Here is a 114,604-nt window from a genome sequence, read left to right on the forward strand (position 1 = left end):
ATGGCATCGCTCTAGCCTCTGGTTTTCCAGCAATGAAGCCAATCTCATAAAACAGGTTGTGAGGCTACATGTATTTGGGGTGCCGATGAGCCACAGAAACACGGTCACATCCATTCTGTAGACTTTTGCTCCTCTCTGCCTGGTACGAACTTGTGAGCTTAGCGTTACTTAAGAACTAGTTATGTTAGGGACTGGTTAGGAATGCAGGCTGTTACTAGTGCAGGGAACGCCGAAGAACAAATATGGGCACTTAACTGGAGCTGATACCCTATTTGATTAATAGTTATTCAAGGCGAGCGAGTTGTGATGTATCGGTGCTTAACGAGGACTAATTAAAAGGAAAGAGAAGTAAGCAGGATTAGCTCTCAGCAACTGGAAAGTCTAACGCAGCCTTGCGGTCTTCACTTTTATCCGGTGATGCAAAAGTTCATTGCAGCTCTTGTTTTTGGCGTGCTTTGAGATGTTTGTGCTATGGATGGCAGGTTTCTGCTACGTACTGTGATGGAAGGACCGGTGTTGCATTGTGAGCCGTCTTGCTGAAAGGGAGCTCTTCTATCGTGGTCTTCACTGTGGGGCAGAGCAAACTATTGCTGTGAGATGCTGCTTTCCAGCAAGAATAATAGCGCATCCCAGCTTTCACCCAGCAACCTCTAGCACTGCGGTGACTGTAATCTTTCTGGTTTTACAGAAAGAGGGGTGCATGGCACGAAGCCAGATGCTGCTGTTGATAATGCCAGGTGGTGATTCGGTGGCAGAGCCAAGGTTTCCTGCCTTGCCACGGCCATGCATCCTGCCACATGCTTGGGAAACGGAGAATTGGGAGACCAAGCAAGCCGAAGAGCTTGGTACTGCGTTGCTGAAGCTCTGCTTGTGTCTAGGAGGGGTTCCTGGAGCCGCTGGTGTTGACAGTAATGTGGCTTTACACGTTACACCAAGTGTGCTGCAGCTTTGGGAGCAGCAAAGAGCGTTGCAGCCCTGTAGCGAAGCCAGGTGAGTTGGGAAAGTGCATTATTTTACCTTTTAATTCACAGCCCTTGGAGTATAACGGCATTACCAGCCCTCCCCTGGGATTAAATGCAAATGCTCATTAAGTGTGTGTTGGCGTCTGCAGAGGGTTGATACACCGTGCTTCCTCTCGATGGCAGAAAATGGCCTGGTAACACGTTTTTGAAGAACTTTTTGCAAGCAAGGGAACTGTGCTTGCACAACAACTTGCTTCTCGAGTGACTTAGATGGCTCAGATATCTTTGCTTCCCTGGCTTTCAGGAAAGTATAAACATCTTTAAGGTATCTCCATTCCATCTAAAATACCTCCGAGCCACAGAGAATAAAGGATTTATTGCATAAACAACAGTGAGTTTTCCTGCTTGGATCTAATCCGTTGCAGGAGGTGCATATACTGCCCAGACCTTGCTGGAAGCTCCATTTTTTGCTCTTTTTTGTGAGTGGAGAGCACCTGCAGACAACTCCCCCTCCTCTCCGATGGCTGAATGGACAACCTGCACCCATGCTTCACATGTCAGCAAATGCCCTTCTTATTAGACACTGGAGAATCCACAGCAGGACTAAGTCTTGGGAGAGAGCTTTATAAAACCTGGCTATTATTGGTTCTGCTGTTCATTGAAATACATGTTTTCTTGCCAAGAAAGGAGGTGTAAAACTGAACATGCTACCTCTAAGAGTTCTGTAGGGAAGCCTTTAAAAGAAGCAAAAGGATAAGAAGGAAAAAAATCTTAATTCTAGTATTGTGACTAATCTTCTTGTTTCTCAGCTAAGGTTTTCTGCTTGCTGCCTGGATAAATGGATATGCTGGTGCATTTGGCCCCATCCATGGCCCCAGCAGAGCACAGGGAATGGCAGCCATGGGCTGCCAGGACACCTGGTGAAGCAGAGCCGATGGGGATGAGGGTATGGACACTTTTGCGTTGGGATCAGCAGGGGCAGAAACTCCTCAGCTAGCTTTTCACCAGGGAACCAGAGCACCTGCACCATTAGTTTGGCTCCAGGGACCTTTCCACCTTGAATGTCCTGACCCTCGTGAGCGTTACCTAGGCAAGTGGGTCTGTGGGTTTGGGTGCCCCTGGCAGGGAAAGGACCAAACACAGGTCCCTCACCTTCCTCTAAGCTGAGTTTGTTAACCGCTAGGCTCCCACTGCCTGTGGCAGGATGGGGCGTACAGAGATGCCTGCTCAGAGCGAGCTGCAGAGCACGGAGGGAGCCGATTAAGACCCCTTTTAGCTCCAGGCTGTTTTGTGATGGGATGTAGCAGCACAGCTCTCGCTGCAATGCAAACTGAGGCACATTTTTAATTGCATTTCATAAATGTGCCAGGGAAGTCTTACCTCTCTCCCGCTCCTGGTTGGAGAACAGACAGAGCAGAGGATAATGTCTGTATTCCCCAAAGCGAGGTGACCATCAGGAAAAGTTATATTCTCCCATTGTCATATTACATGAAAAGGACTTTCACCCAGAGGAGCAAACCAGAAGAAAATCACCACCTTTTCCGGCATTTCAGGCCAAATCCTAAATCCCTATTCATGCAAAACTTCTGCTGGCTCTTGCAGTGTTTATTGTTCTTGTTTTAATTGAAGCAGAAGGATTAATGCAGCCCTGATTTCCTTCACTGACTTCAATGAATTGAGCTTGAGCGTGGGCCAGGAACTGGGCCTGGTGTTAGGAGAAGGCTTCATTTTATTTTTTATCCCATCTCAAAGACTTGCAAGTTCAGTCCTGAATGTTTGCCTAGGGTCTTAGTCAAGGTAGACAGCAAGACTCTGGTGTTGGTGCAGGTGGGCTATGGATCACGTCAAGATCAATGCACGTTTCTGGTGGCCGTAGAAAACTCTGACATCTGTGAAGACCATGAAGCCTTCCACCCCAGCGTGATCTGATCTCTGTACAGCACCTAGGCAGGGATTTAATTCTTTCTTCCTGTGATTTGCAGGAAAATATAGTTTTTCTTTGGCTAACAACATGTTAATGAGACACAGACTGCACAGAACCAGGGAGAGGGAGAAAACATGGTTTCTGCCTCTGCAGAGAGACTTAGTAGAGAAGATATGGCCAATCCCGACATACTATGAGGTCAGAGACAGGGCTAAGCTAGGTGATGACCCCCGTTTAATCATGCCTTAAGGGGTGAAGAAAGGAGAGCATTCTTCCCTTCTTTGAGTGCTGAAGTTCAAGGCCAGAGTATGGCATATTTTGCGTAAACATTTATAGGAAAATAATGCTTTGGCTCTTGAATCCATGAAGCCAGACACCAGGATATCCATATAGCCACCAGATTTTGAAGTGAGATAGACCCTGTGGCCCTACCAGGTCTTGTAAGCTCTTTGCTACTTGCCCAGGCATGAATATTACTTTAGTTAAAATCAATCAGATCGCAACATCATCCTCAGGTGACAGAACTGAGCAGGAGACCCCGGCTTCACCCTTCACCGGATACCCAGTGTTATATTTGCAAAACAAATCACATCTAATGAGCCAAACTCCCAGCGGGTGTAAACTGGGGACGTGGCTTTGACATCAGTGCAGTGACATTGACTGAGAGCATGCAGCAGCAGGTCTTTTCACTATTTTCCTCATTTTTATGTAAGTCAGAAGTAATCAAGCTGAAGTCCATGAAGGAAAAGTGAATGAGCTTGATTCAGATGTCTTTCTCTAGGTAATTCTCCTGGACTTAAAAAACCCCCTAGGTTAGGTACTTCCAGGAATGGTCCTGCTGGTGGCTCTAGAAACAATGTCCCCTGTCCCCTCCTGTCCTGTCTTCTGCAGGCCTGTGAATCTGAGATGCTCATTGCCATAAAGGACTGCGGAGGTAGGGCTGTTGCAATACCTGTGTTATCTCGCCATCAGTGCTGTGGGTACCAATTTGTGTATTGACTGCTCACCTGTGCTGCAGGACTTTTTGGCTGCTATCTCTTCATCTTTGCTGGGAGGGAAGCGGGAGTGTGTCTGGTAACTTTACCTTTGAGAAGAGGCTGTTATCTCAGCATCTTTCCTGGGGAGCTGCTGGTGCATGTGGTGAGGAGGTGAGTGAACAGTAAACAGATGAAAGTAGGTTATTGCAAAAATCCCTCTAACAACCAGCTGGGATTGCTGGAGAAAGAAAAAGGTGCTTGGGTTCTGAAAACAGCATCTTTCATTTGAGACCAAGGTCAGTGCCATGGTTCTCGTTGTACAGCCGGATAAGGGGAGCAGTGCAAGAAACTTTGTGGTCCACAGGGGAAAAAAAAAGGATCACTTTCAGGCTGCAGCGCAGCAATCACAGAGATGAGATGTCAGATTACATTAAATCCCTCGCAGCCGTTAAACTGCACAGTCATTTTAAAATCAATTGTTGGGTAAGAAGCTGCTTCTGCCTCTACTTTGGTGGAGCATGGAGCTGGGGTCTGGGTATGAAGCTGGTGGCTGGAACTGCTCAGAGGTGTCTTCAACTCAGAGTCTCAGCACGTCGCTAAAAATGTGAAGCTCAGCATGTGCAATCTCACCGGCAGCCCAGAGCCGTTGTGTGGTGCCGCCCGTCCCGTAACTCTCAGAGCTACTGAACGCTCCCAGCCATGGTGGGCTCGTCCTCCATCCTGGGGTTTCCAGTGCTTGGTGCCCAAAGGCCTGTGGGGTTTGTGCAGAACCAGTTGAACGATTAACAAAAGGTTGGGGTCCTACCCTAGATAGGCTCCAGCGAAGAAGCAGCACAGCAAGTGAACAGGATGGTTGGCCCAGAGCTGTGAGGGCAAGAATGGTTTTGTTGGAGAATGACATTGCCCATGGGCATCCACCAGCTACCCTCTGCCTGATATTATCCACATTATTATTTGACATTATCCATCCATTATTATTTGACACTGGCTTGGAAACCATTACTCTGTTCGGGGACAGCATCAGGAACAAGGTTAGGACCTTGGTGTGAGTTCCCAGAAGGTCCTTTCCAACGAGCTTCTAGCTGAGAGCCGCTTTCGTGATGCTCATTTTCACATCAGACGAAACCTTTATGCTTTTCATGTTTTCCACGTTGCTTCAGGAAATTCCTCCCACACCAGATGGGAAGGTGGGAAAAGCAGGGAAAGGAGCAGAACAGTTCACTAGATTGGATACCACCCATGAGGAGACCTCAAGAGCCTTCAGGATTGGCCATTAGCCCCTTCCACTGTGTTGGATTCTGCAGAGGTCTCCTTTAGTCTGTGTGTTCAACATACCCTGGGAAAGGGCTAGGACAGGATCCAAAACTGCTCCTAAAACTTATACTATTACATAAGGCATGTAGATAGGAGAAGATACAACCTATTGCTTTTAAAATTTAAATGCAATGTGCCATTTTTCTTCCCTCCTTCTATGTTTTTTTAATTATCTGCCTGTCTATCACCTTTCATCCTCTTTTCCCCTATGTGTGTCTTTCTCGGTGTTACCCGGACACCAACCTCCATGCCAAGGCTGCAACAGTAAGGGAACCACCAAGCTGGTTTCATAAAGCCTCTGGCTCCTTTCCACTTCTGAGAATAAAGGTTCAGCATGGGATATTTTCATCTGTGGTTAGTTACTTTATTTCCACGTGGGTTTTTGGGTGTGGCGCAGGGATTGGGCTCTCAGCAGCGTGAATTGCCATCCTACTTTGGTAGAAAGGCTGTTTGAGGACTTTTTTTTTTTTTTTTTTTAAATCTGGGCTATTGCACTGATTTCCTTCTGCATTTATGCCTGTGTGGATGGGATCTGGCCCTGGAGTGTCAGTGCAATTTGCTTCACTTCCTTGAATTATATCAAGTGGAGAGGAGCATTGGCAGCTCCTCCGAGACCTTGCCAGCAAAGTCCAGCATGTGGAAAGCATTGCTGCCTCCTGGGTGGGGACTGGGCTGCCTGGGGAGCTCTGCATTTCTTTTTGCTGGTCCCATGGAGCTCATAAATTTGCTGCAGTGTGAATCCAAGAGGATCCAGGTCTCACTGGGGGTGTGGTGGAGGTATTGTCATACACCAGAAACTGAAAATTCCAAAGAGCACACACCACGACCGCAAATCTTCTACCTTAGGTTACTAATCTCGGACGAGGACAGCCTGGTGCAAGACTGTACGGACCCAGGTAGTGCATATCAGGTCACTCATGGTGTAACGGTGGGAGAGAAATCTGCAAATGGGCAAGTTTGAGGAAATGAAGTTACTTTCAGCAAGGCAGGCATCAATCTCCTGACCTAGCAAAGTCAAGTGTGCAGGGATGTTATGGGAAAGGTGTGTTTTAAGGAGGAAAGAGAGGAACAAGCAGCTTGCTGGGAAATCTGGAGCTATGCAAAGGAGGAAACACAAAGGTGTTTGCTCGCTTGGGGACGTAGGCAAGGAAGGCAAATGTCATGGGGTTGGAGGACAGGGGACACGTTACAAGCTATTCCTGGGACGTCATTAGGCCAGATGGGAAACACCCTCACTTCTAACTTTGAGCTTCCAAGGCAAAGACAGATCCTTCTTCCAGGATAGCAAAAACACCCCTGGATTTTAGGCCAGTTTCAGTGATGGAATTTGGGCTCTGTAATGCAGCAAAGCTCTTTCCTCCACCTCCTCTTCCTGCTGATTACCTGGGTCCTGGGTGTCAGGCTGCTGCGTCACCGCAAGGCCACGGGTCACTTGTTATATGGACCGATAAGAATTTAAAAATTCCTGTGCACATCCCTGGATTGTATTATATAAAGTTTCTTCATGATAGTTTAAAGAAGATACTGCACAGCGGCATGAAGGTGTCACTCCAAGTGTCACCCAAACCTGTTCTGTTCCCCCACTCCCAGTGAGGCAAGTTTGCATACTTGTGCAATTCCTTTCGTTTAACAGCATCAAATGCACACGATGGTGGTAAGAACATGTTCTTCTGGCAGCGATGAGTGAAATGCACTCCTGAACAATTTAATCCTGGGGAGTGCCTCATCTTTATATTTATCTATTTGTTTGGTTGGTGTATGCGCGTGTGTTGTTGTTACTCTCTGACGTGGTTTGTGGGCATCACAGATTTTGCTTCTGTTTATTTTTTAACCTCACCACTGGGACCTGTTCCCTGCAGTTCACCAAAATCACACACCGCAGCTCTGGAGGCATTTAAAAAAACAACAGGGCAAAGTTTCTCAAAGCACCCAAATCCTGGCACTGTCTTAGCCCCACAGCACGGGCAAACAACTGCAAGCAACCAAGAAGCTTATTCAGATAATGGTCTCCAGCTGACTTGCAGCTACTGCCCACCACTGGAGTTTGAGCCGTCTCTAATTAAAATGCCCTTCTGAGGGCTTAAGTGGATTTTACCCAGCAGCTAGGGAGCCTGTGATCAGGTGTGACAGCTCAGCTGGGCACAGTTTGCAGGATTTTCTTCCAGGCAATGGAAAACTGATGGTATAAAGGAGGTGATGAAGGGTTGGGGTGGTTTTTTTTTGTTTGTTTGGTTGGTTGGGTTTTTTTAAGCTCAGGCACTAGTGTTGGCTATCAAAGCCTGAGCTACAGACTGATGCATAGTGTGGAAGCCAGTGACAACATCCCACCCCAAATAGTTCTGGCTGGTCCAGCTCCTTACATTGCATCTTAAGGGAAAGCGATCTCTGCTCTTCAAGAACAGCTTGGGGAGGCAGGAGGGCTGTTTCAGCTGAAGGACTCTGCGCAAGAGCAAGAAGGTACAAGCTGGCTGGGAAGGGAAATAGTGGCTCTTGGGAGCAGGTTTCCACCTCTTGTGGAGGTGAGGCTCAGGGGTGGCTCACCTGGGGCTGATAGGTGCTGGGGAGCTCCCTGCCTACCCTGTGCCTGGGATGCTGGCAGGATGGGAGACAAGGGTAGGGCTTTGCCCCTCAAGAATGAGGTTGGGTTTATTTCTTTTATCCTTCCAGACCCCTCTTCATGTGCACCCTGGTGTTCACAGCTTGCATGTTAACCTCCCATCTAGGGACCAAGCCTGGTGGCAGGATTTAGCATTAATAATCTGTGAATAATTCAGCAGCCTGAAAGCCTAGGGTAAATTCCTATTTTTTTGATGTTGTTTTTTTGAAGTCCATAGCAGAGCATTCACTGCCAGTGGGGGTTTTCCCATCTTGGAGATGGGATAAAGCGTCTTTACACAGAGGGCACCTGGGTGTGCCATCATGTATGTTGATGCAGCAGATCCCTTAATTATCTCATCAGGTTTTCTTTACCTTGTTTTTTATGTGATTGAGTGTTCAGCAAAATTGCTTTAATCCCTGTGAAATCCCTTGTGGATTTTGTAGGGTGTGGCCTCAACAGATGATTATTCCCCCCCCCCCCATGAGTATTAAAGGTATGTGTGTGCAGGAAAATGGTTGCCTCATGCAGCCTGATGCTGAGCTGGACCAGCAGTTGGTCAGGGAGCTGGATGGGGGATGTTGAACAGTTGCTGTGATGCTGCGTGTAAGCATCACAATCTGGAATCTGGCTTTTGTGTGTACTGATCCTCCTAATGCATCTGTGAAACCGGGAAAAGAGAAGATCTGGAGAAAATTACCTTCTTGGTAGGACTCTGACACATTTAAGAGCTTCCAGCTCAAGCAGGAAAGCAAGAAACCAGGCTTGGAGGAGCTATTTTGATGGAGAAGGATGGTCCCTGCAGAGGCTGAAGGGCTCTGCTTTTCATTGCTATCAGCTGGGCAGAGTCACCCTTGTCTTCTCCATGGCAGAGATGAGACTCGTTTCAAGCCTTGCAGCCCATGGGCTCTCCCAGCTAATTTTCCTGGCTGGGGAAAGACATGATGGTTTCACAGAGCCCCCTGAAAACATTGCCTGTTGGTGTTGGATTTGTTTTGGGGCTGGGCAGCGAGGGAAGACCGAGATACTCTCTGGGAGCTCAGGGGGTGGGAATGAGCCTTCTAGACAACAGGGTGGTGGAGGGGCTTGGTTTCTCTTCCCTGCTGCTTTTTATTTAGAGGGAGGCTGCTGTGCCATCTGCTTTTCTTTACTGAGGGTTTTTCCTTTTCAAACCCAGTATTTTAGCTCTCTGAAGCACCTTCAGCCTGGGATGGAGCATGCAGGGTCCTGCATTGTCCCACCAAGGAATCTGGCTTGGCCAGGGACCGCAGCTGGGATGAGTCCTTCTGGGGTTTGTTAAGAAAATGGGTGTCTCCTTTCTCACCATAATGCCATGCATCACCTGGAGTTTCTGTTCCTAAGCACTTGACCCCTTGGCTTGTCCCCATGCTTGAAAGGGGACAACAAGCCAAGCAGGGTTTCCTTGTGCTCGGCCGGAGCAGTGACAACCCCACCTGCTAGGCTGAGTTTCTCTCCCTCACTTGGGACCTGCCCAGTTTTACGCCTCTGCTCAACCTCGAGGAGAATGAAAGCCCTTGAGGAGCTTGTGGTTAACTGGCACTTAATTGATTCTGAATAATCCTGACAAGTTTTTGCAGTCCTTGTGGTAATCGCCTCTTTCCAATTGAATAGCTCGGGCTAGGTCTGTACGGATGCCAGCTGTACATTGCTTGGCTGCATTCTTTCATTTCCAGCTCATGCTTTCCTTTTAACCCTTCCATCGCCTGCTTCTTTGCAGCAGCTGCAAATGGGGATGCTCTTTTCAACCTCCTTTCCTTGCAGACAGCCTATTCCTCACCTTCTCTAGGACTGTGGTTAGGGAGCCTAAACTGTGGCAGGGTCTCTTTTTTTTTTTTTTTTTCATGGCAGAGTAAACAGATAAGCTAATTTATTTTTTGTACCTGTATTATAGACTTGGCAAACTAATTTGAGGAATGATGCATGCTTATGGCATGACAAGCAATAAATTACTTGAAGGATCTGGGGAAGGACTGGAGGGAGCATGTGGACAGTTGGGATGTAGGGGCACAGCTCCTATCCTAAGTGTAGTTCCAGAACTGCCTGAAATTGTGCTTTTATTTTGTGGGAACACAGAGTAAGACTGCTCTGCTGACATCTGTCATTCATCACAAGCCTGCCTCTCCATGTGTTTAGGTAGAGGGTGTGCTGTGTTTGTACTGTCTGTCTCTTTCTCAATCCTGGACAAATTTTCTGCCCATGTGAAGCACATCTCTATGTAAAGGGACGTTTTGGGATTTTTCACATTTCATGCTCCCTGTGGTGTAAAAGCAAATGTCTTCATCTCCCTGTGCCCTTGAGACTGTAATCTCCCCACCACCCTGACCCTGTCATGGGGGGTAAAACCTCATTTGCTTCGTGCCCCTTCCCTTGGAAATGCTTTGGGCTGGGAGCAGGAGTCAAGATTTAAGCCCTCCAGGGCTTAAATTAATAACATTGCTTTGGTGATGGGGGCTGCAGCGTGCTGGCTGCCCTGGGACACCTCCAAACCCTCCTTGTGCCCCCCAGGTGGGGCTGCATAAGTCCCAAGAGGACAACGCACATGGGGCAAATGAGCCTCGTCCTCTCTGAGATCCCCCCCTTCATGCAAAGCCTGGAAAGGGTCAAGAAGAGCCCTGTGCGATTCCTCCCTCCTGCTCTCCTGTTACAGAGCTTGGCTCCAGCCTTCTCCTCTACCCCAGGGGACCCTCCAGCCCCCCCCCCCAAAACAGCCCTGGTTGCTGGGCCGGGTTGCAGCAGGGCCTGTGGAAGCTGCTGCTCCCTGGCCCGTGGTCGCCTCTGACGCGCAGCGGCGGAGAGATGCAGCGGCAGAGAGATGCTGCAGCAAGAGCATCCTTCCCGTCTCCCTCCCCTTTGCAATCCTGTCCCCGCCGAGTTCAGCATCTCTGGGGTGGCCCTTTCCCACCCTGCGGTGCAGGACCCTGCCTCCATTTCCCCGGTGCCGTGTCCGTCCATCTTCCCCGTGGCTGCCGGTGGCCGTTCTCCTCCGTTTTAGCTGGTTTTTTTCCCGGCTTCCCCCTGTGTCGCAGGCTGGGAATGGTACGGTCCTCCTCCCTCCAGCGCCCGTTGCTCCGTGGATGTTGCTAGAAGGTGAAGGCATCAGCGCAGGCTGTGGATGCTGCAGCGGTTGCAGCCGGAGCCGAGACATCCCAGGAGAGGGGGTGGAAAGGAGCCGGCGAGGAGGCTTGCGCTCAGCTACGGCCCTTTCCCTCCTGCTGCTGCTTGCAGGGTCGGGCGGCATCATCGTTAGCCAAGAGCCATGACCCAGGGGAAGGTAGGTGGGAGGCCAGTGCTGGGAAGGCGAGTCGTCCCGCTTGCATGTTTAGAGGGGGAAAGTGGGTCGAAGGGAGGGGATTTAAGGAATAAAATAATCGCTGTGGAGGGGGGGAACCGGGTATCCGTGCACAGCCCGGTGTGTCGGCCCCTGCGCTGGGGGTGTTTTTGGCAAAGGGGACGGAGGGCTGTGTTGTTATGGGGTTGGGGGCTGTTTTTTGTGGTGCTGGATGTGCAGCTCAACCCTGCTGTTGGACCTGTGGCTGTTTTCATCCACCCATCCCGGGTGTCAGGGAGTTCAATGGGGTGCTTGTGCTTTTCCATCCGTGCCCCCGGCAGTCAGCCCTTGGCACCTCCTTCCTGCTCCAGGGAGCTGTGGATTTTGGGGGTTCTCCAAGGCTCTGAGACCAGCGAGGGGGGGGTTTATGCATCCTCTGCACAGTGCACCATTGCCATGACAACGATGCTGGAGGCTGCCTGGATGCAGGCAGCACCGTCCCTCTGGTATCTCCTTGGGTATCTCTGGGGGTCTTGCATGATATTGGCCACCCTATACCTAAGGGCTATGTAATGTAGGACAGGGTGAGGACAGTCCCTATGAGCTGGCACAGGAGGTGGCACAGTTATCCCGAAGCAGCTGGAGCTGCTTGTGGGGCCCATCCCAGCCTGGTACCCTGGCTTTATTTTCAAGGGCCTGTTACGCCTGTAATTTAAGACTTTCTTACAGGGACCGTGGTGTGTGTTGCAGTGCTGGTTAGTCTGTCTGCTTCATTTTGGACTTCTCAGGTTTTCAGTCCCCCGTCCCTGTGATCCATGGGGATGCTATCCCTGATGCTGAGCTGGCACCCCCTTTGGCAGCAAGGGCAGGATACCAGGCTCATAACTTATCCCGGGATGACAAAGATCTAGAAGGTTAAATGGATAATGTTCCCAAGGAGAAGCAAGCTCTCAGGTGGTCCAAGGCTGGCTCTTTGCTGGGATTTCATAGTCTGAAGACATGGGATGCCAAGTCCCTTAGCTGCATCTTCAAATTATGGAAAGCAGCAAGGCTGAGCCTCTAGATGGGCAGAGGGGAATGAGCTAGAAGAAAGTGTTGGAGGGCCAAGCCAGAGCATGGGTTTCCTGGGGGCTAGAAGAAACTCCCCAAAATATGGGTGTAAGTGGAAATGAAGGAGTTCAGGATTTTCTGCCCAGTGACTGAAAGCTGGTTTTTAAGGGAATATTTAGAAAGGAGGAGGCTGAAAAGCAGAGAATTATTTGGATGCTTATCATGTTACTTACGAGCCTGAGGCACCACGGAGGAGCCTGGGCAAGGCTGTCTCCCCTCAGACCTGGCTGCCTATAATTTTTCATCCCCTTTAACATGTCAGGTGTTCTCCCACCTATGCCCTCAATCACACCAGAGGATGCTCCTTCCTGGGGGTGCAGGGATGGGCCCGTTGCCACCCCACAGGAGTTGGTGGGTGTCCTTCCAGTTCCTGATCCCTCCCCCCAGTGGAGGGACCCCCAGACCTCCATCCGTGCCCTGTTGGGTTCCCATTGCAGGGCAGTTTCTGTGCTGTTTTTACAGTCTAATGTCTCCCTTCTGTCCTCCCTTTTCTGCGCAGCTCTCTGTGAACAACAAACCCCCCAACTCCGAGGGGCAAGGGGAGAAGAAGGACAATGCCACAGCTCCACCAGCCCCTCCGACCTATGAGGAGGCAACAGCGGGAGAAGGGATGAAGTCTGGTGCTTACCCTCCTCCTCCATCGGTCCCTCTCCACCCCAGCTGGGCTTATGTCGACCCCAGTAAGTCCTCCTGTGGCTGTACCCAGGGCGAGCTCTTTGCAGAGGGGGTAGAGGGGTGCAGAGATTCCCCCTAAGGGCTTATAGAGAAAAGGGGAACTAGAGATGTGGTGCCCAGTTTGGTCCATGGTAGAGTTCAGCCTAGAGCTGTAGTTATAAGCCATGTCAGTCTATATCTATATGTAAAAGCTATTTTACCCAACCACTAGACCACACTGCCTTCCAGAGGTGGGACTAAACTCCAGTGCTCTGTCCCTGCTCTCCTTCCCAGTACTGGGATGGGAAAAATCCCCTCTCCCAGCTTGCTGCACTGGGAAATGCCCCTTCCTAGGGCTGGGAAAAGTCCTGGTGCAATGCTCCTGGCTCTGCAGGCAGCAGCCTCCCCCTCTAGTTCCTGCTCAACCCCGGCTTTCAAAGAAGCCGCTGAACTGGCAAAATTGGTGTTGCGGCATCAGTGATGTCTGGCTGCTATGAGCCGGTGTTCAGAGCCAGTGGAGGCTAACACATGGCTGGACTTGAAGGCTGAATTGTTCTAGCATCAGTCTTTGCGGCTGACTTCTCGGCAAACAGACAGCTTTTCTTCTGCGTGCAGCTTCTGCTTGGTCGTGACAAGCAGACAAAGGCTCGACTGTGCCCGATGCCAGGGAATGGCTGTATAGCGGCAAGCTGGGATGGATGCAGGATGCAGTGGCCGGCAAGCAAGTCTGCTGGGGTGGCCAACTGCTTGGTCAGCACAGCTTGAACTGGAGAGAGCGCTGGAGGGACTGGATTTAATGATTCCTGGGTCCTCTGTCTCTGCTCAGTCCTCTTCCTCTGCTGTGCTTTGCTGATTGCCTGTTCCATCCAGTGGTGACGGTCGCAGCTGCAGGGATGTAGCTGTTTGGGGAAGGGGTAAGAGCAAGCTAAACCCCTCTGAGATGTGTGTGTCTGCACACTCCAATGGTCTCACAGACTCTTCCCATTCTTGTTTGCCTTCAGGGGTCAGAAACAGAGGGGATAAATAACCTTCCAGCTTGCTCTAACAACCATCTGGGTCTTTCTACTGTCATGATGAATTAGGATGGGTAAAGCCCAAATGGGTTAGGATGGTGGTATTTTGGGTATCCCGGAAGACTTGTTTAGGAGATGTCATCTCTTGTCCCCTCCCTGACAAGCCTGGCAGGATTTCTGCTCTGCAGCTGGGTCCTGTGCCTTGATCCCTCCTGGTGTTTTCCTCTGATTTCATGTCCTTCTCCCTTTTCCTTGCCCTCAGCCATGCTGCAAGCTGTGGCCCCTGTACCGTGGCGGGTTGGTGGGGGAGATGCCATGGGGCTGTGTCTAACAGCTTATAAGGGACTGGTCATAGCTGGATGGAAGTGGTGTGTGTTTTGGGTTGCTTTCTTTACTAATAAGCTTGGGACATGCTGTCTTGCTGCCTCAGATGTGGCTGTGGGTGGGAGGTGACACAGGTGCTGGGGACACTAGCCAGGGAGGAGGAAACCTCCTCCATTCCTCCGAGGCATTTAGATGCCTAATTTGGTATTTAGATGCCTTGATTGCTTTGATGCAGGAGGCATTGAAGTGTCCCGGGGATATGGGCCTCAGGTGCTCTCGGCCCCGTGTGGGTGATGACAGATCTCGCAGAAATGCAGAGAGGACATACTGCAGGAGTTTCATCTCCACTGGGGTGTAGAAGAAGGCACAAGAGATTTATTAGGCACAAGACGAGCACAAGGGATTTATTTCCTGCCAGGGGCATCTTTAGGATGAGGCTTCTGCAATAAGAGCAAGCAACCTTTGACCAGTAAAACAGAAGAAATCCAGGACCAGGGCCTTGAGTTTGGATTTTCTGGCGTCTGCAGTCTGCCCTCTTGAGTTTGAGAGGGTCTTTCCTCCATCTGCTTGAAGGATCTGAGTATCACTGAGCTAAAAAGCTTTGAGAAGGAGGGAAGGCATCTGTCAAACAGGCAGGGACATGAATGTATAGCTGGTATAATCGCATAAGCCTTCATTCTATAGGAAACCCAGGCGGGGAGAGTTAGTAACACAGAAGGGGATATTTGCAAGAGAAACAAATAGCACAGGGGAATGATGTTCTAAGACAACTGAAGTTTCAGTATTTGTTTTGTTTGGTGTTTTTTTTTTTTTTTTCTTGAGCATGAAGTTCAGGAGATGGAGAAGGCTGATTCTTGCATCTAATTTGTAAAGTTGATCTTAGCAGGGAGAAGCTGCTGCTTTGCGTTTCTCCTTGTAACCCACTGCCCTGCAATATCCTTACTGCTACCTTCATCCCTGGCTGTTGGCACAGTTGCCTCCCTGGCAGGCAGATGTTTTCTGATGTTTCCCTCCATCTCCCTTCAGGCTGCAGAGCAAACTGATGCTTTATGGTCCAGCCCTCCTCCTTGCCCATCTGCAGGGAAACTACAGCAACAGGAGCTTGCATTACAGAGCCTTCAGCAAAGCAGAGCTGGGTTGTGTGGTGCAACGATTTTTGGGGAAGGTACTCTCAGCAGCAGCACTGGAGTTTTCCCCCTTGTTTAGGCTTGCTGCTAAACTGTGCTCTGACTCCCTGCATGGGAAATAAGATTGGACCTTACGGAAAAGCTGGCTGTAACGAGCTTCTCTCGGAGGAGAGGAGGGCACACTGTTGACATATAAGACATGGTGCATACACAGTCTAAGCTCAAGCAATTACAGAGCAGCGAGGGAATCCTCCCGCACCAGAGCTCCTGATGGGAATGACTGAGGTGCTGAGTCATGGCTCCTCTGGGGGGATGCTTTAATGTTCAGTGAAAGGTGAGCAAGGATATGATATGAGCCTTCTAATTGCCATTAAAGATATGGTGTTACTATAGACAAGAATTAACCCTGGTGTCCTTGTCGTGCTGGGGTTTGCAGAAGTGGTTTCCTCTGTTCTCAGAGATGGTCCTAATAAGGTGCAGGAGTGGGAAAGGAGCAGAGTGCATCCCAGCAAGCCTCAGTTTTGCAGTGCAACAAGAAAACCTTAAAAAGTGGGCCTCCTGAGCTGTAGTCAATCACCGGGGTCAGATTATTGCAGCTGGGGAGGGAACCGGGTGGTAGGATCTGATCTGTCTGGCTTCTGCTTCAGGCACGAGCCCGAGCTATGGCAGTGGTGGGTACCCAGGGGACATGGAGATGCTCACGACCTTCAGCTGGGATGACAGGAATGTGCGCAGAGTGTTCATCAGGAAGGTAAGGGGCAAGTCTCTCCAGGCTCAGCCTTCCCCTGTGAAGGCAGGTGACTAGCTCCGAGACCTTGGAGGGACCTGGCTGTAATGGCTTTGCTGACTTCCCCGGGCTGGGTGGGAAGCAGGGAGTCTGCAGGTCACCCATGGGCTGCCTTTTGTTGCAGGTTTATGCCATCCTGATGGTCCAGCTCTTGGTCACGGTTGTTATTGTGGCTTTCTTCACCTTCTGGTAGGTCTCTTGTGTAGCAGTAATGCTTGCTTTGTCCTGTGTATGACCCGCTCCTGAATTACCGTTTACTTGGGGGTGTTGTCTGCTATGTAGATACCTGAATTTTTTTCCCATGTGCTCCAATAGAAAAACAAAACTGAGGGAACCCTGAGAAGTCCTGCAGTACTTCTGCTACCTTTCCTGCATGTCCTCCGGATGGTGTATCATCCATTCTGGGTGCTATCCCCAGCCAAGAGTCCTGGGCTGCTTGCCCTTGAGTATTAACTGCTGTATTTTTCCTTTGGGAGTTATCAAGGCCATCAGATCCCAGCCTACCTTTGCTTCCAGGGCTGGGTTACACCCCCCCCCCCCTCCCCCCCCCCCCCGCCTTGCAGAAGCAGGTACCCCACACTTGAGCAGCGGCTGTCTCTAGCTCAGATGACTGAGCATTTTGGGCATGCGTGGCTCATGTTGCCTCCAGAATAAATAATGAATCACTGTCAGCCTGAGGATTTCAGCTTTTTAATCACTTCTCAGAGAAGGCAGCAGCTGTTCCCCAAGCAAGCCCGACTGTGTAATTGATAACAGCAAGGCTGTCTTTCCAACTTGACAGTTTGAATTTCTTTCCAATTGGTCACTCTGTCAGGTAGATTCAGCCATGATGTTTTTTGTCGTTTTGTTGGTTTCTTTTTTTTTTCCCTTCCACATACCCCGTGCTGCATCACCTTGTGTGTGTTTCCAGGTTTAATTTAGCAGCAACCTGTGAAGTGATTGGCTTTTTTTGTGCTTTCTGCTCAGCATCCCTTTTCTCTGTCTTGCAGTGAGCCGGTCAAGGGGTATATTCAGACACACTCTGCCTGGTATTGGGCTTCCTAGTGAGTATCTCTGTCTTTTCCTATGACCATGTATGCTCCAAACAGCTCTGGATGTGGCTGTGGTGATGTGGAGACACATTCCAAACACTTTTGTATCTTGCATGTGAAGAATTGCTCCAAAATGTGTGCAGGGAGAGCTGGGGAAATTCATGGATAACTCTGAGGTAAGAAGATAGAAAAATCTCACCTAAATGAGTATGAGACATGAGAGATGCCGGATACCTGCAAATACTTTGAAAAAGAGGGCTCTACAAACCAAGGCCAAAGTAAATACATGAGACCTGATTTGCTCTGCAAGCAGTAAAAAGAGGGGAGCTTCCAGGAAAACACTGCAGAAACCCAGATGTGAGACCTGCAAGGGTGCTGAGGGTACCTTAGAGGCTTAATTTTGGGATTGTCCTTTTGAAAGCAAGGAGGTTGCCTGGGTTTACATTGTATGCAACAGATGTGAAGAAGGGTGCAGACAATGAAGGGGGTGTTGGGTGGGTGCATTTGGAGGTATTAGGGTGTTCCTGGCCATGTCTGAGTGGGGCTGTCATGCCTGGGTCTTCGTCACAGAGCCGCTCTCGCTGCCCAGAATTTGGGATGCCATTCATTAGTCAAGCCTGGTCCAAAAGGTCAGCTCGGAGGTAGCGTAGGCTGTGCTTCCATGCGTTGGTATATTTGCAGTTGTGGTGGTTTCCTGGATGCCGCTTGTGTTAGTGCTGCTAATTAAGCAGGCAGAGTGTGCGATGCAATTGTCTGTGAACAAGGCTCTGTGAACTTGGCTTTAATTAGTTCACACCCAAACCATGAAATGTGTCTAGGCCCAGAGATGAGAGACCAGCTTATATAACTTAGAAAGAGACCTGAAATAACAGTAATAGAAGAGAACTGGCGCATCATCATGACTCTTTGACCTTAAGGGAAAATAACGTGCTCCTCTTTGGCCAATTGGTAGATCGGAGAAGCAGCGCTGCCTCGTAGGGAGACAAGACCAAGCTCTGCTCAGGTCTATGCTTTGACCTTTGGGTTCATCTCTTGCAGTTTATTGGCCAGTTAGTGTTTATTTCTTCCTATCTTTCCGTAGGATCAAACACATCTTGGGCCAGCTGGGGGTAGGGTCTGTACTTGAGGGACTTAAACTTTGTCTGTTGCCTCACCTCCCAGCAAGTCAACCCTTCCCTCCATCCCAGTGTCTCCAATTGCTTGTCCTGACCTGGACCTCCTTTGTACACAGAGACCCTAACTCTACATACACCTCTGTAAAAATAGAAGTGGGTGCCCTAGGGTGTTTTCCTACTGCTGGGGTGATGACTCAGAGGGAATAAAGCAAGAGCAGATGTGCAACAATGGATGCAAAGAAGATGGACAACTTCAATGGCTCTCTTTGCTCCCTACATGCTTTCTTTCCATCTATTCAGCCGTTTCCACTCCAGCTTTCCTGGTTTCCCTGTGGGAGAGCAATGCTCAGGTTTATCTCTGGTGCATTTATCATGGCCCGTGGGTTTTGCCGTCACGTTCATTTATTAGACCCAAGGTGACTGGCTATCGTGCAGTCATCGGCATGCTTGGAAGCTGCTTTCCCCCCCAGGCACTGGGTGAAAGCAGGTTCCCACTGTGCCATAACCCATCAGCACTCTGGAAAAACACCCGGGCTGCGTGACGTCCAGAGCAGGGGGAGACCATCCTTCAGCTGTTGGATTTTTTTGCTTTGTTGAAGGGTCATGTGAGATAAATAACTCTCCTGTGACCTGGGGATGGCTTGTGCAACAGCATATTAGGCTTGGGTCTGTAAGCTTCACTGACCTTGGAGGATCCTTCTGCTGTTGAACTCTTCCTCAAGCACTGGTACAGTAACATGGGACCAGTTCCCTTCTCAGACACAGACCTTCCATCTGGTCTTAGGCAAGTCGCTTTTACCAGCCCTGTGAATCTTGGTTTAAGTGCTGCTGAAATCCCAGCAGGATGCCTTGTTCCCACCAAGCCAGGAAATGCCTGGAAATGAGGGGCAAAGTCTGGCCACCTCTGTATGAGCAAATCGTGCCCTGATGAGGTGCCAGCAACAAACACATTTGGGTGCTCTGTCTATCCTGGACTTGAATGCTACCCTTGCTCTGCTCTGAAACCATTCTTCAGGTTTTTCAGGGATGGTTGTGCTGTCCCACCTTGGGCAGAAAATGGCTTCGGTGAGAGATAGTGACTGCCTTGCTTCATACCTAGCCTCAACTTCTGGCACGGTGCTTGCATTTTAAACAGCGCAGCAGAGCACTTAAACTTGTCAGCTGCCCTGCATCAACATACAACCCTTGGGTTTTCCTCCCTAAACTGCTCTTTTTCTCTTTGCAGTGCTGTTTTCTTTGTGACCTACTTGATTCTTGCTTGCTGCTCTGGACCCAGGTAAAATATTTTCTTTTTGGATTTGAAACAGCCCTGTGAAATGAAGGATGAATGTTTTCCTCTTGTTTCAAGCATGACTAACAATGTTGTGGAGATGGGATGGGGTCATGCTGACACAGTCCTATAGGGACTGAGGTGGCAGCTGTATTTTAGGCCTGATGCAGTTGTGGGTTGCTGCAACAAGCATTAAAAGCTGAAGTCAAATTGCAACTGGAAAGGAAGCTATGTTGCAGTAAAAATTGCATCATGGTGTAGCTCCAAATTATCATTATTAAATACTGCAGAGGATGGTCATTGCTCTCGATGGAGCAAGGCACTGCTGGCTGCTCTGCTGGAATATCATGGGGACGTTTGCCCTCTTGGTCTAGGAGCACCTCAAATGCACTCTCGTTCCTAACAGGATGACTGTCCCCTTGCACCACCCCTGCCATTTGCTGCACAGGCCATTAATTATATGGCACATCTTATGTAACCTGTTGTGCAGTGCTGCTAACTACCTCTGCCCTCTGCATCGCAGGGCTGACCAGCCCCTGTTTCTTCACTTGCAGGAGGTATTTCCCATGGAATCTGATCCTGCTGAGCATCTTTGTAAGTAGCACATCTGGACAGCATCTGCCCTGCCTCTGCAACCAGCATGGGTTTCATAATGGCTCCAAGCAGGAGAGACGTCTGGTCTGGATTCTTGCAGAAAGCAGGAGTTTCATCCTCTAATTGCCCTGCAATTGGGCTGAGGAGCTGTAATTGAACTAGAATGTGATAAGCAGGAAAGAAGGGAGCCTCTGTTTAAAAATAAATAAATAAAAAAAATGCCTACAGATGCTGGCCAGTGTTGGGACCTGGGGTAGGGTGCTGGAATCCTGTGCAAGAGGGGTAGAGGGATGGAGAAGGTGGGACTGCTCTCAAGGTGGTGCCCTGCCCTCATTTTAACCTGCCTTGTGGATATTAATCACTGGAGGATTAGAAACTATGCAAAAATTGCTTCTCTTGAGCATCTGTTTAGGTTTCACTGCCCTTGTCACTGTAATTGAGATGTTTTATCTGTTGCGTGTGTCTCCCTGGGACATGAATGCAGAAGTAATGTGGTTCTCTTTCCCTCCCAGACACTCTCCATGGCTTATCTCACTGGGATGCTTTCCAGGTAGGTTAGGCATGTGATCTCTGGATATCTTTTGGTCCTATGTCCTGTCTCTTCCTGCAAAAAAAACCTTCCCTATTTCTAAAATATATGGGCCACTTGATCTCTCTGGAACTGTTCCAGTAGCCACACAAAGCCTGACCTTCCCTTTCAAAAATAGTTTTTAAAGAAGCTCCCCAAGACCTGTGGTGGCATCCCCTTCTCTGTCACAGTTGAGGTACCACAGGGCAGTCCCTGGCTATGCTAAACCCTATAGGAGAGCACTAGAGAGCTAGGGACAAGGCAGTGCCTGCATGGATGGTCTTTAGGGGACTACCATACACTGTGATCTCACCTTTTCCACTAAGCAGCACTCCAACAGATGGGTCTGGTGTGAGACAAGAAGTTTTTTCCAGCAGTTTCAGGGTTTTTTATAGTCTACAGCTTGCTCCCTTTTGCTTGTGTTTTTACTGTTACAATCTGCTCACAAGATCAGCTTTGGTTCACGTGGGTCCCTGGTGATGAGGCAGATGAGCAGTGGGTGTTGATGGATGTGTGCTGGGGACAAAGAAAGTAGCGGCTTCAGCAGCTCGGGGAAAATACCAGTGATATCACTCTTCAATCAAACTGAAGGGGAGAGTGGGGACTGGCTTTTCTTAGGGCTGAGCCTGGTGCTGTAACCAAAATCAGGAGTCAGATGTACAAAAAAATTATAACCTAAGCCTGCAGACTCTCTACTTGTTCAAATCCCTCCTTCCCTGCAGTTTTCCAAGACCCAAACCCCTGTTACAAGCACATCAGTAGTGTACAGTGGCTGCAGCTTTCTGATTTCTCATTGTGCTGCAATGACATTTGTCATTCTATTTTTATTACCTCCCAGTTTGAATCCTCCCCCTTCTCCATCTGTCCATGGACAGATAGATTTTTATAGTAAGTCTCCATCTTAGCTGCTCATGAGCTCCCAGAAGGCATAGACATGCCCTCCTGCCTACCTTCTATTTAAAGCAGGAGGAAAACCCATCTAGCCTTTTTTTTAGTGTTTTCTATCCTTCCCTTTTTACATTAAGGGTGAACATTGATAATTTCAGTGCCGTTTGTGCCCCTAGGACTCATGCCTTCCTTGCACACCTCTGCTAAGCTTCTGCTTGTCTTACTTAATCCCTCCTTCCACGTGTCCCTGTGGGAAACACTGAAAAGTGGTTTTGCTGTTAATTTTGCAGTTACTACAATACCAAGTCAGTCCTTCTGTGTCTGGGGATCACAGCCCTGGTGTGTCTGTCTGTCACGATCTTCAGCTTCCAGACCAAGGTGAGTTTGTGCTGATCAGGCCCTCTGGGAGAGGTATCTCCCAGGAGTAGGACGCAGGGTCAGGCAGTGCTGGGGGTGAGCTGTGAAGAGGCAGGTCTGTAGGGCTCTGCATACAGGAGCAACCTGAGGGATGCTGAGATGTAAAGTGAAGGTTACAGGAAGATTAGGGCAGATGCTGGGGTGAGAGATGTGTCAGGGGTATAGATGGGGCTGGAAGATGCTAATGTATGGGGGTAAGCTGGTTTTTTTGGTTGGTTGGTTTTGGGTTTGGGTTTTTTTGAGTAATAGGCTGTAGGGTACAGAAGGGCACTGGCACAAATGTGTATGATAAGCTTTTGGATATCAGGTATGCGATGGGTACTGAGTTCTTGCCTGTGGCGATAAAAGGGATATGGTAACTGTCTGGCTCTGCGTGCTGTACAGATGGGTGCTGGGCTATAGGACCTGAGATGCAGATGAAGCAATTGCCATGGAACAGCAAGATGGGTGTGCTGCTGGAGAGTCCCTCCCTGTGGACACAGGGAGGTTTGGCTTCCCTCGCTGCCTCCTGTTTCAGCACTCTGCACTTGTAACGTGATGTTCTTTGCCTCCACAGTTTGACTTCACCTCCTACCAGGGTGTCCTCTTTGTGATGCTCATGGTGCTTTTCTTTGGTGGCATCATCCTGGCTGTGATACTGCCCTACCAATATGTGAGTAATGACCTGCGCCCCTCCTTCCTTGCCCAGTGTCACCAGTCCTGGTGCAAGGCTGGGAGCTGATCAGCCTAAAGCAGGCAAACTCCAGGGCTTGGCTTGAGCAGAGGTGTGTCCCAGCCTGCTCTCCAAAAAATGTGCAGAAACACCAACAGAAAGAAAAGGCAAGACCAGGTGGCTGGTGCCTGGTTGTTGTACAATCAGATATCGGTCTGTAGGACAGCACTGGCCTGGGGCTTGAGGAAGTTTGTTTCTGTTCCTGGAGCTGTGTAGTGACCCTATGGCAGGTCACATCACCTGCTTGTGCCTCAGTTTCCCCTCCAGTAAAACCAGGGTAGTGAACATGTGAAAGCACTGGCCTGCCCCATACAGGGCTCTTGTCCCAAATTCAGGGCAGGACTTGGACTCTGGACAAGTGCAGTGGGGTGCCTGTCTGGCCAGACCTGGCTGTATTCATGCTAACAACAGGCACCATCCCACAGTGTTTAAATCCTGAGGCTCAAATTTCTCAGAAAGAAGCACCTCTGGACCCCAGGGACAAGTCCTGAGGATGAGTGACCACCTTCTTGCTCCTCCAGCTGCTGCCAGCCCCTCTTGCATGGGTCCAGCCCCTTCCTTTGGCCTCACTGGTCACAGCTGGTGTTGGCTGTGTCCAGCTGAAATCTTGGAGTGGCTTGTGACCACATCTGATCGAGGGTTTGGTGTGGCAGTATGGAGCGTCTGGTCTCCATCCAAGAGTTGTCATTCAGGCAAGAGCCTGACAGACCTTGGAAGATGCTGATGAAAGAGGGAAGGTGTGTGGGCCTGTGCAGCCACCACAGATCACCCTGAATGCTTGCTTGCACTGAAGACAGAGGCACCCAGCTTTGATCACAGCAGCCTTTAAGTGACCTCCAAACCCATCACATCTCATCTGGCTTCTCTGGGGACCTCAGTCATACTTTAAGCGCCAGACTTGCAGGAGACACTCCTGCTAGTACTAGCCCTAGAGCTGGTCTGATGAGGGACAAATACACAGGCTGGTGATTCCAAAACCAGAGCTTGAATTTTGGTCATCTTGGCTTGAGATCCACCTCTCCCCTGTGCAAACGTGAGGGTAAACCAGCTTGCAGTGCCAAGCCACTGCCATTAAACTGTTGACACAACTACTCTATCTTGCAGCTTGTCAAGATAAGCATAGCTTAAGGCAGCCTTGTAATGATCTTGTCTATCTGGGGAGGCAGGCTGTGATCTCTGGGTTGAATCAGCCATCTGTCCATGTGGGCACCTTTTCCTGGAATATAGGTAACTTTTCCGTTAGCGCTGTGTGCTACTGTGCCACAGCAAGCAAGGGTTGAGGTTTGGTCTTAATTCCAGTGAATTTCCTGCTGTGATTCCAGCAGATGAACACATTTAAGTTATGCTTGTTAATTAAAGCTGGGTCTGGCTCTTGGAAGCATTTGGTGTTTCCTCCAGTGCGATCAGCCTTGTCTAGGTAAATAAACACCTTCTAGGGCTGCTGCAAAATATGTTTCCATCAGGGTAGTGCTAAAACATTTCCACAGAGACAGCAGCTGTGGCGAAGTAGGCTCTTCAGAAACACAATACCTGATGTAGAAGCTTATGAGCCAAATGGATACAAAGGCCACAGTGAGAGGGGAAACTGAGGCGGTGACCTGTTCTTTGCCATGAAAAGGTCCACAACAGAAACTGTGTCAGAGCTGGAATTGGTGCAAGTCCATCCTGGGCTATTAAAGCACCTTCCCTAACATGTATTCTCCACAGGAGAGCTAAGCCCTCTCCTGTGCCAAGTCCTAATTAACCAGTTTTCTCCCAGGCACTGACTGATGGATTTGTTTCCTTTAGGTCCCTTGGCTCCATGCGATCTATGCTCTGCTTGGTGCCATTATCTTTACTATGGTAAGTGGGTGCTGGGCCCTGGGAACATGCTGGAAAAATAAGCAAATAAGCGAAGAGTAAATGCTTTTAGCCTTGAAGGGTACTTGGAGAAGGGAGAGTCGCAGGATTGCAGAGAGCTTCACATCCTCAAATGGCTCATGAATAGCAATTATTGCAGTGACCTCAGCCTTGTCCCAAGAAGGTGCTGGTGTACGTGACAGCACTGGTGCAGGGCATGGTGTGATTGGCAAACCCATGCTGTATGCGCAATACTAGGTGTGAACAGCAGAAAGCATTGTAGGGACAGGGCAAAAAGGCATCTCTGGAGTGGGAAAAGCAGAGAGTAAGCTTTGGCACATCAGTGGGAGCTGGACTGCAGGGCTCAAAGGGGGCCTGGGGAGGAAATGAGGCTGCAGAAGTGAGCAAAGTCAAGTTGAGGCCAGTTGACTGGGAGTGAGCCAAGGATTGGGTATAAGTTTGACTAACAGAAACAGAGGTAGAGAAAGACAGTGGGAGGCCATGATTTGGGATTAAGGGGCATTAGGAAAAGCCCCGCAGCTGGGCAGCTCCTCCAATGAAAGTTGAAAAGGCTTGATTCATTCCTTCGACTGCTCCCCGGCGGTCCCTCCTGCAAGCCTCTTCCCAGAGCAAGTCCCAGCAGTGCCGTGCTTGCCATTCAGGTGTGGGAGTTGTCTGGGAAGGTTCTTGGCATTACCTCGAGGTGGGGGTCAGGAGGAGGGCTGCCTTGGGGTTCAAGGCGGTGCCCATTGGGCATGTTGTGAATAAGAACAGTTGAGCAATTTCATTTATTAGCTATAAAAGTCATTTCAAGTGAGGTCGGATATTTCTTCTGTGATTCATGATTAAAGACTGTTCTGTAACATACGAGTAGGCTAAACATCTTATAATTACCCCATAAACTTCAGTCAGAACCTCAGCTCAGCCTGACAATGTCTGGGGAGATCAGTTGTTATTTATGGCTGGGGAGGGCAAAGGTGCCAGCTGACCCCGGGCGATGGCAAAGATGCCCGGCCAACCCCAAAGAGCTCCATGCCAGGGTGTCTGTTGCAGGCTATGTTATCAGAGGGAGTAAATGTGAGATGGGAGAAGATAGTGGGCTTGAAATCGTGCAACAAGGTGCAGGTTTTCTTGCAGCTGGGCCACCAGCCTGCCTTGTAGCCCCTGGTTGTTTCTGCGAGTGCTGTGTTCTTGCAGGCAGGCTGGGCAGTGGATTGTGATGACTTCACTGGTAAAATCTGTCCTGCACTCAGTTGTGTTTGTACCTCAGAAAGGTGTTAGCTCCCCTCTGGGTCTGGCTACCTCAGCTGGCAGCTCTGCAGACCTTGGTGCTGCCCAGGATTTGGGGTTTCTTGATCCTATTGCTCTGCTGCTGCTGCTGCAATGTCATGTTGGGTCCAGGTCACCTTGTTACCTGGCAGCTGTTTCTGAACTGGGGGAGGTCTAGGAATAACAAGTCATAGGGACTGGCTGAGGAGGAGCAGGGAGAACTGCTTCAGACCTGATCCTGGAACACATTTGGGATGGATGAGCATGAAGGAAGCAGGCCTGGACTAATAGTTAGGCTTGGGGTTTGACTATCAAGAGTAAAATGAAGGGGAAAGTTGCAGCTTGTTCAGTGCATTGTCCTGAGCTTTTTAAATTGGAGTTACAGCCCGTAAAAAGTGGCTGCACTTTTGTTCTGGGTACAGTGAAGCAACTGGGAGAACTCCTGTCATTAGAGCACTTCTTGCTTCCCTGTGCCAAATCTCCACATGACTGTCATCAGGTTTCTTCCTCTTTCCTCACAGTTCCTGGCATTTGATACCCAGATGCTGATGGGGAATCGTCGGTACTCGCTGAACCCAGAGGAATATATCTTTGGAGCCCTCAATATCTATCTGGACATCATCTACATCTTCTCCTTCTTCCTCCAGTTCTTTGGCTCCAGCCAGGAGTGAGTGCAGCAAGGCAGTATCTTCTCTTTGCTGGCAAGACGCAAGTGTTTGAAAAAATATTAAAAGAGGAGGAAAAGAGGGTTAAAAAAACCAAACAAAACCAAACCCACCCTTTCTGGCCCACTAGCAGGCTCCGTTCAATCAGCTGAGCAAAGCCCCTGGGCTCCTTATGCAGCTTGTATATATGCTGTTAGGCCTTTGTGACCCAGAAAGCAAAGCAGGGCTTAAGTGTTATGTCTCTTCTGCTCCCTCCACTCCCACTGAGATCAAAGCAGACCAGAGATTGGGAGGCATGAGACCAAGGTCTTCTTTTCCCCAGAGGCTGTCAGAGTTGCCTGTCTGCATCCTGCATGTCATGGGATGTCAAAGTGCTGAGAACAGCTCTGCAAAGGGAAAATATCATTAAAGGGAGAAGAGTAGGGAATTTTGCTACAATCCTGACAGGAAAACCAGCTGAACAAAGTGGGGACAAGGATTTCCCTAGCCTTTTCCCCTGTTTCTCTCCTGCATTCATTTGGAGCCTTGTGGCCTCTGCAGAGATATATTCCTGATAGTGCCTGCTTTTAGAAGTGCAGAGCACGGGATCAGGTAGTCTGGATGTCCCAGCAATCAGTCCTCCAGGCACAAGGGAACCTGTTGTTCAGGACGTGCAGCCTCTTTGAGGACATCCCTAATGCCCCTGCAGGAAGAATTCTTCTGTATCCTTTGCACCTGGCTGTGGGGCTGAGTATGTGCTTTCTTTCCTTCCCAGAGCGGGATAGCAGGACCATCGGCTGTGGGCTCACCTCCCCACCCAAGGGGGACATGTATGTCAGTTCTCTCTGAAGTGTGACCTTTCACTTGGGAGGGTTGTGATCTCATGTAAGGATTGTTGGCAGAGAAGAGATGAAAGAGGCTGATCTTCAGAGCCTGTGCAAAGCCAGGCACCATCTGATGTGGGAAATGGGTGGCTGAGATCCTCTGACCCATTATGAGTATCTGATGCCTTCACAAAATTGTCTTGGTTGCTTGAGATTAATGGTCCTAAGTGGTTACTACCCAGAGACTGAGACCAGGGTGAATGCCTGTTGCTCAAAATGGGTACTGCTTTGTAGCAGTGGTCTCTTGCTCTGGCCATTTTCCAGTTTTGCTCCCCCAAACGGGGATGTCAGTGAGAGCACTGGATACCTCAGAGTGCTCAGGTAAATTTCCATCTTCCCCTTGCTCGCATTCCCCTGTTTGGGGATTAGCTGGCTAATTTCTAACTGTAAAGCTCCAGGTGGAGATAAGAGGCCTTTTGCTCTTATTTAAAAAGTGATCCTTCCTGCTGATAGAAACCTGTATCTTCAATCTCTCTGGGAATGCCAGGGCAAGTGCGTCACTGAGCTGCCTCTAGCAATCCCTGCGTGTTAGAGAGAGGCTATGCCAAAATGCTCCATACTGCACATTCCTCCTCTGCTGCTGCCCTGGCTTTTACCCTTCACATGTTTTATCCTCCCACCACACGTGTTCAATGCCCCGAGCTGGGCAGAGAAAAGTTGTTGTGCAGAGGGTAAAAATGCTTCAGTCCCTCTGTGGCTGCACTGACCTTGTCAATGATCACACAGGAGCACAACTGATGCTTTCCACTTTACCTTCCTCCCCCAAACAACCAAAAAGATCCCAAAGCCAAAATCTTTTTAGGGATAAAGGAAACTATTAAGTGATGACAGCATTAGGTTCATGATCCGCTGATTTCTGCAGTGCATTGTAGAGAAGAAACAAGGGCCTTGATTTGCTGAGTGGGCAGAACTGGGAGAGAGGACAACATGGGAGGTATTCTAAAAGTTTATGAAATAGGAATTTAAAGAGGGAATTTTCAGCTCAGACCCATGTAGGCACTTCTGAAATATCTTAGCAGACTGGCTGTGCAGGCCTTTTTTTTTTTTTTTTTTTTTTTTTTTTTTTTTTCTCACAGCAAAAGGCCTTGTAGGTATTTCTACTTTCCAGCTTTTGAGGAGGGAGTGTGGAGTTATGTGATGAGGTCTGACTCTGAAATTGTCCTAAAAGTCCTTCTCTGGAGGACAATCTAGACCAGAGCTCTGCAGCCCTCCTTTTTGTACCAGGACTCCTCCAAACTGGCTCTGTATAGCCTAGGACCCTGGGGAGGAGAACACAGATCTGCAGCCCACTCTGGATCTCTTGCTCTTTTTCCTTCTGGTGTGGAGTAACTTTGCTGCTGCCTGAGCTGCTGCTATGTCCTGGCTTTCTGCTCCTGCGTGGGAAAAGCTTGCATGGCACCTGCTCCATCTCCAGGCCATTTGAGTGGGGATGGCTCGCTGCCCTCCTATACCCCTCCACAGGGCTCCCTTCTTGCATGTGTCCTGGTCCCTTTTCTGTGCTGACCCTGTGGCTTGCAGTCCATCCAAGCCAGACCTACCGAAAGCACTCAGACTGAAGTAGTAACATGTACATGCTCAGAGAGGTGGAAGTCCTCATGAGGCCGAGTAACACAAGATTAGTAGTGGGATACAGCTATAGGCATGTTCCTTCTGGGTTCCCCGACCATCTGCGCAGGGCACGTGCAGGTCTGCTTCTCTTCCTCTGTGTGGATGCCCCTTACCTGAGGTGTGCATCATCCCGACCCTGGCTCTGTATTCCCCTGCTCCTTTTGTCTGACCATTCTTATGATTTCATTGTAAATAGGATTTTGTATTTTCTCTGAACATTGCTAATAAATTGTTGCAAAACTGTTATTACTGTTGCGAGGTCTTGTTACTGTAGTACAGCTGAAGGAAGATCTGGTTGCACAGCTGGTGCTTCAATCCTTTAAAACAGAAAACATAGACAAGATTGAGGCATGATGTGGCATGGCCTAAAGTTTTAATGGAGACCAGGCTGTCCCTTCTCTGGTTATGACTAAGGAACACATCCTACACAAAGTAATAAAATGCACATGACTCCAGCATAGGCATCATGCATGAGAAGTATTTGAGAACTGAGGGCCAAAGGGCTCCATGGGTGAGGATCCTGTTCTCTCTTAGCCTTGGTTTAAGTGGCCACAGGATTAAAAACCAAGTGGATGTAAGCAAGGCACCTGCTCAGAGAGCACTTTCTGTAGCTCTGGAGAGCAAGCTGATGTACTAAGCCTTCTCTAGAGTCAATGGGAAAAAGAAATGCCTCCAGAGAGCAATTCACCTGACCTAAATTAATGCCTACACTGGGAGGTGAAAACTCATATCTCTCTCCATCAGCTCTGAAGGGCTGATCAGTCCAGGCTGTCGGAGCTCTCGGAGGACAGAAGTCACAACTGCAGCATCTTGCTATAACAGTTCTCTGTGCTTTGGAAGGAGCTGTGCCCAAAAGGCGGGTGTGAGATTTGTTTCCGAAGAAGCGTGGCTAAACAGCGTGGTACAGCCACTGTGGGCTTTCCTGTCCACAGTTGCATTTTCTGCAGCAAGAAAATATTTTGCCCTGTGTTTTGCTGGGTAATGCTCTGTTGTGGGACAGCATCTGTGGAAAAAATAACTGAAGTGGAGCATTTCCATGCAAAAAATGAGGTGGCCATGAGCATTTATATAAGGCTTCATTAGCTGTTCCTGTAATTACCACAAATGGGATAAAAGGCTGATGATTCAGTCAAATTTCAACACTTGGCTCTTGAGGAACAGGGCAAAAATTCATTTGGCTTAATTGAAGTGGGACAGGATGCAGGGATGTGGGTCAAGGAAGAACACCAGCAGATTCATCAGGTTGCAAAGGATGCTGGAAAGAGGAAGGGATCATGCTGCTTCCCGTGCCTATAGCAAACAGGACAGGAATTTGGGGGACCCAAGTACGGACAGAGAGTGTCAGAGGAGACCTCAAGAAACCTGAATTCCACTACCTGGAGAAGGGGGAAAAATTTATTTACTTTTGCATGTCTTTCTGCCTTTCTTCCCTTCCGTGCTTGAGGTATTTTGAGGAAGGATGGACTCTTGATGCCAACTCTGCACAGGCCTTGCCACAGCATGGGGGAATCCCTGCTGATCCCTGCTGCTTCTTCCATGGCAAGAAAAAAAAGCGAGAAGGGCCTCAATTCAGGCAGGAGTCATTCATTCACCTGCATTTCTGAGCTCCTGGCGCCCTCTGCTCTTCACGCTGTGATTAAAAACAACAGCATAAAATGAAATCCAGGTTCCCTGTGTCAACTTGACTCTAAAACCTCCCCCATGCTAACTCTTTTCCTCCCTGAACTGAGAGTTTTCATTTTCTTCTGCTGTAAAACATCCTGCCTATGGGGGCCTGGGCAATCATATGTTTAAATGCGATTTAAATAACATTTATGTATTATTTTTATATGTAAATAATATTTTCATAAAGTTTGTAAAAGCTTTTCTGAATAGGTAAAGCGCTGGCCGAGGTTGGGTTGCCCAGATTCAGGTGGGTTTTGACAGGGGCACTGAGCGAAAGCTGAGATAAAATTCCTGGCTTTATTTGACACCGCTCTTTGGACGTGGCTTGGTCCTCTGGGGTGGGGGCTCCTCCAGGGCCCTGCTGCAGAGGTGCCCTGGGCTGGGGGGGGGACGACCCCAACCCCCCCCAAAAGGCCTGCATCCTCACACTAGGCCGCAGCATCGCCATGGCAACGCTGGGGCAAAGGTGGCCGGGCCAAAGGTGACACCTGGGTGGTTGGAGCCGTCGTGCCGGGTCCCAGACAGGGTGTTTTTACACAAAATCTCTCAGAATTCTTCTTTTCACTCAGATGGACCCGGGAAGGCTGGTGTTGGCAGAAGGAGGGTGGCCTTGGCCCTCACCCCCGTCCCCCCGCCCAGCTCCGCCTCCGCTATGCGCATGCGCGACCCCCCCCCCCGGAACTTTTCTTTCCCGGAACGCCTCTGCTCGCCTCCGGTTTCCGCCCGGTGCAGAGGGAAAATGGCGGCGCCCATGAGTGAGGGGTCTCCCGCCTTGGAGCCTGGCGCTGCTCCATACGGCAACTTCCCTAATTATTCCCGCTTCCACCCGCCCGAGGGGCGAGTCAGCCTCCTGCCTGGCGGGCTCTTGCAGAGCCTGTTCCCCGCCGCGGCCCGCCCGCTGCTGGGGCTCGATGTGGGGTGCAACTCGGGGGTAAGAGGCCGCCTCGGCGGGCAGCGGGAGGGGGAGGCCGCTGGGCAGCAGGTTTGGGGTGAGGGGAAACGCGGGGGTGGTGGTCGGGGCTGTGGGGGAAGGTTGGAAAGATTTGGGGGGAGTCGCTGGTCTGGAGTATTGGGGGGGCTGTGAGAAAGATGAAGGAGAGGTACGGATCTGGAGTTTAGGGAGGCTGTGAGAAAGACTGGGGGGAGACACCGGTTTGCGGTATTGGTGGGCAGTGGGGTGGACTGGGGAGGCCCTTTTCTGGGGTACTGGGTGACAATCCAGCATATGGAAAAGATTGCAGATGAGACACTGGTCGGGAGGGAGTGGGGGGCGAGGGCCTGGGAGGGGGGCAGTGGGGCACACTGGGAAGACTGGGAAAGGCAGTGACCTGAGGTGGTGCGGCAAACGGAGGAGACTGGGGGAGGCAGGAGCTTGGGGTGTTGAGAGGTGGATTGGAAAAGTCGGGAGGCACTGGTGTGGAGTGTTGGGGGCATTGGGGCAGAGCGGGGAGGCTGGGGCAGGCGGTGACCTGGGGTGTTGGAGGGAAGACTGGGAAGGTTGGGGGAGGCACTCCATGGGATGGGGGGCAAGAATGGGGCAGACTGAGAAGACTGGGTGGGGGCAGCAGCCTGGAGTCTTGGGGAGCAGTGGGGAAGGCTGGGGGGAGCACTGACCTGGGCGGCTGGGGAGGAACGAAACAGCCTGGATGGGGCAGGGATAGCAGCCAGGGACAGGGATGAGCCTGTGTCAAAGGTAGAGTGGGAAAGCAGGACTTGGGTGCAGCATGAGACTGGTGGGGGTCTGGAGATCATCGGTGTGTGGGAAGCCCCCTCTGCAGGTCCCCTATGATAGGAGGGTGAAGGTTGGGGTGAAGGCAGGGTGGGGTGGAGCTGGTTGTGTTGTTGAGTTGGTTTAGGAGGCTGCAGTGGTGGCTCTGTCCTCTTTCCCATTGAGGCCTAAGCCTGCAGCACCCTGGGTTGCTGCATGTCCTGAGCACCGGAGAGCCACTATAGGACTGCCATAAGAGCAGGGGAACTGGACAACCCTGAAGCTAGAAGCCATAATTTGTTGTGTATATCGCATCATTTTTCCACGAGATAGAACTTGAAACTAAAGTTCTGGTTGCATACTCTTGAAGGTCTTGTTACAGAGCTGGTGAATCTCATAGAATTTCCTATTTTGAAAGTTCCTTCTCTTTCTTTACCTAGTTCTGTTTTTTTCTCATGGCTTTTCCTCAGTGTGCAGCTTTGCTGTGTTGTAATTCAGAAGTATCTGTGCATCTCTGATGTGTACTGGTGCAATGTTCAATTTAGCTATGTTTAAAGATTTTTTTTTCAGTTTTTTTTTTCAGATGGCAATTTTATCAATGTATTAACTTAGAAATAATTCTTCATTCAGAATGAAATTGCATTCTGGCTGGGGACAAGAGTACTGCTGTTTCTATGGCTCCTCTTCCCCCAGCCCCAGCCAGAAGGTTTGAAAGTCTACCTAAGGTATTATTTAAAGGACAACTCTAGATCCTATTTCAGGTGAACTTGTAAAACAGGTCAGGTAAAAATGTTCTGTCCAGTTCTTTTGAGATGCAGAGACTTCACCGCTAGAGGACACTCTGCCTGCTTGTGTGGGCTATGTGCTCAGAGCCGATGCATTCAGGAACTTCATCGGATCTGTTTAATGAAAGATTAATACGCTTTCCACTTAGCGGCGCACTCTGTGAAAGGCAATTTGAAGGAAAGTTGTCATGTTAACTATCTTATGCTACAATCTAATGGTCAGGGAATGTCTTACTTAAGCAGCAGCAGCAGAAGAAATTTATTACTCTAAATTAGGCATTATATATAGCTCTGTCAGTAGGGAACTCGCTTAGGGAAGCCAGTGAAGCCTTCATCCCAACGTTGGATGGGGATAATCCAGCAAGATTCCTGTTACTAAAACTCATCTTTCCCATCGTTTTTGGAGCAAAACCCCGAGTGTGGGGTAATGTTCCAATCTCTGGTTGACTTTCTGGTAGTCAGGGCTACTGTGATGCTTTTTGCTGCAGAAAGGAAGATTGTTGGTGAGGTGGTTGTTCTGAACTTTTTCAAGAGAAAGCTCTGAGTTGGTGCTCGTACCTTGCTGCTAGGAGTGGCTATGTGCTTAGTATGTGTTAATGAAGCAGAGCAGGCCCTGTGAACCCCTGTTGTTTTCCTTTTTGCAGGAGCTAAGTGTGGCTCTGTACAGGCATCTCCTTGGCCTTCTGGAGAGCAAAGGCTGCCTGGACCAGCCTGCAGCTGGAAAGGATCTAAACCTTCTGTGCTGTGACATTGATCCAGTGTTGATTGAGAGGGCTCAGCAGTGCAGCCCCTTTCCTGCCTCCATGTCCTTTGCCAACCTGGACATCATGGACTCCAGTGCCCGGGAGCCAATCCTGCGCTCCTACCTGGGCCGTTTTGGCCGCTCCACCTTTGACATCGGTTTTTGCATGTCTGTGACCATGTGGATCCACCTGAATCATGGGGATAGTGGCCTGATGGAGTTCCTGTCCTTCCTCTCCTCTCTGTGCAAGTACCTGCTGATTGAACCGCAGCCGTGGAAGTGCTACAGGGCAGCTGCACGCCGCCTGCGGAAGCTGGGCAGAAATGACTTTGATCACTTCCGATCTCTTGCTATTAATGGGGATATGGCGGAGAGGATAACCCAGATCTTAACGAAGGATTGCGCCATGGAGCTGGTGTGCTGCTTTGGGAGCACCAGCTGGGACAGAAGCCTCCTGCTTTTTAAATCAAATGGCTCAAATCATGAGGGCAGGGAGTCTTCAGAACAGGAGCAGTGACTGACAAATGGCCTCTGACATTCATGAATTCACAGGCAAGGAGCTGCTTGCTGTTTACAGGGTCAGATCTAGGAATTTGTAAATCCCTATTGGGGCCAGACCTTGACCGACCTAGGGAGTTTGAGGCAAGTAATGTCTGTGATTTATTTTTTTTATTTTATTTTTTTTTCCATCTGCAAAATGTGGTGGTGGTTTTAACCTACCTTGTGGGTTCTGAGACTGCTGTTCCTAGAAAGTGCTCTTGAAATCAAAGTTGCTACATACGTGCTTTCTATGTGTACCAAGAATATTCCCTGGAAGAAGAGAGAACATGCCTTTTTTGTCCCTGGGGCTTTTCAAGGAAAGGGAACATTTCTGTTGACCCGTGCGATGCACTCGTCATTCTGCTTGTTGTCATGTTTTCTGTATAAAATGCTCTTGGAAAACACATAGCCTGGTTTACCAGCTATGAACAAGTGAGTTGGATTGTTGCAGAGGGTATCTGGGTGACAGGGAGCCCAGAGAGGTGGTAGGTGCCCCACCCCTGGAAACATTGAAGGTCAGGCTGGACGGGGCTTGCAGCAACCTGATCTAGTTGAAGATGTTCCTGCTCATGGCAGGGGGGTTGGACTGGATGGCCTTTAAAGGTCCCTTCCCACCCAAACCATTCTGTGATACTGGTCAGGCTGTGATCAATGCACCTTTGCAGATGGGGCTTGCCTGAAGTATGCTTTGGAGGTTGACAGTGATGTGATCTTTCTGTGGAGTGAGGGCTTTCTGTGGTAGGGCGTGTGTTCATTTAAGTGTATAACAGAGTGAGCCCTTTTTGTAATAATATCCTTGAAATAAAAATAACTTAATTTTATTGTAATACTGTGTTGGGTTTTTTAATCTTTCTTTTTGTTCACATTGTTTTCAACACCTAAGCAGTTTATAATTTATTTTATTTACAGGCTCAGATGAGAGTTTGGTAAGTTTGAAGCTATGCTTGGGTAAGGTTGAAGTATTACAACCTTCACTGGTTGTGGGTTGTTTTTCTCTTCAGTAAAATCTAGGAAGAAAGAAAACTTGAGCACAATGTCTTATTTTAACTAATTTTTCTCATTTTAATATCTCTGCTACCTTTAGTTCATACATAGTGGTTTTGTTAGCTTTGATAGTAAGTAGGACTCACGGTGTTGTCTAAAGAGATTAAAAACCTTGGGTAGACTGTGACACACAGAAAGAGAGAACTGATGACTCTTACGAATTTCTAGGTTCCACTACTGCGAAGTGAGAGGGAAGCCCAGGTACGTGCCGCAAGCGTTGTGTCACGAGAGCTCAGCCCTAGAGAAAGAGGAAAGAGGAGGACGTCTCCTCCAGGAGGTGCTCTTGTCTAGCAGTTCTGCCCAGGTGAGCAGGGGCAGAGAGAAACTTGGATTGAATTTTACTTTGTTCTTACTGGGGCTTCCTTGTTATTTACTCATGTAGTGACAGTGGAGGGGAGGGGTGGGGGGGTGGTGGGAGAAAGCTTTGATTTCTTCCACAATGAGCTCAGATGAAAGAGTGAAGCATGTGAGTGTTCCAGCTGGCTGGCTACAGCCTTTTGGATGAAAAACTACTGGGATCCATGGATGGACGTGTGAAAAAACCATGTGTGCACATACCTGTGTTTAAAGGGACTGAGTAGGGTCACAGAGAGGCTTTGAGGCTTTTCACATAATGCAGCTTCCAGTGTTCTGCTATGTAGAAAATGTTTAGGACTCCCACTGAGCTTCTCTGCCTTCTCAGCTGCAGACAAATGTGCCTTCCCTGGTGGTGGTGGTCGTTAATTTTCTTAAAGAAGACTTAAGTCTGGGCTGATTTCGCTATCCCTGTGGGAGAGAAAGGAGCATCAATTTGTCATATATTTTCCTGAGGGTTCACACAAGTGCCTGATCTCTCTTGCAGCTTATAACATTTATCACTTAGGTAATTAAGCACCTCATCTGATGTTCATTGTAATCTATGGGTAAGCTCCATGGACTTGAAAGGTGTTGGCTCACCCGATGCTGCTAGGCAGCTCAGCCTCCCGTTTCATTCTGCTTAGCTGCTCTTTCCTAAGTTGTGCGGCTGGTGGCACTGGAGTATCGCGCAACCTACAGCCTTGCCCCTTGGAATGTTTCTGTTGGGTTGTGTCAATATTAGTTGCTGTTTTCTTTGAACTTTGAAATATTTATAAAATAGACCTGGACTTCTCTCTTCAGTGCTCAAGTTTAAAGGGGTGAATAGGGTTTCTTGCCTTTCATTTTCCTCCAGGGATTTGCACATTTGCCTGTGAAAAATTTTATGAAGAGTTGCTAGGAAGGTAGACAACCCAAGAGTTACACACAGGAGACGTCCCCTGCACCCATCTAGAATGACCTTCCCCTTCAAAGAGACCCTGTTTTATGTTCCTTATACACTGAGTGACAGGTCAGTATCTGCCTGGGGGATTCTTCTGGGCTGCTGCTTGTTGAAAGATTGTGGGCTGTTTTCTTTTTTTCCAGCCTTTATATGCTGGCCATGTACAGACCTGCAAACCGGCCCAGTGTGTAGGTAACAGTATGATGACTTCTTATTTGTCTCTCAAGTCTGTACTATTAAATCGCTAATACCAATATGTCCCACTGTCTCAGAAATGGCTGAGCTCCAAAATTAGCTGTTTGGCTTTGGCAAAGCAGTGTGTTTTGTTTCTCATCCTTTGGATATTGCCACAAATACAGCTCAAAATAATGTCAACACAAATCTAAGGAGCTCAAAATGGAGTCAGTCCTTTAGCAGACAGGAGAAAAAATCCCTCTCCTTTGTTTTTCACCTTGCTGCTTCTGCTCTCCAGGAAGCTGTCAGGACATGAGGCAGGTGGGAACCCAGCTCCATGACACAGCAACAGAAGAGAGCCTATGGATCTCAACTGCAGTGCTTATGTAAGGCTCTGGAGAATATTTTTTTTTATACTCTACTCTCTCTGCATTTTGCAATGTGGCTAAAATGTATTTCCAGGTCTCCTGAAGGCAAGAAAGAATGAAAGTAAAGATGAGGGTTAAAACCAGCACTTCCGCTCCCTATTGCTGAGAGCACTTTGCAAAGTTGGTTGGTAATTGTTCATTGTACAGCTGGTGAAATGGAGATGCTCCTTGCTTGTGTGAGTCCTGGGGGTGGTAACCCTTGTAGAGTTCAGGGTACCTGGGTTAAGGGAAGGTGCAGAGACCTCTGTGCTGAAAGTACTGCTTGCTCATCACCTCCATGATCCAAGGATGGGGCCAACCTGGTGGTGGTTGCTGCTGCTGAAACGAGGGAGATGCAACTTGCCTGCGTATGTAGAGGGAGGGCTGTGCTTCCACTACTCACCTGGGAGCATATGGCATCAGGCTGTGCTGATGTGTAGGTCCCATAGCTGCCCTGGCTCGCTCATTATGTGGCATGGTATTTGTGTGTGCCTGTGCATTGGAGGGTTAGTTAAGAGATCCTGCTTGCTCATTGGTACCCTTAAAGCTCCAGCCCTATGGTTGCTTACAGGAGCCTGCTGAATTCAACACCTGCACAGAGCATGTATAGCTAAGCATGTCCAAACAGACCCAGAATATTGCAGGGCACTGTGATGGGACTGTCAAACTGCTGCTCTGTTCCATCCTGGCAGCAAGCGAGGAATTCCCGTGTGAGTGCCTTGTAAAGTTCCCATGCTCTGTGGTTTGTGATTGTTGCTGGGCTCCATCAGACCTTGCCTCGTTTTTTCCATCCACGAAATGATAACCGCCCACCACTGTGGGGATTTCTGATGTGGAGTATTGGCTGTATGTTTGCACAGCACTTTTGAGAATACTGATGAGCTGAGCTGTATCACCAGCTGTGAGCTATGCCATTGTTCATAATAATCACTGCAGCCACTTCAGATATTAATTAGGTACCATACCTTCAAAGTGTTCTGACTAATAAAGTTTCACGCCACTGGTGTGTAGCAAGTTGCAGCTAACTATCCCCCTTGGATGGAAAAATCTAGGCAGAAGAGGTGAAGCATCTAGTTATGTGTAAGCTAGCATCAAAGTTGGGGCTGAGAACTTGGAGGTTCCAGCTTCGGGATGATTCTGCAGTTGCTTCCAGCCTTTGTAGGAAGTAAGATTTAGATGGAGTCAGTGAGAAGCCCTTTTTTATTATTTTTTTATTTTTCTTAACTTTTGCTTATGCTAGGAGACAGTTCACTGTTTCCTAGATTCTCATGTTGGATGAGTGCAAGGAATGCACTCAGTGGGGAAAAGCTTAGTGCATAAATATGGTGCAGCAGCAGCAATTTTATTAGTTTAATGTTGACAGCTGCCAGAGCAAATGACTATTGTAAGCACCTATCTCCCTGCTGTCTGCTTCCCTTCTTACACATATATATATTGACAGCCTTGCAGACACTGTTCATCAGCATTTCTAAATGGTGACATGGTTTAAAAATGGTTTAATTCAACTTTCCCCAGAATGTGTGACCAGCCCAAGAGTGGGGGAATCAAGTTGAGGAACTGAGAGTTGGCAGCAACAAGTCTGCTCCCATAAGCAGCTTCCTCTAGCTGGAAATCCAGAAACTTGTCACTACAAGCTTGTACAGCAGAAGCTGCAGATTTTTTGATTTCCTTTGCTCAGTTGAGGGCAAGTTCATTCTTGTTCTTCCTGACACTTCACTGCCCATGAATTAAAGGAGAAAAGTGAGAGTTGTCAACACTTGGAAATACGGGCGTCTGTTTCTGGCAGTGTGGAAACCTGAGAAAAGAACAGTCGCAAACCAAACACATGATGGCTTTTCTCTACCAGGTGCAAGCCAGTTCTCTTGCAAATTTTTGATTTGTTAGGTGAGCTGGTGGTGTGAGGAAACGGAGCCCTTTTGGCAGAGTTGGGGGGGGCTTGGTGGAAAACCAACCGCAAATCCAACGTACGAGTCTGAGGTTCACTCTGGACATGTGCTGAACGCTGGTCCTATGTGGCCTTGTTGCAAATGATCAGGGGAGGTCAGAGGGGATCAAAAAGGTTAGCAACTTGCTTCCTTGTGCCCTGTTCATTATGGAAATGGATGTGGCTTAGCCATGTACACTTAAATTTGATGCCTAGGTGAGAAATGGTCTCTTTGAGTCTCCAAGGCTTAGATGCAGTCTCTCCATACCTAGTGGAGAAGTTGATAGATAAGTGCTGTGTGGGAAGTTTGTCCTGCCACTGGGCTCTTTTAGTCTTCAGGGTTTTGTTGCAGGCACCTCAGTTTTCTCATTAGATTCACTTGTGTTAACATGTGCGGGAGGTTTGGTTCCCCACAGGCCTTTGCACAAAAATTCCTTGGAGCATTATGGGCAGAAGGCTTGCCACCAGTTCTCTTCTCAGCTCAAGCTTGAGTTTCTTGGATTTAATTATGTGGCAATGTCTTTGTTATTTTAGAGCTGGGTCATCCACTAGGTTTGGACTCCGAAGGGGTGTTGAGTTGGAAGAGGAAAGGCTGGGGTCATGATCTGGGTTTGGTATATACTTATAATATTCTTATGAGAACTGAAAATGCTCACATCTCAAGACCTTCATTCTAGATTGGGAAGTATGGGTTCCTTTCTTAGGCTTGTCACCAGCTGGCTGCAGAACTTGGGTGAGCTGCTCCTTTCCTTGGACCTGTGATCTTGCACTCTATTTCACTGGGAAGCATAGCCTGACATCTGGTGTGATAAGCTCTTGAGTGAATATGAAATGCTATGCAGACCTGATCTGTTATGACCAGACAATCGTGAGTACAATCAGCTGTAGATCAGGCTTATAAAATGCTTATTATCAGCTGTCTGGATTTTTATCCTGACTTGCAACAAAACCGCTCCATCCTTGGATCCTTCACAGAGCAGCTTGACTCTGAGCAGAAGGTTTTATTTTGAGTGATAATGTTTTCAGACTAATAGAGCTTTCTAAACTCCTTCCCTGTAGTTTGGGGACCTTGCTGTGAAGCAGGGAAGGTAAGGAGGGATCTTACTCATATTTCCATAGCAGAACACACTTTAGATAAGTGCCTTTGTAATTGATTAAAACCCTCTTCATCTAAGTCGTATATGGTGGGTCAAAGATTAGACATGGCACTGCAGATCCTCTGCTCTGTTTCCTGGTGTGGATTTCTTCATGATTCCATAATAATTCATTCTGGTTTATTGTTGCACTAGTAATTTATGCATCTTCCATGTGAGTGACAAGGATTTAGTTAGAGTTGAGTCTGAGGGTGATGTCTCTCCTTGGCCTTCTCAGTTCCCCTCCACGCCTGGGGTCAACCCAGAGACTCTGAAGTCTGTGAAACGCATAGAAGCTGCTGAAACGCAGCTTTGTTACCCCAGCAGCTGAAATCCAGGAGCAGTCATGCTGCAACAGGCCTGCCCTCCTGCAAGAGAACAAGCTGCAGGGTGACACATCAAAAGAGAAGGGCAGCTCCGTGGTGTTCTCTGCAGAGATCAAAAGGAAGTAAGCAGGGCGGCTCCTCTCCTGGCTGGCCCTTGAGACTGCTCATCTCTTTCTCTGTGTCCCTTTAATCTCAATTACCTCCTAGAAGATCACTGTTTTAAGCATGTGAGATGGTGGTGTGAAAAGCTCGTCTGTGAAGTGGCTAGTGTGAGGGAAGAGATCCTTGGTTGTGTGTTGGGGAAGAATTCCCTTTGTGACGAAAGCATACAGAAGAGCGAAGGTTTAAACATACCCTTCTAATACAGCCAGCATTGTCATGTCCCATCAGAGCAGGTGACACGGCATGAGCGTAAAAGCGAGTAGGGGAGCTGGATGTGACCTGCCCTGTCTGGGGTCTGGTGTCAATCTCTACCTAGAGAACATCAATCTCCTGCAGCTGCAGTGCCTTAATGGTACCAGGGCAGGAGGTCTCCTCTGTAGGGCTGCTGTTGCATTATGTCAGGGGTTAGACCTCGTTGCTGCCAGTACATGGAGGCAAGTGAATTAGCAGGGCAGCATTTGAGAGTTGTGAGGGCTTTTCAGGAATGTGCGTGGTGGCTATTATCCAGGGCTCTTGGATCTCCTGGGACTGGTTTTCTGGAGTAATCACTGCATTCTCTGGACATTCCCAGCCTGACCAGCGCTGACTCCTGTTGTCTGGGGTGGCTAGGTAGGGCAGATGCAGAATTATTTATTGTCCTCCAGCCCCTAGAGCAGGACCTGCAGTGCATTCCTTACTGACTCAGGTTGAGTGCGAACTCCACATCTTAACCATTGCTTAAACAGGTGTTGCTTAGTCTTTTCCTCAAAATACCCACAGTTGTTACTCAGGACAATGCCTCAGAAGAGAACTGCTTTTGGTTTGCCCTGGATCATTTCTGAGCCCACTGCAGATCACCTCTGTGGACAACCTTGTCCTTGGATCAGGGCAGCCACGGTGACCTGTGAAAGCACCTTTTCTACCTTGCCTCAACCAGCCTGTGGGACTTTGCAAAACAGTGTGGCTTCTTCTGTGACATCTTGTACAGTGCTCAGGGCAAGCATTGCCTTCATAGAAAAGCTGTGAGAGAGTAGAGGTGTTGAACCTGAGAGCATGGGAATTTGTAATTAAGTATTCAGCCTTGAGTGGAAAAGATACTGTCTGAAAGGCTATGGCTCAGTGAAAGGGAACAGGGACCTCATAGGAGTGGTAAGCCTTGTAACTGCTTTGGAGAGGAGGGAGGAAGAAAAGGAGAGTAAATCTGGATGAGACGTGGGAATCAAATTTAGGTATTCCTGGGGTACCTCCTGGCTTTTGTAATTTTGAGCTCTTTTTGTCCTGAGGATTGTACTATTGATACTGAAAGTAGGAATCTCATCTGACCTTGAATAACATCAGCGTAAATCTGATTTGGGGGGGATTCCCAAGGCCAAAGGATGTATTTACCTGAGCTGTAGGTTGAGGAATAGAGTAATGCAAAGGGAAAACCAGGCCTGTGCTAGGCCTTTCTTTCCCCTGGTGCAAGTTTCCCAGGTGAGTAGTTAGTGTCCCAAGCACTGATCTTTGCCTTCAGGGGAGGTGGAGAGCGGAGAGCTGCTCTGCTTCTCCGTGTTCTCTCTTGATCTGCGTTTCTAGCTGGTGCCGTCACCAGCAAGTTCGCTCTGCTCTTTGCCAAGGCTGCAGGTCCTGGCTGGTAGCTGTTCCCTGCTTTGTATGTATGTGTCTGCGTTTTTTCCGAAGACCAGCTTCAGCTGGTTTGTGTGAAGTGCTGACTTCAGGCGCTGTGCAGAGCATGACTCAGAAGGGTAGAGGTTTAGGAGTGAGGAAAGAAAGTCTTTTTAAGGAGTTGTAAGCTATAAACTACAGCGAACAGTGTTGGTAGAGGTGGCCTCATTCTTGTCCAGGTTCAAAAGGAAGAGTATTAAAGATTTACAAAGAGCTGGCACAACTGCAAGGCAAAAGAATGCTTTATTGAGTGTGTAAATGCTCATAAAGCCACTAGTAAAACTGATAATGTTGTGTATGTGCAGGTGTATATGTAGAGACAGGGAGGAGAGGAGGCACGTACTGAGAAGGTACGTGGAGCTTTCCAGAGGTCCTAATGTACCCTGTAGAAGTACATTTGATGACAGTCACAGTTGTCATCAGTGGAGAAACTGATTGATGCAGAACCTGGTTCCTTTCAACTCCCTGTTTTGATTTCAGGGTCCAGGGCAGGTGGGCCCACTGAGTCTACCAGTTGCTTTTGCAGCACATTGTGTAATATCATCTAAGGGTAGTCTTAAAGATTTTGACTCTTAAAAAGCAGAGAATTGCAAAGAGGCCATTGGATCTCTTAAAGGGAGGTCATGGAGAGCGGCTCACCCTGGTTCCTCTCTCTCTGATATGTCTATGGATATCATGCAACAGAAACACAAATTTGGTTATGATAAGATGGGAGAATGGCCTATTTTCCCTCCATCACAGGAACTGCTTTGCATGTGCATCTGCTGTGAGGCAGAGGCACCTGCACTGTGGTTGCACGATGGCAAAACAGGAACTGGGGGGCAGTGAAGATGTCAAAGAGCAGGTTGGTCTCGGCCTGAGGGGCTGGGGGAAAGGAAAGGGGCGGTAGTTGAGCTGTTCCTGGATATAATGCAGAAGTTGGGCACCTTCACATACGAGAGAACACCACCACACCCCCCAACCTCCCTTACATTGGCATTTCTTTGACAAGACGTCAAGGAAGGCGCTTGTCAGACAATTTGCTGATGTGGAAGCTTTGAAGCCTCCAAGATTTGCCTTCTGCGCAAAACCCAGCGAAAGTAGGTTGGAGCCGTCTGCCCTGGTTGCAAGCAGTTCCCTCCCCACGGCAATGGACGCTGTAAGATCAGAGCTCAGCAAATGCACAAAGGGAAGCGCCAGGCGGGGCCGACAGCCTGCTCCCTGCTGCAAACAATGCTGACAAAGCCCTCTGGGGCTGGGTGGCCCAGCCTCTGAATTCTCCTTTCCCAGTGAGGTGGAAAAAGAAGCCTGAGCTGGCTGTGTTTCCTGAGGTTCCCCAGCCCAAGGGCCGTCTGCCTGCCCCCATCACTCTCCTTACTTCAGAGCAGTATTTGCATGGAGTGGGGGACGTGAATGTGTGTGCCGGGAGGTTACTTCTACCCCAGCACACCTAGCTGAATTTGTTGTTGCCCTTTTAGGAGTACCAGAGTCACTCCTGGCCTTTCTGTCCTTCCCTGGCATGGTTCATGGACTGTAATTGGGCACTGTTACTAAGACTAATACATTCCTCTGAATTCAGGAAAGCTCTCACCACTGTCTGAGAACTGAAGGGAGCGCTGCTTTGTAGGGCTGCTTCAGACACCTTCACCAGGGGTTCTATCAATGTGAAGTTCATGGCTCAACAGGTGAGCTCTGGATCTGAAGACCCGCTGAATTTTGCAGGTTTTTGCATTCAGGTGGAAAGGCTGGAATAGTGCATTAGAGGAATAAAGGCCAGTTGTGAAATGTAGATCCACATCCAAAACTGGATTCTGATCTTGCTGCAGACTAAACAAATGTGATTCTGCAAGGCTTTTTAGATGATAAACACTGAGAACAGGGACAGTCACGTACATGTGCGTTAGATGTGTCTGTTCTGTTTCGCAAGAAGCATCTGTTTGTTGTGAAAATGTAGAAAGGATTTGAATTTTTTCTTACAGGTTAGGATTTAACTGAAGAATAAGGGAGTGTTGTCAGCTTTGGTTCTAACCTCACCTGGAGCAAATGTGAAGCAAAGAAAATAAGGGGAGGGGGTGAAGTGAGTTGGAGCTGAGCTACCGCACTAAGATGAGGATCTGTTTTAGTAAAGTTAGTGATGTACACAGGATTAGCTTAACCTATCGGGAATCTAATGCTAAATACATCTCGTTAGGCAGCACAAATTCTGTATCTCTTAGTGTTTTTTTGGTGAGGGAGAATGTTTTTTGTCCCTTCTGCTTAGCAGCTAGAGGTGCAAAGGGCACTTGATGCTGCCAAAGGAAATTCACTTTGGGCTAATTAGGGGCCTTTCTGCCCTTCCTTCATCTCCAACCAACAGGCAGGACCTGCCCCAAGCATTCCTCTTTTTTTCTTGCTGCCAGGCCAAGTCTCTCCTCAGATTTCCAGTTAAGTGGTGGCATTGCTTAAAGTTGAGTTTCACAGCCCGTGCAGATAAGCAGTGGGGTTCAGAGATGCTTCCGCACGCATCTGTGCATGTAGATGTTTGTGCACACACAAACATATGCAGGTGTAGCCTCGGATGCTGTATTCACATCCACAGATTGTGCCTGGGCCTGATAGCTGTGCATATTCACTCTGGTCTTTGCAGTGTCTGCTCCCTGCAGTCTGTTTTCTCTTAAATTACGCTATCTGAATTGCTCTCTGCTTGATGTTATTGAGAAACAAGAGCACATAGAGAGCGTTAGAAGGTGAGCATGGAGGGACCTGGGTGGGATCTGTAAGTGATCCAAGACTCCATGTCAAAACATCCCCACCCCATTCTTTGCATGGCTGGGATACTTTGCAAAAAGTTTCTCAGTAAATTGCAGAAAAACTGGCACAAAAGTAACACTCAAAGGGGCCCAGTCCAGCTCCCATAAAATCCACAGGGAGTCTAGTCCCACTATACTGCTGTAGCCAATGTTCACTAAAATTTTGCTTATTCCACTTAGGTTTAAGCTGGCAGAGAAGGGGCAGATGCCAGTGCTTGTTAACAGCAGCATAAATCAGGAACAAGGTGATAGCATGGCATTGAGAGCAGTCAGGCTGAAGTTAGTCTTAATTTGCCAGTTCTGCTGCTTATGGATAGCAACATCCTCAATACAGTTGCAGGCTGGTCCCAACAGCTCTGTCCTCTTAGAGCTGTCAAGTACCTGCTTCAGGTAGAAACCCAGGGTTAATCTTGGAATTGGAGCTATGGTGATAGCAGGGTTTTAGGAGGCTCAGGAGCAATGTAAGTCTTTCTATGCTGACGCTGCCTCTTCCTTGTGCAGCTGGAGGACCTGGATTTACAAGCTCAGCCAGGCTGCTGTGGGTTGTTTTCTTTGCTTGAGTGAAGAATTGGGGGTCTTTCCTGGTCGGGGTGGCAATAGGATTGGAATAGATCAGCCCGCTTTAGGAAGGAGAGTTTGAAATGCTGACACTTCCCAGAACCAAGTGGTGAGCAGAGGTGCAGCCAAGAGACAATTCCCAGTTGTGAGCCAGGTTTTTAACCAGTGCAGAGGGCTGGAACATTGGTGCGGTCAAGGGCTGGCTTATAAATTCAAAGATGGGAGCTAGGGTTGCTTCTTACTCTACTTAAGGTCTCATCAAGGACTGAGAAGCTTCCAGCAAGGTGGAAATTAATGTTTCTGGGTTACAGTCAGGCATTTTGTATTGAAATTCAATCCTGCCAACCACTGAATCCTCTACCTTGGTCCAACTGAGATCCCCCAGGACCTTGCAAAGTCAGGGGCTTTTCTCTGGATCCACTTGTCATTGTTGCCCTAGATAACATGTGTTGTATAATCTGCAGAGCACACTCCAGGTATGTACATGGGTGAATCCTCCAGGGAGAACTGAATGCAGCGCTCAGGTCAGAACTTGTCCCATAGGTGTTTGTTGCCATGAGTATGAGATGGCTGTCCGGGAAGCTGTCAGCAAAGCGTGTGTGGATGGAGTCCTTCTGCTTCATCCAGAGACTCCACACCACCTTGGTGCACTCAAAACTAGGTTGGCGAAAGCACTGACATGGAGACTGAACAGCAGTCTGTTTATGGGAGCAAAGGGCTTCTCTGATGCTAGCTCGAGTCTGGCTCTTAAGAGGGGTAAACGTGTTGCATGGTGCTAAGTTTCAGGTGTCCCCCTGGGCAAATCCAAGGCTAAATGAACTTCAGGACTTTTTTTAGTGCCTTGTGGTCCACTGCTTTAAAAGAAAAAGATGTTTGGAGTTGTTCCCCCTTGTCTAGTTTGCAAGTGTTTTGGAGTCGCAGTTTTTAAGTGTTTTCTGTTGTTGGCTAGAGCTTTGATTTGAACTAGGAGAGCAACTGTTCTTCCATGTTCCCCTGACTTCAGGAACTGGGACTTAAAACAGTGTCACCCACTGGGAGAGCTTGTATGGGCAGGATAAAGTGGTGCAGCATCACTGACTTCATTGAAGTTACACAGGCTTCTATGGGGTGAAGTGATAAGGGAGTGCTGGATTTACACCTTGTCGAGGCCAGTGGGACAGGCAGGTGTAAATCTAGAGTGGATCTGCAGCTATGGATCTGAATTGGTATTATCTTACTCCTTGTCTTGTATTTCTAACTCCTGCAAACTATACAAAGGGCTCCAAATTGTCATTCTTATGTTGGTAGTGGTGTCTTTTAGCCCTACTGCACTTATCCTGCACAAAGGAGCTGACAGATCACTTTGGGTACATGATAAGTCTCTGGAAGAGTTGGAAATCAAGCCCCAGATGTTTTATATGGCCTTTTTTAAGAGTGAACTTTTTTCCTCTGTGTGTGTTGAGGCAGCTCACAGGGGCCAACGGTTGTTGGGTAGCAGAGATTGCCAGCCAGGGAAGGTCTTGGTGTTGCACAGGAATATGAGCAGTGTGAGAAACATTGGAGACAAAGGAGGGTTTGGGACTCCTGGAGTTGATGTGAGTGCCATATAGGTGGGTAAAGCTGGGCACATGGCCGTTGGGAAGCTGGGAAATGTGCAGGCCAGGTTTGCTAATGCTAAAATACAGCAAGGCCCGTTTCCCTGAGTAAAAGTTGGCCCCCAATGGCAGCAGCCCCTCTTGCAAGAGGAGGCTGGGTGCTGGGTGAGTCTAGGGGAGGACTCCTTTGCGCAGAGGGGCCTGCCTTGCCCTGCAGGATCCCCTTGCAGGGCTACACACAGCCTGCCCTGACCCTCTCCCCAGCATTCCCAGCCCTGTTTGCTTCCTGCGTCAGAGCCCCTGCTGCCCATCCCGCAGTGAGTCACGGCTGGGATTCCTCAGCTCTGAAGTGGTTCCTTCTCTTTTTCTTTCTCCCCCTCCTCCTCAGGTGCTGAGCTTTTTTTCCAAACCCTTGAATTGAAGGGTGTGTCTATGAAATCTCGCAAACACACACAGGCCCTGGCAGGAATGGGTGAGCACTGTTCCCATTATGTTATGAATACCTGGCTGATTGCCACGGGGATCCTGCCAGGCTGAGCAGCCAATCTCAAGCACCTAGACCTGCTGAGCTCTGGGGTTTTGCTTCTCTCGCTAAGTCATTGCTTTGCAGAGATGGACAGTTTTAATCTCCTCTCAGCAACTGCCATGTTTTTCTACTTGCTTGGCCTGCTGTGATATCCCAGTTCCCACGGTTAGCAACTTCCCAGGGTACTATGCTAGTAGGGGTGGAGAGTTGAGCAGCTCCGGCAGCTGGACTGCCCATCCTTGTGAATGACTCATTTCGTTCAACCTGCAATCTCAAATATTTTCTGTAGCCCTGCCCTACATGCTGGGCACTGCCCCAGCTCACCCAGGCCTCTCCATGGGTCTCGACTCAGCTTTGGAGGCTGCCTGGTGTATTTGTGTATTGGAGAGATCTGTCAGGCTGGGAGGAAGCACAGCTGGGTGGTCTGGGCCCGAACATCTCCATTTCCTGAAGGTGGACTTGCGCCGTGTGTTGGGCTTCTTCCACGTCCTCAAATACACCACGAGCGCTTGGTTGTTCCTGGTGAGGATGTTGAGGGATACATGTTGTTTAAGTAGCCATGCTTAAAGCTAGCAGAGAGGGTGCAGTAGCCGAGGCTTCGGCATGACCTCTCAAGTAGACAACAAACTCTGAACCACAGTTACAAGCTCTGGTTCCTAATGTCTACAAAGGCCTAAGGGAGCAGGTCTTCTGTGCAAGCAGTGCCTGCTAGCAAGGTTAAGCCACCAGTGAAGATTTGCAGTCCATGCCATGATGTACTGTCAGGCTCCACAGCTGAAAGCCGTCTCAGACTCAGCTAGCATCTATGCAGAGCAAAGATGATGGGTGTGAGGTAGTAAATGGTCTCTGGACCATACGGAGCCTGGATCATGTGAAAGCTGGTACAGACAGACCCTGACAGGAGCTGCAAAGTCTCAGTCCTGATCACTAGTAGTAATTTGGCCTGAACTGCTTTCTGTTTTCCTTTGTTTGTCCAGCAAAACGGACACCACCTCACACACATCTATCATCTGGACTTCCCAAGCCCCCGTGAACTTTCTCTGCTGGAAAGAGGAATGTCCCCATCTCTGCTGAGACCTGATGGAGGTTAGCATGGGCCTCAATCCACAGTCCCCTCCTGCCAGGCAGGGACAGTCTTGTTCACGTCCTCATCTGTGGGCAGAGCTACTGCTTTTCGCAGTGCCCCTTTGCTTTTTGCACTGGAAGACCTTCTTGACCATCACTGCCATGGGATGATGTTGCTGTGTAGCATAAATGGTGTGTACATAGAGGGGAGAGCTGGTCAAGAGGTGCTGGAAAATGCTGGTTTGACTCATGCCTTCCAGGGAATGAAACGTTGCCCTCCCACGCGCACTGCTCCCCACCCTTTTGGCCCCCACGCTGGGACTCTGCCCTCCTGGAGGGGCTGTGCAGGATCAAACATGGGCAAACATCAAATGGCCAACTTTATTGCCATTTTATTTCAGGTGAGGCTTCCTCCAGGCCTGTGACGGCCTTGTGGATACGCAGGAATTTGGGCTGGGTGGGGAGTGTGTTGAAGCAGCAGCTGCTGCTACCTCACTGCGTGTGCGAGTCCCTGGCGTGCCTGGAGGCGGAGGCGGAGGATGTGTTGGCACCCCCACCCCATAAGCCCAAGGGCAGTGAGCTGACACAACTCTCCTGGCATCTGTCCCGCTCTTACCAGGATCGTTGGAAGGCGGGTACCGAATCTTGGCAGCACAACAAGGGAACGGTGGTTTCTCTGACATTCTTGGGCTCGTTTGGTCAGGGCGCTGGCATGCGGAGTCATGGCAGAGTTGGCATGTGTATTGCTGTGGCAGAGGCAGGCAGTGAGGCCTGGACACAGGACTGTGGAGCTGGCTGGTCTGGCAGCTCAGCGTCTCTCCTATGTCCCCCCGGCTGGTAGCAGCTTGGGTCTATTTTTTTATTAATTCCCCCACACACGCACTAGTCTGGGGGCACCAAGTGATGGGCCAACCTTGTCCTTCATTCCTCCTCTCACCTTGGGCTGAGGCAGTGAGATATGTGGTACAAGGACCGGGAGCCACTGGGCTAGAAGGCTGCCAGTTTTGGTACTGCTGGGAGTCCCAGCTGTGACAGGGCAATGCGTGGGGTCTCCCTGTGATCCAGTTCCCCTGAACCAAAGCCAGGCTGAGGACATCTCAAAGGTGAAGCTCCCTTAGCAGGTCTGTGCAGACTCCTGTCTCCCAGGCACTGTCTGGGAGGTAGGGACCCCAGGGCTGCCCTCAGCCAGCCAGGCACAGGTGGAGATGGAAACTAAGCAACAGGGATGGCTGCAGGACAGAAGAAGAGGTGTTTCACGTGTCTGGGATGGTGAATAACTGGAAAGAGTTGAAAGGGGCAACCCAGCCTTGCAGCAGACAACCTGAGCTCAGCTTGGCCACCCTGGAGAGTCCAAAGGGCCGCAGGAGAGGAAAGCCCCGACTGGCCCGCCGTCCCCAGTGACAAATTCACGCAGTGCAGAATCACCCCCTGTTCCGTGCCAAGTGTGGAGTGGGCTGTGCGGAGGTGGCCTCCCCTCCCCTGCTGCAGGTAGAGCTCTGCACACCTGGCTGAGGAGGCAGGGTGTGGGCAAGGGAGGGTGGGCCTTGGCAAACCAGGCAAAGCTCAGGTGTTCACATTCCTCCCCGGATTGGCCACGGAGAGAAAAACCCAGCCTTATATGGTCAAAAAACCAGTGCCGGCTGCTCCTCCTCCTCCTTCTGAAGGGATGTGTGGAGAGGTGTGGATGGGCTGATGGGGTCGGGCATGTTTTCCTCCACCCTTCCCTGCCCTCCCCTCCCTTCTGGTGCCCTGGAGTCAATTACAGCGTTGGCTTTGCAGCCAGTGTGGCTGATTTCTGGGGCTTGCAAAGAGGCTGGTTCCTCCCCCAGCGAGTGTGGCTGGTTTTGTGTTCCCCAAGAGCCAGGGAGATGATGGGTGGGCAGCCAAGGGTGCCCTTGGTGGGGCTGGAGACCTCTTCAAGCTCAGGTAGGCAGCAGGGACAGTACAAATCACTGCCTGCCTGATGGTTAAGCCCCTTTCGTGCTTGCTAAACTCCCTGCTCTCTGTCCTGGGCTGGAGCATCTGGTTAAGAAAACTAAATTATACCCCCCTCAACTTGATCCCATCTTAGGCTTCAGGCAAAAACAAACAGGAGAAACCGAGGCATGGTTTTGTCCAAGATCATGCAGGGAAAGGAAATTAAGCTCTTTTCTCTGCCCAAGACTGGGCAAGTTCCTTTTCCCAATGGCTGATTTCTTGGGGTGAGCTGCTTCGATCTGCTTCGATCCCTGGAAACTGCGGTACCAGGCAGCAGGCCTGGGAGATGAGCCTGGAGGATCTGTCTTTCTCCTCCTGTCTTGTGCCCTGTCTCTTGGAGTTGCTCCAGACATAAGCTGGAACCAGGGGGGAGCAGCTGGGGGTGAAGTGGAACTTGGCAGATTAAACTGAGTTGGAAATTGGAGGGGGCTTGGGGGTATTTTTGGACAAGTGCAATTGTATTCAGTGGGACTAGTGTAGTGGAAAGTCTCTAGAGCTCTAGGCCATCCTTTCTCCACCCCAGGAACACATTTCCATCTCACTTCCTACACATTTAACAACATGGAACATGTGGAGAGATGAACTCATGAGCATGAACTCAGCTTGAGGCAGATTTTCCCAGTCTAAATTTACTTGTCTCCGTGAGCCTGGCTGCTCAGTGCCCTGGGGAGTACTAGAAGCTAGGCTGTCTGCACTGAGACCAGTTCCGTGGCCTGTTTTAATGGGAGCCTGGTGGGCTTCTGCCCAAAGGAGCATCCCTACATCTGGCGGGAAAAGAGAGGTGGGAGAAGAACCAGAAGTGCTCCCACGTGCAGCTGGGTAGCTGTTTCATGGGGAGCAGATGGGCCGAAAGCATGAGTTTCCAAAGGAAAATGTGGCTTGTCTCTTCTATAAAGTTATTTTTAGTGTTTTCTTGCAGGATTTAGCCCTAAAAGGACAAAAAAAGTGGTGTGTGTCTGCAGGTTAGAAAGGGTCCATGGCCTTTTTTCAGAATGGGGCTGGCAGCACAGGCCCCTGCCAGAGCTTTCAAAGTTACTCACCAAAGCCAGACACCAAGGAGGGGAATGTAATAGGTCCATTCCCTGGACTGGTGGGATCTGATCGAGGGCGGTGTTTCTCACTCTTGGTAACGCTGCTGGGACCTGATTTTCCTTCCCCCAAGCAGATCCCTAGACTGATTCGAAAGTGTGTGGGCTACGAAGGAATGAGATCTCGGTGTGCGGTGAAATGAATCTGGGCCAGCCAGGCGGGGTTACAGGCATGATTTCCACCAGGATGTGAGTTTTTGGTGGGTGAGGAACACGCTTTAGGATCAGGCAAACCTCTGTGTCTCAGTCTACCTTTGTAGTCACTGTTCTACTCTCTTGAAGCATCCAGGGAAAGATCTTGACCATGCTTTGGTGTTCTCTTTCTTGGTGCCTGGGAGCTGTTTTCCCGTTCTCCTGGGAGGCTGGGCTTGCTGGAAGGAAGGAGGGGGGTTGTTTGGGATGTGGCAGCTTATGGGATCCAGGGCTTGCAGAGGCCACTGAGACTCCTCTTTGGAGGCATTTGCAATGGTGTCACCTGCCCAGGAGAGGGAGCCTGGAGCTCACACTTGGGTGCTCTCCACCCCGGGAGGCAGCAGCCCAGGTATGTGGTGCCCTTAGATGTGGTCTGGGGCTCAGACTCTCCCTGCTTGGAAGACAGCAGAGGAGCCCTGCTGCTTCCCTGTGTCTGCTCTGGCTTGTCTTCTGGACTCCAGCCCAGTTGCTGTTGTGCAGATGTGAATATTTCCCTGGTGATCTTCCCTGCCAGAGTCTGCCCCACCAAAATCAGCTCTGCCCCCTGTTTTCAGCACATGGATTTATCTGTCCCTGAGTTTTGCCCCTGGGCTTTGTCTCACAACTGGGCCACGTCCTGGACATCTGATGTCTCCTTTCCCCACGCTTGGGCAGATGTGCCAATCTTTGGCTCCAGATGGGGTTTGAGATCATCTTTGGGAAGCCTCTTGCAGCTGAAACTGATACAGCTTTACCTGGAGGTGGCTGTGCTTTGGATTGCACAGATGTAGCTCACCAGATAACGTGGATGAGCTTGCCTTTATTCCACTGACCGCCTTAGCAGCAGCTAAATCTGTTGGCAGCTCTGTTGATTACTGCTGGCTTGGCATCCTTGCCCATGTAGGACTGTCCCACAGCTCCCCAAAGGGCATTCTGAGAACCTGAGTTGATGGCACTGCCTGGTATTTCTTAAGGGGGCAAGGGGTGTGCTGCCCTTCACTGGACAAATCCAAAAGATACAGAACTTCCCCAGTGAATTTAACAGCTGGGTTTAGGACTGGCTGTGTCTCTGGTGTAAGAATAGCTACAGAAATTAGCCCCAAGGAAGGGGCTGGTCCTTCAAATGAAGTCAGTGCTTAAGGGGTAGTATGGTGGAGGGGGAAGGATGGGTGCATGGGCAGATATGGGTGTCCTAAAGCAATGTGACTATCTCAGGCGTAACTCAGCTCCCATCAATGGAGTGTCGGAATTATTCTGCTGCATAAAATAATTGCTCTGGTATGATGTGGCTTGATATACACTTTCCAGTTGTCAGTGGGGAAACTGAGGCACAGAGCAGTGAAGTGACTGAGACAGTGAAGTAGCGAGTTGGGTCCTTCTCTCCTGGGTCTTAGAACAGTGAACTGAACCCAGGAGTCCAGCTTCCTAGTGCCCTGCTCTGGCCTCAGGGCTCTCTCCCAGTCCCCTGGGTGGTGAAGGCTCAGAACCAGCTAAAAAAAAACCAACCCAAAACCTATATGGCAGGGAGGGAAAACAGCTAGAATCTCCTCTTGCAGGACTGGGCTGCTGTTGAGCCCCTGCCCATTCCAGCCTGGCCACAAGCACGCATCTTCTCCAGTTCCCCCCAGTTGAATTTCCAGGGCTCCCAAACCCTCCCTTTCCATTCAGGTTTAATTCAGGGCAACACTAGCTCTGTGTTTCTCCTTCCCCCCTTGCTTACAGAGCCTCAGCCCTCCGTCCCCGCCAAGGATGCCAGGCTATTCAGAGCAGTCATTCATCTTCTGGGCCTCATGCACCTTTGGTGTCGTGCAGCCTTGCACAAACCCAGCATTGTTCTTCCAGCTGGAAGGGCTTTTGTTGAAGGGCTCAGCTGGGTCCTGCCTCCAGGGGAAGCTCTCCACAAAAGTGCTGTCTCCTTCTGAGCTAGGAACAGCTTGTATGACTGGGAGCTAACTCATAGCTCCCCCTTTTCCCATCCCTGCTGGTTTGAGACACCAGATTTAACTGCTGTGGGCTCTTTCAGCTGGCCTGGACTGTCCTCGCCTCCTCTGCCCCTGTACCCTTTGAGGTGACATTGAAAGTGCAGTGTTTCTCTCAGGTGGGCAGAGATGCTCCCCATCTCCAGTCCCCTGGCACCTCTGGGGGCCTTGTCTGTTTTGGATCTCCCATGGAAGTCCCTTAGAGGAGGGTGTTTTTGAGCAAGGAGCACCAAGAAAACCCCTGTGCTCTGGAAGGGCACCTCTGAAATGAGGTGCTGCATGGAACTGTGGTTCCCCAGGACAGATTTGGGTCCCAGGTGTACAGAAGTTCACCTTTGCAGAGGTACAGGGGGAGTTTAGCAAGGGGAAGCTTTGTGTAGATAAGTACAGTGGTGAGAGTGTAGTGGCCTGTGCAATAACTCTTCATCTCCTGAGACATGCTTGAGCTGCTCTGTGATTCAAAGCCAGGTGGGAGCCTGGTGGCAGAACAGAGGTGAGCTCCCCAAAGCCTTGGCTGCTGGCTCTGCATCTGCCCCTCCAGCCCTGTGTACTTCTTCCTGGGGATGTGGACTGAACAAATTACCTGGGAAGCAATTTCAGCTTCATTTGGCTGCCACAATTTAGCCAGAGCCCTCAGCTGAGACCTGCTGGCATCTGGGGAAGGAATTGCTGTTTCAGGTGGGACATGGTAAGAAACTTGGAGAAAACCAACAGCATGATGCGTTCTGTGTGACACACAATACTTTATTATAACAGCCATAACCCTGGAGAGCCGGTGTTCAGTTACATGGACACTACAGTAGTTGTCTATCCTACAGAAGTGTGGAAATACTGTGATGCACTCAACAGAACTATGCCAAGAGACTATTAACAACTCCTCCTGGGAACTCAAGATCTGGGAACTCAAGTGGGGCTGCTTGGCAACGGGTGAGGCCAGAGCCTGGCCTTATAAAGGAAGATACTGCAGGGCACTGCCTATGTTAGGTTGTGCAAGAGGGCCACAGAAATGTCTGTGTTGAGGCCAGAACATCTCCCCCCCCTACCTTGCTCACAGGGGGATGTGGCATCTACAGAGTTGGCTCTAGTAGCTTTGGTGCAACATGACTGGTGTGCATTGGGTGGTGTCAGCTAGGTAAGGTAAAAGCTGCTAGGTAAGTTCAATAAATACAAAGACAAGTCCTGCTTGTTGTATCCCATTTTTAGGACCTAGCACCACAGTGTGTGGAGTCTGGAATGCCTTTAGGTGAGACAGGCAGAGATGCTCTCTGTTAGAGAGAGGTGGCTTATGAAAATACAAGTTTTGAGGAATTTTAGCTTTGGTGGCATGGGAAGGAATGAGGGGCCACCCAAAAGGCAGTACAATCAGTTAAATGCTCTGAAGTGCCCAAGGATCCCCTTCTTGGTACAGCCAGCATGTTTGTCACCAGATATGCAAATCCAGATGTTGCAAATCCATCTGGCTCAGATTGCTTACCTGCATCTCCCCATCAGTTCAGTTTGGAAAGCTCGATGCTGCCTTCTTCTGAAAGCCACATCAGTGAACACCTCTTACAGACATGCATAGAGCAGGGACAGAGCAGAGAGAATGATTTTGTAATACTGGTAATATGGCTGGGCTGATGGCTTCTGGCTGCTGTGTTAAAAGCTTGTGTAATAATACTTTCCCCTCCTGCCAAGTTGCCTATAGGTAGATCTTGAAGGTTGTGAATGCAAGTCCTCTGGGGAAGCAGACTTAGAGAGGAAGATGTTGGTGTGGTATCTGAATGGGAGAGTCTCTAAAATCCTGGGTCGGTTTCTGCTTGTAACTGGTAACAGAGATGTTAACTGGAATGTTGTAAAGACAAACTTAAAAGAGACAGCCTGGAGTGGATTCTTATCCTTTGTCCCCTGGACATTGGCTTGAGTTCAGGAGAAAGTGCTTTGGCCTCATTTGGCTGCAGATGCCAACGGGTCTTGTGTTTATGCAGTGGGGCTCTCTTTCTCCTAGCATTCTTCTGTGGGCAGGGAACTAAGCTTTGGCCGGGCACCGCTGATGAAGGCATCTGCAGGTGTTGCTGAGTTGTCACTGTGGCTTCTAGAGAGCCGTATCTTTGTGCTGCCTCCATTTGGCTTCATCTCGCTATTGGTGCTGCCTGTTCCGCTTGCAAACAGCTTGGAGTTTCTCAGGGTGCTGGCAGAAACTGCATGGGTTGGGGTGAATGAGAGGCGGGAGGTTAGAAATGTTTCATTCACACTCTGCTTTACCAAGTTGTATGAATAAAACCACTTACGGTGCTTTGGTCTGGAGTGGACAGTGCTGATGACTGTGGGTGTTGGTTGCTCCATGCTGTGAACCCAAGGACAGAGTGTGAGAACACATTAACCTCCACAGTGCCAAAGAGATGTAGAGGACTGGAGTTTGGCCCATTTGATCTGAGCTATGTGGGCAGAGCCAAGTGCATGGTTGGATCATGAAGGCTAACTCAGCAGCATCTGGGCAAAGCATCATCTAGAGAAGTGCTGGAACCTGTCCAATGTGGGGAGTCTAAGGAAAACTGCAGAGCCAGAAACGGGGCTGAACTGTATGGGGAATGCTGGAATTTGTTCTTTCTTTGATCAAACCTTCAATACCAGACTCAAAGCTTGGGATGTCTGCTTTCTCCCTAGGTGTCTGGGTGCATCCCTTCCCCTCTTCAGGCACAAGGATGTGCAGCTTACCTGCTCTCCTCCCCTTCCATCAGCTTCCTGTAAGTGAGGATCTCCACATCCAGTGCCAGCTTGATGTTCATCAGCTCCTGATACTCTTTCACCAGATGAGCCATATCCTCCTTGCTCTTCTGTAGGGCTTCTTCTAGCTTGACCAGTTTGGCTTTGGCATCCTTGAGCGCCATCTCGCCATGCTCTCCTGCTTCTTTGATATGCTCCTCTAAGTACAGGCACTGGTGTTGCAAAGGGAAAAGGGTGGTGGAGGCGTTAGGTATGTTGTAATTTCAGACCTGTATGTCAGAGTTTTGTCCCCCACCCCAGGACACACCTGGCTCTTTTGGGACACGATGCAGGACCTCAGCTTCTGGATCTGTATGTTCAGGTCTGCGATCTCCCGTCGGCTGTCAAGGAGGTGACCCCCGTAAGTGCCTGACTGGGTGCTTCCTTCATTCAGCTGCAGGAGAGATGGAAGGGTGGGTTATCTGCACACCTCCTCTGCAGTAGCAACGGAATCTGGGAGGATTCCCGCTGCCCTTGAGGAGAAGTGCCTAACTGGGGAGAAACAGTGGGTGTGTAGAAGGATTGGGTGCTCATTCTCGTATCTTCTTCTGGCTGTAGCTGTGCCAGGTATAGAGCAAGTCTCTCTTGGGGTTAATCACATTCTTCCTCTCTTTGGAGGAGACACCAGTGGAAGATCATTTGCATCTTAGGTGGGACAAGCTGCCACTGGGAGATGTCCTTGCCTTTCTCCACTGACAGTATTGAGAGCCTAGAGCAATGAAACTACTAATTTACACACCTGAGTTAGGAGGAGTTGATGTGGGTTAGCACCCTGTCCCTCCCTCCATTCCCAGGTGTAGTGTGTCCCTCCACATCTTGCTGATTCCTGTAGTTTCTAGGCTGATCTCTCTCCCTCTTCTTTCCCTGCCTCTCCCCAGTATCAATCAGATAAGGAGACAAATACCTTTCTCCTGGTAAGCGCTTCAGCTTCCTCCCAGCTCCGGAGAGCCAGGGCTTCATACTGGGCCCTCACTTCTTCCACAATTCTGCTCAGATCAAGTTTGCATGCGTTGTCAATTCCCAGTACAACAGAAATGTCCTTAATTTCTGTCAGCAACTCCTCGAGTTCCTGAATAGCAAAGAGAGGACGGGACTGAGATACCAAGTAGTCAACAAAGCTACAAACCAGGAGAGAGCTGAACCCTGGCAGATCTGCTGCTGTTAGCTAGGCAAAGCATCTTCCATATGCAGTGTGAAGATGGTGAGGTTTCCTAGGTTTTCAGTCTCTGAAGTTTGGAAGCTGGTATTATTTTCTCCATAAAATCCAGACTCAGTTTAGGGTGTTGGTTTGGGACCTTTGGATACAACCTGTTAAGAGTCTGACAAAGTAGTGCATTTGTACTGCATCAGGAGCAGGTTAATTGAACTGATGGTCATGCTTCAATATCAATAGTTAGATGGTGGGCATGTATGTCTTGGGCAAGAATTAGGGCGGTGTCAATCATTTTGCAGGCTGGTGGTCCTAGGAAGATGCCTTTGCTGAGCTCTGCTTCTGTATCTAGGGAGGCTGTGGCTGCCACTGGTGTTATTATAGTCTGCTTTGTGTCTAGTTAGAGAAAGGAGAAACAGGACTCTTCTCTGAACACATCTGTCGCTTGCAGACCTATTCCAGTCCCCAGAACTGCTCTCATATGCTGGGGAAACTCAAGCCAGCATGGGGGAAGCAGGAACATGCACATACAAGCTGACTGGGATATTTGCTCTTGATAGCTGACTCGGTCACAGCTTTAGAAAAAGGAGCCAAACAATGATGAATGCAGACTGCCCTCAGTGAACCTAAAAAGGACTCTTAATCCGTGCCTGTAAACTGCACTCCTGGGTGGTTTGTATCCAGGCGAGACATGACTTGATGTTGAGCAGATGGCGTATACATTCACTTGGCAGCTCCCCCCCAGCCTCAAACTGTTCCTGCAGGGGTGTCACTCTTATCGGTATCTGCAGTTGCTTCTGATTTACACCAGTGTTAAAAAAGAGCAGCATACATCTCTCCCCATCACTTACCTTTCATCTTGATGTTTTTGTTCTTCCCTTTTGTGCTGAGGGCTCTAATCTCTTTAGAGAAGCATTTGTATACCTTGTTTGCCTTGCCTTCCCCTGACTGGGTAAACAAAGGGCACCCTGATATGGTGATTCATGGATAATAGAAAAATACCCCACCACTCTTCCAAAGAGAAGGATTATCAGTGTATTTTTTCCCCACTGGTGTTTAATCCTTGAGCCTCTTTGTTAATCTTTAAGCAGGTTAATAGCTATATGAGAAAACACATGTTTATTGCAAATACTTGAGCATCCTCTGCCAGGGGAGGGGGGAAAAAAAAACCCCCAAACCAAAAAACCTGGCGGTTTAATGAGGATTGAGGCTGGGATTTTCTTCTGATTCATAGCAACAAGCTGTGAGCAAAACTGTCAAGCAAAGTTTTCCTCATTTGCCCTTCCACTGGCTATGTGTGCTTATATGTTGATGTCAGTCAAATCAACAGGTACAGGCGAGAAAATGACTAACCTGAAAACAAGCTATTGAGAGGAGAGGGCAGAGAGAGGTGGAGGGTAATTTCTTTACATGAAGCATGGGTCAAAAAAATGCAGCCTTCTGCCAGGACAGCAATGTGGAACCTGGAGGAATTCAGCTCAAGAAGATCCTCACAGCAGGATCTGATTTCCAGCTACCCCTATGAATTGCCTTGCACGAGGAATAATCTTATAATTTTAAGGAAGGTAAGGCTTCATGGTTAGTTGCAGGCAGAGCACGTGTTCTAATGAAGTTCAGATATTATGCAGGTCCTTCTGCCTCTCTGTGCCTCAGCTTCCCCACAAGGAATGTTAACATTCCTCTGTCAAGCATTTTAATTGTTTGTATTGGTAGAATTTAGACGAATCATTAGTATTCCCAAAACATGGCTGAGCCTGCTTGGTAACATTTTACAGGCTCTGAGTAAGTGGCTGTAATCGCTTCACCCTGTTTGAGTAGATACAGGCACGCTGCAGCCTTTGGGTTTGTCTGAAGGGCTGCAGACTCTGTATTCTTCCCCCCTTGGTCAAATCATACCTAACTGCGCACTTCTCATTTAAGTGGAAATGGAGTATGTTGGATTGTGTTAAAGAGCATCCAGCACCTCACCCAGGTTCACCACAGTTTGTCTCTTGTCGAGCCCCTCCTCTGAATCTGAATAGAATAATATTCAGCTCGCTCATGACCTGGGGAACTTGGTCTCAAGGCAGACACTGTCAGTGGGGGTTAAGAGCTGAGCCCAAAACCAGCCAGCTCAGGAGTGAGATGGGGGTTCTGGACTGTTAGAGGGGAGACCTGCTGGACCAGCCTCCCTGCGGTAGCTGTGGGGCAGAAGGAACATCCTCATCAAATTTGAAATGGAGCTGGTTTAATTAAGGGAAGGGGATCAGCTCAAGAGACCCTGCCTTAAGCCATCTAACAGTTGTCTGCAACACCATGCAACTCCCCTAGACAAGCTCTCATTTTGGTGTAAATCTGGAACAATGCCCTCTCTGTAGTGGAACTGTCCACAAAAATGTCACTTTTTTGCATGGTAGCTTGTGTGTTCCTGGGCCACTCTCCCGAATGCATTTTTACCTGCTCATAGATGGTTTTTTTCAAATCCATCAGCTCTTGGAGCCCGTTGAGTTTTACCTCCAGCTCAGTTCTATGCAAGGAGCTCACATCTAAATCCTACAGGAGATGGAAAGTGTATTAATCAATAGTTTGTCTTTGAGTTTGTAGCAAGAAGTCTTTCCCCCTGCCACTGCTCCCCCAGCAGGTGCCCTGCTTGCAATTTATTGGCAGGTACTTGTGAAACTGCTCTGCTGCTCTACAAGTAGGGAGGTTCCTTTGTGGACCTTTTTCCTCTGCAGGTTTTTTTTTTATTATTTTTTTGAGTGAGTGCTTTGGTGGAAGTCTCAAATGAGGTAGGGTGGAGAAGGAAACAGGCAGGGCTGGTCCATACCTACTCATCTTTTGTTCACCACAAAAAGCATGGGTTATTGAAAACTCTGATGCCATCCACAAAGTCACCAGAACTGCCCTTACTGGCTGATGAGTGTGTCAGGGAAAACATGCAATTAGCCATAATGATAATTTGTGGAGAACGTTTCCTCTGTCTAATAGTACCCTGCATTCCTGCATCTTGGATTTTTATTTTTTTTTTAATGTAAAGGCTGTGTGCACAAAGCCTCCCATTTCAGCTGATATTCAAATGCAGCTAGGTCAGGGTTGGGATGTTTAAACAGGGTGTGGCCATGTGACAGGAAACAAAAGCAAACACATTTATCAATTTCCAGCCTTTCCCAACCTATGATGTCAATCTGAGAGCATACATGCCAAGGAGGAGAGGTGGTGTCTCAGAGGGTCCAGGGGTGCAGACCCTTCTAGGCCAGGTCTGGCCAGTGTAATTGCAATGTGGTTGGGTGCAGGCATGGTCTGACCCCCAAGCGCTCCGCCAAGAGCCATGGGGCTTTTCTGTAACCACAAGTGGCCCAGACTCACTTGTACTTTTCCTATTGAAATGGTGATGGTGTTCACCACTCTACTGTCCTCCTCAAGACCTTATTACCCCACAGAACATCTGTGGTACAAGGACTCCGTCCAGAGCTAGCCGTCTGGACCATCTTAGCTGAGCCTGGACCATCTTGCCCCTCCAGGCTCTTCTGTGACTATGCAGAGCTGGTGTTGAGCCCGTCCCGATAAAAAGCTTCTCTTGCCACTGACCTTTTTGAGCTCTGTGAAGGTGTATTCCATGCCGCTACAGAGGCGAATTTCATCCTCGTATCTAAGGAGAGTGGAAAAAGCAGTAAGAAATTGTACATAGTGAAAGCCTCTGGGGTGCTTAAGGTTGTCTTTCTGGCCCCAAAAAGTGTCGGTTTTGAAACTTTCTGCTTTTACTGTGATGTCCCACCTCCTTGACATATGCTAGACAGCAAAGAGAGGTATCTCCTAGGTGTGGGCATCTTGGACAAGAGAGAGGATAACAAGCTGCCACATGCCAGCTGCTCTGTAGTAACACCATGAGCACCTTAAGTCTGAAGAGCCCCAGAGTAGAGAGAAGGTATCTTTAATTCTATTTAATTTGAGGGCTAAGCAACCTCAGGTTACCTCACATTTGCCACAGAAAGAGAGAGTAGGCATGGAGAAGTGGGGTGTGGTGAGTTACTCTCTGCGAAACCCAGTTGCATGCCCAAAGACTCCTAAATTTTCACCCTAAGCCTTCCTCTTCTGTTTCTTTCAGGTATCCTCATAATTTAATTTCCAGAGTCTGAGAGTCTTCTCAAGGGAGAAAACTTTGACTTGTGAAAATTCCAAGAATACTGGACTAGTGTCATAACTTGCCCTAAATGTAGCACAGTTTGTGAAGTAACACAGGACCTGGCAAAGCGATTCATGGAAAACAGTGCCCACAGAGCAGAAGGTAACAAAAACCGGACGGGATAGGGTGGAGTCCTAATGGCTAAATATCCGGCAGAGGAACCAACCCCCCAGGTGTTTAAAAACAGGTTTGATAAGGCAGAACCAGGATAGCAAAGACTTAGTCCAGGGGCAAATGCATTTCTTGATGGCCAGCAGCAGACATGAGAGAGTAGTTTAGGGAACACACCAACCCTTCTTGGCACTTCGGATGAGCATGTGGCTAGCCCTGGTGTTGCTAAAAGCAGGTATCTGACCAGGAAGCCACAGGGTCTCCTTTGGGCCTGGTGTGTGACCAGCAGAGGTTGGTTTGTTTGCCATGCAGGAGCATTATGTGATGGATGTTTGGTATCTCCCACTGCACTGCTGGACACACTTTGGGAGTGTTGGCTCTTCTGCTGAGACCAGAGCAGGTTGCACTCTCAGCAAGGTTGTGGCTTCCCTGCTCTTCCATGATACCTCAGGCTCCTCTTAGCCTAATGTGCGCATAGCATTTCCAGGCTGTGAATTAAACCTTTCATTGCTACTTACAGATGTCACGAAGTTGATATGGGGAAGGCTGAGACCTTTGGGAATGAGGTAAAATGGCATCTCCTAACAGACTGATGATGATAAAATCAGGAATGACAGCCATATTCTATTGTTTGGTGGTCTGGTGCATCATCACTGCAGTTACTCTCGAGAGCCTTCCCTGCTGTTGTACAAACCTTTAGGAGAAAGAGGAGCTGTGCCTAGGAGCAGAAAGAGGAGAAGGAATTGGGAACACAGCACAGGGGATCACATTGCAGGGGAAGGAGGTAGGTCATGCTCAGGAGCTGACCTGAAATATCAAAAACAGCTCTGTGGAGCTGTTGCTTCCTCGACAGAGGGGGTAGTGAGGGCATGGAGGGGATCTGACAGTCACAGACTCTACATTTAGGCACTTCTAAGATTCCTCTTGAGTACCCCCATGGTGTTAAAATTGCCCTCTCCTTGCCTGCTTTTGTAAGGGCAGTTAGCGTGGCTAACGAGATTTACCTGTCTGGTTTCTCTGCTCTTTAGCTGGAATGTTAGCCTTGCTGCCAGCAACTATGTACTGAGCTTAATTACAGCCTGCCACTCTTCCTTCATCCTAACTGCATCTCAGCCCAATCCCAGTCTGTCCCAGCCTGCTGAAGCAGCTTCACACATTGCCGGGCGCTGACATAATCTTGCATATTGAACAAACAACACTCGAGTGAAAGAGAGCAGGCCCAGCCAGCCAAACATGCTCACTGCATGGCTCTGGAGGGACCTGGCGGCCGGGAGGTGACTCACATGTGGATGGAGCATTCCACAAACACATTACAGCATTTATCTTCTTGGAGATAATCCTCAAGCAGTCATGCATTAAGGCATAAATCCATCCCATCTCAATTCATGCACTTAAGACATGCTTGAGACAGGCGTCTGGTTGCCTTGGGCTCCTTCCATAGACAGTGAAGCAAAATCGGAGGTGAACCAAATCCGAGGCAGGCCTATGTTCCTCTCAGGATGTGCCTTCAAGACTACGTTAAGGTGAAGATGTAGTGGTGGGATGGACCTGAGCCTGGTGACATAAAATTAAGTCAGTCTTCCTTTTGTGCAGCAAGGAAATGGGGCAGGAAGTAGCTGAAAACCAACTGCAGAGGTTGAAGGTAGAGGGGTGTTGACTGCCTAATCTTCAGGTGGCAAGATTTGACTAATACAATCCCTAGATCTCAGAAATGGATCCCCTAAGGGCTGTATGCCCCATACTTTCCTGCAGTATCTATCCAGTGCCACACTAGAGTAGGTCAGCATAGGCAAAAATTCCCAGCCTTCTCATTCAGAGGGGTCTTTGCACGTGCAAATGACACGTGGGGAGCTGAAGCAAACACTTGTACAGATGTGCACCTCTGGGCAGTTATCCCTATTCAGGTATGTTTCGGTATTTGATTTTTAGCTTGACTTCCTAAAGAAGCAGCGTTTGAGACGCTGTGCCAGCCTCCAACCAGCTTCCCTATCCCCTCTCCATGCTTCTCTGCGTTTGGAATTGCTAGTCAATGACAACCTAATTTGAGAAGGAGGCACAAGTATCTCAGCTAGTTAAATCTCCTGTATGGTTTTGGAAAGCAGTCCCTGGACAAAGAAAACAGACAAATTAGGGCCTTGCAGAGGGGCACTGACAGGTAGATTTCACATCTTAAGTGATCTGTTGGGCAGCAGCCTGCTTGGGTCATCACCGTGTGCCTGGCATGTTTCATCTGGAGTGCCACAGCTTGGATGAGAACATAACCACTTAAATTTGCCAGTGAAGTTATTAGCTTTTCCTCCCCCCCAAAAAATTCCCTTGGGAAAAGAAACCTCCAGAGGAGTTGGAAGTCTCCAAAATTTGCATAGTTTAGACAGACCATTTGCTCCAGAAAAACAGCTGGGCTGAGGCAGCCTTCTCGAAGGCAGCGTGCAGGACTCAACAGAGCCAGTGTGGGTTAGGATGGGGTTGGACTGCTGCCTGGAGAAGGCTCAGCAGAAGCAGCAGTTCTCTCCCTGTGAATCACTAACTGCTGGGAGCAGCACAGTGCATTGTCACTGTCACAGAAATCCACCTGCACTGGCTTTGGGTGTTAACAGTCCCCAATGACAGGGTGGGTTTTGCTGCATAGGTCACCCCTGGCAGGGCTCGTGCCTTCCAGCTCACAAATGGGAGAAAGTGGAAGGGGAAGGCTCCGCAAATGAGGGAGAAGTGCTTTGAGGAGCCGTGTAATTTCTGAACGCTGTTTTCCCATGGCTGTGTAGTCCCACAAAACGGGAACTCTTCTCAAGACCGACAGTTGGGCTAGTTGTAAGCTGGTGCCCATTGTGGATTCTCTGCTGTCTAATACTGCACATGTGCATATGCTGCATCCTTATCTTCTGTGTGTTGGGTGTGGGGTGGGTCCTGTTCCTCTAGTCAGTCTCTTTTTTTAATTTTGAGGGCTGTAGCATCCCTATCATATCTTATCCCGTTGTCCAACTAGGTAGTAACTGCCCAAGAAAATCAAACGGTAGGGGGAAACACACAGATAGCATGTTTGTGTAAGCACAAATCCTTAAGTAATCAGGCTGAAAAATAAATGAAGTGCAAGGCGCAGGCAATTAATGAGACAATTACTGAATACAAATATGAGTACAAACTGTGAGAGCAGATATAGTTGACTGATTGACATTTCTCCACCAGCCCAGCCGTTTTCCTGACTGTCAGGGAATAAACCAAGAAGTATCTTTTATAACTGCAGGGCCATAGAGCAGTTACTTCCTTGGGGAAGTGCAAGGAAGACCAAGTGCTCCAGAGAGGGATGGCAAGCTTTAACCTTTTTAGGGCAGGGAGTAAATGGCATAATCTATATTGTGGCTTTGATCTTAGCTTAGGGTTTCTACCTGTCAGCAAAGCAAGCATCAGTGAGCCTAAGTCTTGTAGTGAAACCGGCATCCAAACAAAGAGCAGACAGACACTGCAAGGAATTTAGGTATTTCTGGGGACCTGGGTATCAGTATGTCACTTCTTGAAGGATGCTGAGCGTAATGATTTCAGCATAAGGCCAAGAACCAAACTCCTAGTTCCTATTCCTGCTCTGCCGCCAGCTTGCGCTGGGAGCTGGAGTAAGACATTTAACTGCTGTGTCTCCGTTAATATGTCCGTAAAGTGGAGGTATCGGTCCTTCCCCTAATTTGCTGATACATTGAGTGGCTGGTTTAATCAAAGGCTGCAAAGAGCTTTAAGATCCTTGGGCTAAACTCCCCGGAGAGGGCACTGTTATTATTTACGCATCACTTCGTACCTCAGGAACAGGTTTGGGCTATTACTACAGTGATGTCTATCAGTGCCAGCAGAGGGGTAGTCCCTTAGCATCACTGTTCTGTTTTGACAGAGCCCATACAAGGTGCTTTGCTACAAATCAGCATGGAAGACTCCAGAGATCTTGTGTAGGCAGATGGGTGTAACTGTAAGGGAAAGTATCTAATTGTGGATTCATCTGTGGTATGCAAATGACACCGATAATAAGAAAAGCATTGTCTTCTTGAATAAGCCATGGCACGTCTCAAATGCTCTTATCTGAAGATCTCAAAGCTCTTGGCAAAAGCAGGGATAAGCACGTGGCAGCTGGTCCGTCCTTAAACTTTCAGCTGCCTCAGTATTTTCTGTCAAGAGGTTTTCTGGGTAAAAGTCTGATTTTTTGGTCAAAGCAGAATTTTGCATTGAATGTTGTGGGGTGAAGGGGGAAAGGAAAGGATGTTTGTTAGTATGAAGCAGCCTAGATCCATAAAATGGTTTGGGGAGAAAGTTCTGGTTTGTGGCAATAGCATGGAGAATAAATATTTCTCTGTTTTAGTGGCTGTCATTCCTGATAATACTGTTCCCCAGAGCTGTTCTCTGGCCTGAGGCATTTCTCAGATGCCCTGCACTCTGGTATTTCACTTTTCATAGGTTTCCTTTCATCTCTAGTTAATCAGGAAAAGGCTAGGGTGCTAACTTCTCAAATACACAGTTCTGTGCACACCAAACTCGGAATTTGTTCCTGGGAATAACAGGCTTTCTGTATTAAATCAATCCCACACTACTCTTTGTGCACACACCTGAACCGATACCTTCCCCCTTGTAATACCCAGCTAGGCTAGACACCTACTTGCTTCGAAAGTTATCCATGGTGCTCAGGACCTTTGTCAGCTCCAACTCAAGATTTTCTTGCTCGTAATTGAGCGCCTTCATCTCTTGATTCATTTTGCTCATGTAGTGATCGTAGATGGCCTTGATGTCCAACTCAGAGTGGGAATTGTCTTGATCCTTCAGGAAGTTCCACCTTGTCGTCAGGATCTTGTTCTGTTGCTCCAAGCACTGGACCTACAGAAGAGGTTTCCGAGATATTAGTAACACTGACAGCCAAAATCAAAGCTGACTGCTCCTGGCAGGGCAGGAGACATTGACCTGGAGACCTTCAGAGTAGTGAGAAGCTGCTGGAATCAGCGGAGGTTTCCAGGTAAGAACGAGAAATGCCCTGAAAATTAGGCCTGAGGATAGAGGGTTGTAGGGACTTTTAGAGGTTTTACACATTACCTACTAATTAATTTCTTGATAGAACACGTTCATGTTTGATAGTTCACTCAGAGTGAATGAGCATCTTTTATTAAGTCACTGAAAAATAAGAACTGTTCAATGCTAGTCCCCTTTGCCTGTGAACATATTGAAGCAAAGGCTGAAAATCCACCACAGGTTGTGCACAGATGTCCAGGGTGAATGAAAGTCAGATTTACTACCTCGGAGTGGCACAAAGATAACTCCTCTCAAATCTGTGGGATTACACCATGGTGAAGTTTGAGTAATGAATCAAAGTCCTGGTTTGTATTGCAAAGTAACATAGACGAGGCCTATGGGAACTCTAGAGAATAAGCCAAATAATTACAGACTCCACGTGAGGTCTATGTGTGCGCGCGCCTGTCTGCTTGAGAGAGGATACACTGCATTTTCATCCACCTGCCGTTTGATGAGTCTGGCACTCTTCTTTCCTAATATTCACAATCTTAACAGTAATGCTCAGTGTTTAACAGTTTTCATCTTCAAAGCTCTTGGCTAACTTAAATGAATATCTAATTGTTACCTCTCTTATTGCTCTCAGAACAAAACCGAACTCCTTCAGTCATGTTTTGGCTGCTGATTTGTCAGTTGCCTCCAACAGTGTCCTCCACTCTGTCATGGAGATGATTCCGTGCTGATACTATGCCCTGTGTGGTGTGAGCAGCGGGGTGCAGATGCTATCAGGCCTTGACCTTCTGCTTGGCCTTCAGCCTTGACTTTGACTTTCTGTGGCCCGGAGCAGCATCAGTGTATTGAAAAGGCAGAGTTCCCAACTGCTGACTGCTGCACAGATGCACATGGTGAGAGACAGCATCTTTCCCAAAACACTTCTTGTCTGAACAGAGAGAGAAAAGCAGGAACAGGGAGTAGCCAAGCAAAGCAGAAGCATTCCAATGCTCACAGTCAGTTTTCAGCAGAAGGGATGCGAGTGTTGGGATCTTCCAGGTCTCACTGTTAGAGACCTAATCCTTTCTTCCTGATATCTTAAAACATGGCCATAGACATCCCAGCGGTAGTCCAGTCTACTGACTCGCTGCTTTGTCCTGGCACAAAATCAGTGGCACACTGTGTGTGCGTGTGCATGCGTGAGGCTGAGAACCAGAGGATGATGCTGGAGCAGAGCCAGAAAGGAGCATTGCAAGTGGCACAAGTAAGTGGCCTCTGGGGCTACCAGAAGCCAATTGGGCCATTTGTTCTCTCCACCTGAGGCATCTCAGAGAGCGTGATAGAGCATCCCTCTGCCGGGCTGGGGTGAGCCTGTGGGATTGTCTGTAGGAACAGCCTCTCATTTTAAGGCAGTTTCCCTGTTTGCTGCTGGGATAGTAAATGACTGTGTTGGCTGTTGTTCCAAGTCCATCTTTGAGTGTCAAATCAAGTCGCAGTTCCTGACCTTGCTCCTAATCCTTAGCTGCTCTTTTTCTCCTTTCCCCAAACAATTCAGTTTCTTTCCTGTTCCCAAACCATCCCCATCCGCTGGGCTGAACCCCTTACATCTTGGCTTATACACCATCCCTCTTAGCAGAAATTCTTCCTTGCAGAGTCTTTTAACATGAGCTTTGCAGCAGATGAATCACCTAGATCTGGCCTCATTTCCTGGAAAATCATGCCTGAACACAGAAGAAGTGACCAAAGCTTGGTCCTCAGAGGCCTCTACCTCTGTGCTGCTCAGGCTAAAGCTAGGGCTTCAACCAGGGGCTCCATGACTTGGCTTTTCCCTGTTTTCCACCTGGACATATCTGGATGGAAAATAAATACTAGCAAGTCTGGAACAGCCTGCTGGAAAACCATCAGCAGCAAACTCCTAAAGTTAGTGCAGTCAATTATCTGAGGAATTAGCTGCTCAGGCTTGAGACCATCTGAATTCCTGATTAAAAAGACAAGTTCTCTTTGACAAGGCAGTGTCATTACTTTCCTCTGGAATGAGGGCCTGAGGCAGATGGCTGAAGTTTGCCACTTGATGTACCACTTGAAGCTACAACCTTCAAAGCTCAATGCAGGAGCTCCCAGCACTAAAGTCAAAACCACCCAGCTAAGGTGGGGTGTTTGTATCTTCTGTTCATCAAGCCTGTAATGCACACTTATCAGCAGGCCACCAGATTGAGTTTATCAGGAAACCTGGAGGCTTTCTTACTTATTCCATCCCTGTTTGCACGGAACAGGCTAGTGCATGTGGTCTGGCTCACGTACGTATTGTCACTGCATGGTCTTGTCCCATCTCCCCTACCCCCATCCTTTCTGCTGAGGTCTGATTTCTGAGCAGGGTCAACATCCGCACAAACCCTGACCTCTTGATCGGGATAGTCAAAGGACTAGTCCTGCAGCACGTGCAACACAACCCACTTGGGTGACTTCCAAACCAGTGGTTCTCCAAATGCACATTGCCAAGACCTGTGCTTGGAAAAGCACAGACATGGAAGCTGCCATGCCCCTCCAGCCAGGGTCAGCCCCCTGGTACAGCCACATGCCTGTTTGCATATACAGGTGTGGCTGGTTCACAACTATTCAGTTTGGATAGATGCTATGGGAGATGGTTCCCCTGCCCTTCACCTTCCCAGTGTGAATACAGGTCCTCTTAGAGGTAGAGCTAAAACAAAACAAAATAAATCCCAAGCCATAGTAGCTTGGCATTGAGTGCCTGTATTGTAGACTGCAGTGAAGCAATCCTCCTAGGAGATTACCATCTGTTTACAGAGCACCAGGGCTTTGCAGAAACCTGCCTCGGCTGGATGAGTTGTTTTCCTTTGAGAAAACCTTCTGCCTTCTCATGGATCTTAAGAGATGAAAGCAACACTTTCTTGGCTAAGCACGCAACCCCTCGCAATAAAAACCACAGAGGAGGGAGGTGGGTGGGAGGTCTCCCTTGCCCACCACGTTGGCACGGAGGTGAATTTCCAGCTCTCTTCAGCAGTTGGAGAAGAATTTGAACTGCCTCCTTAATCAGCGTCACCGGCCATGGCTGTTTGTCCACTACAGGAGCCGAGGCCTGCTCTATCCAGCACCGTGCCTCCGTGGCCATGCCTTTGCTGCTCAGGTAGGGCAGGGTCCCACGGGGTGACAGGCACAGCAAAGGAGAGGCACGGGCTGCCTGATGCCTCTGACCATAGATATGGCCCTGCTTCACCTAGAGACACTGCTAGCCTTTGTTGAAACAGATAGCACTGAAGGAATAACTAATTGGGTAATTAGCCTAATATTCAGAGCCTGGCAATGGTTAGCTGAAGGCCTTGATAAGTCTCCTGAGAGACTGGTTAGTGTCTGCTTCCCCGCCACCATCCTTGTCCCCATGCTGTACCGTGGTCCTCAGTAGCTCACCTTACCTTCTCAATTAGGGTCACAAACTGGTTGTTGAGCAACTTGATGTCCTCTTTTTCCTGCTGCCGCACAGCTTGGAAGTCTGAGTCGATATCGAGGTGCACGGGGGCCAGGAGTCTCCTGTCGATGGAGAAGGAGGGATAAGAGGAGCACCGGTATCCGCCATCTCCGTGGAGGCTGAGAGAGCTGTGGCCATTGCTGGCCAACCCGTTGGGACTGCAGCGGCCCAGGCGATCCGGGGACGTGCTGGCTGCTTTTCCTCTGCTCATCTTCCCTGACACCTCCCAAGAGGAGATGGAGCCACTGGTGAAGGCTTTGCAAGGGTTAGTCATGCTCAGCTTGCGGCTCTGCAGCTCAAGGGGAGGGGAGGGAAAGGAGAAAAAAAAAGAAAGAGATGAAGTTTTCTTGCTGCTGCTGCCTCAAAGGGAAGGAGAGTAGTGGCACACTGAGGAGTTTGGTCGGCTTAATTCCTGTCTCCTCAGCTCGTGGGTTGGCTAATGAATTACAAGCACCTGTTCTCCTATGTTCATTAAACGGAGGAGGGTGTAACCGTTGATGTAATCCAGATCAACCTGTTGGCTTTTTTTTTTTTTTCTTTTTCCCTCCTCTGTCTGTACCCTCCTTTCTTCAGGAGCTTGTTTGTGTGGTGAGGGCATAGGCACTCGCAGCAAAAACAAATCACTCGCAGGTAATTCGCTGGGCCCCAAGCGGCTGCTTTCCTCATCCTTAAATGGTGAAGAAAGCAATCAAAGGTGCTGGGCTGCAGCAGGCTTGGGGAGGACGGCTCTGAGCACAGCTGCTGCACTAGTGCTTGGCACATGGAGCCTGGGTTCAGCCCCTGGCTGGTTTCTAGCCGGAATCTGCAAGAAGAAATTGTGATTATTATTTTTTTTTTGGGGGGGGCGGGGGGGGAGGGAGGGGTGGGTGTTAAAATCATAAAGAAAGAGCCTGAATTGGCTAAAGGTGGGAGTTTGGAAACACATCTCAAGCTCATCATCATTAGAGGTGCTCATGGTCTTCCTTTGACCACATGGGCACATCACAGAAGCTTCTGGTCCTCTTAGTGTTTTAGGGATGATAGGTCTCCTTTTGAGACCCCTGGGTGTGGACAAAGAGTCCTGAGGTTATTCAGTCAACTGGGCTGGCAACAACAGAGACCTTTAAAACCTCTAGACACAGAGTTGGATCTTAAAAGTGCCCAAGTCCATCTTTGACTGCTGTGTTCCCGCTCCTTGAAAGCCCTTTAAAAGCTGGCGCTGGAGACACCAAAAACCACTGTCTTTTAATGAATTCTAGGCAGCTAAGGTGGCACGCCCTTAAATACCTGTTTGGACCTAGGTATAAATCAATGTTGGACAAAGCTCTCTTGAAAGTATTTTCCTGCTTTAACTCAGTTTCTCATGTGAAAAATCAGGACAGAGCAACACCCGTTTCTGCCTCTTTTTGTCTATTGGCATTGTGGTCTTCTCAAGAAAGGGGATGGTTGTCTCTGGCCAAAATTTGGAATTTCCATTTTGTGGGAAAGCTGCTGTTTTGGTTCTGCCCCATGTTGGAAGACAAGCTGGGAATTTCCCTGCCAAGTGAGGCAAAAGAAAGCTTGGATCTGTCACAGACCTGCTTCAACAAGAAACATATCTGATGATGTAGTAGTTTTTGTCTTAGGAAGGACTTCAGAAGGAAGGTGACCCATTCCAGTAGGGTTAACCTTTTCTTCAAATGTAGTTTCAATATTTTGCCACGAACAGTGGGCTTTCACGTGGCGTGTCCATCTTGCCAAAACACCCTTTCCAGGGAAAATGTTTCCCCTGATGATCCATTTGAATACCAACTCCCTCACTCAACGGATCCTTGTCAGGACATTTCAGTTTAGTCCTGATGGTTTATTTTAAGGACTAAAACAAAATTTATGGCTGGGAGATGACAAAGCTCATGGCTCTTGCAAGGTGAGGTGAGATTATCTATCTCATCGTGGGCTGCTGGTTTGTGGCTTTGCGGTTGCAGGCACATCAGTGTTCCTGATTAGCATCAGGTCATGGGGTCACCTGGCAGGTTTTTTGCTTCATCTCATACTGAGGGCAGTTTTGATGGCTCCCTAGGAATGATCCCTCTGAGGGAAGGAGATAGAGATGAAATTAGGCTAGTTCAATTTAATAGCGGCTGGGAGCAGTGTTCTGCACTGAGCTAGGTGGGATGTTGCACGATTATGTTTTGCAAGATCCCAGGAAGCACTGTTGCAGAGAAAGCACTGCTGGTCATTGCATCGGCGACCACATCTGCCTGAGCATCAACTCCTTTCTCCTTTAGGTATCAATTCTTTCTCTACCCTCTTTTTTTTTTTTTTTTTTTCCTTGAAATGAAGTTTCTAACATTGGATCCAGCCTGTGAGGATATCCAGTGTGGCTGAAGTAGCATCTCCCAGTGCAGAACAGCACAAAACAAAAAACTCTTCAGGTGATCAGATCTAATTGTAACACGTTGCTTGATGCCTTTTGAGTCCCCGTTCCTGCATAGCATCGTGTACTATATCCCATATCCTCTCCGTTAGATGCTAGAGGCAGGAGCCGAATCATTCTGCAACAGAAAGATGCAGAAGGATGATGGCTTAGGATTAAAGCTGCCTTTAATGTTTGGGAAAGGCAGGGTGGAAAGTCATTTTTCAGTGGGAACATTGGGGTCACTCTACTCTGAGATGAGCAAGGCTTTTCAAAGTTCTACCTCCTTCTAGAAGGATGGGTATAATTTGCAATAACCCTCGAAGGAAAGTGTTTGCAAGTGGTCATCTCTGCTGGCAGGTGATGTGAGGATGTGTGGGAAGAGCTTGCATGGAGAGGAGTAACCCGCTTTCTAACCTCTCCTTTCTAGGTGCCAAGGCTGAAGCTCCTGTTGTCCCACCTGCTAGGCAGATGGGTGAAGTGGGGATTCAAGCTTGACCTGTTAAGGGGGGGGCACTGCTGCTCGTGATCCTGGGACCTAGGGGGACCCTAATTTCAGTCTAGCCAGGGTATTGCTCCATGGCAATGCCCAACGGCCTGATACTGAAATGATTCTGCTCTTTGGTATTGTAGGGGTGCTTAGTGCAGAAACCTGTCACCCCGTGCTGTCTTTTCAAGGATAAGAAAGGAGGGCTGCTTTACACATTGGCAGCTAAAGCCTTGCTACATGTTTCTCTCTCTCGTTGTCTTCCCTGCCCAATGGGAGAGGCAGTGCTGAGTCAGGGTGTTTCTTCCTTTCCTGCTGATGTTCTCGATGCTCCTCCTCGGCCAGGTATTTGGTTCAATTTGGAATGGGCTGGTCTCTAAAATCGGGCTTTAAGATTTGGTGCTAGCCTTCTTGGCTACACAGCAAAACAAGCTAAAAAAGGATGGGGACAAGAGGAGGGTGGTACAAGGTGGAGAAGGCTCTGGAGGATGCGATGAAGGGTCCAGTCACCTCCAGCTAACCTGCTGTGTCCTTCTACTGCCGTAGTGTTGCTGCCTGTGTCCTTGCAGCCTGGTCTAGCTTGTCTCCTGCTCTGTTTGGATGGAGTCATCACCATCCAAAGATGCTGAGCGGTCCCAGGGTCTGCCATTCTGGATATGTCTGGAGCAAGGCAATGTGTTGCTTTGAGTTTGCAGTGTGGTTGTTTCATAGGTTGATGTTTGGGGATGGGCACAGAGTGGCTTAAACCATCACAGGGTGTCTTGGGGGTGCTTAAATCTTTGCAGACAAACCTAGAGAGTCTTTTCATGTGTCCCTGGATACATGGAGATTTATCCTGGCCATCTGGAAAATCACATTTTAGGGTTATGGGCTCAGTATGTATACGCATAGTAGAATAATTTATTTATCAAGGTTCCATAAGTAATTGCTGTTTATTAGGTATGGGTAGTGTATGAAGCATAAACAACGAATCAGCATTTGCCCCAAGGAATCCGAATGATTAAGGTTAAGCAAGACAGAGACAGGGCTGAGGGATGCAGAGAGCTGCGGAGGTAATGAGTGGGTCAGCAGGACTTATTTAAGCCTCATCAGGCACGCGAGGAGCGTCTGGAGTGGGAACTGTGTGTGTTAAACCAAATGACACATTGCAGGGGAATGGCTGATATTGTGGCCGCAGGTAGAGCAAGGCAGAGCAGCTGCAGCTTCCTAGTTCCAGAGAGCCAATTCAGTCCACTGAGTTCACTTCAGGTTTAAAAAAAAATAAGAAGAGGGTTTATTTTGTTAAATGCTTGTTTTGTTTTTGTTAAATTTGGCTGCTGGCCCTTATCCTGTGACAGGAGAGGCATTTACCTGTTCAGTGGCGTAGGCTGTAGATAGGTTGATTATATGAGGTCACAGGCCAGCAACGCTGCCCAGAGCTGGATTTGTGGTGAGGGACTTTGATTGCGGAGACGCCGTAGTTCAGCTCTGTTTCTCAGCCCATCTCTGCAGTGCCTGGTGGAGAAGGGAAGGTGCTGGGCTGGGCTGGAGACATGCCCAGACCAGTGCTGTGGTAGGACAGCCAGGGACACGCCAGTGACCACAGGGCTGCATGCTGATTTGGGCACACATGTGGTTTGCCATTGCTCTCCTTGTCCGACCCTCCCTAAACCTGGGCGACGGTGGATGGGCACTGATGGAAGCGCTGTAGCCACCCTGCCTGTGCTGGAATCAGGGCATGGTGGCTGAGGACGGGAGAATTTCACCCCAGACAGTGGCTCTTTGTGGACCCTGGTTTGGGGGAGGGTTGGGGGTAGCTCTGCAGCCTTCCCCAGCTCCACCCCACCCCTACTTTTTCCTTCTTTCTCACTTATTCCTTCTTTACGTGCTCATCCACCCTTCTAGTGTCACATTTCCATACTCTCTTGCTCCTTTCATTCCTTTATGTGCCTGCCCAGAGCCATCCGCATCCCCCTCCTGCTGCCAACCCCCTTCCCTCCTTCTTCCTTTTTGATTTCTGGGTGAAACAGCGAGTAGCTAAAACCCTGCCATCTAGATCACTTCCCCCAAAATAGACGTCACTTGCAAAGAATTTATAGAAGGGTTTGGAAGGCAGGATGGGACGCGCCCACATCTGTTTCACACTCAGGAAGGTTTCCAACCCATCTGCTGCGCTTTTGCTCACGTAGTTTCCAGGAAATTTCAGGTATTGAAAAAAAATAAGGAGGACTAATTAAGTGGTGGTGACATCACTTGTTTCTGTTCAGGTGCTGCAGGCTTTTCCCTTCCCACTGTACAAAGAGGCTGGGTGATACTCTCCGTGCCTAGGGCTGGGGAAGCAGCTGCTGGGCACTAGATCTCCCCCAGGCAGCCATATTGTATCATCTCCCAAATAAAGGGACTCTGCTTCATCTTAGAAACTGCTGCTTTATTTTCTGAGTTGAAGGCTGTCCCAAAATCTGTGAATCTCCATGTGTTCTCAGCTGTCCATCATACCCACTTGTCAACCACTCTTTGAGCTATGCTGGGAGCCTGAATGTTCCAGTTCCCTTTCTAATAACCTGTCCTGTTACTTTGGCAAATGGCTTCTCCTTTCTGCGTGTCCCTGCTTATAAAAAGAGCATAAATGAGACACACAATGTGAGGATTTACTGCTTAGTGTTTCTCAATCCACACTTGAGCAAATGACTTCATTCCTTTTAGACAGCACCCAGTATCCGCCACTCTGATTACAATCTGGCTCTGTGCTCTTGTGTCACTTTTAATTAGGCATTTTGTTTCTGCATTGTGTGTCATTCTCACATGGTTTGCAGCATAAATAATGATGTATTGTGTTTCAGTGGGTGCTGCGAACCTTTAGCTTTTAATGAGTCTGTATGGATATTTATGAGGCCATCTACCTGTTTTGCAACATGCCGGTTCTGAGACTAAAATACACTGGGATCTTTTTTTCGGGGGTGGGGGTGGGGGGGATGACATACACCTAAGACATCAGAGTGGTAGCTAGAAGGTGGACATTTGCATTGGGAATTGCAGAAACAGATCATTTTGCCCCAAGGTGGGAATTGGTGGCTGATTGGAACAATTCCAGCCTACAGCAGCTTCTCTCCTAAAATTAGTGTAGCGGGACTGAGCCCAGAAATTTAAGGGACAGCACATGAGGTGAGATGTCTTTGGGTGTATTTTTTCTCTGCAAGGACAGGGATTTGGGCTCCTGCTGCATTTGTCATCAGGTGGGAGCCACAAGCTAGGAGCAGAGAGGCATGGTGAGGGTGGGAGTGGGAGAAGGGCATGGTGTCACTGCTTGGTGCCACAGCTGTGTTGGGACAAACCGAAGGACAATTTGCTGTGGGATCCCATGAAGATCAGGGTGGGAGCTCCTTGTGCTGGAGCCCCCTCACTTGTTGAGTGAGGCTGCCTTGTGCCTGCACTTTTCAGAGGCTGCATGCCCAAATCATCAGGCAAAAGGTCTGAGTTTATTTTTTTTCCTGGTCACTTATGTGAATTGGATCTCAGTCTCCCACTTTTCACCTTGTGCCACCAACACCTTTCTGGAATAAACGCAAAGCGGGCGTTCGGCCATGCCTACACCTCACCACAGCTCTCCTGGGGCGGTTTGTCATTCTGCATACTTCCCAAATGATGCAACCCAACCCCTCCGCTGCACAGAGAGGTGCAGGGCACAGCCCACTCCGCTCATGGTCAGTGCTTGAATTGCTGCAAAGGGGCAGTTGCCGTGGGTGTGGGTTTGGTGCTGGGTTACCCCCAGGGGCTGGTTAACTCCTGGAGCCTCCTCATAGCGATGCAGCCTGCAGCTGGGAGCCGCTTGCCGTTCCGACGTGTCTGCAAGGGAAACTTTGGCACCAAACGGTGTGCCCTGTAGCGTAGCTCAACAGGTTCGTAGCGTGCACCCAACGCAGGCACAGACCCAAGTCAGCACCTTGAGGCAGAGGGAGGAATCGCCCGCTTGCTTCACTCTGTCTTGGCTTTCTGAGGATGGTTATGACATGGCACAGCCAGGCTGCGTGTGCCTGTGCGACAGCCCCGTGCAACCCCACGTGTGTGCATGTGTCAGGGCCACACCGGCACTAAGCCCAGGAGCGAGTCTGTAATCCCTCTTAAATCTGGTACCAGATCTGATTCATCCTGATTTTTAACTCCTGGGGTCAAATTCTGCACTACTGATTCATGCCTGGTGCATGCCTGGTGAACGCGGTAAACTCGAAGCTCAGTCCTGCCTTGAAGGGCACTTATGCCTTTTTTCGTACCGGGTAAACCTCTTCCCCTGCACTGAAGAGTTGTGCAGCCCACGGTACGTGGGAAGGAAGCATCCTCAGTGTCGTGGAGAGCTGTTCTCACTCTTGGCACTGTTTTCCCTCTTCTACCTTTCCTGCCAAGCCTCTCTTCTCCCACGCTGTCCTCGTGTAACTTGGAAACCTGCCGCAAGTGGAGCTGATGGCTGGAGGTGGCTTTGGGGTGCTGCTGGGTGTAGGGAGGAGGCGGCCGGGTGCTGGGGCCGGTGGAGGTTTCTGAGCAGCAGCCATGGCCGTGGGTAGCCCCAGCTCCATGCAATGCTGGACCTGATCTTCCCTCCCCTCCCACAGACCTGGAAAGAGTCATTCATGTCATAGGCAATGTGGGCAGGTGCAAGATAATTACAATTATAATTATTATTGTCATCATTGAATGTATTGATTATGATGGTGCCTGACACAGGGCTACCACACCCTCTGTTGCTGTCAGCACCCAGGGCTTGGCTCTCCGTCTGGTCGAAGGCTGCAATCTTGCCCTTTGCTCCTACTCTAAAACCTGATGCCAAGTCCCAAGCTGGGAGAAGACCAGAGGAAAGGAGGTGTTTTGCTTTCCTTTTGGCTTTCATTTGGAAGCTTCTAACTCTGTGATATTTGGGTTAAAAGCTGTGTGCTGGACTAGTGTGTCTTAATGGCTGAGATATAAATGCTGAGATTTAAATGCTGAGATAAAATACCAGGCTGGTGCAACAGCAAACAGGTGGGAAGTGCTGAAGCCCAGATCTTGGGAGCGTGATTCTCCTTGTTTCTGTATTTCCCGTGTTTGCAATTGTAGGGAAAAAAACCTTGTCTCCCTGAGAGCTGAATTAACTCCTCTGTAAGCAGAGATATGGTTACACCATATCTCAGCTTGGTGATTATAGCCGTAATAAAATACTTGTAACAAATCAATTGCATGAATTTTTTTTTGCCTTTCTCTTCGTCTGACAGTGACTCATTTGCTAGGAGGTCCTACACTTCTTTCGTTTAGCCCCTCTGCCTTGGCTTTTCTGCTTCTCTGCCCTTCACAAAATTGTTCATGTGTTCACAGGTTGAGCTGTTTTGGGTAGATCCTACAACCTCCCATTTCTACAAGTTAAATGTGTTGAATTCCTGTAGCTGCACATGGAAAACATCCCTGCTGTGGATGTCCCTGGTGCTTGTCCTGGAGAAACCATCTCTGGAAACCCTGGCTGGTACGAACCGCCTTCTGTAGCAGGAGAACAGTTTACACTGAGTCTGATGGAGTTTTTGCAATCCAGTGGCCTGAAAATTCAAATGAATATTTGCAGCCACATATTTGGTAACATATTGCTCCGTGCATAGGGAGTGGAGGGAGGTGATACGGGTTTTACTCCTGCCTCTCCCACATAGTTCCTGCCTGCAGGACAGTTTATCTCTAAAACACTGCATACAGTCCTGTGTTTCTTTGCTGGTTTTCTTCCTTAGGAGCATTTATTGGGCAACAGATGTGTTTGGACAGCTTTGATTTTGCAAAAGATCTTGGAATTCATAATTGGGGACAGAGGTTGTGGAGCATCTTTGTTCCCGTGTAGTCACCAGGGTGAAGGTGGTTATTTGTGTTGTGGCAGCTATTAAGAAACCCAGTCATTGTCCACAATTACATTGCGCCAAGGGCTGTACAAACAGGGGTGAATTAGGATGGCTGTCTTGTTGGATGCTTCGTGTTTTGGGGGAAGTAAGACCTTAATCCTTCCTGGATTTGGAGGATCAGTTGGTGTAAAGTGGCATCATGCCATTGACTCTGCCCAAGCTGTGTCTGGTGACACAAAATTTTGATAAGAGCATTTCTTGTTGATGACTGTGCTAGATCGTTTCTCTCCTTCCTTGCTCCGTTTACTTTGCGGCATTATGCTTTCACCTAGGCATGAATCAGGCCCACAAACTCCTGTAATAATGCTGAGTACTGTTGCACTAGTTTTATTTTAGCTCTTATAAACTGGTGGTGTTCCCTTGACTGCAGTGAAATGACCTCACAGTTTCCATCTGCTCTGAATGGGGCACTTAGCTTGCAATTGAGTTAATTAAAAGAGGAGCAGGGGAAGATCTTCTCATGCCACATGCAATCTCATTGCTGCAGGCTGTAGTGAGCAGGGATGAGTTTAACCAAGGAGAGGACCAATAATGGGGAGAGAGGACCATCAGCAGCAGTTAAACGTGCTGGTCAAGATGCAACCTCCAACTTGGGAAGGGTTAAACAGCTGATGGCTGGAGAAATGTGGCCAGAGGAAGGATCGCTGCATAATTGCCCTGTATTTTGGGGCTGGCTAACATGTATTACTGGCTTGAGATAGATGGACTCTGATCTGACCTGGCTTGCCTGCTCTGTACCATGTGAGTATCCACAGAGGTTAGATCAGATCAGCTGTTAGGAACTTGAACAGACCAACAGATTCAATGGGCAGGACTCAAAAGTTGCATGTGATTTTTTTGTGAGGACAGAACATGGATTTTTCAGTCTCTTCTGCGACGTGCCGTTTCCAGAAGAACTGAGCTCAGCATTACCAGGGCTGGCAATTTCACCTTGGCCTTGAAAATTGTAGTGTTTTAATTTGTTTGTTTGTTTGTTTTTCCTTAAGGCTTTAGCTGTGGGAGTGACTCTCGACTTTCATGTAAAAATTATCCATGTAATTATGATTATACATAATTATAACTGTATTTATAGTTATTCCTTCATGATTTCTTGTAATTTGGGGGAGAGGGGAAAAAACCAGCTTTAGGTGAATGTAAAATAGGCTGGAGGGGGGGAAAGTCCATAGCTTGAATGCCTCTACCATGCGTCAGGCACAGAGAGCTTTTCTGATGAGCTGGTGCCCTGCCACACGCTGTGTCCCTGGGAAGGATCCCTGCAGTCCCTCTGCCTGGGCTGGGTTCGCTTGTTTGTCCAGGATCTCATGGCAATATGCAGAGGTTCCCACTGCTGCAGCTGTAGCATGGGGTGTAAACGCTCCTTCTGCAAACAGGGCAGGAGGCGTGTGGGGCTCCATCCCTGGGGCAGGGGAGCTAAACTGCTGTGCTGAGCAGCTGGAAAATGCTGGGGAGGAGGCGGGGGGACGACACACGACTCCAGCAACAGCAGCTCCTTTGGGAGTCCAAGTTGTTCCTGGAGGTGCCTGGCAAGTGGTTTTGTGCTGTTAGCTAAACACCTTAGAGTTTGGACCAATGCTCTTTTTGTGTTTCAGATAGCAGAATGAGTGTGGCCAATTCTGAGCTCAGGGAGGTGTTTCTCAGTGGTGGATTACACAGCCAGCAGCAGGCAGCTTCCCAGGAGTGGCCAGGCAGCAAGAAGCCAAGTCAAGAGCTTCCCAGCCTCAGCGGAGCAGGCAGAGGGAGGAGGAAAGGTGAGATACAGCTCCTGGAGGGACAGGAGCTTGCTGGAAGCCTTCTTAACATGGAGCTGCCTCTGGTCTGCAGCAGCTGGCTCTGTCATCCCAGGCAAGCTGCATCCAGCTATTCCTACCAGTTCCCGTGGTGCCCCACTGAATACTCGGGCTGTTCCGCTTTGTTGTGAAAAGGAGAGGTGTAGCTGGAAGACACACATAGTTTAGGTAAGACCCATCATACCAGCCTCTAGCACTGATTGAGACCTGAGGCCATTACAGCTGCGGGGCTGTAAAAGTGGAGAGCAAAATGCAGTTTCTACGTGTAAAACTGCATGAAGTCGCAGCACGAACAATACTGATACACATGCCAAGGGCACTGGAGCAGAGAGAGGCCATAGAAGTGATTTCAGGTCCTCAGAAAAGCCACTTATTTATGAAATGTGTCAGGATTTCAGCCCATTCAGTTTATCCAATATAAGACTAAGAGGGTGGTGACTTAACATTAATAGGGAAATCATACCAGGTTCAAGAGAGCCATTTAAGTGCTTCGGAAGTGGGCAGTGGCAGAAAACTAAAGACACCCATTAAAAGACTGCAAATTAGACATCAGGCCCTGAGTTATTGCAGGAGGGTTCCTGCTGCAAAGCAATGAACTGTACCGAGGTACCAGCCTTTGGAACTAATGAATCCTTCACATCAGCGAGCCATTGCCTTTCTGGAAAAGCTGCTTCCCTGTTGTTGAGATACTAGGCTGAAGAGCTGTATCATTATATTATAGCCTGAGTGACACAGGAAGTAGGACTAAACAAATCAATAAAACTTCATGATAGATAGCCATCTTATCCTAACATGGGTCATTTGTGTATCAGATTGTTGAAATATAGTATCTGCATTTGGAACAGTGAGAGAACAAATTCTCTCTGGAGCACCCTCTCTATATTGGCAGGAATTATTAATGAGCTGGAAATTTTTATTAGTGAGGCTACTTAGATCCTGAAAGAGCGAGCTGTGATCGCAGCATGGTGGGAATCTTCAGCACAGCAGTTTTATGGCTGCAGGTGTCAGTGGAAGTGCTGCAGTGTTGGCATCACTTTTGGGTGTTCTTATAGCAAGAACAACAGTTTGACAGTATTGTTCTGACAGCCCCATGAGTGCCCCATTGTTCTCTTGTGATACCCCAATCATGAGACCACCAAACACTGCCTGTCATTAGGATGTTAATTAATTTATAACTCACTGCTGAAGCACTTTGGAGCAGTAATCACAAACTAGGACTGCACTGTGCACACACAAAACATAAGGGCGCTCCCTGCTCCACAGAGCTTTCAATCCAAACATTGCAATCTAAACGTACAGCAAGAGATAGCCCATGGGATATTGACAGAAGATGTGGAAACAACAGGCCAACATTGATCAGCATAATAACATGTTCTTAACACAGAATTTTGCTCACCTGTGAAGATTTCTTCCTCTTTCATTAGGACATGACCATATTTAATTTTTTTTCTTTCTTTTTTTTTTTTCTTTTTTCACTTTCTGGGCTGGAATTGAGAGCTTGGTTCATTTTCCCAAGGGTTTATGGAGGGATTTATCATTTGTGAGCCTTGGCTTTGTGAACATCAGTGCACAGTGGCAGGCTGTTCCTGGGTGTGCAGGGACTGGGCTAGCTTGTCGTGACACCAAGCACAACAGTCCCAACGTTCCCTAAGAGGGAGTTTAACCAGTCAATACGGTGTCTTTTGTGTTACCAAACCTGAATCCCTGGGGGTCATTCGCATGGGCTTGGAAGTATTTACCAGTCCCTGCGGTTGTGAAACTATGCAGTGTTACCATGACATCCCAACAACACAAACAAACTCTGGTGACATCCATGGATCGCTGCATCCTGCTCTGACTTAACCTGACTTGAAACCAGACTTAAATGGGGAATGTTCACTTTGTAGAAAGGGTGCAAGGGATCTAAACTGGCTAGCTGTGACACTGGGAGCTGGGAAGCATATAGCAGCAAGGTAAATGAGGCTTTCCTCAGTCTCTCCTGCATTGACTATGTTGCTAATGGTACAGAAAGAAAAGCTTGAACTTCAAGTGGAAAATGGACTCATCCTTACCTATAGTCAGTGGTGCTGCATCCCGGTAATGGTGGTATGGCTTTTCAATGGGGAAAATGGCTTTTTGTTGATCTGGCCCTTGATAGTGCAAACCAGGGTGAAGTTCAGTTCTCTTACTGCTGAGCTGGTGTTTCTGCTGAGGCTGCTGAGAACAGCTTTGCCTTTATGATAGTTTATCTGACAGCAGGCTTGTATTTTACCTGGCTGGATTGCTTTCTGGTTTGCGTGTTGTGTTGTGCAAAAAATCCCTGTCTGCTGATACAAAGGAGTTGAGGCTGGAATGCAACCTGATAAAATCCAGCAGCTGGGCCTTACTTTGGTGGGAGTTATTCTTGCCTGAGTGTCGGACTCTAAATCACACATTCAGATTCAATCCCTGTCTTCTCAAGCCAACCCAGAGGAGTTGCAGGGGAGCAGCCTGTCTCTCTCTGTGAACTCAGAAGAACCTGGAGCTATGTAAAGCAGCTGGAGGCTTCTGCCTTGTTGCTAGCTATGTACAGATGAAATGAACCCTATCCTGTCTACATCAGGCATCAGGTCGAGTGTAGCTGGGTGTGTTTAACACATAAGTTTGCTTTACACTCAGTGGATTATTTTTTTTTTTGCTGGTGGAAGCTGAGCCAGCTTGCAGGGCAGGGAAGAATCTTGCCTCATACGTCTCTGGCTCAATCTCCCCCTTTCCCTCCTTCAAAAAGAGAATTTCCTTTTAGTAGCTGGGATCTCCAGTCAACTTGTATTCTTCCCGCAAAGAAGGAGGTACATATTTTGAATAGGCTGTGGCCAGAATATGTAGCCAGCGCTATCTTGCTGTCCTGATGAGGGGTAGCGCTGAAGGGTGACACATTCAGGCCGAACTTTGAAGTTCTCCTGGAGGATTTACAACCTGATAGTAGAGACCTGTCCCTTTTAAAGCTATTTGAAAATGCAGAAAGCCCATAAAACTAATTTTTGTCACTGCCTCTTCTGCATAGAAACCCAGAAATTTAAGCAGAAGCCTGTCCTGTCTCCTCTTGAGTGTGGACTAGCATGTTGGGTATTTCCATGTGCAGGGTGCAACCCACCTAAACCATCTTTATTTTAGCACTAACAGGAGAGAGAAAGCAAAACCATGGTGTCCAGGGATAGCTGCAGCATCTCCTAACTGCCACCCTCATTCTCCTGCCTGGCGTAGATTTGCTGGGTGCTGCTGGCAGAGTACAATGTGTGTGCCAAGGCTGCAGCTGGCTTTGGTTTATATTAAACTAGGCATGACCTGGCACTAAGCTGAGGCCCCTCATCTCCTTTCTGCTGTTGCACAGGGGAGCTACCTGCTCTGTAATAGAGTTAAAAATAAATGTGTATTCCCCCTCTTCTCATTTCAGCATCCATTTAGGCAAGCGGGGAGGAATGGAGAAGCCTTGAGGAAACGGGGCTCGGACCTGTGCTGTTCTAACTCTTTGTGAAGGGAGCTGAGAAGAGCCCATGCTTCCCGTCCCTTGGCTGCATGTGTGGCAGAGGCGAAGGGTGGTGCAGAACAAAGCCATGTCTGAGCATGGGGACACGGCGCCAGGTGAGTCCTGTCCCTTCCCTGGCCCTTCCCTTCTCGCCTGCTCAAATTCAGCAGGTTGACGGAGGGTGGGAAGGCAGCCAGGCACACCCAGATCTCCGAGGCAGTAAAATGATCCCTCTTGCCCTTGGGCCAAGCCCAGCTTTTCTAACGGATAAAAGGAGAAGCAGTCAGGAGAACTCACTCACTTCCTTGGTCTCCAGCACAGCTTCCCTGAGCTTTTGAAGGGTGAGGGATACTGAAAACACCCTTGGAGCAGCCATGTCCAAGTCTCTGAATTTCAGCTCTCGCTCTGCAGCTGTCCCAGGGATCAGCCAAGTGCGGGTCAGCACTGTCTCCTTAGCCCGTGGACTAGGAGGAGGTGTCAGCTTAAAGAGGGCAGGTAGCTTTGGAAGCTCCAGCCTCTACAACCTCGGCTCTGCGCAGCAGTTCTCCCATAGAGCTGCCAGGCCCTACAACTTTCACTCTGGACACGGCTACGGAGGCATAGGATGTGGTGGGGTGCTCAGCCCTGGGGGCATTCAGGAGGTCACCATCAACCAGAGCCTCCTGACACCCCTGAACCTGGAGATTGACCCCAATATCCAGCAGGTGCGCAAGGAGGAGAAGGAGCAAATCAAGACACTCAACAACAGATTCGCCTCCTTCATTGACAAGGTGAGGTGTTGGAAGGACTGATAGCTCTGTGGACGCTGCTTTAAAAGCAGGTCTGACCCAAAGCTTGCTTAGCCCAGTGAGGGATTCACAAATGGGCTCAGGATTTGCCTGCTGCAATCCAATAACTCTTATTAAAGCCCTGCTTGCATTTACTTCGAGTAAAGGGTTTTGCCCTGCTTAGGCCAGCTTTGTACCCCCTTTATTCAGCTGGTGTTGCCCATTGTGTGGGTGCAGGCTTTAAAAAGCAAATCTGCACTCAAGCACACCACCACCAAATTCAGGGAGGAGGGGGCCTCTTGGAGAGGAATCGTGCCAATAGAACGTATCTTGAGATAAGTAAGAGCTTGCCGTGTTTGTTTGCACTGCCCTGTACCTCTGTGGCTTTACTGTCTTGCACTAATTGATCCTATGTCCTGTGTAAACTTCAGCTTTGGTATCCTCAAAATGCAAGGAATCCAGGCCTGGAGTTTGAGTAATTATATGACTTTGAGGTCTGTGGATGGCTTCTGTCAAGTGTCAGGCGAGCAGAATCTGCTTATCTTTAATTCATACAAAGCCTTAAAGTCATAAGCCAAGCCTCAGAGTAACAGTGCTCCCTCATGGTCTTTATCACCCTCCAGAGTTTAGGTGCTTCGTATGAGCAATCTAAATTCTTCAGATACCATCCACAGCCTGTCCTTCCCTCGGGATCCAAACTCTGTAGTGTCAGCTCCCCCTTCCTCCCGCTTTCACAAATGTCTCTTGGTTGCTTTCCAGGTCCGGTTCCTGGAGCAGCAAAACAAAATGCTGGAGACCAAATGGAGCCTCCTCCAGGACCAGAAGACCACCCGGAGTAACATTGCTCCTATGTTTGAGACGTACATCAACAACCTGCGACATCAGCTGGATGGGTTGTTGAATGACAAAGCACGTTTGGAGGGCGAACTGAAGAACATGCAGGATCTTGTTGAGGATTTCAAGTCCAAGTAATGTATAATCTTCCAATCTAATGGTGTAGTTGAGCTGGCAGGTTGGTCAGTATTCTGGCAGAGATGTCCCCAGCTTTTCTGCTAGGGAGGGACATTTTTTTCCAGCCACAAGTTAGGTGTCTAGTCTAGGGAAGCTGCCTGGATTCTTCTTGCCTGGATCGCTTGTTGTTCCTGGCACCTTGTTCCTACATGGTCTTCAGTGGCTCTATCCTCTTGGCTTTGCTTTGGAGCCTTCTCAGGGATGGCTTCATACTTTGGGTTGGACGTGCCAGTTTGGGTCCTTAGGAACCCCATGGGAGCTCAGCGGGTTGGCAGGCAGCAGGTGAACTGCTGCTTGTTTTGTGGGTAGGTAATGGTGCAGGTGATCTGCAATTTGTAAGTGACTTTTCAGTCCAAATCGTGTCACCTGGGAGGAGTCCCACGAAGAAAGTAGCCTTTGTCCCAGCCTATGCCCAACCCAGCTGTACAGGGGAATGCCTTTAATAAAAAAAAAAGGGGGGGGGGGGAGAAAAGAGGGAGCTGGCATACTGGATCAAGCCGGAACTGAAAACAAAGAGATCTGATAATCCTCAGGGTGTGTTTAGGGAAGGTCAATAGCCAGTGATTCCCAAGGAGGTGCATGGGGATGATGTTTTCCCCAACCCTGCTCAGTTATTTCCACCCCATGCTCATTCACAGTTGTACTTTGCATCTTTGCAAGGCAGCAGCAAGGAGCTGGTTTGCACCCAGAGGAATTATGGCCCTAATTTTAGTTGCATGTCACATGAATGCAAGGTGCACAGGTGCATATTTATTCCTCCAGCTTACAGGTCCCTGTAAAACCAAACCCTGTATGTGCTAAGAGAAAGGAAGCAGGAATTAGGAGCCTAAGATGCTAGTGCAGCAGAGGGAGTGAGGATGCAGTAACTGGAGTTCAGAACCTGCTTCTCCCCATTATATGAAGAAAATCTCATCTTCTAAGTAGAATACCTAAAACATGACTAGCTCTTTATGTGTCTGTTGCCGCTTTTTCAATACGTCCAATTTACACAGTAATTCTCCATTTATATCTGGGGTAGGGGAGGAGATTTATATGCACAAGGCTCCAGGGGTTGAGATTCAGTCCCTTATTCAGTAACTGCATTGACTAAGGGTGTGGTTCAAAGTAAGCAAGTGTAGGAGCAGACTGTATTCATGCTATCTTTGGTGCAGGGCATGCCAAGGTGTGATAGTGCATTGGGCTTCCTGAGGCGCTTTGGGAGATAATGGAGAATATTGAATGATTTGTCAATTTGTTGACCAGCTTGGTGGAGCTTCCCCCAGGAAACGAGGAATTTGACAAACTGTTCTAGAATAGTTCAGCCTTTTTACCTATCTCTGATTATCAGTTCTGCACTGCAGGCTGTGCGTATGCGGCATGGTCATGTAATTTCCAGGTCATATATTACTCTGCAATAGTAACAGATGCAGATCATTGACCTCAAAAGGGATAATGTCCATTTTGGCTAGTGTGGATGGGCAAGCTTCCAGTGTGGAGCGGAAGGGGAGGTACAGGAAGGCTGTTGAAAGTGAAATAGCTCGCACTTTGGAAGGCAGATTACAGTGCTAGCCATGCAGGGACCGTGTAAATAAATAGACCAGTGTTCTAATTTTGGCAACGGCAATTCTGAAACAGCCAGAGAAGGTGGTTCCTGCTCTGTTTCTTGGATGACTTTCAGGATTCGTATGGCAGATTTTTGCTGTTTGTTTCAGCAGGTTGGCTGTACGTAGAATGGTGTAAGGCAGGCTCTGAGATCCAGGCTTGCAAGTGGTACAAATCAGCAAACTCCCGTAAAGTCATCAGAGCATGATTTTTCTCTGCTGAGGATCTAGCTCATTACGTCTAAAGGTGAACACCTAAGGAAGGGATGTAGCCAATATTAGAAGTTTGTGTGACTTTGAAGCATAGCGACTCTGTGCAGAATGAGAATAATTATACTTGGCTCTTACCAGGAGACAGTGGCAGGCAATTGACACCTACAAAATGTTCTCAAATGTCTGTAATAAGGAAGTGCACAGTGAAAGTGCAGGTGCTTTGATCAGCATAGAGGAATTTGTTGAATCTGCTTGCATCTTTTCTGCATTTGTACTTGCTCTCTCAAGGGGCAAGTGAAAAAGCTGAGACCCTCAGGACAGACTGCCATCTTGCAGCTGTCCATAACTGAGGGTAAGGAGCAGAAATCTTAAGTGCAGTGAATTTTGAAAGAATGTGGGAAGGCATGGGTGAGAAAGGCTTTCCAGGTTAGTGGTCATGGCAGCGTGGACCAGAACAGCTTTCAGGCATCAGCTCATCCAAACCCCGGGTGAGACTGGAACTGGAACTGTGGAATACAGCTGGTACCTCTTGTGCAAATACTACACGTGCTGCAGTGATACAGCAAACCTCTTCTGCCTGTGGCTGGCTTGCTTGGGGAAGTCATGGGCTTCGCTGCAGCAGTTGACAGAGAGAAATGGAAGGGGAGAGAAGGGAATCAAGGTAACTCTTATCTGTGATGTTTTTTCCTTTAACCCAGGCTCTAACTTCACACCAATCCCCTTTTTTCTGGCAGATATGAAGATGAAATCAACAAGCGCACTGCAGCGGAAAATGAGTTCGTGGTGCTCAAGAAGGTGAGTGCCATGGATGTTACCTGGGACTGATCATATACGTTTGCAGCCCTTCTCCCCCTTTTGCCCCTACACTCTCTTTGCTACAGCTGTGCCTAGAGACCTGCAGGTGAATAATTACAGCTCTCATTTCTGCCTAAAGTCTGCCTCAGTGTAGGCACTGAAGTCTCTATAGGAAGCTGGGAAGGAGTGCCAGGTCCCATGGATATCATAGATTATGGCTATGTCTGTCTTTGGGACATTTCCTAAGGCCTTCCCTGACTGTCCATACTGACAGTGGACTTGCAAACACAGGTCCAGGGGACCCTACAGAACATATGGGATCCTGCACACGAGCAATATTTAGTACACTGGTAGGTAATTTTTAGGACATGGTGGGTCATTGAGCAGACGGACATGGAGAGCAGACAGCTTGGGGAACTTGATGGGTTTATGGCTGCTTTTGAAGCCATCAAAGGCTGGGTGGACTTAGTCATCAAAGCTATGGCAATCTCAATGGATTATCACTTTTTTAGGATGTGGATGCCGCATACATGAACAAAGTGGAGCTGGAGGCCAAGGTGGATGCGCTGACAGATGAGATTAACTTCCTGAGAGCTCTCTATGAAGCGGTAAGGTCCTTTCTGCTTCTTGTGGGTGCTGCAGTGTAGCTCCACCAGTGGGTGAAGAACAGAGAATGGTGACTGAGAAAATTAACGTGCTGTTTCTAGAGACAAAAAAGGCGATGGAGGCGCGGAGTCTTCCCTTGTCTAAGCAGAAATAAGCCTGCAAGTAAAGCACACATCCTGTAAATTGTCACAGTGATTTCTCCCTGTCTGGGATGTGAGATGGATTTATTGCGAATGTAGCCAGGATATGTATTACTTTGTGATGCTGTTAGTGTGAAAACAAGGAAAACCAGTGTATTATAGCCAGTGCTGTAGTGCTGGTGTGTGCTTGTGTGTTTGTATGCTGTGAGAGAAAGAAAGGAAAGCTCCTTGTCTAAGACACCTCTATCTTACCCATTATTTGCAAGATAAGAATTTGATTGAACTGGACACTTGGATCCTTGTGTGAGATGGTAGAATTTGGCCCTCGCTTTGTTGTGAAGCTGATGCTCAAGCTTCTTGGACTAGCATTTCATGCTGGGTTCTTATCTCAGGAGTGGGGTAAACTAACCTTGCTGTCAAAATGTGGGTGATAAGAAGTAACTTAATTTCTGCTGTTGTTTGTTACTTTGTGCTTTGCAAGGTTGATATGATTCAGTTGGTTTCCTTCTAATTACTTAATGGCTTGATTGAATTCTTCTTATCTGCCTCCCTTTCCCTTTTCTTCTCAGATTCTCTCTTTATTTGGCTTCCAAAAGAGAGGCCCTTAAAAGTCAGTGATTAATGGTATTGTTTTTAATGCAACTGGCAGGAACTTAAGGAGCTGCAGGCCCAGATCTCTGACACCTCTGTGGTGCTGTCTATGGATAACAATCGAAACCTGGACCTGGACAGCATCATTGCAGAGGTCAAAGCCCAATATGAGGAGATTGCCAACAGGAGCCGGGCGGAGGCCGAGTCCTGGTACCAAAGCAAGGTGAGTTATGGGAGAGATAAAGGCAGTTACAGCTTCTGCTAGTACGTGTATCCTGTGTGTCATGAGTGGGAGAGATTTTAGCTGGCTAATTGACTGCCAGTCTGACTCCATCCTTTTCTCTTATACTGGTTTATGTCACAGTACGAGGCACTGCAGGTCACTGCTGGGAAACACGGAGATGATCTACGCAACATGAAGAATGAGATCACAGAGATAAACCGAATGATCCAGAGGCTGCAGGGTGAAATTGAAACTGCAAAGGCCCAGGTGAGGAGCTGCCCTTGTTCTTCTGCTGCAGAGCAGTGGATTTAGCAGCAACAAGTGTGCCAGGGATCTGGGTGTAACACAACATCTGTAGAAGCAGTTTGGGGGTGGGTGCAATGCTCACCTCAGAAGACGTCAGTTCTGCTGGAGGGAGAAAGTGTGTTGTGAGCAATGAAAGGCTGAGAGGCAGCTGAACTATAGGTGAGAACAAGTCTGCCAGCAACCTGGGAGTACAGAAGGGGAGTGATGCAGAGCTGTTTCCAAAGGGAAAGGCTGCGTGTGGCCTCTCTCCCAGCCACAAACATTCCTTGTACCCTCTTGCTTCTGGGATCTTTGTCCACATCCTTTCTGCAGAAGGGAACACCATGTTTGAGCACATAAAAGAATTTTGCAGCTGTATGGGAGTTCTGTTTGCTTTCTCCAGGGACTGTTACTACTTTATCAAATGGCTGGTGAAAGCCAGACCAGTTGAGTGGTTCAGACCATGTTCAGGGCTGAAAACTGGTTGTGAATAACCAGGAAGCTCAAAGCTGGAGATAAGCTATTGTGATTCATCCATTTGTGTGTGTTTGGTTTCAGGGCAGGGAGGCTTCAACACACACTTACAAGCAAAGAGCTGACCCGGTGCAGCTCCCTTGAATAATGAATGAGAGTAAAAAGCACATCTGTTCATTGTGAGCCCTTCCTGCCAGACATGGAGCATTTTTGGAGGTGCAGGGGGCACAGTTGAGGATGCGACTGCCAGCTTGATGTGGCCCCACAGGGGTGCTTTTGGGATTGGTCTGGATTATTTGTTAACGGCAGCTCTGCTCGAGTCCATGCTTGCCTCACATCAAAGCTTGCTGGAGACTAACTGGCTCTGAACAAGCTCTGGGGCATAATAGGAGAGAAAACTTGAGCCTGCATTAACCTTAAATGTTGTGCTATTATGTGTGGTGTGGGTGAGCTTAAAAAGCTGAGGATTACCTGAAGAAAGTCTTCCAAAAATGTAGGCAGTGGAGAGAAGTAGGGTCTGCCTTTCGGAAGAACGTATCTTGGGATGAAATGAGCTTCCTTTGCAGGCTGGTCTCTGCCCAGTTCCCCAAAAAATGTGTGGGCATAAAACTGTAGGGATCTAAGTTGAGCAGATGGCTCTAGGGCTCTACAGAGACACAGAGATTGTCTGGCCAGTAGATGTCAGAAGTCCATGGGCAGTAGTGCCTTCCACCGAGGAGGTGAGATTCCCACTGATGTACTCTGCTCTGTCCCTGCAGCGTGCCAAGCTGGAGGCAGCCATTGCTGAAGCTGAGGAACGTGGTGAGTTGGCTGTCAAAGATGCCAAGGCAAAGCTGGCCGAGCTGGAAGATGCTCTGCAGAAGGCGAAGCAGGACATGGCCCGGCAGCTCCGCGAGTACCAGGAGCTCATGAACGTCAAGCTGGCCCTGGACATCGAGATCGCGACCTACAGGAAGCTGCTGGAGGGAGAGGAGAGCAGGTGGGTGCAGCCTTTGTGTTTTACATGAGGAAGGGTCCAGCCCTTTGTTCCCATCACTTGGGCACATTATGAGGGCCAGATTCCAATTTCTGCAGGGAAATACAGAAGAGAAAACCTTGCATTTTAAACTTATTTTTGGTCCTGAAAACGCTTTGGCTGAAGAGCCAAACTGGCAAGTTCTGGGGAAAATTTGATACTTTTGGTGAAAATATGCAAAGAAGAAAAAAGTTGTTTTCTGTCATACGTTTGATGCTGTAGCAGAAAATTTCCAAGTGACTTAAATCCCCATGGAATTAGGATAGAGCTCCTGTGCTCTTTCAGCACTGCCCCCCCCCCCCCCCCCCCTCCCCCCCGCAGGTGATAACAGAGCTTGTAAATGTAGGGCCAGAACAAAGCGCTGGATGGCACACTTATCTTGTCTGAATTATTTACAACAGTGGTAATAACTCACTGCCATTGTCTTCATCTTCAGCACTGAGGCCCTGGGGGAACACTGAGTAATGCAGAGCCTAACCTGTCCTCTTCCTTTTTGCCTTTGTGTTTTTCTTCTCTAACAGGTTGGCTGGTGATGGAGTTGGCAGCGTCAACATCTGTGAGTTGATTTTATGATTTATAATAGTTACAGATAGCCATGTGCCTATAGAAAATGCAGGTGGGGACCAGCTGGGCCTGCATGCAGGAGCCTCATAGTGTCCTGCCTTAGTTTCTGCAACCCAGATAGCCCCCTTCTTAAATGAGACCCCCCTGAGATAATTGATAGTGCTGCTGGCTCCATGGCAGACTTCAGCTCTAACTCATCTGTATGAAATTTAACTTGGGGGAATATTGATCTTTCTTTCCTCCCATTTTTGCATGGAGAAAAATGTACTAATGAGAAAGGGCATTGCCTGGACTGGAAGTTGGTGCAAAGGTGACGGTAGAGGGTGTCTTTCCAGCTTGGGAAGCATTGCATATTCACCTTGACTGGACATTGGGCAGATGCTGGCATCTTGGAGACGCTGTCCACAGCTCTAAACCAGTGGCTCTACTTTTCATTCACTTAATTGCCACTGATAGCTGGTGAACTACATGCCCACAGCCTCTTTGGTGCACCAAAAGATGAGCTGAATGTGTTTATGGTGTAGGGTTCTCCATGCTGCAGGAGGTCCTGAGCCAGACTGAACGATGGAGAAGGGGATGGACTGCTCAGCCTTCACAGGCATCTGGCTTGGCGCAGACAATAAATGCTCTAGGCCAAAATGTAACAAGAGATTAGTGTCCCAGGCCCTGTGTTTTGCAGGAGATCACAGAGAGTTTTCATCTGGTTGCTGCAATTTAAAAATGCACTTTTTGTGAGAGTGCCAAACTGGGTTTGAAGTTCCCTAGCGTTCACGTTTGGTTTGCTTCTCTCTGTGCCACAGCCGTGGTCAGCTCCAGCGGTGGAGGTGGCTATGCCAGTTCCAGTGGATTTCTGGGAGGAGGAAGTGGAGGACGCCTTAGCCTGGGAGCAGGCATGGGCAGCGGGGCGCTCAGCCTCTCCCCTGGGGGTGGCTCCAAATCCTACACCATGACGACAACCTCAACCTTGTCCAGCAGGAGAAGCATCAAGAACTAACTACAGGAACGAAGATCAATGGTATCCATTACATGGGAGGAGGGAAACCATAGAAAGAAAAGCCTTGTTGCCTTCCTTTTATAGGACAAATTGGCTGCAAAATTCCTGCAGTAATGAATGAATTGGAATAAGACATACCAGAGTACCTGACCCTGCCACATAATGCCTAAGGCTTGATCCTGCACTGTTGAACTTAGTGGGAACCATTCCACTGAGAGCAGGTTCAAGCCTGTAGGGTGAAATTTATCCAGTGAAGCAGGCGGGATAACGCTTTTGTTACTTGTGTGCTTGGTACCCCCTGCTCAGGGCTGGATTTCACCCTTTGAAGGGCAAAACAATCATTTGAGTGGCAAGTTATTCCACATTTCTGCTGTGGTTTTGCAAAAGAGACCAGAAGATTATCTCCCTCTTAATATGATTTGGAAGATTTTATTCCCTTAGGCTCCTCAGAAAATGCCAACCCTTGTTAAGATTTCAGCCTGGGTTTGTTTTCTTAAAGTGTACCAAGAAGAAAACAGTGAAACTGTTTTGGGTTTCTCCTTATTTTCTTTGGAAGTGGGCTCAGAAATTGAATTCAGCAATTCTCCTCTGAGCTGATTTCTTACCAAAGGCAATGCAGACATATTCAGGTTCTTTATAGCGAAGTAACTCGTAAACAAGCTCCCCCACCCATGCTGTCTCCTTAATAGAAGCCCAAAGCTTAAGGGATATGAAGTTGCTTAAAATTATAAGTAGCAAACTAAAATGGGACATAACATTCCCCATCCGTGGGTGTCTCTGTTTACCATCCTGTATTTCAAAGTGTATCTAGTGATACCTAGTGTCTTTACTACAGTTAGGGAAAAAGCGTGTTTTGTTGATGCATCATTACAATAACTACTTGTTCCTGCCAAAATGTGTCTTCAACTTAAACATGCCAGGGAAAATGGTTAGGTCATTACTGCAGTAGGAAGAATTGTTAGATAAATAACTCAAAGAAACTGCACGGAATTGTTGTATTGCATGCTCAGCCATGTCCTAGCAGTGTATCTTTCATTGACGTTTTATGCCTTTGTGGTCTGAGACCTTGTCATGAGGCCATTAATAAAGTTTCTCTATTGCGTGCTTCTTCAGTCCCAGCAGAGTTCCTTGTCTGGGCTGCCCTGGATACTCAGGAGCTCTGGAAAACATCCAATGTTATCACCATCCTACTGTCTCCAGAGCCTGCTCATGGCTGTGTCCCCTGGAGCAGTGCTACGCTGCGGTCAGGGTCAGGATTTAGGGTTTGCTGCCTGCACAGTCTTTTGTTCCTGCGTGAATTTTACCCACCTGCTTTGCACCGAGTCTGGGCAAGGGATGATGGGACTGGTTTTGTTCAAGCGCTTGGCTTCAGCCCAGCCCCTCATCAGGACTCAAACTGACTGAGACCGATCCCTCTCTGAGCACCGTCTTCCTCTGCTGAGACGAGAGGAGCTAAACATTGGAGGAGACACCTCTCTTGCAGATGGCCAAAGCTTGGAGAGGTGAATCTGGGCCTTGAAGCGTATGGACAACTCATTCCTGCTCCTTTTGGGGCAGCATGGGGTGAGATGGGCTCACCCCTGGGCGGTTTGTGCTTGCTCCCATTCTCCTTGTAGGGCCATGGTGCAGATGCATTGCGAACCCTTGCTGGATCTGCTGTCGTAGAAAGCGTCATCCCAGTGGGGATGGGACCAGGCAGAGATTTTGTAGTCACTGAGAAAAGCTGTTTCCTCCAGGGTGAGGATGGCGACAAGGCTGCCAGTGCCTTGAAGGATGCTTTACCCACCCGTGCGCTACCCAGGCCCCATTGCTCCAGTACCCAACACAGCTCAGCACCTCAAGTCTGAGCAAGCGCAGTGCTGAGCCTGTGCGTGGTTTTACTAGAGGTGCGGCACTAATGGCAGGGAGGGGAGGAAGCCAGGGTGCCCAGCAGAGCTGTGTTATCAGCGGCCTGGCACACCCGGCTCACAGCTTTTATGCCATGGCCAAAGGGTGAAATTAAAAAAAATCCCCTGAAGTTAAATGAAACGAAAAGCTGATAGATGTTGCCCAGATGTTTTTGGCAGGAGGTGCCACTGTTTGATGTCGGGATGAATTGTGGGTCTCTCTTAGCATTACAAGAGATTAGAAGGGCTCCACTACTGCTTCTTGAATTTTCAGGTGTGAGGCATGCAGCACTGACCTGGGAAGGGGCACTTGCAATCTGTGTGGCTGCAGCTTTTCCGCATTAGCAAAACCACATACACTGTACACTGATGATGGGGAAAAGGGTGTCTGCACGCTCCAGGAAATGCTGTGAAATATCTTTGTGAGTCCATGCAGATGGATGCCCTTTGTGCTTTCTGCTCATTCTTTGGATCTGGTCTTGGCTCAGTCTGGGGTCGTAAGTGGAGCTGGTTAAAATTTAATCTCTCTGCTTCAGAGGGGATGCTGATCTTACGAAGACAAAGTGCCCTGAATTAGTGTAAAAGCAGCTGTATTGCAAGTCTCCTGTTGAGTGCAATTTCTGCAAGTTGGATTCAGGAGAAATAATTCAGCTTCAGAAGCAGCTTTGCAATGGAGGAGACTTTTGCACTTCCAGAGAAAGGAGACAGACATGACCCAGAGAAACCCAGCACCCACTCCAGAGCCCTCCACCACGCACGGAGCACTACCGCTGCCAGACTGAGCAGCGTGTGAGCTGCTTTCGGTGCTGACACCCACTTTTCAGCAGGCAGAGCCATCACCCAGCTCTCGTCGCTTGGGCTGAGGCTCCTGGGGTGCCAGACTTTGCCTCCCACTGCTTGTCTGAACAGCAACTGAGCTTCCCTTGCTGGCGGGCAGGATGTCACTGCTGGAGAGAACAGAGGCAAAAAAGAACGATGATGGGAGGATGCAGGTCTCAGAGGTATTAAAAGGTAGAAAAAGCCATCAAACAACCCACAAAGCAGTATTTTTTGGCCTCCCTGTTTTGCAGCAGTGACTAAGAAGAATAACAAGCATCTGAAATGTGCGTAAAATCAGAGACAAAGCATGTTCATGTTGGTGCAGGGCCAGGAACGTGCTGGTCTGGATGTGGGAGTGAACCAGCAAGCTGCTATGGTTCATGGAGGAGCTGTGAATTTGGGCTCAAAGAATTTGGGGAAAGTTGGAGGTCGTTTAGCTTTCCAAATGTGAGTTGAGGGAAAGATGGAGCCAAGCAGAGAGCAAAAGACAACTGCAGAGGGCAATTTCTCCTTGAATGGGCAAGTGCTTTGACCCATCTGGTGCCATCTCAGGGACGCTATTCTGTTCATGCTTTGGGGCAGGGTAAGGGTGAGACATCACAGCCCCATTTTCCCTCCTGTTACAATTTAGCATCTATCTTTCTATACTCGGCTGCATAGTTTCAGCCTTCCACAGTACAGCTCCGTAACCGTACCTGTTGCTTTCGTCACTGAAACATCTCAAAGCCCTTAGTTATTATCATGTCAGTTAAACATCTTAATACCTCTGCCCTGGTGAGAGCATGTTAATGGCTGCGGAGGTCGCTCCATGCATGCACTTTAGTCACAGGCATTAAAGATGCCCAATTGATTTCATTTGGGTGGTCAGTAATATGTCCTCTTTCTAAGCCAGCTCTACAAGGAGATCTTGCTGCTTCCTGAGGGCATAAAAGCAGTGAAATTGGTTTTTTTTTCCTTCTTACAGCACTGCTGGTTTCCATGCAGGTGTAAAGCCCAGCTATTCCTGCCAAGGCACAGAGCACTTCACCTTCTGCCTCTTGCTCTCTGCAGTGTAAATGCACAGTAATTATACTTTATAATACTTATTTAAGCATACTTTATAAGTTTTCATCTAATTCTTTAAGCAATACTTCTTTAAGTGTTTTTGCCATCTCTGCTTGCTCTTGGCCTCTGTATTCCTCCCCTCCTAGTATGCTGTCCTGATTTTCTCTCTCCAGTTAAGTGCCCCAGCTGAATGCTGTGTACCTGCTGACCATCCCTGGTATTTCCTTGTGGGCTACGTTGCAGGATGCGGTCACTTTGCTCCATCCACCTACCCCTACGGCGCTGCTGTACCACCAGCTGCAAACACAGGGATGCAAGGTTGGACATGTGTTATTGTAATAACAGGACTGAGGTCACTGGCAATGCGGTTCTGTCCACAGATGTCAGAGGGTTTTACAAAGGAGGTAAGTTCTGCTCTTCTCTATAGGGAAACTGAGGCAGAAGAGGGGCAAGGACTCAGATGCAACCAAGCGTGGGAAGAAGGCTGCATGCAGATGGTGGGGAGCTTTCTTCCCCAGTGTTTAAGCTGCATTTGCCTCAGTTTCCATCAGTTTTTCAGTAACTGCTAAGGCCAAAACCCTGCTCTGCAGTTGATTGAGATTTTCATCTGAAGTTTAAAAGGAATTAATGGCATGAAACCAGTATGGGCTGGGCTGAGTCCCCAGCTCCACTGGGCAGGGAGGAGTAAGGTGGGGGGGAGACGACTCCTCTCCTGGGAAGGCTTCCACCTGGGAAGCCTAATTAGCTTGATGGGAAGCCTAATTGGCTTGATGAGGTTATAAAGGGCAACACCCCATACAGTAGAGATGAAAAGAGGTCCTCCAGTCTCTTGGAGGTGGTGGGTTTTTGTGCTCTTGCACTGGGGCAGCCCCAGCCTGGGAAGAGGTGTGTACCATGGGCTGGGAGCTGGGTCTGCTTTGCCTGAGGGGTTGCCGCAAGGAGCTGAGCGGGACCTGGTCTGGTGCCAGGGTGAGAGGAAGGACAAGGGGCTGTAAAACCATCCAGCAGCTCCTGGTATCTGGCTTTGAGGAGTTCCCAGGCAACTTGAGGCAATTGATGATGGTTTTAAGGGGATTTAGCAATCAATGATAGTAATAAGTTTCAGTTAGCTTTATGCAAATTGCTAGAGCATCTTTGCTTAGTCAGTGCCTCCTAAATGTTTTTGTTTGTTTGTTTTTCCTGGGGGAAAAATCATTTGGAGCTCCACCCTGTCCTAATGAAGACATCTAACCTGGGAAGCACCTGTTTCTTGTGCCTTGCTGGCAGCCAACTGTGTTGTAAACACTCAGTGTTGGGTGGAATGGATCCTGCTCCTTGTGTGCAGGTGTGAGGCAGAAGAGAGCTGTGCCTTTGACTCAGTGGTGCTTTGGAGAGAGGTTATAACCTGTCTCCTTGCATAGCCGCTCATGTGCGTGGAGAATAGATGTGTTGAGGGTTATGGGAGACCACCACACTGAGGTGTGGGGTCTGGGTTAGGAAGGAAGAGCTCCAGTGGATGGAGGGCTTGGCCTGTGCCTGTTTTAGACCCCTGTGAGCTTTGGGTTTTGAGATCCTGGAGCAGAGACAAGAATTAACCCTCCTTTCCCAAAATTAAGGTGTCAAATGAAGGTAACTGAGTTGCGATGTCAATTTATTGGAGATGCAAGACTAAAACTAGAATAAAAGCCACTGACAAAATACATGGTCATTAGAAATAAATGACTACTTCCCCTTTTCCTTCAAACAGAGTTAATGCACTTAACTAGCAGTTTAGTGTGCTAGGTACTAGACGACTAGGAAGGCAATTGATGCTGGTCCCATGTGTTTAAGATTGTGTTTGGATCCCTTGAACAAGCTCACACAGGAGCTTTTTGTCATAGGGCCAGCCCCTTTCATATCTGACCGTGGACTCTGGCCTCCAGACCCTTCAGTTATGATGGCATTTATAGCAACAGATGAGGCAGACCATTAAAAACCCAGAAGAAAAAGGAAAGTTGAGCATCAGTTCCAAAACAGGTAATGCAAGTACATAAGCAAACTGCCTTCAAACAGCAACAGCCCTTGAAATGTATCCTTTGGGGCAAATAATCAATGAAATCAATGCAATATGTAGGGAAACTACAAGCTAGGCAATTTTAGGCGAGTTTTGCTCATGCCGGGGTGTATGTGTAATCTGAAAGGCCAACTGATAAAACTAGGTTGATCCAGGGTGGGAGCTGCTGTAACAACTGGGCTGGAAAAAGCTCTAATGAAAATGCTCTTAGATAGAAGGTGCCCTCTCTCCCACTTCATTTTAATCCTTGAATATGTAGGAGTAGAAAGAGCAGGGAACTACACCAAAGGCATCTTGTTTTAACTGTGTAATGGGAGTGATGAGGGGGATTTTAGCCCTTCTTGTTCCTAGATTCCCTAGCAGAAACAGCAGAACTCTTGAGCATGGAAAAGACCTCTTTGCCTTTTGTATCCCCATGTAATGGAAAATGGGAATGCAGTCTGGGGGAGCTGGGTGCACACCAGCTCTGGCTTGGCTGTTGCTGTGTGTTGGCAGAAAAGTATGCGTGTTGCTTTATTTCCAGCCTTGTCATTTATCTACAGCTCTTTACATGTTACTCCTGGCTGACTTGGTCATGGACACCACCTTCGTGTAGGAGCTTCTTGTGCTCCTGCTGCTAACACCGTCACCGCAGCTCACCACTGTGCCACAGACCCCCACACTGCTGGTCCAGCATGACTTTCTGTTGGCTGATGCAAGGGCACTTGCAAAGTCAGGCTTGGGGCTGTAGGTGAGACCTCCCTGTGAATGGCAAGCAGCTGCAAAAGGCAGAGCAAAGCTGAGTTTCAATTTGGGGAATTCCCTGCAGAAAAGGCAGAAGATGCCTGAGTTTGGTAGAAGGTGAATATTCCAACTTACAGGTGTTGATGGGGAAGCTGCCATCTGCACAGAGCCTGCAGAGAATGGGAAAAGGTTGCACGTTATCAATCTATCTTGAAATGCAAAGCCCTTTAGTCTCGACTGTGAGCCTGGCCCTCTCTAGCCTATCTCTTGCTGTTGGACTGGCTGCTTGGGTGGGTTTGGGCTGATGGAGGTCTGTTAGGACTGATGGGAAGAACTGATCGGCATCAGGACTATGTGGTTGATTTGCAGCACAGCAGCTCTGCAATAGCACTGTCCAGTTGTTTTTCCTTTCAACACATGCATCTAAAGTAGCTTATGCAGCCCTCCTAGGGTCTGTCACTCACCTGGTCTCCTCTCCCTCCAGCAGCTTCCTGTAGGTGACGATCTCGATGTCCAGGGCCAGCTTGGCGTTCGTGAGTTCCTGGTACTCATGGAGCTGCCGGGTCAGGTCTGCCTTGGTCTGCTGCAGGGCTGTCTCCAGCTCAGAGAGTTTGTGCTTTGCATCCTTGATGGTTGTTTCCCCACGCTGCTCAGCGTCAGCCACAGCAGCTTCCAGCTTGCAGCGCTGCAAGGAGCGAGACACGGTCAGTCTTAGCTGTCTCTTGCTATCTTCAAACGTAATGCATTATCAAGAGATGGGTTTAAAGTCTGGTTGTCCATTCAGCCCAGCAGTAAGATGGACATGCAGTCACCTCTGGCAGAGGTTTGAGGGCACTGGACATGCAGTTTCGGTGCTCCGTTGTGTTGCTTACAGGGGATGGGATGCTGTAACTGTATCTGCCTTCAGGTACTGCATGAGTTGGGCTTTAATGCAGCCCTAGTTGCAGCAGCAGAGTCCCAGCTGACGTACACCCTTTGCAAGGTGCTATGGCACCATTTAATTTAGTTGTGGAAGCTTGCAGGAACAGTGATTTGCTCTCTGCTCTGCTGAAACAACCAGACCTGGCTGTGCTTACCTGGTCCTTGGTGCTTCTGACATCTCTGTTCAGTCTCTGGACTATCGGTGTCAGCTCAGCTATCTTGTTTTTTGTCTCTCGCAGGATTTCAGCGTTTCTGCCTGCAGTGACTCGCTGCTCCTCAAACTGAAAAAGCCCAAAATTCGTTGTTGCATATCCCCAAAACACATGCTTTGAGTTAAATCAGAGCAAATCAAGAGAATGGGGGGGGCTGTTTCTCAGCATTTGAAGTTGGTCTGAAGAGAGAAACTGCACCCAAACCCTCCCTTTGCCAGATTTTCTCACCTTGCTTTCATACCATGCCTGCGCTTCTGCCCAGCTCCTGCGGGCAATGTCCTCATACTGAGCCTTGATGTCCGCAGTGATGCCATCCAAGTTGAGATCTTGGCTGTTGTCCATCTGCACGATCGCCGAAGTATCTGAGATCTGCGCCCGCAGCTGGTGGATTTCCTGGTGGCGACATGGGGTTGAGCTGGTCAGAGAGATGCTGGTCCTGCTGTGCCCTCAGTCCAGCCCTAAACTGGTGTGTCACCCACACTGTGCAACTTGGTCCTCCTTTGTGGTGACCATGCAGAGATGAATTGCCGATTCTCAGCATTCACTGGAAGGGATGACCACTGCCCTGTGTTACCCCCTCTTCCCTTGTCCTTTGGGATAAGCAGCTTCAAAATCCAGCTGGGAAATGCAAACGATGGCTGGAGCAATAGGGAGGCTTCTTACCTCTTTGTAGAACATTCTCAGGAATTCAGCCTCCTCTTTCAGGCTTTCCACCTTGGCTTCCAGCTCTGCTTTGTTTAAGAAAAAACAGTCCGCATCCTGTAGACATGTTGGGGATAGAAGAAGGAAGTTTGTTAGCGGGAGCAGACTCAGGGCTACCCTTGGGGTGAGGGACTTTCAGTGCTGGTGCTGTGACCATGTGCCAGCTCCCAATTACACAGTTGCTGCTAATTTGAGTTCAAGTAAATGCAAGCACCAGCTCCTGCTTGTACTTGTTTTGTGTGCTGCTTTTGGGAAATAAATCACTGCATGAACCCCAAAGACCTGAATCCGGAGAGGAGAGCTCGAACAGCCCCTTCCTCACCTTCTTCAGGGCCATAAACTCGCTCTCAGTGCATGTCCGCTGGCTGCTTTCGTCCTTGTACCTGCATGGGAAAATGGGAGATTTTGTTTGAGTTCAGCACAATTACATCTTTATTTGGGTTTCTGCAGGCCTTCTTTCAAGAAGTGAAGCTCTTAATTTTTTTTCCTTCTCCCCAGACAGTGTTTTGGGATGCTTTGGTCTTGTTTCGTGGCCCATGGGAAAGCAAACGTGTTTTCAGAGAGGTTTCTGTGTCTTTACAAATTTGCAGAAGAACTATTTTCATTTGACCTCTACAATAGCAAATAGCTCCTGAACTTTTCTAAATGTTAATTCCTGGAATTAGGAAGGAGAGAAAGAGAACCTGGAAGAAGGACATCCTCTGTTGTTTCCTCCATCTCTCTAAATTGGGACCTTGTTTAGTATACTGAGATCCTGGTAGATCTCTCCGTCTTCCGACTGGTTCTCTGGGAACCGTTTACTGCTATGAAAAGTTCACAGTTTCTGCCTGTTTACAAATCTCTAACAACATTTTGAGCCCTGCACTCACATTTCTCTGTTTTTTTACTTACTTTTTCTTGTTGGTTTCCAAAACCTGCTGTGCTGCTTTCAGGTCTGTTTCTAACTGGGCTCTGTTGTGCCCCAGTGCTTCCAGTTGCTTCTTCAAGTTACCAGTATAAGCCTCTAACATGGGTATGATGGTATTCTTGCAGTGTTTTTGACGCTGCAAAAAGCTCCACTTGGTCTCCAGCACCTTTTTCTGCTGTTCCAGGAATCGAACCTGAATCCCAGAAAGCAAAATAGGAAACGAGATGAGGATTAAGAGCTCATGAGAGCCAGTGTCCATGCAACAGCAGTGAAATGTGTTCCTGCTCTTGGTACACGTGAACAGCTCTTGGTACAGCGTTTCCTAATCCAGTGTGCTTTTGTTCTGGGACACACACGTAGAAATGCACAAAAAACCCTAAGCGCTTCTGGAAAGGAGAGATTTGCAATAAATTGGGGATGTGCAGAGAGGAACGGGAAGGAACTGGAAGGCTGATTAAACTGGTCTTGGGTTGTTCCCTCTCTGTAGTCAGGCCGAGAGATCAGAGCGATAATGCCTGTACACGGAAGCTTCCCCAGTGGCTCATAACCACCTCGGTGCTCAATTGGCACCCTTATGCAGGTTGTCCTCAATGTCTAAAATGAGTTGTCTTAGAAGGATTCCATGCCCTCTTCATGCTAGACACCTCTCTTGGGCTCTAGTGCCTGCAGACTGGAGCTGGGGAGGGGTTCTCAGCTCACCTTGTCAATGAAAGAAGCAAATTTGTTGTTGAGGGTCTTGATCTGCTCCTTCTCTTGGTACTTCACTGTTTGCATGTTGGGATCCAGTTCCACTCTGAGCGGTTGGAGCAGTTGCTTGTTGATGGTGATGGGTATGATGGTGCATGGTTTGGAGACTCCGCCAACCCTGTAGCCAAAGCCAGCACCTCTGTAGCCAAACCTTGTGCCAGCTGCCCCAAAGCCATATCCATGTCTTGGAGGAGGACGTCTTCTGACAGCTATTCTGGGCCTGGAGTATGCCATACCATCAAGGCTTCTCCTGCTGAAGTAACCCAAACCATGGTAGCCCATGCCACCACCCCAGTGACATGAGACGGTGCTGAAACTACATCGATTCCTGGGAAGGCGTACAGAGGAAGAGACGAAATTCCTGATGGCATGGCCGGAGCTGATGCTGTAGGAACAGCAGGACATGGTTGCTGGTGGGAGGGGGATTGGTGCCGGCAATGTGCTGGGAGCAGATTCTAGGGTGCAGTTCCCTCTGATCACAGTGGAGCACCTTCCTTTTATTTACATGGAAAATGGGGCGAGGCTGCATGAAACTTCCACAAAATGTTTATGATGCAAAGAATGTGAACTACTTAGCATATATTGTGCTTACCAACAGAGAAAGCGGCAGCGTATTTGCCCCATAAAGGTTTGAAGAATGCTGTTAAGTCAGAGGGGTCAATTTAGGTCTTGTGTAATAGCAACAAAAATTAGGGGAGTTGTGCTGGGTGAATTGTTTTCAGGAAACATGGTAAAAATTGCATGTTCCCCTTTTTATAGGTTGAATGGAGTGGAACTGAGACTTTGAAAATGTAAAATGTTTTTCTATCAAAGGAGATCTTTGTGTTTTGCTGGTACGTCAGCTTGCAAGTAAGAGCTTTGAAGGAGAATGCGATTCAACCTGCTGTTTAATAAAAACTATCAGTAATAAATGTGAATTTACTAAGAATTAATGAACAAAGTCTTGCAGGCGGGTTTGTGGTAAATGACTATGTTTCGTTGGTTCTGCCTATAAAAATGCAATGTGTTTTAATGCCAGGGAAACATCTGCGGGGCCAAGTCTATTTCTCAAGGTGATTTTTCTGCAGGTTGCTGATGTGAGTGTTTTCCAACATGGTAATTTATTTGGGGGGAATTGCTGATTAGTTGAAATTGAAACCGATGCTTGGAACGTGGTAGCTTTTGCAGACTCTTATTGGCCAAATCCTTGGAAAACTGGCGTCTCCTCCTCCCCTCATCCCTCAGCTTGAAAGCTGGGTTCCCACCTGGTTTGGGGCAGGGCCAGGCTTGGTCCTTTGCATTCTAGGTTGGGCAAGTGCCCTCGTTGCAGCATCAGGGCTTGGACTCTTCCTGGCTTTGCTTTTCACACACGTGTATGTCTGGGTCCTTGGAAGGACGGGGATAGCGTTGGTGCCTGCGTCGCTGTGTGGGAGGGTGGTGTGTTTTGTAGGGGCAGGGTGGAAGTTTCAAACTAATGATTTTGTTTTGTTTACTGCATTTCTTTCCCCTTCCCTATTCAGTGGTTGGTTACAATTGCAAGCTAAAATTACCAGCTTTGCTGTAGGGATCTGGGCGCCCTTGGACGCTTTGGCTCCAGGGCTCACAGACATCCTTAGGGGAATGGGGCATGAGAAGATCTAGAGCGAATCTTGCGATTGTCCTCAATCCTCATGTGTCAGACCATGTTTCTCCAGACTCTTGTTGTACTTTATTGCTTTCTGGCTGCATCTCTTCTCTCCCTGTTGTCATCCTAGGAAACGCTTTCTGCGTTTGATGAGACAACTGACACCAAATGCAACTGTACAGTGCTTTTTGGACAGAAATCTGAGGACAGGGGTGGCAGGAGGCTGGGCTTGCAGGGAACCTGACCCTAAAGGAAAGAGGGACAGTGGATAAAGCTGCAGGTTCACCAATGCAACAGGGAAAGGCAGTTGAATATGTTGTTGAACTGTCTCCAAAAAACCTCAAAATGTTTTGAGCTAGCTCAGTTAAGCAAAATAGTTCAAATTAGGTTGAGTGTGTTGGGACTGAGATGTTTTGGTGCTACTTTATTTTTTTTAATGGGAAAATCTTAATTAAAAAAAAAAAAAAACTTGTTTCAGAAAACCTTTTTGATGGAACTCCTCTTCTTCCAGCCTACCACGTGCTTCAGAACAGGAAAATATCCTCTGGTTTGTGATCTCTTGCATGCCAGCTGCATTCACACAGCTTGACTGTAGCCACTTTCAGCAGGTCTGACATACCACAGTGATTATCAGCCCCCAGGGAGTTTCCCCCCTCTTTCATCCGGGTTTTGGGTATGATGATGTTCACTGAGTGATGGACATGGGAGGAGCGTGGTGGGTGACATGTGGTGTGACCTGATCTCCTCACACCCCTCCCTGTTCCCATGGACCAGCTCTGCACCCCACATTTTCCAAAAGCTAGTGGATCTCTTGAGGACTCTAATGAGAGATGGCCTTGGCCTTGATTTGATTTTGGGTCTGTTTTATTTTTTTAATTGTCTCGTTAATGTGTGTTTTGTAATTCTGCAAAGAGGAGCTATATCGTGTGATCTCAGATTTGCTGTTTCAGTTTATTAGGGAGAAATGGAGAAAAAACAAGGTAAAGGCAAACAACAAGTATAATAGAGGAATTGGATGATCTAGGTAAGACTTCTTTGCTCCCTTTGATTTTTAACTTTCCATTGCAATCATGTCCATAAGCTGGAGGAGCAGAAACTTCTATCGCTTAGTATTTTTAACCCAGTTATCTTCCCAGGCAAGTGGTTCTGTAATACATACGCTGTGCTAACTATGCACTTGCCAGGAGGAACAGGCAAAATTTGGGAAGACCCAGTTTGTAAACATACAGCACAAAGTAACAACAAGAGCAAGTTTCCTAACAGTAGTGAATGTTGCAGGGAATAAGCAATGTGGACTGGACTGAAAGCTTTAAAATCCCTCCAGTGTTTTCTGTGTGTGCTGCTGATATGAACTGGTGGAGTGAGGACCCTCCTTTCAAATGCTTGTTGGTTTTTTTAGTATTTTGACCTGTAGGAGGTTGTAGAGGACACAAGTTTGACATTGGAACTCTTCCCAGTCACAACACTGTATCCTCCCATGGTACAAGGAGCACAGATGTCTCCAGAGCCAATGATGCTTTTGCCACAGTTGCCTCCTCCGGTCACTAGACCTGTGCTTCTGAATAGGGATCTGCTGCTGGAAGAGTAGCTGCCACCAAAGCATGGGTCAGTATTGCATGCGATTCTTCCTGGGGATCAGCACACAGCTGCAAAGAAAATATTTCAGTGAGGGATTTCCATCCTACCGCATAGATCCAGGGGGACTAGTAGGAATAGGGATTTGTCTGGTACTTACAAATATTCACAGGGCAGCCACCATCTACGCACAACCTTAGAGGGATGAGGAAAATGGAGATGTGAAAAACCAAAGTCCGTATTTAGTGTGTGTCCCTAGAACTGGCCAATAATTGGGAGGTTTGGGAATACGCTGCTGGCAGGCCAGGTGAGTGCTTTGGACCTACCATGACTCAACTGCTCAGCTCATGCCTGTGAGGAAGTATTCCCGAGTCTGGTGTTGGGCCCAAGCAGGGAAAGGGTATTGCTTTGGCGCTGTGTGTGTAAGTGTGAACAAGCCCCGGCCAAGGGCTTTCTCTCTGTCCCCTCAATTAGCTTGTGTGTGAGTAGGTACCCAGTCATTTTGGCTGAGGTGGCAAAGGTGGCCAGGCACGACTGTGCCTGGGACTTTGGCTTGATAAGACCTGAGGCTACACAAGACATCTTCTTTAATCATGCAATGTCTTCCACTTGGGGGAACACCTAAATGCCTGAGTGCATTAGGAGCTTTTGACTTTGTCAGGCATTTGGGTCCATAAATGCTGGAAAGTGCTTTGGGAAATGTCGCTCCCTAGGACATTGGGTCTCAGTGGGATTTACTCTAATTACAGAGGGGATGGCTCATCAGGCAGACTGTGAGAGGTGGTTGTGGGGTTAGGTGTGTTACCATGTCTTCCTTGCAAGCATCCTGCAGGGTTGTCCCAGCACTACCTGCCCTCCTCTCCATCCAGCAGCTTCTTGTAGGTTGCAATCTCAATGTCCAGGGCTGACTTGACATTCATGAGCTTCTGGTACTCATGGGCCATGTCCTGCTTCACCTTCTGCAGGGATACCTCCAGCCTGGAGAGTCTGCACTTTGCATCCTTGACAACCGCTTCCCTGTGCTCCTCAGTTTCAGCCATGGCTCCTTCCAGTTTGCATCTCTGCAGGTAGGAGATTTTCATTACTGCCACTTATTTGCATGTGCTGTGAATAGTTCAGAGCTCTTGAATCTGCCTGGCTGTGTATTCATCCACCTGTGCTTTGTTATATTTTCAGACGCTATTGGTAAACCTCCAACTCCAGGATGATTGTCTCTGCCTAGCTGAGACATTGGTGTATGTGTTGTCTTCTCATTGCAGGTCTCTACTGATGGTAGTTCAGTTATTAGTCGTAATAGACCATTTTGCTCTGTACGCTGGATTACAGGCAAGTCTTAGAGTTGAGCAGCTGACATGTATTTCATCAAAACTGGCTTTATTGCTCCCTTGCTCTAGCAGAGGAGTTTTGGAAAGCCACAACCTGGGAGTTGCGATTGACACATTATTGCCCCTGAGTCATCCTTACCTGGGCTTTGGTGTTTTCGTGTTCTCCAGTCAGTCTCTGAATCACCCGACTCAGCTCCACAATTTCATTCTTTGTGTTACGCAAGCTGTCGTGTTTGCCAGTGGTTTCTCTCAGTTCCTCATACTGAGGAGAGAGAAAACACAATGAAAATAAATACCAGATTGAGGACATGAGTCAGTAATTAAACCTACTATGTGATTCTGGGACTGCAGTCCTGGATCTTGAGCTTTAAGGCAAAAGCCTTTGTCACTGGGGGACACGAATGACTCATATACACAGTAGCAGCTCTGTGTGTGAAGACGTTAACAGAGAATGTGTCACGTAGAGAAAAAACAGCAGGTGGCTAAGAAAGCAGACCTTTAAAGAGCCTATTCAACCCAAACTGGGAAATCTGAAGAAGCAGAGCCCATAGCAGAAGTGGGGCATAACTGCTTTTGCGAGTGTCCATCATGACTCACCTTGCTGTAGTACCAGGACTCTGCATCAGCCCAGCTTCTTTTGGCAGTGTTGTCATACTGAGCTTTGACATCAGCGATGATGTCATCCATGTCCAGGCTTCAGCTGTTGTCCATTTGCACAATAACATAGGTGTCTGAAATGGATGCTTGGCGCTGAGTAATTTCGCAGGGGTAGCAGCAAGATTGTCAGTCGTCTGCACTGGAGGCGTTTTCCCTGTGGATCTCCACGGCGTGGGGACAAGGAGATGCGGTGTGCTCTGTGTACCATGACTTCAGGCTCATTGCAGAAAACCCAAAGAAGGATTTCCTGGTTTAATCTTTCTGGCTTTTACCTTCACCATCAAGTTGAAACAAATTCCTTAGGATCTTGCCTGTGCAGCGCAGGAGTAACACCTTTGAAATCTGGAGCAATCAACTGATGTATGCATAAAACACCAAAAATCTCTGTGATCGTTAGTGATGGGTTGTGGGAGCCTAACTGCACAGACCCCCTAAAGAGGCATGGGGTGGAGGAAAAAAGGAGCGGAAAAGGAAAAGCTGTTACCACTTTATACAGGCTCCTCAGGCAGTTGATCTGTTGGATGAAGGACTCCACCTTGGCTTCCAGCTCAGCTTTGTTCACATAGGCGCAATCCGCGTCCTGAAGCACGTCAAGGGTTTGTGAAATGAAAGAGCAAACTGCTTAATGCCAGCAAGTGATGTGATTACAAACTCTTAGGGCTGCTCTTTTCAAGGCCATAAATTTTACCATGCTATTAAATTGTTTTGCTCTCTTATCCTCTTAGGCAGAAGACAAAAAGCGCTAGACACAGAGGAGAGAGGGAAGGGTTTTGATGAGTTGGGGTATACAAACATCCCAAATGAACAAGCTCAGCTAAAACTGACTCACTTAAGGTGGGATTCAACTCTTATTTAACTAAAAGAGTGGCCCAAAAGTTGGCCTTTAGGTCCCTCTAGAGTCTCTGGAGAGTGAGAGGCAGTCTCACCTTCTCTTTCCAGCAATATTGGCTGCTGTTCATACTAAAATCCCAGAATAAGTGTTTGAGTTGGTTTGAAATGCGCTTACCTTTTTGATCATGACAAACTCATTCTCTGCACGTTTGCCAATGGGTTTCCTCTTCATGCCTGCAAGGAGATGAAGAAAGATCACTTTGCTCCTCGTTATTCAGCTTATGCAAGAATATGAATCTAATCTTCTACCACCTCCAAATGCTCAACCTCAGCATGGAAACCAAGTGCTGATGCAAGTAATACACATGTACGTCTGGAGGAGATCTTGCATCTTGTGCAGCCTTTGCCATCCAAAAGATAGATGAAATCAGTTCTAGCCCTAGTTTTGGAGCTTTTTTAAACTTTTTCTTGTGATCTTCCATGATAACCTGCATGGTGCTCAGTTCTGTTTCCAGCTTGGCTCTGTTGCTTCCCAGAACATGCAGCTACCTCTTCAAGTTGCCAATATAACTTTCAAACATTGGCTCGATGTTGCTCCTGTAACACTTCTGTTCCTGTAGAAACCCCCATTTGGTCTCCAGCACCTTGTCCTCTTGCTACAGGAACTTGAAATCCAGAAGTAAAACATTCAAAGTATAGTGATTTGTTATACTGGTGGCACAGAAATGAACAATTACAGTCCCAGAATCGGCAAATTGAGAGAGAAAATCTGTGAGTTATTCAGGATAGTATCAGGTGAATGGAGAAGGCATGCATTTAAAAACTGCCAAACAGCATCTTCTCATAAGAAGGTTCTTCAGAAAAAAGTCTTCATTATTATTATGCAAAAAGCACCAAGTTAGACTCGGCACTGAAGCAGAGTGGGGTAAGTCAGAGGTAATCCTACTGAAGTTAGGGTTCAAGTGATATAAAAATGGGGCATTAGAGAATCAGCTTCTCTGCAGGTAACAGCAAAGCCTGATTGTCATTTGCAATGAGACTGCTTTACACCACTCTTGGACCATGAAAATACCTTCTTGCCCCCACTGAAGGCTCCTTTTTGCTCTAAGGTGGTGCAAAATGTCCTCCTCATAAAACCCAAAGAGGTCCTTACTGCAAAGTCAGGCTGTGAGTTTTGGCTGCTGTTGCTAGTAAGCAGTTTGGCAAATGTATTCCTGTCTTGGATGTGCCATATGGCAGCTTGTTATGGCCCTGCAGCTGCGATGCCTGTCGAGCTGGGCATCTCTTCTCTTGCCTTGTCAATGAAAAATGCAAATTTGTTATTGAAGGTCTTGATCTGCTCCTTTTCCTGGTACTTCACAGACTGAAGGTTTGGTCCATCTCCAGCTCGAGCAGCTGGAGCAGATGCTCACTGACCGTGACCTTGGCAATGGGTGTGCAGGTCCCCAGGGCTCCACCACCCCTGCTGCCAAAACCAGCACCTCCATAGCCTGACCCCAGCGTGAGGGTCTGTAGCCGTATCGCAGTAGGTGACAGCCGCTGATCACTAGCTTGGACTTGCAGCCTGCATTGCCACCAAGGCTTCTTGCTGCCGAAGCATCCCAACCTGGGGTACCCCACACCACCACCTCCCCAGCACAAGACGGTGCTGACAGTATATCTCTTCACACTTCTTGGGATCACAGCAGAGCAAGAGCTGAAACTCCTCATGCCCCCAACTCCGGAGCAGATATGGTAGGATTGGCAAGATGTCAAGACCAGCTCAAAGGGGAATGAAGGCAGAGGGAGAAGCTGAATGCCAGAGCAGGAGGCAATGCACACGAGTTAACTCGGCCAGAAACCCACCACAATGAGAAGCAGAGCTTTCACCTGCTTATGTCCCAGGAAAACAGGCTTTGGCTGCACCACCAGCCCCAAAAGACCATTTTTAAAGATGTTTATGAGCGTAGTTTGGTAATATCCCACTCGTCTCTTTTGCTGAATAGTGACCTGAGCTGCTTTTAAGTGCACACCTATTGTTGAGTTATAGGCTGCATTTCTAATTTGAATGGGAGGGAATCCCTGGTCCCATAAAAACTGCATTTGCAAACCTCCCTTTTTTTTATAGTAAGCATGAAAGAGAGAAGCAGAACCAATCTTTTGATGTTTGCAGGGCACTGGGAGTGAGGGAAGGAGCGTTGCTTTGTTTTACATGTGGGAAGAGAAGAATCTGACTTAAACTCTTGGGAATATCTAGGGATCCAAACACTGGGGCTGACTTGGTTTGGTATTGCATTAGCCTTTAGCCAGAGTTGCTCCTTTTGTTAACCTAATTCTATAATTTACTCCTTTCTGTCTTTTGTTTGACTTCTGTAATTCTGTTAGCCTCAAGAACAATCTTTTAATTCCCTCGGGACTGGAGATGGACCCGTGCAAGCATATTTCTTGGTGTTAGGGCTCTGCTGGTCTGTAACTACAAGCAGAAAATGGGTGTAGCGAAGGGGGATGTGAGAGCAGGAGAAAGCAGTAAAAGATTTTCCAGCTCAGACCTTTGCATCAGCTGGGAAAAAAAACAAAGGTAAAAGATCTCTCAAGCTACCTGTGTGCTTCTCTCCTCCACTGAATGCCCTGAAGAGGGAGTCTGTTGTTTTCCCTAGTTTCGTGGGGAGTGTGACTGACAGCGGTCTGACAGATTGACACCTCTCATTGCTTGCAGAAGGGTCCTCCATGGGGAATAGTTTACGGGAGAACTGGGCTTGGTCATTCTTTTCTAGTGAAATTGTTTGGCAAATCCCTGTGAATGTAAGTTTATATATATATATATATATTATTTTTTTTTTTTTCAGCAAAGGAGGTGGGTTCAGAGTGACAAAGATGCAGGAAGGGCAGATAAGTCTTTCTTATAAAGTGAAATAGTGATTTTCAGTCACGTCTTTGCTGAAATACCAAAAGGGGTGTGTGCCATGGGTGGGAACCCTCTTAATCCTTTTGCCTCCAGTGGGATAAGACTGAGGGCTTAGCCCTGAAAATCTCAATCTTTTCTAAAGGTGCATTTGCCTTCATGTGATTTTCTTGGCATTCACCATGGCCTGAGAACATGTTCTGCTCCATGAAGAGGATCAGAGAGAAGTTCATGCACGCAAGCCTGAAAGCTGGCCTGCCTTATTTAGCCGCGTAACATTTTAGGGTAAAGCTGTGTGGGAGTTGTATGTGCTAAGCACTTTTTGGGCCTCAGCCTAAAAGGAGTTCAGAGAGCTCAGCATCTTTCATGATTGGGCCCTGGATGCTGGAGAACAGCTGCTACATGTGATAGTTGGCATCTTCTGTGAAATGGAAGAAGTCATGTTGGCTTCTTTTCTCCCTTTCTCTCTCTTGGGTTTTTAATTACAGACCTGAGCAGAGCTCAGTACCGCCAGCTTGTCTGAGCCAGCCCGGCTTCGATCTGCTGACCCAACAGAAACCTCAACTTGGGAGCATCTTGCTGCCCTGGGATCACATCCTTGTCTAGCACTTGGCCTGATGGCTCTGTTGGCCGCTCCGGAGAGGGGATGGAGATAAATCCCTCCTGTTTTCCCTGCATAAGCTGCAGGTCTGGAACAAGCCTTTCCAGAAGTTTAGCTCTGATGCGTGGGATCCATCTTTCCTGACTTTAAAACACCTTTTGGAGTGCTTCTGCAACGCAGACATCTTCAGCCAACTGCCTAGAGCACTTTCAGTCCCACAGAGGGAGGGAGGTGTTACTGGGGAACAAATTGACCCAAAATGGTCTGTTTTGGTCCTTTGACTGGCTCGGACGTAGGCGTTTATGGCCAGGTGAAACCAGCCCCACCTTCTGGTCTTGCTCTGTTGGCTGTGCAACTTGGAAAACCTCCCAAAGTGCTCAGGTATTGCCACTCTGTGACCCCTGTCTCCAATACACTTAATGTTCTCCCTCCTCTCCGGCACTGACATGGGGAGGAGGAGATGGGAAGGCTCTCAGTGACAGTGAGTGCCTATGGTGAATCTTCTAAACCTTTTTCTAGAATTACGCTTTCAGAATAATTTCATAATGGCTCAGGAAACCCACATTGGTCATGGTAAGTTTGACTGCAGTTTATTGAAGAAATTTCATAAAACCCATACAGTTCAATGGGAGCAGATGAGAGGAAATGAGCTAGTTACATTTTGGCACATCATTCTCCAACCCTCTTCTTTGCCTCCCTTCCCCTTCCATAAAAAGAGAAGGGGGGAAAAAAAAAAAAAAAAGCTGAGAACAAAGGCATTAAACCAGAGATGTTTTTCCAGGTTATGTAAAATTTATGTTACCAAAGCCTTCTGTTCCTCCTTTTTGTTTTCCTGTATTTTTAACCCCTGTCTGTACTTCAAGCTCACTCTGGTTGGTGGAAAGGAAAATGGTTTGCTGCTGACACAAGATCTAGCAACCTGTAGGTTATGTGATCTTTTGGCTAAATTATACATATTGGGTGGGTGAGGAATTAGACATTATAGAGACCCAACCCCTTTCACCTATGGAAGATGAAGGCTCCATTTTTGGATGTAGGTAGAGCTAGAGAGCCCTGGAGTGAAACGACATCAATGCAAGAGGAATTGGGAAACAGAGCAA

The 114,604-nt window shown here is 48.3% G+C and overlaps 6 protein-coding genes across 9 annotated transcripts; 3 read left to right on the forward strand and 3 right to left on the reverse strand.

Moving 5' to 3' along the window:
• The first annotated feature begins 10,627 nt into the window (after positions 1 to 10,627).
• FAIM2 (Fas apoptotic inhibitory molecule 2) lies at positions 10,628 to 29,162 on the forward strand. The gene is made up of 12 exons (XM_049819567.1): positions 10,628 to 11,065; positions 12,672 to 12,852; positions 15,938 to 16,041; positions 16,202 to 16,266; positions 17,067 to 17,120; positions 19,449 to 19,499; positions 20,048 to 20,087; positions 20,600 to 20,637; positions 21,834 to 21,921; positions 22,517 to 22,612; positions 24,461 to 24,514; positions 26,302 to 29,162. The coding sequence occupies exons 1-12, from the start codon at positions 11,051 to 11,053 to the stop codon at positions 26,449 to 26,451; spliced, it is 936 nt and encodes a 311-aa protein (XP_049675524.1). The 5' UTR covers positions 10,628 to 11,050; the 3' UTR covers positions 26,452 to 29,162.
• Positions 29,163 to 31,306: 2,144 nt separating this feature from the next.
• BCDIN3D (BCDIN3 domain containing RNA methyltransferase) lies at positions 31,307 to 35,149 on the forward strand. The gene is made up of 2 exons (XM_049819570.1): positions 31,307 to 31,512; positions 33,719 to 35,149. The coding sequence occupies exons 1-2, from the start codon at positions 31,321 to 31,323 to the stop codon at positions 34,331 to 34,333; spliced, it is 807 nt and encodes a 268-aa protein (XP_049675527.1). The 5' UTR covers positions 31,307 to 31,320; the 3' UTR covers positions 34,334 to 35,149.
• LOC126046736 (keratin, type II cytoskeletal cochleal-like) lies at positions 31,440 to 95,134 on the forward strand. 4 transcript variants are annotated; one of them, XM_049819528.1, is made up of 14 exons: positions 31,440 to 31,512; positions 35,569 to 35,704; positions 36,590 to 36,745; positions 37,149 to 37,236; positions 84,709 to 84,896; positions 85,192 to 85,550; positions 86,307 to 86,515; positions 89,086 to 89,146; positions 89,659 to 89,754; positions 90,542 to 90,706; positions 90,848 to 90,973; positions 92,224 to 92,444; positions 93,002 to 93,036; positions 93,845 to 95,134. In XM_049819528.1, the coding sequence occupies exons 5-14, from the start codon at positions 84,809 to 84,811 to the stop codon at positions 94,036 to 94,038; spliced, it is 1,554 nt and encodes a 517-aa protein (XP_049675485.1). In that variant the 5' UTR covers positions 31,440 to 31,512; positions 35,569 to 35,704; positions 36,590 to 36,745; positions 37,149 to 37,236; positions 84,709 to 84,808; the 3' UTR covers positions 94,039 to 95,134. The 4 variants fall into 4 exon arrangements, with proteins under 4 accessions (XP_049675485.1, XP_049675484.1, XP_049675482.1 ...); XM_049819527.1 differs by lacking the exon at positions 85,192 to 85,550 and having other exon boundaries at positions 31,447 to 31,512; XM_049819525.1 differs by lacking the exons at positions 36,590 to 36,745; positions 37,149 to 37,236 and adding an exon at positions 81,099 to 81,257 and having other exon boundaries at positions 31,447 to 31,512; positions 85,097 to 85,550.
• LOC126046747 (keratin, type II cytoskeletal 80-like) lies at positions 56,136 to 71,040 on the reverse strand. Its single transcript, XM_049819552.1, has 9 exons — positions 70,714 to 71,040; positions 66,951 to 67,165; positions 61,615 to 61,675; positions 60,484 to 60,579; positions 57,802 to 57,966; positions 57,166 to 57,291; positions 56,850 to 57,070; positions 56,423 to 56,478; positions 56,136 to 56,332 (listed from the first exon to the last, which is right to left on the reverse strand). Exons 1-9 carry the CDS (start codon positions 71,038 to 71,040, stop codon positions 56,136 to 56,138), a joined length of 1,464 nt encoding a protein of 487 aa, XP_049675509.1.
• Positions 95,135 to 101,002: 5,868 nt separating the features above from the next.
• On the reverse strand, positions 101,003 to 104,436 carry LOC126046750 (keratin, type II cuticular Hb4-like). The gene is made up of 7 exons (XM_049819556.1): positions 103,984 to 104,436; positions 103,269 to 103,477; positions 102,700 to 102,760; positions 102,339 to 102,434; positions 101,904 to 102,068; positions 101,619 to 101,744; positions 101,003 to 101,227 (listed from the first exon to the last, which is right to left on the reverse strand). The coding sequence occupies exons 1-7, from the start codon at positions 104,434 to 104,436 to the stop codon at positions 101,003 to 101,005; spliced, it is 1,335 nt and encodes a 444-aa protein (XP_049675513.1).
• A 2,901-nt stretch (positions 104,437 to 107,337) lies between these two features.
• Positions 107,338 to 111,732, reverse strand: LOC126046664 (keratin, type II cytoskeletal cochleal-like). Its single transcript, XM_049819360.1, is given in 10 exon segments — positions 107,338 to 107,404; positions 108,059 to 108,270; positions 108,674 to 108,796; positions 109,132 to 109,300; positions 109,680 to 109,771; positions 110,198 to 110,228; positions 110,230 to 110,256; positions 110,485 to 110,692; positions 111,316 to 111,399; positions 111,402 to 111,732. Coding segments are annotated over 10 exon segments (1,344 nt in total).
• Between the last annotated feature and the right edge of the window lie 2,872 nt (positions 111,733 to 114,604).

Source organism: Accipiter gentilis, chromosome 16 (assembly GCF_929443795.1).
Source record: "Accipiter gentilis chromosome 16, bAccGen1.1, whole genome shotgun sequence".
Taxonomy (NCBI): Eukaryota; Metazoa; Chordata; class Aves; order Accipitriformes; family Accipitridae; genus Astur; species Astur gentilis.

Bases quoted from the DNA above. Each gene is read 5' to 3' on its own strand.
- FAIM2 (XM_049819567.1), top strand. The intron at 16,042-16,201 runs GTAAGGGGCAAG...CTTTTGTTGCAG, and splicing joins GCAGAGTGTTCATCAGGAAG to GTTTATGCCATCCTGATGGT. The intron at 20,088-20,599 runs GTAAGTAGCACA...TTTCCCTCCCAG, and splicing joins TGATCCTGCTGAGCATCTTT to ACACTCTCCATGGCTTATCT.
- BCDIN3D (XM_049819570.1), top strand. From the start codon at position 31,321: ATGGCGGCGCCCATGAGTGAGGGGTCTCCCGCCTTGGAGCCTGGCGCT. The intron at 31,513-33,718 runs GTAAGAGGCCGC...TCCTTTTTGCAG, and splicing joins ATGTGGGGTGCAACTCGGGG to GAGCTAAGTGTGGCTCTGTA.
- LOC126046747 (XM_049819552.1), bottom strand. From the start codon at position 71,040: ATGACTAACCCTTGCAAAGCCTTCACCAGTGGCTCCATCTCCTCTTGG. The intron at 67,166-70,713 runs GTAAGGTGAGCT...CCTCTTCTGTAG, and splicing joins TTGTGACCCTAATTGAGAAG to GTCCAGTGCTTGGAGCAACA. The intron at 61,676-66,950 runs GTAGGTGTCTAG...CACTCTCCTTAG, and splicing joins ATGGATAACTTTCGAAGCAA to ATACGAGGATGAAATTCGCC.
- LOC126046736 (XM_049819528.1), top strand. From the start codon at position 84,809: ATGCTTCCCGTCCCTTGGCTGCATGTGTGGCAGAGGCGAAGGGTGGTG. The intron at 86,516-89,085 runs GTAATGTATAAT...TTTTTCTGGCAG, and splicing joins GTTGAGGATTTCAAGTCCAA to ATATGAAGATGAAATCAACA. The intron at 90,707-90,847 runs GTGAGTTATGGG...TTTATGTCACAG, and splicing joins AGTCCTGGTACCAAAGCAAG to TACGAGGCACTGCAGGTCAC.
- LOC126046750 (XM_049819556.1), bottom strand. From the start codon at position 104,436: ATGTCCTGCTGTTCCTACAGCATCAGCTCCGGCCATGCCATCAGGAAT. The intron at 102,761-103,268 runs GTAAGTAAAAAA...TTTCCCATGCAG, and splicing joins TTGGAAACCAACAAGAAAAA to GTACAAGGACGAAAGCAGCC. The intron at 102,069-102,338 runs GTAAGAAGCCTC...TGTCGCCACCAG, and splicing joins TGAGAATGTTCTACAAAGAG to GAAATCCACCAGCTGCGGGC.